The 144,179-nt window shown below is 44.5% G+C and overlaps 3 protein-coding genes across 3 annotated transcripts; 2 read left to right on the top strand and 1 right to left on the bottom strand.

Annotated features, from left to right (window-relative positions):
- The first annotated feature begins 25,464 nt into the window (after window positions 1–25,464).
- On the top strand, window positions 25,465–77,939 carry LOC141157614 (lecithin retinol acyltransferase-like). The gene is made up of 2 exons (XM_073645104.1): window positions 25,465–27,873; window positions 77,814–77,939. The coding sequence occupies exons 1-2, from the start codon at window positions 27,343–27,345 to the stop codon at window positions 77,925–77,927; spliced, it is 645 nt and encodes a 214-aa protein (XP_073501205.1). The 5' UTR covers window positions 25,465–27,342; the 3' UTR covers window positions 77,928–77,939.
- LOC141157611 (lecithin retinol acyltransferase-like) lies at window positions 77,924–81,906 on the top strand. Its single transcript, XM_073645089.1, has 2 exons — window positions 77,924–78,508; window positions 79,703–81,906. Exons 1-2 carry the CDS (start codon window positions 77,924–77,926, stop codon window positions 79,853–79,855), a joined length of 738 nt encoding a protein of 245 aa, XP_073501190.1. The 3' UTR covers window positions 79,856–81,906.
- A 24,637-nt stretch (window positions 81,907–106,543) lies between these two features.
- Window positions 106,544–123,032, bottom strand: LOC141172399 (lecithin retinol acyltransferase-like). Its single transcript, XM_073656561.1, has 2 exons — window positions 122,363–123,032; window positions 106,544–107,393 (listed from the first exon to the last, which is right to left on the bottom strand). The coding sequence occupies exons 1-2, from the start codon at window positions 122,894–122,896 to the stop codon at window positions 107,241–107,243; spliced, it is 687 nt and encodes a 228-aa protein (XP_073512662.1). The 5' UTR covers window positions 122,897–123,032; the 3' UTR covers window positions 106,544–107,240.
- Between the last annotated feature and the right edge of the window lie 21,147 nt (window positions 123,033–144,179).

Raw genomic sequence — 144,179 nt, forward strand, 5'->3', positions numbered from 1 at the left:
AGTGTTCTGTAGCAAAGACATGCTGGAGGTCTCCACACCTCCAGCTACAGACACTGAATGAGACACTCGGTCTCCATTTTAAACACACGCCCTGGGGTGGGGATATGTGAGCAGCCAATCCCCCCCCCCCATCTCTTATGACTGCTCGTAAAAACCAGCCCTGATACACCTAATTAACCCTCTCAGCACTACTTGTGCTGGAGCATGCTTTCCTGGGCCCCACATAGTCCTACATACAGAATAATGGGCTCCACATAGTCCTCCATACAGTATTACGGGCCCCACATAGTCCTCCATACAGTATTATGGGCCCCACATAGTCCTCCATACATAATAATGGCCCCACATAGTCCTCCATACAGTATAATGATCCCCACATAGTGATTCCCTACATAATAATGGCCCAACATAGTCCTCCATACAGTATAATGGCCCCACATAGTCCTCCATATAGAATAATGGGTGCCACATAGTCCTCCATACAGAATAATGGCCCCACACAGTCCTCCATACAGTATGATGGGCCTCACATAGTCCTCCATACAGTATAATGGGCCCACATAGTCCTCCATACAGTGTAATGGCCCCATATAGTGCTCCATACAGAATAATGGCCCCACTCAGGGGTGGTAGTTCTGGTGTCGTGGGCCAAATAAAACCACCCTGTGGGCCATATTTGGCCCACGGGCCAGAGTATGACATGTATGATGTAGATGGTGACTTGGAGCCACAAAGCAAACTGCATTTAGTACAGCAGTGAACTTCAGAGAGATCCACAGGAAATGTTGTATGGAGCACAAGAAGAACTGTAACTGTAAACCCAGTCAGTGTATAGGTGAACTATTATTGTATATGAAAGGGTTTTTTTTTTCTTTTAGTACTGAGGAACACAAGGTTTACTTATTATCACTTTGACTTCTATAGCGAGCCGACATCTACAAATGCTTAGATTATGGATTAGAAGTAACCTTCATCGATCTTTTCAGCACAAGTTTTCCTCTGCAAGAATCCTTGCAGATAGAAGATGGAAAACCTTGTTAAGAAAAAAATGTTATCAATTTTCCCTATGCTTGTCGGTTAAAAAAAGGAAAATGTACTTTGCGTGCTGTGTGACTGTGATGTTCGAGTGTAGGATTAGCATGGGAAGGACAGTGCAGTAAGTGTGACCCTTGCACGCTAAATCCTTTGATATGGAAAAAAATAATCTTTTACTGTCCAATGATCGCTTCAACTAATAGTTTTTTTCTCTCTTCTGTCTGTACAGTACAGATGTCGTTTATGTTATGCAGATATAGCAGAGCTGAATTTGTCATTTAACTGCCATTTTGTGTATTTTGAAGAACAATGAAGGTTTTATACACAGAAATAAATAAATGCCAAATTTAGACATCAAGGACGGTGTGAGTCTTTGACTGTATGTGCCCAAGCACAAAAATGAATTGATAGATGGAAGCATTCAAGAAAAAATCATAAAAGCAAAATGTTCAGCTGAAATCCTACAGGCTAGAATGAGTCAGCAACAAACTGGTAATAATGTTAAAGGGAATCTATCAGCAGCATTTCACCCTGAAACTTATATGCGCATGTTGCTCTTTCAAAGACAAGTCCAGCAATACATTCACATGGCCAGACGGTTCCTGCGTTGCTGAAAAATCACCATTTGAATTGATATGCAAATGAGGCTGTTGATGTGAAGCCTCTGTCACTCCAGCTCTATTCTCCATCCAGCTCCGCCTCCTCCTGCGGAGGCAAAGGAGTTGTCAGTTCCACAGGTGGAGGCAGCGCTGGGTGGGGAATAGAGCTGGAGTGACAGAGGCTTCACATCAACAGCCTCATTTGCACATCAATTCAAATGGTGATTTCTCAGCAATGCAGGAACCATCTGGCCATGTAAATGTATTGCTGGACTTGTCTTTGAAACAGCTACTTGAGCATATTAATAGTTTGAGGTGTGAAATCCTGTTGACAGATTCCCTTTAAAGGAGTGATCCAATAAGCAGATAAAGTAATTAAAATAAAAAAAGCAGTACTCAACTGCCAATTATGCAAATGACACTTGGCTCAAACTCTGTCAGAGTTTGATTGGCATGTCAGTGCTCTATACTCCTGTCTTCTGGCATGAGAGAATAGCAGCACGGGTGCAGAGGAGACCGAGAAAGTAATTTCTCCATCTCCTTCATTGCCGGTGTCCATGGTAATCAGACATGCATCCGAGTGCAGTCCGATGTTTCACACGCTCCCAAAGACTTGTATGAATGAGTGTGATCCAATTCTCGGATGCACCTGTACCATTCTGCGATTGTTTTCTCATGCCGAATCGGAATGAGAAAAAAATTGCTGATCTGCACTGCCCCATAGTATAACATTGGGCGAGTGCAATTCGAATTTTAATCGGATTGCACTCGTTCGATTTATACACTCGTGGGGCAGTGCAGATCAGCGATTTTTTTCTCTTGCCAATTTGGCACGAGAAAATAGTCGCAGCATGCTGCAAATGCACCTTTCCACATACCTTACACCACAAACCCTACTCCAGTCGCTGATTGGAGTAAGATATATCACAGCTCGTCATGAATTAGACACGCTACAGTCACCACATGCATCCCACCCACAGCTCTGCCCCTTATGATAGAGCCCGGCGAAACTGGAGTGAAGACACTTTTCAAAGGGAATGCACTGAAAAATGATTTATCTGTTCGTAGATTTATTTGATCGTAAACATTTTAAAGATGTTGTCTTGCAATAAGACAACAACTGCTATCCATTTTCCCTATGAGGGTATATGGCACATCATAAAGTGGGTCACTTCAGACCATTTTTTTGCCAAAAACACACTTGACATTCTCATTCATTACATTCATGACCATTTATAGGCAGTTGCTACATGTTTTTTTAAGAGGCAATGTCCATCTTTCCTTATTTCTAAAACAAAAAAAATTGAGAAACATTTTAATAGGTTGTAATCACAAATGTCCTATTATTTTGTTTCTACAGCTTCTATGGAGACACAGTACCTCAATGATGTACCATGGAGACAAACAGTGGGGCTGTGTAGGATCTGCAGAAACAAAACAGGAGACATTTTTTTAATTATGATCTTTTACAATATACCTTGGTGTTACACGCACGCCGCTAGGTTCATATAGGGCGAGATGGGTTTCATGAATTCTTTGGAATCCTGAGGGAACCGTTACTCAGGGCGACCATAGGCTGCAGCTTCTCTCAGGCACACGATAGATTCAATTGCTGACCAGACACATCTGACAAGAGTCTTTTTCCACAGTTTAACAGTGGAATTTAATCTGAAGCATGGCCAGTGCAATTCAGGGATATTACAGAAACAATCTTCATTACAGTACAGTCTGAGTTTCTTGAGCAACCGGCTCCAGTAACAATACAGTAGTTTCTTCACAAGGCACAGTATTACAGTCTCTTCAGTAGCATAATTCAGCATAGATTGTATCTCTTAGCAGCACACTTCTATGGATACACAACCACAGGCTGTTCCTTTACAAGGACACAATAGTACACAGCATTCTTTATTCTGCATGGAGATGGAAAGGGGGACAGTTTGATGAGGGAGATGATCCCTGTGACACAATTCCTTCCAGTCCTTATCTTCCTGCCTGATAATACTCTGCACTGTTAGTTCAGGGAGTTTATCTGACCTGTGTTTAGCTTTTCTCCTGATCTGAATTCCGTTCAGTTGCCTTCTGTCAGATACAGATAACACACTACCTTACTCTTCAGCTTCAGCCAGACTACAATAAAAAGTTCCACACAATCCCCCTGGGGCTCTGCTAAAACACTTCCTGTCTCCTGTGACTGTGTTAACCCCTCTAGTTTCTGGATGCTTTTGAAGCAGCAGCACTACTTCTGCATGTCACACTAGATCATCAATATTTTAGCCAAGAACAACCCTTTTAAAAGAGTTGGATCATAAATGCAATGTATCACTCATTCACAGGATAGGTGATATTTTACTGATCGTGCCAGAACTTTCACCATTCTATGATTGGGGTTCTGTGGTACCTCGCATGAATGGCGTGATGGTCCCGAATGCCCACTCCACTTCCACAGTCTATTGGACTGGAACAGACTTCGCTGCCTGCTTACATCTGTTGGGCTGGTCACTAAGGGTGACCATACACATTAAAAGAAGTTTGTTGAACCCACTTTCTTTTCCGTAGAATCAGACATCCATCAAAAATGTGTATGGCAGTGTCGTTACTCTCCTCTGATGTTATGGGAAAGGGGAATAAGGTATATTGGATTTCATCATGTCCTACCTTTGTTCCTACAGGAATAAGCTACCAGCAGAGGTTTTAGCTGAGGTGTCTGGCAGAGGCTTATTCCTTCCTCCCCATTGTGTGTGTGGCGCCCCTGAGGGTTCGACCGCCACAGGGATGCTGCACTTTCTTAATGGAGTGTAGTGTTCCTCCTCTGAGGTAAGACCAGTGTGATAGTCGTGACCCAACCTTTGCATCCATCACCACATTTCTCCACCAGAGGGAGCTAGTATGCACTAGGTGCTGCTCCCCTGGTTACAGGGAGACTGGGGAACCAAGAGTTAGGGGAACCAGTTAGTGGATGAGGGTGGATGGCTTACAAGTTAGTTACACTTTAGATTTCATATTTAATAAAAAGCCATCTTTGGTCTTGGTCTTTCGCTGGTCCTTGTTAGTCAAGGTCTTTTGGCTGTCGTTCTGTGCTGTCATAGACTGTGTGTAATGTGACCTCTCTCCCGAAACGCAGATCCTGTGTGGGCCTGCACCGGCAAGGGGCACAGCCCTCGTGCCCCGGCCTTGGGACGAGGGGCAGGTTGCAGACGAGGAATGTCTCAACCCGGCCAATGACCAGGACCAAGAAGGCCCGGAGCTCAAGAGTGTGGCTCCACAGCAAATGGATCCCAGGCAGGATGCAGACGGAGCGGTGTACGCCACCTGTCCTCGCCTTGCTGATATATTCAGAGGGACTCCGGCTGCAAGAGGGGTACCGGCCCCCGACACCCGACCTTGCTACTCCATGTCCTGGTTGGGAAAGCCCGGTAGGCCCTGGGGATCCCACCGGGTATCGGACGGAGCGGAGCTGCCACCCGTGCCCTTGTTCTGAGAGGAGCTCAGAGGGAGTCCCGGCCTATTTGCACACACACGGACAGGAAAGGAATTGGTCTGTAGTTCAGGAACACTCTGCTGTAGGGTCCCAACTGAATGCTGGACTTACTCGGAGGTTGTCGGACCCCCGTCTCTGGTGAGCGCAGGACTCCGCGGGGAGCAGGGAGTCACCTTCCTTTGCCAGCTATGTGAGTAAAGCCTTGGAAGTTCATCCCTATGGCCTCTAGACTGTTATTTCTGCGCCACACCACGCGACGCAGCATCCGTTCTCCTCTACTACTACCCCCCCTCCGTCCTGTCCCTCTGCCCTGAGGCCTTGCTCCGCCTGTGGGGAGTAGTAATAACTTTGACCGCCATAACACCATGCCTCAGCGGACTGCAGCGGCGCTGGTGGCCCCTCACCAGGCACCACAGGTGGCGTAGTCGTTAATCAGCCACTCAACCTGGATAAGCCCACACCATCTCCTTTTAATGTGACGGCCCTGAGCACGGGTCGGGTCCGGGCCACGGCTGCATCCCATCTCTCCATCACAGGACCCGACTCCGAGTCCCCCAACACCCAGGGTAAACTAAAGGGCTTCCGAGTAGAGGACGTCACATGTGCATTTGCATTGGGGTGAAGAGGAAGAGCTGCCAAAAGAGATGGACTGACAGGTGTTTGGTTACCTTAAGAAAATGTCATTAGTTGAGTCAATGTACAAAGTAAATAGCATCTTCCTGTTAGTTTAGCTATACTAGAAGTTTACAGCAATCAATCTTACACCAAAGGGATTATTTTAATTTATTGGATTGTATTAATTTATAGCATTAGAATAACCTCCATTATAATAGACCAGAATATTACAGAGCAGACTACAGACAGTGAGCTTTAGTCTTTCTCTTTATCTTAATTTATATGAGTGTGTAATAGGTTGTAAGTTAATTTTGCTATCTTAGTTTTCAATTACAGTACAAATTGATAATACAGAAAGATATGCGTTATGTCACCTGAGCACTTGCTTTTACACTTAAAGTGCACATTCACAGATCGAAGCCAACTTATGTGTATGGCTATATACACACGTGATCAAAATTGTTGGTACCCCTCGTTTAATGAAAGAAAAACCCACAATGGTCACAGAAATAACTTGAATCTGACAAAAGGAATAATAAATTAAAAATCTTTGAAAAAGAACAAATGAAACTAAGACATTGCTTTTCAACCCTGCTTCCACAGAATTTTTAAAAAATTAAACTCATGAAATAGGCCTGGACAGAAATGATGGTACTCTTAAGTTAATATTTTGTTGAACAACCTTTTGAGGCAATCACTGCAATCAAACGATCCTGTAACTGCCAATGAGACTTCTGCACCTCTCGACAGGTATTTTGGCCCACTCATCATGAGCAAACTGCTCCAGTTGTCATAGAATCATAGAATCATAGAATGGTAGAGTTGGAAGGGACCTCCTGGGTCATCTGGTCCAACCCCCTGCTCAAAGCAGGATTCACTAGATCATCTCAGACAGATGTCTGTCCAGCCTCTGTTTGAAGACGTCCATTGAAGGGGAACTCACCACCTCTCGTGGCAGCCTGTTCCACTCATTAATCACCCTAACTGTCAAAAAGTTTTTTCTAATATCTAATCTGTGTCTCCTCCCATTTAGTTTCATCCCATTGCTTCTAGTCTTTCCTTGTGCAAATGAGAATAAAGATGATCCTTCTACAATGTGACAGCCCTTGACATATTTGTAGACAGCTATTAAGTCTCCTCTCAGTCTTCTTTTTTGCAAGCTAAACATTCCCAAATCCTGCAACCATTCCTCATAGGACATGGTTTGCAGACCAGTCACCATTCTGGTCGCTCTTCTCTGAACTTGCTCCAGTTTGTCTATGTCTTTTTTAAAATGTGGTGCCCAAAACTGTACACAGTATTCCAGATGAGGTCTGACCAAAGAGGAGTAAAGACCGATAATGACTTCACGTGATCTAGACTGTATGCTTCTCGTGTTTGAAGGTTGCCTTTTCCAGACAGCATGTTTCAGCTCTCTCCAAAGATGCTCAATAGGATTTAGGTCTCGGCTCATAGAAGGTCACTTCAGAATAGTCCAATGTTTTCTTCTTAGCCATTCTTGGGTGTTTTTAGCTGTGTGTTTTGGGTCATTATCCTGTTGCAAGACCCATGACCTGCGACTGAGATCAAGCTTTCTGACACTGGGTAGCACATTTCTCTCTAGAATCCCTTGATAGTCTTGAGATTTCATTGTACCCTGCACAGATTCAAGACACCCTGTGCCAGATGCAGCAAAGCAGCCCCAGAACATAACAGAGCCTCCGCCATGTTTCACAGTAGAGACAGTGTTCTTTTCTTGATATGCTTCATTTTTCCATCTGTGAACATAGAGCTGATGTGCCTTGCCAAAAACTTCCATTTTTGTCTCATCTACCAATAGGACATTCTCCCAGAAGCTTTGTGGCTTGTCAACATGTAGTTTGGCAAATTCCAGTCTGGGTTTTTATGACTTTTTTTCAACAATGGTGTTCTCCTTGGTCGTCTCCCATGAAGTCCACTTTGGATCAAACAACGACGGATGGTGCAATCTGACACTGATGTTCCTTGTGCTCGAAGTTCACCTTTAATCTCTTTAGAAGTTATCCTGGGCTCTTTTGTTACCATTCGTATTATCCATCTCTTTGATTTGTCTTAAATTTTCCTCCTGCGGCCACATCCAGGGAGGTTGGCTACAGTCCCATGGATCTTAAATTTCTGAATAATATGTGCAACTGTAGTCACAGGAACATCAAGCTGCTTGGAGATGGTCTTATAACCTTTACCTTTTAACATGCTTGTCTATAATTTTCTTTCTAATCTGAGACAACTCTTTCCTTTGCTTCCTCTGGTCCATGTTGAGTGTGGTACACATCACGTCACCAAACAGCACAGTGAGTATCTAGCCATATATACGGGCCCACTGACTGATTACAAGATTGTAGCACCTGTTATGTTAATTATTGGACACAGCTTGATTTAACATGTCCCTTTTGTCACATTATTTTCAGGGGTACCATCATTTCTGTCCAGGCCTATTTAATGAGTTTAATTTTTTTTTAAATTCTGTGGAAGCAGGGTTGAAAAGCAATGACTGACTCTCTTTGGTTCATTTTCATAGATTGTTAGTCTATTATTATTTTTGTCAGATTCAAGTTATTTCTGTGACCATTGTGGGTTTTTCTTTCATTAAACGAGGGGTACCAACAATTTTGACCACGTGTGTACTCTCCAGTATCTTATTTGTATGGCTATATAATCTCCACTACCTTATGTGTATGGTGATATAGTGTTCACTGATGTTGGGGAAAAGAAGTATCTACTAGTAAAATAATTAGATTAACTGTAAATAAGGCGCGATCATAGGTGTCTTATTGCGGTTTATTCACCAGTGAAAACACTTGTCGAACTGAGTGTGCACGTGTATGTAGGAGCCTGGAAGAATGAGGGTAGGCATATATTGATTTTGTATTTTACTCATCCATTTATAGGAATTCTTTTTATATTTGAGTATTCATCTAATTAGCTTTGTTTCTGCTGTTATTTTTAATTTCTAATGAAATGACACTATTAATTCCTTACCTTTCTACCGAAGTGAAATCCCTGAAAAAGGACTCTCTGCCTTTGACACAAAAAATGGATTATCCGAGTCTTTTATTATTTTTACGCATTGGGCTAAGAACGTACAAGCAGGTAGTAGCTAATTACCTGCCTATTCTACTGTGATCGGTGCCGATCTCTGCCGGCTGAAAGTGGTCACGCACCGCTGCTGCCAGTGATTCTGTGGCTTTCTCTGATGTCATGTCGACAGAGCAGCGTCTTCTATTCTCTGTTGATGGGGCGTCTTTGCCTATATAATGCTGATTGACAGCCGGCCCCATGATGCCTAACTGCAAGGAGCTGACTCAATCAACATGACATCTGCAGTGACGCCCCGTCAACAGACTAGAAGAGCTAGACACCTTCTCTGTTGATGAGCTGTGAAATATTCTGGGGATCGTCTCCGTGCAGAACAGACAGGTAGTTAGCAACTACCTGCCTTTTAGTTCTTAGCCCCTTACACAAAAATTAATAAAAACCCGTTTTCAATTAATAAAATACAAGTTATATCAATGTGCTTTTTGGATAGTATGTTCAGCATGACATATTCCATTTAAATGACTCGGCGGCAGGGAGAAGCCGCTGGAGACCCACCTGTCCGACTAGTCTACAGAACGGCTTGGCTTTGTCCCTGGTGGCTATTAATGTATATTTTTCTCTGAAATACAGCAGCATTCAGAGTCAGACATACCTGGCTGAGTTCATACATCCAGGGCCTGGTACATGCTGCCCCTAGATCAAACAGCATGTATCAGCTGTCAGGTTCACTTTAAATCTGCAATTATTTGGTTGCATATATAATATTTCTGTATTGCTGAGTATTATTGCCTGACTGGTAATATTTTAAAGGGATTGTACTCTTTCATAATAAAATTTCCAAAGTATTAAGCTGGTGTAAAATAACAAAATAACCTTTTTTTCCCAAGTGCCTCTCCAGCACTGCCTCTCCGCTGTTCTTTCCATCTTTTTTCACATGGCTACAGAGGTAATTGTGCATCTGACTGTTGCTGTCAATTACTCGACTCAGGGTACCTAGGTAGACTGCATGATACTGCTAAGCCCAATAATTGGCAGCAGTGGTCACGTGCTGTAGGAATTGCTTCACTGCTGCAGTTCTTCTAGCAAAAAAACAAGGGAGCAGCGGAGAGGCAGCGCTGTGAGTGAGGTTATGAGCACATGTTTTGTAGACACCCGCATAACCACTGAGTTTTTCAAGAAGACAATGCTTCATTTTTGGTCCATTTTATGCAGCGGCCCAACTGCCGGCGTATTTTTTTTCTTACATGTGTGTATAAACTAGAGAATTGCTCCGAAGCCGCCTGAAGACTGATCAGATCCAGGTCACTTCTTTTAATTGTTTCGCAGCTTTGGATATCTGAAGCAAAAAAAAAAGCTACAAAGTCTGAACATATGAACAGCAAGTCATTTTTACATTGCTGTGCCTATGTTCATTCTTTTCAGCGTTTTTTTAGGCAGTTCACAGAGATGTTGTACACGTGCCCTAATGCTGATTTTATTACTTTAAACCTTTTGAAGCCTTGAAACATTTTATTAGGAAATCGGACAATCCCTTTAACCCTTTCCCGACCTTGGATTTATTCCCTAAATCATGGAAGAGAATGAATTCCCAACCTTGGACGTAGAGGATACATTATGGCAATTTTGTGCACAGGAGCTGTGCGCGCTCAATCGCTGCCGAGAGTTCAGCTAACATTATAGCTGACTCCCAGCTCTCACTGTCAGGAGTGATGCTCTCACTGCTCTTGGCAATTTAACCCCCTAAATGCCTAAATTCAATATTGATTGCAGCATTTAGAAGGCAGGGAAAGGGAGGACCCGATTATTGCAATGGTGACCCGAGGTCGTCATGACTATCCCCGGGTCACCAGGTTAGCAAGCCTGGTAGACCATGTTCAGAGCATGGTCTAACAAGCTTGTGTATCACTGCAGAGCTGACAATTATAAAGCATGTCAATGCTAGTGCATTGTAATGATTTAGAACAGTGATCAGACTGCAAAAAGTGAAAGTCCCATAGAGGAACCAAGTAAAAAAGTAAAAATCAAGTAAAAAAAATTGTAAAAATATTTAAAAATATATACAGTACAGACCAAAAGTTTGGACACACCTTCTCATTTAAAGATTTTTCTGTATTTTCTTGACTATGAAAATTGTACATTCACACTGAAGGCATCAAAACTATGAGTTAACACGTGTGGAATTATATACTTAACAAAAAAGTGTGAAACAACTGAAAATATGTCTTATATTCTAGGTTCTTCAAAGTAGCCACCTTTTGCTTTGATGACTGCTTTGCACACTCTTGGCATTCTCTTCATGAGCTTCAAGAGGTAGTCACCAGAAATGGTCTTCCAACAATCTTGAAGGAGTTCCCAGAGATGCTTAGCACTTGTTGGCCCTTTTGCCTTCACTCTGCGGTCCAGCTCACCCCAAACCATCTTGATTGGGTTCAGGTCTGGTGATTGTGGAGGCCAGGTCATCTGGCGTAGCACCCCATCACTCTCCTTCTTGGTCAAATAGCCCTTACACAGCCTGGAGGTGTGTTTGGGGTCATTGTCCTGTTGAAAAATAAATGATGGTCCAACTAAACGCAAACCGGATGGAATAGCATGCCGCTGCAAGATGCTGTGGTAGCCATGCTGGTTCAGTATGCCTTCAATTTTGAATAAATCCCCCACAGTGTCACCAGCAAAGCACCCCCACACCATCACACCTCCTCCTCCATGCTTCACGGTGGGAACCAGGCATGTAGAGTCCATCCGTTCACCTTTTCTGCGTCGCACAAAGACACGGTGGTTGGAACCAAAGATCTCAAATTTGGACTCATCAGACCAAAGCACAGATTTCCACTGGTCTAATGTCCATTCCTTGTGTTCTTTAGCCCAAACAAGTCTCTTCTGCTTGTTGCCTGTTCTTAGCAGTGGTTTCCTAGCAGCTATTTTACCATGAAGGCCTGCTGCACAAAGTCTCCTCTTAACAGTTGTAGAAGAGATGTGTCTGCTGCTAGAACTCTGTGTGGCATTGACCTGGTCTCTAATCTGAGCTGCTGTTAACCTGTGATTTCTGAGGCTGGTGACTCGGATAAACTTATCCTCAGAAGCAGAGGTGACACTTGGTCTTCCTTTCCTGGGGCGGTCCTCATGTGAGCCAGTTTCTTTGCAGCGCTTGATGGTTTTGCAACTGCACTTGGGGACACTTTCAAATTTTTCCCAATTTTTCACACTGACTGACCTTCATTTCTTAAAGTAATGATGGTCACTTGTTTTTCTTTACTTAGCTGCTTTTTTCTTGCCATAATACAAATTCTAGCAGTCTATTCAGTAGTACTATCAGCTGTGTATCCACCAGACTTCTGCGCAACACAACTGATGGTCCCAACCCCATTTATAAGGCAAGAAATCCCACTTATTAAACCTGACAGGGCATACCTGTGAAGTGAAAACCATTTCCGGTGACTACCTCTTGAAGCTCATCAAGCGAATGCCAAGAGTGTGCAAAGCAGTCATCAAAGCAAAAGGTGGCTACTTTGAAGAACCTAGAATATAAGACATATTTTCAGTTGTTTCACACTTTTTTGTTAAGTATATAATTCCACATGTGTTAATTCATAGTTTTGATGCCTTCAGTGTGAATGTACTATTTTAATAGTCAAGAAAATACAGAAAAATATTTAAATAATAAGGTGTGTCCAAACTTTTGGTCTGTACTGTATATATATATTGTACCCAAAAATTAGTATTTTTATGCAAAAAACATAGTACACATTTGGTATCACCACATCCAGAATGACTAGCCCCATAAAACGGTCACACTACTTAACCCCTACAGTGAACACTGTAAAAAAAATAATTAAAAACTGGGAAAAAACTATGCTTTTTCATCATATCACCGAACAAAAAGTAAAAATAAAACGGGATCAAATAGATAAAAAAATAAATTCTGCCTCCCAAAAATCAGAATAGTAAATGATCAAAAAACGTTATGTGCCCTAATATGGTACCAATAAAAACTTCAACTCGTCCCGCAAAATACAAGCACCCACATGACTATGTCAGCAGAAATATAGGAAAATGATCGCTCTCAAAATATAATGATGAGTTTTGCAATAAAAAGCGTCTTTTAATGTGTGATAGCAGCCAAACATAAAAATGATATAAATCTGGCATCGCAGTAATCGCACTTGCCCGAAGAATATAGTCATCTAATCACTTATGTCGCATGAGGAATGGCGTAAAAATTAAATAAAGCCAATTCTTTACTTGCTTTCAATTTTTTCATTCTACCTCCCAAAGATCGCAGTAAGGTTCGGCTCATATTTATCCTGCACCCTATGCAGAGCATCTACATTGGAGTTTCCATGTAAATCTCTGAAATATGTGATTCAGACGGAACCCCCTATGGAAGATTCCCTATAATGAGGCAGAGGGAGGCACTGTGGACGCTGTCTGGCCTATAATCTAGTGGTGTCAGTCTTTATAGGCGTGCATAAAAGCGTGGTCCTCCACAGTTTTGTGCACTTCTGAAAAGGATACCACTGAACAAGGGCCAGATGGAGTCCAGAGTTACTCTGCCCCCTCATTATAGTGAATGGATGGATCCCTCGGGGTTTCATGTGAATCACGTTGCTTGAAGATTTAGATGAAAACCCCAAAGTAAGTGCTCAGTGTAGAGCGCAGGATAAACGTGATCCAAAATGTTACGTAAAATGTTCCCAACAAAAGCTTCAACTCAATCCACAAAAAAAATCCCACTCAGGTCCATCATCTGTTAACGGAAATATAGGGGGCTTCCACGTTACTAGTAGAACAAAGGCTCTGGAAAAGCGAAATGGTTCCTTGCCCCCCAAAAGAAATTCTGCGCTCCAAATGTCCCCCTCCCTTCTGAGCCCCATAGTGTGTCTAAACCACATTTAGCATCCACAATTTTGGCATTTCTGTAGTGATGAGAGTCCACCTAATTTACGGGTGTGTGTCTCCAGAACATGAGCTGGGCAAAATGTACTGGGCACTACAACATGCTGGGCACTACAATATATGAGCACTACAATGGCAGATTTGCAATTTTCACTCAGCAACATCCACTGCTGCTTGTTTGTGGAAAACACCCATGGAGTCAAAACTGTCACTGCACCTGTCGATAAATTCCCAAAGGGGTAGAATTTCCAAAATGGGGTCACTTAGGGGGGATTATGCTCTTCTTGCACTTAGGGGCTGTAACATACCTGGCGGCGTCCTTGCATGGTGGTCCATCTCCCACTGTGCAAGAGGGCGCACTTGATCTCCTGTCCAGAATGTCTCTCTGGCTTCCCTCCATGCTGTCTGTTTGTGTCTGTTTCTGCTGCTTAAGGGCGGCGCCCGATCACTTCCTGCCTTTTGTACCTGCTGTGGGTCACACCCCTTGTGCGTCCTCAGCCTATTGCTGTCTGTCACTTGGTATATAGCTCAGCAGCTCCCTTCTATCCCTGCCTGAGCATAGTGTTTCCTTCAGTGTGTGCTTGCACTCTGAAGGTGCCAGGTCCCGTCTCTTGTCTCCTGCTTTTTGTATCAGTTCCCGTGTCTGAACTGAGTCCTGTATGTCTCCTGCTTTGCGGTATCAGCTCCCGTGTCTGAACTGTGTCCTTTTTGTGTTCTCTGGTCTGTCCTGTCTGAACACGCTCCTTGCCTGTTCGTTCCGCCTTCTAGTGGCCGATTTCCTAGACCCGCTCCTGCGTCTGGTCTGTCCTGTCTGAACACGCTCCTTGCCTGTTCGTTCCGCCTCTCAGGGGGCCGTATTCCCAGACCCGCTCCTGTATCCCTCTGCAGTGTCGGTCTCCTCCGTACACTCAGTTCCAGTCTGAACTCTCTCCTGTCCTTTACCTGTTTTGCCTCTATGTCCGTTCCCTTCCTTTTTCTGCAGAGTCTGAACTCGTACCTAACTCCTGCTTGTTGTCTCTGCAAGTACTGTGTGAGTATCTGGCTCTGTCTTTCCCTTCCTGTCTGTTCCGTGTGAACAGAGCCCTGTCCTCCCTGCTCAGCCTTGTCTGCACTCTAGCTGTGCTTGCCTGTAACCCTCTGCCTGTATTGTTCCTGAGTCCCGGTGTGTACTGGGTCCTATCCCGCCTGTGTTCCTACCTGCTAGTGCCTCCCTGTCTGCACTCTAGCTGTGCTTGCCTTAACCCCCCTGCCTGCATACCCGCCTGCCTGCATACCAGTCGTGCCTGCCTATACCCTCCAGTCTGTGTGCCAGCCTACCAGCCTGTTCCTGTATTTCCCTGTGTGGGTCAACAGCCGTGTCCGGGGTCTGTCCTGGAGTAGCACCTGGTCCCTCTGCTCGGTTCCTCCTTGGTGCACTGGCGTCGTATGCCGTCGTGCGACCCTGGTCGGATCGGGTGAATACTTAGTCACGCCCCTCCAGGCATTCACTCTCCGGCACGGTCCAGTGGAATCACTACCAATCACACGCACACGCCGCTTAGCCCGGGCGTGTGCATAACATCATGCTCAGGCCATGGTTCCCGTTGAGCCCCACGGCCTTCGCTCTTTGAGAAGTTTTTCCAGCGAATACATGCATTAAAATAAATAAATAAATTTTTTTCCCCCTTTAGCTGAGTTCCAGGCGAATTACGCACCCGTCCAGATGGATCTATCAGCTCTCGTTCCTGCGGATCCGCCACGTTACTATGGGGATCCAAGACAGTGTCGTGCATTTGTGGAGCAATGCATGCTACACTTTAAGGCCTACCCTCTCTATTTTCCTTCCGATTGGGCTAAAGTGGCCTTTATGATTGACTACCTAGCGGGTGATGCCTTGAAATGGGTCACCCCCCTATGGGAAGCATGGGATCCTGTCATCCTTGACCTGCAGGCCTTCCTGGTGGCCTTTCGTATGGTCTTCGAGGACCCTAACTCTGAAGCCCCTGCTGAAGCTTCACTTCCCAATATCCCGGAGCAGCCCCGACGGGTAATGTGTGTGGGTAGCGCAATAGTCCTCCAGCCCAATGAGACTACTGCCCACCCAGAATCCTCACAGGGTGACTACGCTTTCCGGAATACTTCTCTCAACCTCAAGAGGCAGTCCAGACGTGCTAGACTTAGAGGCAAGCCGTCACGCCAGGGTCTGTCCTCCCTGAGACCTCCTGACCCCAACCTTGAAGTCCCTACTGAAGCTTCATCTCCCTGTATCCCGGAGAAACCCCAATGGGTAATGTGCGTGGGTAGTGCACCAGTTCTCCTGGCCGAAGAGACTTCTGCCCATCCAGACTCCACACAGGAGAACTTCCTGCACCCGGCATCAGATGCTTCTTTCTCTTTAACCGGTGTGCATGTCCAAGGATGCTCCAAAGCTGTGGTTACCTCAGAGTCTGTGCACCTCTACTACCTGGCGGAGGATCCCCTGTTGCCTCCTGAACCCTCCGGGATACCACTCGATGACAAATGGAGAGAGACTTCTCTACACCCGGTACTCAATACTTTGTCCGCTTCGTCCTGTGAGCCTGACAATGGGTACCCCAAAGTGGTAGTTACCTCCGAGTCTCTACACCCCTCCGACCAGGCGGAGGATCTCCAGTTGTCTCCTGAACCCTTCGGGGTGCTACCTGGTAGCGAAAGGACAGAGACTCTCTTATACTCTGTACCTGATACCTCGCTCGCTTCGTCCAGTGAGTCCAACCTAGTGTACTCCGAAGCAGAGGTTACTCCTGAGTCTCTACACCCCTCCGACCAGGCGGAGGACCTCCAGTTGTGTTCAGAATCCTTCGGGGTGCCACCTGGTGGTGAATGGACAGAGACTTTCCTATATCCTGGATCTGATACCTCGCTTGCTTCGTCCAGTGAGTCCGACCTAGTGTACTCTGAAGCAGAGGTTACCCGTGAGTCTCTACACCCCTCTGACCAGGCGGAGGACCGCCAGCTGTCTCCAGAACCCTTCGGGGTGCCACCTGGTGGTGAATGGACAGAGACTTTCCTATACTCGGTACCCGATACCTCGCCTGCTTCCTCCAGTGAGTCCGACCTAGTGTACTCTGAAGCAGAGGTTACCCGTGAGTCTCTACACCCCTCTGACCAGGCGGAGGACCGCCAGCTGTCTCCAGAACCCTTCGGGGTGCCACCTGGTGGTGAATGGACAGAGACTTTCCTATACTCGGTACCCGATACCTCGCCTGCTTCCTCCAGTGAGTCCGACCTAGTGTACTCTGAAGCAGTTGTTTTCTCTGAGCCTCTGCACTCTTCTGACCCGGCGGAGGACCTCCAGTTGTTTCCTGAATCCTCCGGGATACCACCAGATAACAAAGAGACAGTGACTTTTCCTCATTATGTACCTGATAACCCATCTATTTCTTCCTGTGAGCTTGACAAGATGTACCTCGAAGCAGAGATTACCCTTAAGTCTCTGTCCCCCTCCAACCCAGTGAACGACTGGCCCTCGAATTCCCTGCGGAAGATTCTGGCAGGCCTGAAGAAGAGGGGGCGTAAGGGGGGAGGTACTGTAACATACCTGGCGGCGTCCTTGCATGGTGGTCCATCTCCCACTGTGCAAGAGGGCGCACTTGATCTCCTGTCCAGAATGTCTCTCTGGCTTCCCTCCATGCTGTCTGTTTGTGTCTGTTTCTGCTGCTTAAGGGCGGCGCCCGATCACTTCCTGCCTTTTGTACCTGCTGTGGGTCACACCCCTTGTGCGTCCTCAGCCTATTGCTGTCTGTCACTTGGTATATATCTCAGCAGCTCCCTTCTATCCCTGCCTGAGCATAGTGTTTCCTTCAGTGTGTGCTTGCACTCTGAAGGTGCCAGGTCCCGTCTCTTGTCTCCTGCTTTTTGTATCAGTTCCCGTGTCTGAACTGAGTCCTGTATGTCTCCTGCTTTGCGGTATCAGCTCCCGTGTCTGAACTGTGTCCTTTTTGTGTTCTCTGGTCTGTCCTGTCTGAACACGCTCCTTGCCTGTTCGTTCCGCCTTCTAGTGGCCGATTTCCTAGACCCGCTCCTGCGTCTGGTCTGTCCTGTCTGAACACGCTCCTTGCCTGTTCGTTCCGCCTCTCAGGGGGCCGTATTCCCAGACCCGCTCCTGTATCCCTCTGCAGTGTCGGTCTCCTCCGTACACTCAGTTCCAGTCTGAACTCTCTCCTGTCCTTTACCTGTTTTGCCTCTATGTCCGTTCCCTTCCTTTTTCTGCAGAGTCTGAACTCGTACCTAACTCCTGCTTGTTGTCTCTGCAAGTACTGTGTGAGTATCTGGCTCTGTCTTTCCCTTCCTGTCTGTTCCGTGTGAACAGAGCCCTGTCCTCCCTGCTCAGCCTTGTCTGCACTCTAGCTGTGCTTGCCTGTAACCCTCTGCCTGTATTGTTCCTGAGTCCCGGTGTGTACTGGGTCCTATCCCGCCTGTGTTCCTACCTGCTAGTGCCTCCCTGTCTGCACTCTAGCTGTGCTTGCCTTAACCCCCCTGCCTGCATACCCGCCTGCCTGCATACCAGTCGTGCCTGCCTATACCCTCCAGTCTGTGTGCCAGCCTACCAGCCTGTTCCTGTATTTCCCTGTGTGGGTCAACAGCCGTGTCCGGGGTCTGTCCTGGAGTAGCACCTGGTCCCTCTGCTCGGTTCCTCCTTGGTGCACTGGCGTCGTATGCCGTCGTGCGACCCTGGTCGGATCGGGTGAATACTTAGTCACGCCCCTCCAGGCATTCACTCTCCGGCACGGTCCAGTGGAATCACTACCAATCACACGCACACGCCGCTTAGCCCGGGCGTGTGCATAACAGGGGCTCTGTATGTGGAGTCCGCAAACTATTCTAGGAAAATCTGCCCTCCACGAGGCAAATAGCACTCCCAAGACTCCCAAATCTCACTGTATGGCTAAGCAGTACTGTACAGCCACGTACGTAAAATCAGCAGAAATTGTGGAACAAATTTTGGTGCCACTTTTACCCATTTCCCCGTGTAAAAATGTAAAATCTGGGGCTAAAATGAAATTCTGGTGGTAAAAATGTAATCATTTTTTCTTCACTGACTAACGATATAAAATTCTGTGACATATCCGTGGTGTCAATATGATCACTGCACCCCTAGATGAAATAATTGAGGTTTAGTTTGTCAAATGGGGTCACTTATGAAGGGTTCTACTGTTCTGGCACCTCAGGGGCTCTCCCAGTAGGTCATGGCACCCGCAAACCATAACAGTAAAATCTGCACTATAATATGGCATTCCTTCCCTTCTGAGCTATGCACTGTGCCTGAAAAGTATTTCTAAATTACATGTAAGGTATTGGTGTATTTAGGAGAAATTGCACAACAAATTTTGGGTTCCATTTCTCCTGTTACCCTTATGAAAATAAAAAATTTGGGGCTAAAAGAACATTTTTGTGGGAAAAAATGTGTTTTTTTTATTTTCACGGCTTTACGTTATAAACTTATGTGAAGCAACTTGGGGTTCAAGGTGCTCACCACACCATCTAGATAAATTCCTTGAGGGGTCTAGTTTCTTGATCAGGTTACTTCTGGTGAGTTTCCATTGTTTAGGCACATTAGAGGCTCTCCAAACGCGACATGGTGTCCGCTCTCGATTCCAGTCATTTTTGTGTTCAAAACGTAAAATGGTGCTCCTTCCCTTCTGAGCCCTGCCGTGCGCCTAAACAGTAGTTTTCCCCACATATGCGGTATCGGCATACTCAGGAGAAACTGCACAAAAAATGTTGCTGTCCTTTTTCTCCTGTTACCGTTGTGAAAATAAAAAATTTGGGGCTAAAGTAAAATTTTTATGAAAAAAAAGTAAAATGTTAATTTTTTCCTTCCACATTGCATTAATTCCTGTGAAGCACCTGAAGAGTTAATAAACTTCTTGAATGTGGTTTTGAGCACTTTGAGGGGTGCAGTTTTTAGAATGGTGTCACTTTGGGGTATTTTCTATCATATAGGCTCCCCAAAGTCACTTCAAATGTGATGTGATCCCTAAAAAAATGGTTTTGTAAATTTTGTGGGAAAAATGAGAAATTGCTGATCATCTTTTAACCTTTCTAACTTCCTAACAAAAAAACTATGCTTCAAAATTATGCAGATGTAAATTAGACATGTAGGAAATGGTTTTTATTAATTTTTTTTTGTGTGACATAACTCTCTGGTCTAATGGCATAAAAATTGAAAGTTTGAAAATTGCGAAATTTTCAAAATTTTTGCAAAATTTCCGATATTTTCACAAATAAACGCAAGTCACATCAAACAAATTTTACCACTATCATGAAGTACAATATGTCACAAGAAAAATATTTCAGAATTAATGGGATCGGTAGAAGCGTTCCAGAGTTATTACCTCATAAAGTGACACTGGTCAGAAGTGTAAAATTTGGCCTGATCATGAAGGTGTAAACAGGCTTGGGGGTTAATGGGCAAAGCCTAATGGGACCCTACATAAAGTAGACCTGGGAGCTAGCATTAAATTCAGCTGCCATAACAGCCCATGCGCTTCCCACAAACTAGATGCAGGGGTGAGCTCACTCTCACTGGTAAATTGCCTAGGTGCTGCAAACTACCATGCTTTCTAAGGAGTTAAGTGGTAGGACTGGAAGTTATCTCTGATCCCAGCTGTTAAATCAGCATGACACCTTTTACAGCTCCTACCAGTGGGAAAACCCTAAAATGCATACTTATTTTGAACCTCGCCCATTAAATACCATGCTATGTATAAAAATAAATAAATGCCAGTGACTAATACATTGTACAATACACGCTATTGCAAAGTAGAGAAACAGGAACCTACACCTTGTAAGCTATTATGTTCGGAGAGCTTATGCCAGATGTTTACATCATTTTTAATTGGGCTTTTTAACATCATTTAGTCTTCGCTGTTCGTTTTAGGTTAACACACAAGTTGTACACATAATGTCAGCTGATAAGTAGTATCAATGAACCCTTTAAGGGGTTTATGGCGTTACAGGATTTGTTGTAGTCAGGTGGCTTATTAGAGAAAGAGGATTGCAGTTTCCTTCTTCTAGAAAAAAAGAATGAAGTTTAGAAAAGCTTCTGGATCGCAGGGTGACTTGTTAGCAACTGGTTAATGAAATGACAATATGAGTTTTCTGAGGGTTCTTATTTGTATATGTGAAAGAATACTGTGAAAATACTTGAGACTTCTACAAATGCTATTCACACATCAAGATTAAAAGGTTGAAACAAGGAATAAAAACAAATGGAAACCTATTTATTCTACAAACCAGTCAGCTTAACGTCTGTTGTCTGTTGTGGGTAAATTGTTTGAAGGATTTCTTAGAGATGCTATTGTAGAATATCTTAATGATAATAACTGTCTAACTCCATATCAACATGGATTCATGAGGGATCGCTCCTGCCAAACAAACCTGATCGCCTTCTACGAGGAGGTGAGCTTACAGCTGGACCGGGGAGAGTCAGTGGATGTTGTATACCTTGACTTCTCCAAAGCGTTTGATAGCGTGCCACACAAAAGGTTGGTATATAAAATGAGAATGCTTGGTCTGGGGGATAATGTGTGCAAGTGGGTAAATAGCTGGCTGAGAGATAGAAAGCAGAGGGTGGTTATCAATGGAGTAAGCTCAGGGTGTGTCAGGGTTACTAGCGGGGTGCCTCAAGGGTCTGTCTTGGGCCCTATATTATTTAATATATTTATTAATGATCTAGTGGAAGGGTTGCATAGTAAAATAGCAATATTTGCAGATGATACTAAACTTTGTAAAGTAGTTAATACAGATGAGGATAGGGCACAGCTACAGGAGGATTTAGATAAATTGGGGAGTTGGGCCAAAAAATGGCAAATGGGGTTCAATGCCGATAAATGTAAGGTCATGCACATGGGAAAGAAAAACAGCAGTCACCCATACATATTAAATGGGAAACCGTTGGGGAAATCTGACATGGAGAAGGACCTGGGCGTCTTGGTTAACAGCAAATTAAATTGGAGTGCCCAGTGTCAGGCAGCAGCTGCGAAGGCAAATAGAGTCATGGCATGCATCAGAAGAGGAATAGGGGCATATGATGAGAACATTGTTCTTCCTCTGTATAAAGCGCTGGTAAGGCCGCACTTAGAATATTGTGCACAGTTCTGGGCTCCGGTGCTCAGGAAAGACATATTGGAGCTAGAGAGGGTACAAAGGAGGGTGACTAAGGTAATAAAGGGAATGGAGGGACTAGACTACCCAGAGAGGTTGTCAAAATTAGGCCTATTTACGTTGGAAAAGAGAAGGCTTAGGGGAGACCTCATAAACATGTATAAATACATCAGGGGGCAGTACAGAGATCTCTCCCATGAACTGTTTATACCAAGGATGGTGACAAAGACGAGGGGGCACACTATGCGTCTGGAGGAAAGGAGGTTCCTGCACCAGCATAGAAGGGGATTCTTTACGGTCAGAGCCGTGAGACTCTGGAACTCTCTGGGAGAGGAAGTGGTGATGTCCAACTCACTTAATGAGTTCAAGAGAGGCCTGGACGCCTTTCTTGAGAACAATAAAATTACATTTTATGCTTAGTGATAGTTAATTAATCCAGGGATTTAATCTGACTGCCAGATTGGAGTCGGGAAGTGAAGTTTTCCTCAGTGATGTCAATTGGCCTATACCCCATGTTTTTTTTTTTGCCTTCCCCTGGATCAACGCTGCGGAATAGCTGCAGTACACAAGAAATAGGCTGAACTGGATGGACGCTTGTCTTTTTTCGGCCTTGTAAACTATGTAACTACTATGTAACTATGTAACTGTGCCTCTTTTGTCTATAGGCTATGTTTGGTATGTAAAGGGGTTGTCTGGACTTAGGGTACAAGTCTGCAGTCACTCTATGTAACTGCAGACTTGTGAATCCCTGCCAGCACCTGGAGCAGGCGGGGTGTGACTGCAAGTATGTGATTTGCTTGCATGCGGTCAGTTGCTAACTAGACGTACGTGGCATCGCTCAATACAAGTGGATTGACTGATTTCAACACATCTAGTCACATTGTGGCCGAAGTATGCAAATCGTATACTTGTGGTCGCATGACTGCCCAATCCTCACAGTACTCAGTGACTGCAGACTTGTGCCCTAAGAACGGACAACCCCTTTAAGTGAATGAGGCTGAGCATCAATACAGACACAGCCCAATAAGCACTATTTTCTATTTTTGAAAGAGAAAAAATACTGCTTTGCTAATTTCATAAACTTGACTTAAAATGTGCATATTTGTGAGAATGCTGCATTTATTGAACATCATCTGAAGGGTGTCTCCAGCCTGAGGCCACAATCTCATGAGGATATGAATCACTTTGATATCGGATAGCACTCGGATCAATGTTATTCAATGGGGCAGTTCTGATTACTGATTTTTGTCACTGACAGAATCTGCTTTCATGCTGTGATTTCACTCTTAACTCTGATGGCACGCACCCATTCAAGTCTGAGTGTGTGGAAAACAACGGACTGCGCTCGGATAACATCTGACTGCAGTACGATTTCCACGGACTCATACAATGGAGAAGATGGAGAAATTTTGTTCTCTATCTGCTACTCAGAGTGTGCTATGATTCTGTCATCCGTGAGAATCTGATCACACTATGCTGACACTCGGATCAGAGTATGATCGGCGTGTCATTAGCATAATCGACCCGATTCTCTCGGAGGAGAGAATCTACGGTTGTGTGACCCCGGCCTAAGAAAAATCATTCATGAGTGTCTAGAAGGTAAAAATCAATCTCACTTATGTAGTTCAATTTATGGCAGGTGCTCTGGGTCCCAACAGCTTCCAGTCTTGTGCCTGACATTGGAGAGTTTCCAGCATTGAAACAAACCCAGTGCTTATTTTGAAGAGGGCCTGCTGACTGCTCAATTCAATAGTGAAGCTAGACCTCTTTTCTGTCTATGCATTGCTTCTGACAGAGAAGGAGGCTGGCTTAGATACTGAAATGAGAGCTGTCAGGTACAGAAATATCAGGCATGATGGATCTCAACCTGGATCATTCATTTGTTCTCTGGGCTAAGCCGCTTGCCGGGGTGCCTGTTTGTGGCTTTTTTCCTTCCCTGTTGAGAGCACATGCTAAGGCCAATTGTGTATTTGTATGGGGGGATGGGGAAGAATAGCTGCTGGCCAACCAAGAATTCAGGCCCGCAGCTATTTGGGGTGTATAGTCAGGTTAAAGGGGTACTCCAGAGAGATACAATTGTATCTAGATTCTGCCTAAAACTTTAAAGGCTCATATTCCTCTGTTTAATCGCCTAACTTTATATGTAACTTTATGTTGTTTTACTACTCTTCACTGTGACCTCATGTCACAGCATTACTACTGAACCTAAGTGTTCCCATCCTTTCTGGGATGCTGCATCCGAGATCAGAGGGTGTTGCTTGTATCTTGCTGTTTATGCAAGCCGTCCCCTGACCAAGGCTTATTACAGTCTGTGTGCCAGTTTCATGTCCCCTCTTCCCCTCACTGTCATTCTGCAATGCCAGCTGCACCTTCACAGCTTGTATATGACCTGTCAAGTAGCATGGAGTGAGAGCTGGAAAAACAAGGCAAGGGAAATGACAAATCATATACAAGCTGTGAAGTTGCAGGCCTGAAGTGCCCCTTGCACATGTTTAGAACAATAAACTCACCCTCCCAAGGTCCAGGGTTGCCTCTTTGCTGTTGCTCCAGTCTTTGTTAGCTCTTTGCAATGATGAAACAACTATAGCAAACATTACTGCTGCAGCCAATCACTGAGCTCCGAGGCATGGTCCGTCTTCATTGGCAGAGCCGCTATGCTCAGTGATTGGCTGCAGCAGTGATGTACACTGTAGCTGTGATGTCACCGCTGCAGCTAGTAAACATAAACTGGTCCAGTCATTGAGAGGCAGCGCTGGACCAGTGGAGGGAGAATATGGGTAGCCTTTAGAATAAAAAGTGTATCCCCAGACAACACCCTTAACTAACAGTATTGAACCAAAATAGGCAGATTATTAGATCATTTTTATTATATCTATTGACTAAAAAACAAAGTCCACTAACATGACATAGCATGAACCTCTGCTTTGCTTAGCTTCAGTTGGCAGTCATACCGTATACAGAGTATTTCCGTGCCTTCATGCGTCATATCCAAAATGGAATATTTCAAGAATAGATTGGATTCAATAATATTTCTTTCGTTTTAGTTTAATTTCATTTTTTTAAACCTGACGGTAATATATTAATGAATACATAGCTAAAGCGTGAGGTTTCCAGTGAATAATGATACAGTATCTTATAATCTGCATGCTGATAGCCCTAATATAGTATGATGGTATCTGATATACTTTATGGTATGAAGCAAAGTCCAAATATTACACTGCAAAATATTTCCTTATAAAGAAGCTGCATACACAAAGAAAGAAAAGACACAGAGAAAGAAGAGACGTGTGGGCAGAAGCACAGCCGGCTCAGTGGTAATATAATGTCTCGTGGTTTGCTGCATTAAAGGGATGTTACACTTGGAGCCTATTTAAGGCCTAATGCACTGGTCATATTATAGCCCCATGTAACACATATATCCAGTTATATTGAGCTATAATACAGCACCGTTAGATTTCAACCACTGCGCCCTACTGCACCGTCACTTATCTCCAATGTCATGTGGTGGCACATTGAGATATTTTTCTTCCATATTCATATTGCATGCTCCAATGAATGACTTAATCCTGATATATTCTGCTTTCAGATGAAAGTACCTCCGGATACAGTGCCATCCAGTTTGTCTCCGTACAGCCTTGTGCACATGACTGTGTCGTGAGTATGACTGAACTCCTCCGAGCCTGCACAGAGTGGCCTTTGGTGCATGAGAAACATCCACTGGACTCACTGTGTCATAAGTATGAGGCATAAGGCAAGGTTTAGACGTATACAGCCCACAATGCACTCGGTCAGGCCGTGTGTTCCGGTCAGGCCATGTTCACACACTCAGTATTCGGTCAGTATTTTACCTCAGTATTTGTAGCCAGAACCAGGAGTGGGTGATAAATCCAGAAGTGGTGAGGTGTTTCTATTATACTTTTCCTCTGATTGTTCCACTCCTGATTTTGGCTTACAAATACTGAGGTAAAATACTGAGCAAATACTGAACGTGTGAACGTGGCCTTATTATGATACATTTCTGCCAGTATACCCACAGGCTCCTTTTTTAATCCTGGAATTTTTAGTCAATGAATGGTGATTCTTTGATAAAAAAATTCTATTTTGAGAAGAATCTATTCCAATACTACATACAGCAAGAATAATGCAATTTAGCATTACATTATAGCTTAATTGAAATGCACTTGTATTTTTATATTAGCTACTGTTGAATGCAACTTTTCATATTTTGTGAATGTTCTGTGTGAACATAATTTTACCAACTAAGAGAGTTCATGATTTGTAATTCTTCCTGGTTAATGCATCTTGGCTTTAGCTGAATAATTGCCAGATAATGGCTTTATATGATGACAAGCACTGACCGGCTACTATTAAATTATGGGCCTTGATGTAGGTTAGTTTTATTTAAAGGGGACCTCTCACCTTGGAAAACACTTTTTACCTGCAGATATGGGGATAATTTGCAGGTGAATAGCGTTACAATGCTGCCTGGCTGCCGCACTGAATGTGCAGAAAAAAAAAAATAATTTCCTCCCAGTTGCCCTTGGCTTATTATAGTCATTGTGGCATGCACAGATTGGCTAGAGTCACTGCTCACCATACTGTAAGCACGTCCTGACATTTTGATTGACAGCAATCTGAGATGTGCTGCAGAGCCAGCGGCTCCCATGAGGAAATAACTTCATTTCTACTTGCAGTAAGGCGGCATTGTAATTCTATTCGTCTGCAGATTAACCCTATATCTGCAGTTACATAGCATCTTCAGGGGTGACAGGCTTCCTTTAAGTCCAAATAAAGTAAACCTTCATCACCGTGTAGGGTGAATATTAGTAATTTATTTTATCAGCCCATGAGACAGATACATGTGCCGTGCCAACGTTTCGGCCTTTACATCAGGCCTTTGTCAAGGCAGTCCGTCCTGGTGTCTCTCAATGCGCAGTGGGGAATCTCCTAATCTTCCTTAAGAAAAATAATGAATGGCGTGTCTGTGCGCGCTAGTATGTCATATCATTCATACACTTTACTTTATTTGGATTTACTGATTTTCCTTCTGGGCACTGGTATCTATATTGGAGTGCGGACTCCTTTACCTTAGCCTAAGGTTTCCTTTAAGAGCAGTTATATAACGCCACTTTTTTCACTTGTAGTATGTATTATTATGCTCAGTAGCTGCTATCTAACCAGGAACTGATAGCATTTATGTCTAGTATGGTTTCATTTATTAAGGATGAATATTTCTGTTTGTCTTCACATTTACTCTGAAGTTGGTGCGCAGAAACAGGCTGCAGCATGTGGCATGTACTGTTTGACTTCCATAGCTTTTCAAGTGTTAATTGTAAACTAGCCATGGGCATATATTTATTCCTTAATTAAAATTGCAGTACTTAGTGAGTGTCAGTCTTGAAAGATCTGCCTACATTTCAACCAATCCTCCTAAGCTGTATAAAGCACAGGTCCCAACCCACATGCCATGAGAAAGTATTGGACTTGCTAAGAATGTGAGCTCATTAAAGCCACTGATAAACCAGCAAGCAACTACTGAAGATGAAAAATCCACTGTTGGGTGTACTATCATTTCTTTTGGACAAGATATTATTCTTTGTGAGACCAAATCCAAAGTGCATTCCCGTAAGTGATAAAAATGGTAAAGTGTATGAAACATCGCTCTTTAAAAGAGGTGATCTTCTAGAAGTTCCACGCACGCTCTTCGTCCATTTCGGCATCTACCTTGGGAACAATCGAGTTGCACATTTAATTCCAGACATTCTTCCAGCTTTGACTTGCGAAAAGGCTCGCGTTGAAAAGGTTGTGACTAACAAGAGATTGATAGCCGGCGTGCTTGCTAAAATGGCTAGTGTGAGAGTGGACAACGTGAACGATTTTGCTTACGGTTCAATTATATTACTCAACGACATGGACCAACATTTTAAAAACAATCCTCTTTCTAATGAAGAAGTGGCTCAGAGGGCCGAGAAACTTGTGGGAACCACATCTTATAGTCTGCTGTGGGACAACTGTGAGCATTTTGTGACTTTCTGCAGATATGGTACCGCTGTGAGCTTACAGACCGATAAGGTAACTAGATAAGAGAAATGTAACACAATGTGGGCTGTGTGGATGCATGTGGGTGACCTCATCTTAGCATTTTTTGTTAAAAATAACTGAGCAAAATAAAGTACTTGTTTAGGTCATATGTGTGCCATGACCAAGAGAGTTCTGATCAAAAATGATGGGTGACCACTCTACCCATGTCTACTGTAGCCAAGACTATACTAGATAAGGAGACTCACAACATTTCTTATAAGACTCCAAAAACTTGCCCACCTCTTCTGCTTGGGGGGAATTTTGCTGGTCTGAGTGTTGAATACTTTTGCTCCTGTGCACTCCATTAGCTCAAATAACATTTAGGGTGTATGCACCTTATAGATGTTCACCTGCATTCTTCTCTACAGACTCACTGTTTGCATTGCTAACGTGCACCACAGGGTGCTGGACACAGATGCTTTTTGTAATGTGAAGAAGCTCTTTTCATTCTGTCAATGAGCTTTTCAGGTTACACCCTGACCTGTCCTCTGATGCCATTTTCTAATGATGCCCGACTAATCCAATAGTAGATAAAAGTAAACATTCCCTAATTGCATTCAAAACCTAATTACTGTGTGCTTTCAAGCTAAGGGCACCAAAACAAGCACTGGTACAAGAGACTAAACATTCTGGTTAAGTAAGTTAAGCCTAATGTGGCTAGGCGAGAACTTAAGGTTACATTACAGACTCATTGGCACCCATCATGCACAGCATCTGTAAAATTGCAAAGGTTCGCTGAGTGATTTACCGTTCATCAAAACTTCACTTTAAACTTTATAATTGGATGAAAAGAAGATGTTTTGTCGTATATATCCTCAACGTACATGTCACTAGTTAAAGAAAAGATCAAGCTCAGTATTCTCACACCCAGCTAACCAGGTAGGATACTGTGAGAATATTTCTATCTAAAAAATATATAATGAAGCAGCACTAAAGTCTTGGGTAATGGGGGCAAGGCTTTTTGAACACATACCCACAGGTCCAATAAGATAAAAATAGAAAAAAAAAGCAGCTCTTCAATTTCAATGTGCATAAGGTGCAGGACTCTTTATTAGCCCATGTGGCAACAATTCAGTTCCACAACAGAACATTTCTCAAGCCTACTTCTGCTGTGAAACCAAAATGTTGCCAGATGGGCTAATAAATAGTCCTTCACCTTTTATACATTTAAATCGGAGTGTTGCTTATTTTTCTGTCTATATTTATATATAAATATATAAAGGGTGGGCCATTTATACAGATACAAATGGGAATGGTTGGTGATATCAACTTCCTGTTTGTGGCACATTAGTATATGGGAGGGGGAACACTTTTCCAGATGGGTGGTGACCATGGCCGCCATTTTGGATCCAACTTTATTTTTTTCAACGGGAAGAGGGTCATGTGACACATCAAACTTATTGAGAATTTCATAAGAAAAACAATGGTGTGCTTGGTTTTAACGTAACGGATACTGGAAGCCTGTGCTAGCATTTCTTCTGTGGTGTTGCTATCAGTGTGTCAAGAGTGGGAGAAGAGGGTTGCATTGACAATCCAACACCATGGGCAGCACTTGAACACATTTTATAAGTGGTCATAAACTTGTAAAAAAATCATGAAAGAATAAAGTTATGTTAAAACCAAGCACACCATTGTTGTTTTTCTTATGAAACTAAACGCAAACCGGATGGAATAGCATGCCGCTGCAAGATGCTGTGGTACCCATGCTGGTTCAGTATGCCTTCAATTTTGAATAAATCCCCAACAGTGTCACCAGCAAAGCACCCCCACACCATCACACCTCCTCCTCCATGCTTCACGGTGGGAACCAGGCATGTAAAGTCTATCCGTTCACCTTTTCTGTGTCGCACAAAGACACTGTGGTTGGAACCAAAGATCTCAAATTTGGACTCATCAGACCAAAGCACAGATTTCCACTGGTCTAATGTCCATTCCTTGTGTTCTTTAGCCCAAACAAGTCTCTTCTGCTTGTTGCCAGTCCTTAGCAGTGGTTTCCTAGCAGCTATTTTACCATGAAGGCCTGCTGCCCAAAGTCTCCTCTTAACAGTTGTTGTAGAGATGTGTCTGCTGCTAGAACTCTGTGTGGCATTGACCTGGTCTCTAATCTGAGCTGCTGTTAACCTACGATTTCTGAGGCTGGTGACTTGGATAAACTTATCCTCAGAAGCAGAGGTGACTCTTGGTCTTCCTTTCCAGGGGCGGCCCTCATGTGAGCCAGTTTCTTTGTAGCGCTTGATGATTTTTGCAACTGCACTTGGGGACACTTTCAAAGTTTGCCCAATTTTTCGGACTGACTGACCTTCATTTCTTAAAGTAATGATGGCCACTTGTTTTTCTTTACTTAGCTGATTTTTTCTTGCCATGATGCAAATTCTAACAGTCTATTCAGTATGACTATCAGCTGTGTATCCACCAGACTTCTGCACAACACAACTGATGGTCCCAATCCCATTTATAAGGCAAGAAATCCCACTTATTAAACCTGACAGGGCACATCTGTGAAGTGAAAACCATTTCCGGTGACTACCACTTGAAGCTCATCAAGAGAATGCCAAGAGTGTGCAAAGCAGTCATCAAAGCAAAAGGAGGCTACTTTGAAGAACCTAGAATATAAGACATATTTTCAGTTGTTTCACACTTTTTTGTTAAGTATATAATTCCACATGTGTTAATTCATAGTTTTGATGCCTTCAGTGTGAATCTACAATTTTCAAAGTCATGAAAATACAGAAAAATCTTTAAATGAGAAGGTGTGTCCAAACTTTTGGTCTGTACTGTATATACATACACACATACGTACTCCTCAACATTCAAATTGCAACACTAAGAAGGAAAAGTTGTGAGATTATGGAAATCACAGGATTGTTAGACAAGTTAATGACAGGCAAATGATGACAAAATGTTCAAAACTTCTTGATTTAAATAAGGTGTTGGCAGCTCCCTTTACAAATGCTGACTAATGATGTCCCAGATATGCTTGATAAGAGACAAGTCAGCAGATGCTGCAGGCTATCGTAGCACATTTAAGCCTCACAGACAGCAATGTGTCCTACTTTTGTCTTGGACACAACAATAGCTACAGATTGGTCTGGAGACTACGTGGGCAATAAGGGAATGTCACACTGGTCCTATTCCCGAGATTATGGTATGGGTTGGCATAATGTAGGGTAGCTTGACCCCTCTAATATTCATTCCAGCTACGCAACCAGCTCTGAGTTACCTTGATTTGGTTGTGAAACTAGTGGTAAAGCCATTTTTCCAAAAATGTTTTCCAAACATTTTTCCAAAATGTTTCAGGAGCCATTTTCAACACGCACGACAACAGGCTGGATCTTGCTCATGCTTCTGTAAGTAGCCTGTGTGGCCCAAATGTGCTATCATGGCCTGCAGCATCTAAGAACTTGTTTCGCACATATCTGTGATGTCATTGGTCATTATTCGAAAAAGTTGCAGCCAGCAGCTTGATGATTAGTGTGCCCAAGTGTATTCAGCATGACATAACATTCCTCAGACAACCATTAATAACTTCACTTATAGTATGCCAAGACAAGAAAGTGCCCGTGTTTCTGCGTGTGGTGCTCATAACTGGTACTAAATAAATTGAGATGTTTTTGTAAATTTTGTGTCCATTCTTTCATCACATACATACAGTGGTGTGAAAAAGTGTTGGTCCCATTCCTGATTTCTTATTCTTTTGCATGTTTGTCACACTTAAATGTTTCAGATCACAAAACAAATTTAAATATTAGACAAAGATAACACAAGTAAACACAAAATGCAGTTTTTAAATGAAGGTATTTATTATTAAGGGAAAAAGAAATCCAAACCTACAGGGCCCTGTGTGAAAAAGTGATTGCCCCCTAAATCTAATAATTGGTTGGGCCACCCTTAGCAACAACAACTACAATCAAGCGTTTGCGATAACTGGCAATGAGTCTTTTACAACGCCCTGGAGGAATTTTGGCCCACTTATCTTTGCAAAATTGTTGTAATTCAGTCACATTGGAGAGTTTCCGAGCATGAACCGCCTTTTTAAGGTCATGCCGCAGCATCTCAATCGGATTAAGGTCAGAACTTTGACTGGGCCACTCCAAAGTCTTAATTTTGTTTTTCTTAAGCCATTTAGAGGTGGACTTGCTGGTGTGTTTTGGATCATTATTCTGCTGCATAACCCAAGTGTGCTTCGGCTTGAGGTCACAAACAGATGGCGGACGGACATTCTCCTTCAGGATTTTTTAGTAGATAGCAGAATTCATTATTCCATTTACCACAGCAAGTCTTCCTAGTCCTGAAGCAGCAAAAAAGTCCCAGACCTACACACTACCACCACCATATTTTACTGTTGGTATGATGTTCTTTTTCTAAAATGCTCTTTTACTTCTACGCTAGATGTAATAGGCCATACACCTTCCAAAAAGTTCAACTTTTGTCTCTTCAGTCCACAGAGTATTCTCCCAAAAGTCTTGGCGTTCATCAAGATGTTTTCTTGCAAAACTGAGACGAGCCTTTGTTCTTTTTGCTCAGCAGTGATTTTCATCTTGGAATTCTGCCATGCATGCCATTTTTACCCATTCTCTTTCTTATGGTGGAGTCATGAACACTGACCTTAACTGAGGCAAATGAGACCTGCAGTTCTTTGGATATTGTTGTCGGGTCTTTTGTGACCTCTTGGATGAGTTGTCGCTGCTTTTAGTCGGCCGGCTACTTCTGGGAAGGTTGACCACTGTCCCATGTTGTTGCCGTTTGTGGATAATGGCTCTCAATGTGGTTCACTGGAGTCCCAAAGCTTTAGAAATGGCTTTATAACCTTTTCCAGACTGATTGATCTCATTTACTTTGTTTCTCATTTGTTCCTGAATTTCTGTTGATTGCAGCATGATGTCTAGCTTTTGAGGATCTTTTGGTCTACTTCACTTTGGTGCGGCAGCAATCAGGCCTGTGTGTGGCTAGGGAAATTAAACTCAGCTTCCCAAAGATGTGATAAACCAGTTAATTTCTGTTTTAAGCTTGGGGGAAGTTCAATCATTTTTTTACACAGGGCACTGTAGGTTTGGATTTATTTTTCCCTTAATAATAAAGATCTTCATTTAAAAACTGCATTTTGTGTTTACTTGTGTTATCTTTGTGTAATATTTAAATTAGCTTTGTGAAACATTTAAGTGTTACAAGCATGCAAAAGAATAAGAAATCAGGAAGGGAGCAAACACTTTTTCACACCACTGTGTGAACAACATGTCTATCAATTCTGTGACAAGGAGGCATCTTGAATCTGCCATCACCAACAAAGGCTTTTGTATGAAGTGTTAGCTAAATTTCAGTAAGCATGTTAAATACTTTCTCCCTGTGTCATTTCTCATTATTACACATAACTTAATTTATAGACATCTATGGTTTGACTTCTTAGCCTGTGTGGATTGGATGGGTTGTTACCAACATCTGGTGAGAATTTCATGTCAATAGCACCTTTAGAAATATATTTACTTAGAAAATTGGTGACGTGTTCAATACTTATTTCACCGTTGTATGTGTATATACAGTGGGGAAAATAAGTATTTGATACACTGCTGATTTTGTAAGTTTTCACACCTACAAAGAATGGAGAGCGCCTCTTGAGAAAGCCTTCCTGGTTACAGGCGAAGCGTGCATTGGGGCGCGTTCCTTTTACTTTCACAGCTCTGTGTGACACCCTGCCTCGGTTCATGGGCACTGTATCAATGTGGTAAGTCACTTGAAGGTTTCCGCTTCTTTCTTCACTTGAATATATTTACTCCTATACCTTGGTATAAGCCGTTTGGCTATTCTATAGATGGATATCACCTCCCATTACTCCCATGGTATATACTGAGGCCTATTCAGACAAGGCAGGATGTCATATCAGCCGACCTACTTTGTTCCCATGTCACATTTGTGTATTATGTATTTATATGATATTGTAATTTTAAATATCACTTCTTAATAAAATTTGATGTATGCCATGCTACTCTCTTTCTCCTTTTTTCAATCATTCAAAAGAATGGAGAGGTCTGTAATTTTTATCGTAGGTACGCTTCAACTGTGAGAAACAGAATCTAAAAATAAAAATCCAGAAAATCACATTGTATGATTTTTACATAATTAATTTGCATTTTATTGCATGAAATAAGTATTTGATACAATAGAAAAGCAGAACTTAATATTTGGTACAGAAACCTTTGTTTGCAGTTACAGAGGTCAGATATTTCCTGTAGTTCTTGACCAAGTTTGCACACACTGCAGATGGGGTTTTGCCCCACTCCTCCATACAGATCTTCTCCAGATCTTTCAGGTTTCAGGGCTGTCGCTGAGCAACTTTGAGTTTCAGCTCCCTCCAAAGATTTTCTATTGGGTTCAGGTCCGGAGACTGGCTAGGCCACTCCAGGACATTGAAATGCTTCTTATGGAGCCACTACTTAGATGCCCTGGCTGTGTGTTTTGGGTCATTGTCATGCTGGAAAGCCCAGCCACGACCCATCTTCAATGCTCTTACTGAGGGAAGGAGGTTGTTGGTTAAAATTTCGCAATACATGACCCCATACATCCTCCCTTCAATACGGTGCAGTTAACATGTTCCCTTGCAGTTTCCCCCACCATACTTCACGGTTGACACAGTGTTTTGGGGGTTGTACTCATCCTTTTTCCTCCAAACACGACGAGTGGAGTTGATACCAAAAAGTTCCATTTTGGTCTCATCTGACCATATGATCTTCTCCCATGCCTCGTTTGGATCATCCATCATCGGTGAACCTCAAACGGGCCTGGACATGTGCAGGTGTGAGAAGGGGGACCTTGCGTGCCCTGCAGGATTTTAATCCATGACGGCATAGTGTGTTACTAATGGTAATGTTTGATACTGTGGTCCCAGCTCTCTCCAGGTCATTGAGCAGGTCCTCCTGTGTATTTCTGGGCTGATTCTTGGGCAGAATCATCCTTAGCCCACAAGGCGAGATCTTGCATGGGGCCCCAGACCGAGGAAGATAGACAGTCATCTTGTGTTTCTTCCATTTTCTAATAATTGCACCAACAGTTTTTTCCTTCTCAACAAGCTGCTTGCCTATTGTCCTGTAGCCCATTCCAGCCTTGTGCAGGTCTACAATGTTGTCCCTGGTGTCCTTAGACAGCTCTTTAGTGTTGGCCATGGTGGAGAGGTTAGAATGTGATTGATTGATTGTCTGGACAGGTGTCTTTTGTACAGGTAACAAGTTCAAACAGGTGCAATTAATATAGGTAAATGAATGCTGCATAGGAGGGCTTCTTAAAGAAAAACTAACAGGTCTGTCAGAGCCAGAATTCTTGCTAGTTGGTAGGTGATTAAATACTTATTTCATGCAATAAAATGCAATTTAATTATTTAGAAATCATGCAATGTGAATTTCTGTTTTTTATTTTTAGATTCTGTCTGTCATTGTTTAAATGTACCTATGATAAAAATTACAGACCTCTCCATTCTTTGTAGGTGGGAAAACTTGCAAAATCGTCAGTGTATCAAATACTTATTTTCCCCACTGTGTATATATAGATACATATACAGTACAGACCAAAAGTTTGGACAAACCTTCTCATTTAAAGATTTTTCTGTATTTTCATGACTTGGAAAATTGTACATTCACACTGAAGGCATCAAAACTATGAATTAACACATGTGGAATTATATACTTAACAAAAAAAAGGGTGAAACAACTGAAAATATGTCTTATATTCTAGATTCTTCAAAGTAGCCTCCTTTTGCTTTGATGACTGCTTTGCACACTCTTGGCATTCTCTTGATGAGCTTCAAGAGGTAGTCACCGGAAATGATTTTCACTTCACAGATGTGCCCTGTCAGGTTTAATAAGTGGGATTTCTTGCCTTATAAATGGGATTGGGACCATCAGTTGTGTTGTGCAGAAGTCTGGTGGATACACAGCTGATAGTCATACTGAATAGACTGTTAGCTGATTTTTTCTTGCCATGATACAAATTCTAAGTAAAGAAAAACAAGTGGCCATCATTACTTTAAGAAATGAAGGTCAGTAAGTCCGAAAAATTGGGCAAACTTTGAAAGTGTCCCCAAGTGCAGTTGCAAAAACCATCAAGCGCTACAAAGAAACTGGCTCACATGAGGGCCGCCCCTGGAAAGGAGGACCAAGAGTCACCTCTGCTTCTGAGGATAAGTTTATCCAAGTCACCAGCCTCAGAAATCGTAGGTTAACAGCAGCTCAGATTAGAGACCAGGTCAATGCCACACAGAGTTCTAGCAGCAGACACATCTCTACAACAACTGTTAAGAGGAGACTTTGTGCAGCAGGCCTTCATGGTAAAATAGCTGCTAGGAAACCACTGCTAAGGACAGGCAACAAGCAGAAGAGACTTGTTTGGGCTAAAGAACACAAGGAATGGACATTAGACCAGTGGAAATCTGTGCTTTGGTCTGATGAGTCCAAATTTGAGATCTTTGGTTCCAACCACCGTGTCTTTGTGTGACGCAGAAAAGGTGAATGGATGGACTCTACATGCCTGGTTCCCACCGTGAAGCATGGAGGAGGAGGTGTGATGGTGTGGGGGTGCTTTTCTGGTAACACTGTTGGGGATTTATTCAAAATTGAAGGCATACTGAACCAGCATGGCTACCACAGCATCTTGCAGCGGCATGCTATTCCATCCGGTTTGCGTTTAGTTGGACCATTATTTATTTTTCAACAGGACAATGACCCCAAACACACCTCCAGGCTGTGTAAGGCCTATTTGACCAAGGAGGAGAGTGATGGGGTGCTACGCCAGATGACCTGGCCTCCACAGTCACCAGACCTGAACCCAATCGAGATGGTTTGGGGTGAGCTGGACCGCAGAGTGAAGGCAAAATGGCCAACAAGTGCTAAGCTTCTCTGGGAACTCCTTCAAGATTGTTGGAAGACCATTTCCGGTGACTACCTCTTGAAGCTCATCAAGAGAATGCTTAGAGTGTGCAAAGCAGTCATCAAAGCAAAAGGTGGCTACTTTGAAGAACCTAGAATATAAGACATATTTTCAGTTGTTTCACACTTTTTTGTTAAGTATATAATTCCACATGTGTTAATTCATAGTTTTGATGCCTTCAGTGTGAATGTACAATTTTCATAGTCATGAAAATACAGAAAAATCTTTAAATGAGAAGGTGTGTCCAAACTTTTGGTCTGTACTGTATATATATATGTTACGCTCGCGCCCGGACTGACTGGCGTGAGCGTGATTAGTGATCCCACTGTACCATGAACCGAGGATTGCCTGGAGGGGCGTAACTAAGTATCAACCTGATCCAACCAAGGTCGCACGGCGGCTCAGTCGACTCCGTGAACCAAGGAGGAACCGAGCAGAGGGACCAGGTGCTACTCCAGGTCAGACCACGGTCACAGCTGTTGACCCACACCGGGGAATGCAGGAACAGGCAGGTTAGACTGGCATACAGGCAAGTGGGTATTGGCAGGCACGGCTGGTATGCAGACAGGTGGGTACTGGCAAGCACGGCTGGTATGCAGACAGGTGGGCACTGGAAAGCACGGCTGGTATGCAGACAGGTGGGCACTGGCAAGCTCGGCTGGTATGAAGACAGGTGGGTATTGGCAAGCACTGCTGGAGTGCAGACAGGGAGATACTGGCAAGCATGGCTAGAGTGCAGACAGGGAGGTACTAGTAGGTTGGAACGCAGGCTGGATAGGGTCCAGTACAGACTGGGAGACAGGAACAGAGCCGCAGATGCGGTAGACAAGCAGAGTAAAGCGAAACCGCCGGAGCGGAGGACAAGGCAGAGCAGAGAGGAACCGCCGGTGCGGTGGGCAAGGCAGAGCAGAGCGGAACTGCCGGAGTGGTGGTCTAGGCAGAGCAGAGAGGAACCGCCGGAGCGGTGGACAAGGCAGAGCAGAGCGAAACCGCAGGTGTGGTGGACAAGGCAGAGCAGAGCGGAACCGCCGGAGCGGTGGGCAAGGCAGAGCAGAGGGAAACCGCTGGCGTGGTGAGCAAGCAGAGCCGAACAGGGCTGAAGGTGCAGGCAGAGAGGACAGGACTCTGTTCACATGGAACAGACTGGAAAATACAGGAAGATGGATAGAACACAGGAGGTAGATACGGAGGAAGGGAAAAGGGACAAGCAGAACCAGATACACACAAGGTACTTACTATGAAGTAGCGAGTGGACACAAAACTCACAAACAGAAGTACAGAGACAACGAGTTGGAGTTAGGTGCAGGTTCAGACACTGCAAGAAAAGGGAAGGTACGGACATAGAGACAAACAGGTAACAGACAAGGAGACAGTTCAGACAGGAACTGATACTGCAATGAGATACAAGAACGAGCCTGGGTATACAGCCCCCAGGGTGGCAGAAACAGACTAGAAATCAGAGATAACAGGTCTGTGTATGCAGCCCCCAGAGTGGAGGAAACAGACTAGAAGTCAGAGATAACAGGTCTGGGTATGCAGCCCCCAGAGTGGCGGAAACAGACTAGAAGTCAGAGATAACAGGCCTGGGTATGCAGCCCCCAGGGTGGCAGAAACAGACAAGATACAGGACAGGACCTGGCAATTCAGTTGCAAAGACAAACTGAGTGAAGGTGTTGCTCAGGCACCTCATTCTGGGTGGAGGGGGTTTAAATATCCAGTGACTCACAGCAATAAGCTGGGGATGCATTAGGAGCTCACCCACAGCAGCTATAAGAGTCAGGAAGTAACCTGGCTTCCGCCCTAAGCAATCAGACAAGAGACATGCACACAGCATGAACTGGAGCAAGGTTTGTAGGCTGGACTGATGGGTAAGATTGCGGTCTTGCATAGTGGGAGGTGGTGCACTATGCAAGCACACCACCAGGGATGTTACAATATACATATATATATGGAAAGCCCCCACACACATTAGATTATACTATACATATTAGGTTGTCCTTTTGTCCCAAACCCAACTTTATTCTAAGATTAATAGCTCTTTATTGACTTGCAGTCAACATCTCGCTACAATTTTTGAATTAAAAGATGCTGCAAAAAATAAGCATAAAAAAACATTGCAGTTAGTTGAGTTGTGTTATAAATTGTGTTTCCTGGTTTCACCAAGATTGAAAAATAACAAGGAAAAAGAATATGCATTTAAAAAAATATAATAAGTTATAGTGTTGATTACAAGCATCTAAAAACATCTTCACCCAGAGTTTTTTCATGCACTCTTAGGCTCCCTTCACATGTCCATGTATCCGGTACATGTGGCGTCCGTTTTCACACTTACCGGAGACAAGTACACACGCGTTCCCATTCTAATCTATTGGGCTGCGCCTCTGTCCGTGTTTTCAAATAGACCGTGTGTCCATGTGACCCACACGTAGACATGTCCATTTTTTGCCAGCAGCATGGATGACATACGTGTGACATCCGTGTGCTGTCCGTGTGACAAATACCGCAATAGAATGAAGAATAGAAATTAAAGATTTTTAGGTTTTAAAGATGTGCAAAGCGATACTGTATATAGATAGATAGGCAGATATCCATGAGATAAATAATTAGTGCCTTGCATGTGTAGCTTACCGTACATGTATTAACCTAATAAATAAATGAAAAAAAAATGACGTAGGTTCCCCCTCATTTTAGGTAACCAGCAAAGGTAAAGCAGACAGCTGTGAGCTGATATCATCAGGCTAGGAATGTCCATAGTTATTGGGCCCTTCCAAGCCTAAAAATACCAGCCCATAGCCACCCCAGAAATGGAGCATCACATGAGATGCTTCAATTCTGGCGATTCACTTTTGCTCTTCCGGATTGCCCTGGTGCGTTGGCAATCGGGGTAATGGGTCTTGGGTAGTGTTGAGCCACCCCCGTAGTGTTCGGGTTCGGTTCGGTTCGTCGAACACCGGGATGTTCGAGGAACTGTTCGTCGAACTGTTCGTCGAACACCTTAGAACACCGTCGAACACCGTTAAAACCAATGGCAGGCAAACAAAAACACATAGAAACACATAGAAAACACCGTCAAAGGTGTCCAAAAGCTGACAAACTGCTCAGAAGACGCTTTCTTTAAAAAAGCCGGCCGGCAATTCAGCAGCGGCATACACCGGTACCCGACAATTTAGACAAAAAGGAATAGAGCCTCACACATAGATTAGATAGATAGAAACATGTCAGTCACATATATATGAAGTACAGTGACAGTGTTGCTTACTGTACTTGTCATTTAGTGTAAAGGATTTATTAAAAAATATAATAGTGTTTTCATGCACTGTCTCTTTAAAAAAGCCGGCCGGCAATTCAGCAGCGGTATCCGACAATTTATAACAGACAGAATAGAGCTTCACACATAGATTAGATAGATAGAAACATGTCAGTCACATATATATGAAGTACAGTGACAATGTTGCTTACTGTACTTGTCATTTAGTGTAAAGGATTTATTAAAAAAAGTAATAGTGTTTTCATGCACCGTCTCTTTAAAAAAGCCGGCCGGCAATTCAGCATCTGTACCCGACAATTTATAACAGACAGAATAGAGCTTCACACATAGATTAGATAGATAGAAACATGTCAGTCACATATATATGAAGTACAGTGATAGTGTTGGTTACTGTACTTGTCATTTAGTATTAAAATAAAGGATTTATTATTAAAAAAAATTGGCGTGGGGTTCCCCTTAATTTTAGTCTCTAGCGGAGGTTAAGCAGACAGCTGGGGCAGATGTTTGAAGCCTGGGAAGGGGGTAATACCCACGGAGCTTCCCAGGCTACTAATATGAGCCCCCAGCTGAATACATAGCCTTTACTAGCTATTAAAATGGGGGACCCCCCCAAAAAAATGACGTGGGGTCCCCCCTAATTTAATAGCTAGCAAAGGCTAGGCAGACAGCTGGGGGCTGATATTAATAGCCCAGGAAGGGAGCCATGAATATTGGCCCCCTCCCAGGCTAGAAACACCAGCCGTCAGCCGCCCCAGAAATGGCGCATTCATAGGATGCGCCAATTCTGGCACTTAGCCTCGCTCTTCCACGCTGCCCTGGTGCGGTGGCAGGGGGTAATAGGGCTGGGGTTGATGTCAGCTTATAATGCCAGCTGACATCAAGCCCAGGTTAGTAATGGAGAGGCGTCTATAAGACACCCCCATTACTAACCCCATAGTCAAAGTTAAAAGAAAACACAAACACCCAGAATAAAGTCCTTTAATTGAAATAAAGACACAATCCTTTATTGTTCTAAATTAAACCATACTTACCATCACGCCCATTCCAGCTGAAGCCAACGATCTCCTGCAATAAAAGAAAAATAATAAAGCAACATCATCCTTACCTTTCCATGGTTCCCACGACAGCTTCAGCTCTGCTACATCGAGATGACAGGCTGGACCGCAGCAGAACGCCGCCATCCAGCCTGTCATCCCGCAGACACTGAGAAGCGCAGGCTTGCTTGCGCTCTGCAGTGTCTGGCTGTGACGGCATAAAGATGAGACGAGTTCATGTCCAATGAACTCGGCGCACCTCATGCACGTCACTGACAGCGTGGGAAAATTCTCACGCTGAAGCGCTGAGTGCAGGAGAATTCTCCCACGCTGTCAGTGACGTGCATAAGGTGAGCTCATGTCCAATGAACTCAGCTCACCTCCTGCACGTCACTGACAGCGTGGGAGAATTCTCCTGCACTCAGCGCTTCAGCGTGAGAATTCTCCCACGCTGAAGCGCTGAGTGCAGGAGAATTTTCCCACGCTGTCAGTGACGTGCATGAGGTGAGCCGAGTTCATTGGACATTAACTCGGCTCATCTGGATGCCCTCACAGAGAGACACTGTGGAGCGCAAGCAAGCCTGCGCTTCTCAGTGTCTGCGGGATGACAGGCTGGATGGCAGCGTTCTGCTGCGGTCCAGCCTGTCATCTCGATGTAGCAGAGCTGAAGCTGTCATGGGAACCACGGAAAGGTAAGGATGATGTTGCTTTATTATTTTTCTTTTATTTCAGGAGATCGTTGGCTTCAGCTGGAATGGGTGTGATGGTAAGTATGGTTTAATTTAGAACAATAAAGAATTGTGTGTTTATTTCAATTAAAGGACTTTTTTCTGGGTGTTGTGTTTTTTTTAAATACTTTACTAGAAATTCATGGTGGTCATGTCTAATATTGGCGTGACCCCATGAATTTTGGGCTTAGGGCCAGCTGATAATACCAAGCTGGCCCTAACCCCTTTATTACCCAGTGAGCCACCGCATCAGGGCCCTGGATGAGTTGGGTACAGCGCCAGAAGATGGCGCTTCTATGAACGCGCCATTTTCCGGGGTGGCTGCGGACTGCAATTTGCAGCGGGGGTGGCCCAGAAAGCTTGGGCCTCCCTGCGCTGCGGATTCCAGCCCCCAGCTGCATAGTTGTACCTGGCTGGACACAAAAACAGGGCGAAGCCCCATGTCAATTTTCTTTAAATTATTTCATGAAATAATTAAGAAAAAAAGGGCTTCCCTATATTGTTGTGTCCGGCCAGGTACAAATAGGCAGCTGGTGGTTGGGGGCAGCCCGTTCCTGCCTGCTGCACCTGACTGGACACAAATATAGTGCGAAGCCCCACGTCAATTTTTTTTTAAATTATTTCATGAATTTCCTGAAATAATTTAAAAAAATTGAAGTGGGGCTTCGCACTATATTTGTGTCCAGCCAGGTACAGCAGGCAGGAATGGGCTGCCACCAGCTGCCTATTTGTACCTGGCCGGACACAACAATATAGGGAAGGCCTTTTTTTCTTAATTATTTCATGAATTTCATGAAATAATTAAAAAAAATTGAAGTGGGGCTTCGCACTATATTTGTGTCCAGCCAGGTACAGCAGGCAGGAACGGGCTGCCCCCAACCACCAGCTGACTATTTGTACCTGGCCGGACACAACAATATAGGGAAGGCCTTTTTTTCTTAATTATTTCATGAATTTCATGAAATAATTAAAAAAAAAATACGTGGGGCTTCGCCCTATTTTTGTGTCCAGCCAGGTACAACTAGGCAGCTGGGGGCTGGAATCTGCAGCGCAGGGAGGCCCAAGCTTTCTGGGCCCCCCCCGCTGCAAATTGCAGTCCGCAGCCACCCCGGAAAATGGCGCGTTCATAGAAGCGCCATCTTCTGGCGCTGTACCCAACTCATCCAGGGCCCTGGTGCGGTGGCTCACTGGGTAATAAAGGGGTTAGGGCCAGCTTGGTATTATCAGCTGGCCCCAAGCCCAAAATTCATGGGGTCACGCCAGTATTAGACATGACCGCCATGAATTTCTAGTAAAGTATTTAAAAAAAACACAACACCCAGAATAAAGTCCTTTAATTGAAATAAACACACAATTCTTTATTGTTCTAAATTAAACTATACTTACCATCACGCCCATTCCAGCTGAAGCCAACGATCTCCTGCAATAAAAGAAAAATAATAAACCAACCTCATCCTTACCTTTCCATGGTTCCCACGACAGCTTCAGCTCTGCTACATCGAGATGACAGGCTGGACCGCAGCAGAACGCTGCCATCCAGCCTGTCATGCCGCAGACACTGAGAAGAGCAGGCATGCTTGCGCTCCTCAGTGTCTCGCTGTGACGGCATCCAGATGAGCCGAGTTCATGTCCAATGAACTCAGCTCACCTCATGCACGTCACTGACAGCGTGGGAAAATTCTCACGCTGAAGTGCTGAGTGCAGGAGAATTGTCCCACGCTGTCAGTGACGTGCATGAGGTGAGCTGAGTTCATTGGACATGAACTCGTCTCATCTTTATGCCGTCACAGCCAGACACTGCAGAGCGCAAGCAAGCCTGCGATTCTCAGTGTCTGCGGGATGACAGGCTGGATGGCGGCGTTCTGCTGCGGTCCAGCCTGTCATCTCGATGTAGCAGAGCTGAAGCTGTCGTGGGAACCATGGAAAGGTAAGGATGAGGTTGCTTTATTATTTTATTTTTATTACAGGAGATCGTTGGCTTCAGCTGGAATGGGCGTGATGGTAAGTATGGTTTAATTTAGAACAATAAAGAATTGTGTCTTTATTTCAATTAAAGGACTTTATTCTGGGTGTTTGTGTTTTTTTTAACTTTGACTATGGGGTTAGTAATGGGGGTGTCTTATAGACGCCTCTCCATTACTAACCTGGGCTTGATGTCAGCTGGCATTATAAGCTGACATCAACCCCAGCCCTATTACCCCCTGCCACCGCACCAGGGCAGCGTGGAAGAGCGAGGCTAAGTGCCAGAATTGGCGCATCCTATGAATGCGCCATTTCTGGGGCGGCTGACGGCTGGTGTTTCTAGCCTGGGAGGGGGCGAATATTCATGGCTCCCTTCCTGGGCTATTAATATCAGCCCCCAGCTGTCTGCCTAGCCTTTGCTAGCTATTAAATTAGGGGGGACCCCACGTCATTTTTTTTGGGGGGTCCCCCATTTTAATAGCAAGTAAAGTTTATGTATTCAGCTGGGGGCTGATATTAGTAGCCTGGGAAGCTCCGTGGGTATTACCCCCTTCCCAGGCTTCAAACATCTGCCCCAGCTGTCTGCTTAACCTCCGCTAGAGCCTAAAATTAAGGGGAACCCCACGCCAATTTTTTTAATAATAAATCCTTTATTTTAATACTAAATGACAAGTACAGTAACCAACACTGTCACTGTACTTCATATATATGTGACTGACATGTTTCTATCTATCTAATCTATGTGTGAAGCTCTATTCTGTCTGTTATAAATTGTCGGGTACAGATGCTGAATTGCCGGCCGGCTTTCTTAAAGAGACGGTGCATGAAAACACTATTATTTTTTTTAATAAATCCTTTACACTAAATGACAAGTACAGTAAGCAACACTGTCACTGTACTTCATATATATGTGACTGACATGTTTCTATCTATCTAATCTATGTGTGATTCTCTATTCCTTCTATTCTAAATTGTTGGGTACAGATGCTGAATTGCCGGCCGGCTTTTTTAAAGAGACTGTGCATGAAAACACTATTATTTTTTTTGATAAATCCTTTACACTAAATGACAAGTACAGTAATCAACACTGTCACTGTACTTCATATATATGTGACTGACATGTTTCTATCTATCTAATCTATGTGTGATTCTCTATTCCTTCTATTCTAAATTGTCGGGTACCGCTGCTGAATTGCCGGCCGGCTTTTTTAAAGAGACGGTGCATGAAAACACTATTATTTTTTTTGATAAATCCTTTACGCTAAATGACAAGTACAGTAAGCAGCACTTTCACTGTACTTCGTATATATGTGGCTGACATGTTTCTATCTATCTAATCTATGTGTGAAGCTCTATTCTTTCGGTTCTAAATTGTCGGGTACCGGTGTATGCCGCTGCTGAATTGCCGGCTTTTCATGTTTCACTGTTGGCACTGTTCCCATCGATTTGGGCAATCATTGTAATGCCACAACCACCATGGCTGTGGCATTACAGTGAGTGGCAGACAATCCCTGCATGATTGGTGCTCTAAATAGCACCAGACATGCAGGACACGCTTTTGGTGCACGAACAGTTATCGAACATAACCTCGAACAGCCGAATTTTTTGCAAATCGTTCGGGTTCGTCGACCAACTCGAACACCGCCCAAAACAGCTCGAATTTGAGATTGGCGAACAGTTCTAGTCGAACACCGCTCATCTCTAGTCTTGGGTCAACTGTGAACTGTCCAAAAACACAGCCGACATCAATCCCTAGTGTTAGTAATGGAGAGGCGTGTATGAGACAAAAAAAATACTTTATTAAATAAACACTTCCTGACACTTTCCCTGGTTCGCCACTTTAATAAAAAAAAAAATCCCACGTAGGTCTCGCCATAGTCTACCGAATCTGATGTAGTCCAGTGAATGGAAACCTGAAAAGAACATATACACAAAACACAGATAAATAAAACAAAGACACTTTTCTAGTCAGATATGGTGGAATAGCCGGCCTGCCTGAGTTTTTTTTTTAATAAATTGGTGAACCAGGGAAAGTGTCGGGGAGTGTCTATTTAAATAAAGTATTTTTTGTGTGTTTTTTTTTTTTATTAATGGGTTAGTAATGGGGGGTTGTGTCAGCTGTGGTTTTGGACAATTCACAGCTGACATCAACCCCAATCCCCATTATCCCGATTGACACCACACCAGGGCAATAGGGAACAGTGAAGGCAAAGCGCCAGAATTGCAGAATCTCATGTGATGCTCCACTTCTGGTTCGACTGTGGGTTTGTATTTTTAGGCTGGGAAGGACCCAATAACCATGGTCTTTTGAGCTCTTTCTAACAGCATCAGGTTTCAAAAGCCACTGAACAGTTAGAAAAAGTGAACTGACCATTCTTCAACCAGCTTTTGCTTGGAAGACGTCAAATGCTTGTGTGGCACCCCAGGGTTCTGGTTACCACAGTAATAGCAATATTACGTCTGTGAGCAGGTGGGAGGTCTCCTGGTCAGGAACCCTAAGCATGCCACACCTCCTGCCCAGTCCTGGGAGGGGAAGAACTTCCCCTACATAAACTGGGGCTGAGGCGGGGTTAGAGAGAAGAAGAGGAGTCCCAGACAGAGACACAGTCTGGTCTGGAGTGGAGCAGATGCAGGGAGAGCAAGATCAGGAGCTCTGTGGGAGCAGTGATAAAAGGGGTCCGGGACTGGAAGCTGTAGAGCTCGTCCTGACTGAAGAGATCTCACCGGACACGGAGTCCGAGGCTGTGGGGACTGTTCCATACCCAGCAGCAGAAACCGTCCGGCAGGGGATTTCAGGTCCTCTGGCCAAGAAACCCGAAGGCACGGTCACACGCAAGGGACCAGCACCGCCGTCGTGGAGCGGAGGCTACCAGAAGGCCCCGAGTCACCGGCCATACGGGTGAGCACCACACGGTACACTCAGGGACGTGGGCTACTTTTACCCGCTTCTAGCAAGGTAGCCAGGAAGAGTACAATTAGTTGGGGAGGCCTACAACTCCGCCTGGCCGGGGGAGATCCTATCTGCTCACGGACTGACCAGGCCCCGATCGCTAGCCAGTACTCCCGGGAGGGTCTACCTTTGCCACCAGTAAAGACCCTGAACTACACCGCACCGTCTCTGAGTGGTTCCTGGTGCCCGCGTGCAATTCTGCGATCCCCATCATCCGCGTCCGCTGCCCTGAGGCCATACCCCTCCCGTTGGGGGTTATACCATCCACGCTGCACAACCGTACCACCGGCCTCAGCAGTCTGCCCTGCAGCGACGGTTTCATAACTGCATTCAACGGGTGGCGTAGTCGAACACTATAACATCTTATACTAAATTCCGCCACTTGGTTTGACACCCTGGGCACGGACCGGGTCACCGCCACGAGGACTACTAACCCCGACAGATCCGGCTCCGGGTATTCCCCGAACATGGCCCAGGGGGCGCGTCAACTTTTGGCGTAGTCGGCAGGATCTCGTGCCCGCAACCACCGGGTACTGCGTGCCTGAAAAAGACTGTTAAACTTACCTGTAGTGAAGATTCCCGCCATCCGACGCCTTCTTCCCGCCATCCGTGGAGTTTTCCCGCCATCCGACGCCATCTTTTGCCTTCTTCCCGCCATCCGTGGAGTTTTCTCGCCATTGGACGCCATCTCGAGGACGCCGCACGGGAAGAAGAGGGGCGTGGACTCCGAAAGCGCGCGAGAACTGAAGCCCCGCCTCACGTTGCGTAAGGTCCTGGAAGGAGCCCAGCAGACGCCGACGTCACAGGAGCGCGACGGAAGGTCCTCAACCCTGACGATCCACTGCGGAGCCGCGGCCTACGGAAGAGGATCATCGCAAGGTAGGCCACGGTCCACTAGGGGGGAGGAGGATGTCGGATACGGAGGAGAGCTTCACTGCCACAGCCACCGCCAGCACCACCGCTGCTGCGGTCATGCCTTTCACCATGCCCTACATCCCGGGGGCAGCCTGGCTACCCCAGTACTCAGGGGAGTCACATACCCTAAATGACTTCAGAGAAAGGCTGGATAGCCTCTTCCAGGTGTACCCCCTCACAGAAGAGCAAAAAGTGAGCATCCTGGTGGCTCAATTAACAGGGGCAGCCCAAAGGGAGGTAAAGTCCTGGCCACTTGGGAGGAGGAGGACTGCCGCAGAGATACTAGCCCGGCTGAAGGACACCTTTGATACCCGTACCTCAGCCGAGATCAAGCTTGGATTCTACGGGTGCAAGCAGCGAGCACATGAGAATATAAGGGACTATGCACTAAACCTACAAGAGGCCCTGAGAGCCATTAAGCAGGCCGACCCTGACGGCGTGGGAAACGAAGACAAGCTGTTGACTGAACAATTTATAGAGGGTCTACATTGCAATGCCCACCGAACCCAGTTGCGAGCAATGGCCTTACAGGACCCTCATCTGGACTTTGCACAGTTCAAGGACAGAGCCATCCGGGTGCTCCGAGAACCGGCACCAGGTGGCGCTGTGACCCACAAATGCCCTGCTACCATTTACCACCAGGAGACGGCGCCCTTGTCGGCAGGGCCTGTGGGAGCTGATGCGCAGGCTTTAAACAATGACCCGGCTACAGACCTGCACCGTCAGGTCCAAGAGCTAACTAAAAGCGTTGCCGCGCTAACCCGAACTGTGCAGTCTTTACAGGTTTCTACTCCAGGGAAGATCCAGCTGGCATCCGGACCGGAGGATATCCCGTGGCGCCGACCAAGGAGGACCCCACCGGCCAGAGGAAGACCTAGCGACCGATACAACGAGGACGGACAACCCATCTGCCGCCGCTGCAATCAACCCGGACATATGGCAAGGTACTGTCCTTTAAACCGGCACAACCTGGGGTAGAGGGCCAACCCCTAGGAATAAGATCACCAGGCCCATTGAACTGGCGTGACAAATACGTGGGAGGACGTCCAGTCTTGCCTGTGGTACTGGATGGCATTCCTATGAGTGCCCTACTTGACACCGGGTCACAGGTCACCACCATCCCGTACGTGCTCTTCAAGCAGTACTGGAATGACTCGGATATAACCCGCTACCCAGACGACGACTTGAGTATCATCGCCAGCAATGGTCAGCCCGTGCCACAGATCGGATTTAAAGAGATGACCATTAAGATCGGTAAAGTCGAACTGGCAGCACAGGGACTGATCATTGTAGACATTGACAAGCGCGAGAGTCACCCAAAGATAACTCTAGGAACTAATGTGATTGAAAATTGTCTTGCAGAGGTGATTCTCATTTTACAGCAGGTTGCCAAGAACGCCAGCTCCGGCCAGCAGCGAGTGCTCCAAAAAGAGATCCGGGCACTGATGCGACGGCAACAGGTGGAACTCTCCGGTGGTGAGATTGGTAGCGTGAGAATGTGTGACCCTTTCCCTATTGCCATGCCCCCGAAAAGTGAAATGATGATTTGGTGCCGGGCAGCTATTGGTCTGAGAGGTAGAGATTACCAGGCAATGGTGGAACCAGTCTACTCAGACAGTAGGCCCACCATTTTGATGGCACAGGGGGTGGTTGATGTACGCCATGGGAGGGTGCCCGTTCGCATAATAAATATCGGGAAGAGGGAAGTGTACCTGCCCCGGTATGCTACGCTAGCCAAATTGTATACCATCAACCAAAATTCTGTACAGTCCGTGGAACCCTTGCCTCCATCTCATCCAGAGGAAGGTAACGGCTCTAAGCAACAAATGGAGGACTGGTGTCAGCAACTGCATTTGGGTACTGACTCCACACCTGCTCACCAAAAGCAGGGAGTCTACCGGGTGATCCAGGAATACGAGAGAGTGTTCAGTAAACACCCGCTGGACTTCGGGCGAGTAAAGGGAGTGGAACATCACATCCCCACGGGAGACCATCCTCCCATAAAGGAGAGGTATCGTCCCGTACCCCCTGCACATTACCAACACGCCAAGGGGATGCTTAGAGACATGAAGGAGGCTGGGGTAATCAGGGATATCTGTAGCCCCTGGGCAGCTCCACTAGTCTTGGTTAAAAAGAAAGACAACACCATGAGAATGTGTGTAGATTACCGGAAAATCAACCGTATCACACACAAAGATGCGTACCCCTTACCAAGGATAGAGGAGTCTTTGGCTGCTTTAAAATCTGCTAACTTCTTCTCCACTTTGGATCTCACTAGCGGGTACTGGCAGGTTCCTGTAGCAGAGGTGGACTGGGAGAAGACCGCATTCACCACCCCGATGGGACTTAGCGAGTTTACCTGCATGCCGTTCGGGCTCTGCAACGCACCAGGAACCTTCCAACGATTGATGGAATGCTGTCTGGGACACCGGAACTTTGAGACGGTCCTACTGTACCTGGACGATGTTATAGTTTATTCCAAAACCTACGAGGACCACCTGAAACACCTGGCGGAAGTGTTTGAAGCCCTGGCAAACTACGGTCTGAAGGTGAAACCGTCGAAGTGTCACCTGCTAAAACCAAAAGTGCAGTACCTGGGACACGTGGTGAGTGCTGACAGAGTGGCTCCCGACCCTGATAAGATCACCGCGATTAAGGAATGGCCAAGACCCTCCAGCGTAAAGGAAGTGCGGCAGTTCCTCGGGTTGGTAGGCTACTACCGAAGATTCATTCCCAGTTTCACCAAAAAGGCAGCTCCTATGCAGGACCTCCTGATAGGCCAGTCCAGGAAGGCCAAGAACCAGAAGCCGCCCTTCAGATGGGAGAAGCTGGAAGAAGAGTCCTTCCGCCAGCTGAAGATGGCCCTCACGGGGGATGAAATCCTGGCGTACCCTGATTACAGCCAGCCCTTTATCCTCTACACCGACGCAAGTAACATCGGGCTAGGAGCCGTACTGTCCCAGATCCAGCAGGGGAGAGAACGGGTAATTGCTTACGCCAGCCGAAAACTGCGACCCACCGAAAGAAACCCTGAGAATTACAGCTCATTCAAGCTAGAGTTCCTGGCAGTGGTGTGGGCAGTCACCGAATGCTTTAAGCACTACCTCGCCCCTTCCCGGTTCACCGTGTACACGGATAACAACCCGTTGACACACCTGGACACTGCAAGACTCGGTGCCCTGGAGCAGAGATGGATGGCCCGCCTGTCCAACTATGAGTTCACGATCAAATACCGGGCAGGACGCTCCAATACCAACGCGGATGCCTTGTCCAGAATGCCAAACCTACCGGACGTAGGGGAAGATCCAGAGGAACTGGAAGAAGTTGAACTCCCCGCGTTTCACCGTCATGGGACTACCCAGTATTCCCACCGTGTAAGGGGTAAGCAATCCACTACGTTCAACCCCTTACCTCATTACAACTGGGCGGAAACGCAAGACAGTGACCCCGCCGTCCGACTAGTGAAGGAGATGCTGACTCAGCCAGATGCCCGCCTTGACCCAGACGCTCCGGAGGAGACCAAGCAACTGTGGGCTGAGAAGAGTCGACTGTTCCTTTACAAGGGGAAGTTGTGCCGCAGAATGGTTAACTCCCGGATGCATGAACTGATCTGGCAAGTAGTGGTGTCAAGAAGAGACGCGGCTATGGTGCTGGAGGCATACCACGACGGAGCTGGGCACTTCGGATGGAAGAAGCTGGAGTTCCTGCTGCGCGGGCGGTTCCACTGGGTAGGCATGAGAGGAACCATCGAGAGGTGGTGCAGAGACTGTGGCCCATGCAACCTAAGAAGGAAGGACCGTGCCAGCCAGAAGACTCCCCTGCAGTCCATCGTCACCAGGCAGCTGTTGGAACTGGTAGCCTTGGACCATGTAAAACTGACCCCCAGCAGAAGTGGCTACGTCTATGCGTTAACCATCGTGGATCACTACTCCCGGTTCTTGGTTGTAGTCCCCGTCAAGGACTTAACGGCTCAAACAGCAGCTAGAGCCTTCCAGCAGCACTTCTGCCGTCCACACGGATACCCAGAGCAGGTGCTGACGGACCAAGGACCTGCCTTTGAAGCGGAAGTCTTCCAGGAGTTCTGCACTCTGTATGGCTGCCGGAAGATAAGAACAACACCCTATCATCCGCAAACCAATGGACTCTGCGAGAAGATGAACCAGGTGGTGATAGACCTTCTGAAAACATTGCCCCTGGAAGAACGCAGTCTGTGGCCTGAGAAACTGCCTGATCTGGTGGACCTATACAACCACATCCCTGTAGGTTCTACCAACTGTACCCCGGCTTACCTAATGAGAGCAAGACCTGGTAAGCTGTCTGTTGATCTGGATATGGGAGTCCTGACACCCGAGGACACTTCACCAGAAGCAGACTGGGACACAGAGAGGCAGCAGCAGTACCGGAAAGTACAGGAGAGCGTTGAGCGAAGTCTCCGTCAAGCAAGAGAAAGACAGGAGAAGACTTACAACCAGTGTGCTCCCGCTGTTCCCCTGGTACCTGGAGAGCAGGTCTTGAAGAGGAAAAGACGGCTCCACAAGTTGGACGACCAGTGGGAGAAGGGCCCGTACACCGTACTGCCATCAAGCCATGAAAACCCAAAAATCTGCACAATCAGTAAGGATGGAGGAGAAACCACAGCCATTGTCTCCCGAGATCACCTGAAGAAGAGTCCCGAGCAGCTACGAAACCCTGAAGAAGATCAAGAAAACCCTCGACCCGCAGAGGAAAGGGAAGAGATGGTCAGTACTGTACTCGGAGACTTCCCTCGGTCTTGGACACAAGTAAATGGCGCTGTTGTGGTACCCGTCCTCACCTTCCTCCAGCCAGCATCCCAAGTGCCTACGGAAAAACAGGTAGAGCTGGAAGAGCAGCCGGTCCAGGAGGCAGAAGACCCCACACAAGCAGACCAGGAGAATCGACCCTCTGCTTATAGTGAGCCTGCCATGCCCCTAGTGAGCCAAAGAGTCCGTAGACAGCTGCCCAGCTTACCTTTGACAGCTCCTACACCCTGTAGCTCAGGACCGGTCAGTAAGCTCCGTAGGTCTACTAGGGCCACTAGAGGCCAGTTGCCCGTACGTTGGAGGATCTAAAGTGTTCAGACTGTCTTATTGGTATTTACCTGTTTACTGTTGCTTGTAAATAATTACGTTTTTCCAGTTATTTTATAGGTGTCTTTTGTGGATTAACCGGAACTCTGTTGTATATATGTTTGGAGCGTAACCCAGGAACGGACTAAAGACTGTTAAAGACTCGGGGCAGGACAGACCCCTACCTGGTTACGGCTCCCTGTTCTTTGGTGAAATGGACACCCTTTTTGCTTCAAAAATTGCACCCGGTTGCGGACACGCCGTGACCACCTTAACGTGTTTTTCCTTATTGTATTGTTCCTGTTTATACCCTGTTATGTTTTCAAAAATATGTTTAGTCCCGGAGTACTAAATTTTACTAGGAGGGAATGTGGCACCCCAGGGTTCTGGTTACCACAGTAATAGCAATATTACGTCTGTGAGCAGGTGGGAGGTCTCCTGGTCAGGAACCCTAAGCATGCCACACCTCCTGCCCAGTCCTGGGAGGGGAAGAACTTCCCCTACATAAACTGGGGCTGAGGCGGGGTTAGAGAGAAGAAGAGGAGTCCCAGACAGAGACACAGTCTGGTCTGGAGTGGAGCAGATGCAGGGAGAGCAAGATCAGGAGCTCTGTGGGAGCAGTGATAAAAGGGGTCCGGGACTGGAAGCTGTAGAGCTCGTCCTGACTGAAGAGATCTCACCGGACACGGAGTCCGAGGCTGTGGGGACTGTTCCATACCCAACAGCAGAAACCGTCCGGCAGGGGATTTCAGGTCCTCTGGCCAAGAAACCCGAAGGCACGGTCACACGCAAGGGACCAGCACCGCCGTCGTGGAGCGGAGGCTACCAGAAGGCCCCGAGTCACCGGCCATACGGGTGAGCACCACACGGTACACTCAGGGACGTGGGCTACTTTTACCCGCTTCTAGCAAGGTAGCCAGGAAGAGTACAATTAGTTGGGGAGGCCTACAACTCCGCCTGGCCGGGGGAGATCCTATCTGCTCACGGACTGACCAGGCCCCGATCGCTAGCCAGTACTCCCGGGAGGGTCTACCTTTGCCACCAGTAAAGACCCTGAACTACACCGCACCGTCTCTGAGTGGTTCCTGGTGCCCGCGTGCAATTCTGCGATCCCCATCATCCACGTCTGCTGCCCTGAGGCCATACCCCTCCCGTTGGGGTTTATACTACCCACGCTGCACAACTGTACCACCGGCCTCAGCGGTCTGCCCTGCAGCGGCGGCTTCATAACCGCATTCAACGGGTGGCGTAGTCGAACACTATAACATCTTCTGCTAAATTCCGCCACTTAGTTTGACACCCTGGGCACGGACCGGGTCACCGCCACGAGGACTACTAACCCCGACAGATCCGGCTCCGGGTATTCCCCGCGTGCGCAACGCTACACAACACAGGCCCAGGGAGCGCGTCACTTGTACCCTTTTTTGGCACCAGAATCCACATAAAAACACATTATTCTTTACAATGGTGAAACTTCTGGACTATTCATTGTGACTGGGTTTTTACTAACACTTTTTCCAAAATCACTTGAATAAGGTCACTTACTGTATGTAAGCTGTTTCGGGGGAGATTCTGTCTGTAAACCAGTTTTTAGTATTTCAGCACAGATCCACAACAGCTCAAATTGCAAAACTGCAGCAGAAGCATAAGTTTCTGCCAAGGATTTGTGCCTCAGATTCTGGAGCCCAAAACATCAGGTTTTACCCAACTCATTTATAGAGGATAAAGGGTAGAGATCCTTCACGAAGAGAGACCAAAATAAAAGTGTAACACAAAACCTGCTATTATAACATTATTTTTTTTAAAGGGGATGTCCAGGTTTTTCACAAAAGTCTGCAGTCACTCTGTATAACTGCAGATTTGTGAATCCTCACATCGTTCTCAGTGCGCGCTGTGAAGATTCTCTGGTGCCGGCTGCGAGATCGAGTGGTCATATGACCACAAGTATGCGATATGAATTCTCACGGCCACATTCTGACTAGCTGTGCGTGGGCTCACTCAATTCACTCGTATTGAGTGAGGCTGAGCACGTCTAGTCGGAATGTGGCATAAGTGTGCATATCACATACTTGTGGTCACATGGCTACACTATCTCGCCGCCGGCACTGTGGAGTCCTCACAGCGCGCGATGTGAGGATTCATAAGTCTGCAGTCATACAGAGTGACTGCAGATGTTTGTGAAAAGCCTGGACAACCACTTTAATCAAAGGAATTCTTTAATTCATAGTATAGGGTATAATTTACTGGTTAATGTGTGACCGGCCTCTGGGCTCTGGGATCCCCTGTAATCCCCAAAACGGCGATATAAAACCAGGGAATTGGAGTCTGCAAAGTCATATATTGAATAAAGTGAAGTTAGTGCAGGCTCTACCTGCTCTCCATTCATTGTGAATGGGTCTGCTGAAGAAAACTGAGCGCAGAGCTCAACGATTTTCAACAGTCTCATAGACACCTCCGTTCACGAAAAAGCCCTGCAGCAGTGTCAGACTGGAGCGCCAAGTGCCCACCAGAAACACTGTTCAGCTACACTGTTCAGCTACATGCAATATTACCTGGCACTCGTTACCAAATTTACCTATTCTTCTATAAAATAATAATAAATTTGGTAGTTTGTTGAATGAATGATGAGATGCTACTTTTCTCTCTACATAGTGAATCAAATGCATTGTGCCAACTACTGCTCATTTAGCGAGGTGGGAGCACACTCCTGCCCATGGGCCCACCTGGGAATTTACCTGTTCCCCTGTGAGCCAGTCCAAACCTGCTCTGCAGAGCCAAGTTCCTGGGTTCCAGAACCTCATTCTCTGTATCCTTGGGGTCCCAGTAGTCAATCCTCCAGCTTTTAGTAAGTTATCTTCTATCCTATGAATAGGAGATCATTGACAATTTTGGAAATTACCCTTTAATTATTTCTATTTCTCGTATCTTTGTTGTCTGGTTTTTATCATAGGATATTACATATTGTGATAATTCAGCTATGTGTCAGATTATCACATTTTCTGGATTGTTGTATTTTATATTTAAGGATGATACTTTATTTAGAAAGAGAAGCATGGCTTAATGGCATTGACTCTTCTTTATCCCCGTGAAGTTTAAAATCGCATCAATCCCAAAGTCAAGTATCATTACTAATAAAGAATATGACATGTTTGCACTCACCAAACTTTATATTACTGGAATGCTATGCCTGCCAGTACTGTCCTATGTCAAAAGAAAAATCTGTTAAAGGAATTGTTCACCTTCAAGGGTCTCGAAACACTGTGAAATACCTAAAATGCCAAACACAGCAAGTACTCACCCACCCTGGGTCCAGTGCTGGCTTTCCGACACTGCTGCATTCTTACTGTTTTGGCTGCAGCAGTGACGCATCACCGCTGTAGCCAATCCCTGAGCTCAGCGTGTCGTGTCATTGTGCTGAAGGCCCCTGTAGATGACATCTTGCTCCTTCTGTAACGCTGAGCTATGGCTGAACTTCCTAGGAGAACTGCAGTTTCGCTATATACTGAAATATGATGGTTTTTCAGTGTATATTATAAGCGATCAAATAATCACAGGTTTATGTCCCCTCGAGAAACTAAAATGTAAAGTAAAATACACTGCTCAAAAAATAAAGGGAACACTTAAACAAGAGAATATAACTCCAAGTAAATCAAACTTCTGTGAAATCAAACTGTCTACTTAGGAAGCAACACTGATAGACAATCAATTTCACATGCTGTTGTGCAAATGAAATAGACAATAGATGGAAATTATTGCCAATTATCAAGACACCCTCAATAAAGGAGTGGTTCTGCAGGTGGGGACTACAGACCACATCTCAGTACCAATGCTTTCTGGCTGATGTTTTGGTCACTTTTGAATGTTGGTTGTGCTTTCACACTTGTGGTAGCATGAGACGGACTCTACAACCCACAGAAGTTGCTCAGGTAGTGCAGCTCATCCAGGATGGCACATCAATGCGAGCTGTGGCAAGAAGGTTTGCTGTGTCTGTCAGCGTAGTGTCCAGAGTCTGGAGGTGTTACCAGGAGACAGGCCAGTACACCAGGAGATGTGGAGGGGGCCATAGGAGGGCAACAACCCAACAGCAGGTCCACTACCTCCGCGTTTGTGCAAGGAGGAACAGGAGGAGCACTGCCAGATCCCTGCAAAATGACCTCCAGCAGGCCACAAATGTGCATGTGTCTGCACAAACGGTTAGAAGCCAACTCCATGATGGTGGTATGAGGGCCCGATGTCCACAGAAGGGGGTTGTGCTCACAGCCCAACACCGTGCAGGATGCTTGGCATTTGCCACAGAACACCAGGATTGGCAAAGTCGCCACTGGCGGCCTGTGCTCTTCACAGATGAAAGCAGGTTCACACTGAGCACATGTGACAGACGTGACAGAGTCTGGAGATGCCGTGGAGAGCGATCTGCTGCCTGTAACATCTTTCAGCATGACCGAATTGGCAGTGGGTCAGTAATGGTGTGGGGTGGCATTTCTTTGGAGGGCCTCACAGCCCTCCTTGTGCTCGCCAGAGGTAGCCTGACTGCCAATAGGTACCGAGATGAGATCCTCAGACCCCTTGTGAGACCATATGCTGGTGCGGTTGGCCCTGGGTTCCTCCTAATGCAGGACAATGCCAGACCTCATGTGGCTGGAGTGTGTCAGCAGTTTCTGCAAGATGAAGGCATTGAAGCTATGGACTGGCCCGCCTGTTCCCCAGACCTGAATCCGATTGAGCACATCTGGGACATCATGTCTCGCTCCATCCACCAACGTCACGTTGCACCACAGACTGTGCAGGAGTTGGCGGATGCTTTAGTCCAGGTCTGGGAGGAGATCCCACAGGAGACCATCCGCAACCTCATCAGGAGCATGCCCAGGCATTGTAGGGAGGTCATACAGGCACGTGGAGGCGACACACAATACTGAGCCTCATTTTGACTAGTTTTAAGGACATTACATCAAAGTTGGATCAGCCTGTAGTGTGTTTTTCCACTTTAATTTTTGAGGGTGACTCCAAATCCAGGCCTCCATTGGTTAATAAATTTGATTTCCATTGATGATTTTTGTGTAATTTTGTTGTCAGCACATTCAACTTTGTACAGAACAAAGTATTCAATGAGAATATTTCATTCATTCAGATCTAGGATGTTATTTGAGTGTTCCCTTTATTTTTTTGAGCAGTGTAGAATAAAATATTTCTATAATAACAATAAAAATATTTAACTCACCAAAATCCCCCTTCATAAATTAAGAAATTATGTTTTTCTAAATAATCATATTTTGTATCATTGTGTCCAAAAAAATCTGATCTATCAAAATTAAAAATTATTTAACCTTACTTTTAAATACCTAAAAGAAAAAAATCAGATTGCCAGAAATGCAATTTATCAATCACTGCCGTTCCTAAAAAAAAATAGAATGAAAAGCGATAAAAATGTCATACCTACTTTAAAATCATATCAATAAAAACATCAGTTCAGGGCACCAAGAACAATGTCTCACCCTACTGCATGGACAGAAAAATTTAAAAAAATTACTGATCTCAGAAAATGAAAACCCAATTTTTTTTTACTTCTAAAATAAAAACTAATTTGGACAAGTTTGGTAAAGGCGTAATTGTATGGACTTGGAGAATCATGTTGCCCAGGTCATTTTTACCACACAATTAATACCATGAAAACAAACCCCCCCCCTCCCCCCGAAAAAAAAAATGTCTGAATTGCGTTGTTTATTTTGCTGTTTATTTCGGGATTTGAATGCATTGGAATTTTTTCAGTACATTGCAGGAAAAGTGTCACTCAAAACTACAACTCCAGCAAAAAAAACAAGCATTTATATAGATTTGTCCACCGAAAAACAAAAAAGTTATGGTTTTTGGAATAAGGGGAGAAAAAAAATGAAATAAAAGAAATATACCATTTCTGGCCCCCTAAAGGATTAAGTAATTAAAGGGAGGCTGTCATTAGATTCATGCTGCCCGAATTACAGGCAACATGAATCAAGACACTGACTGCGCAATTGCGCTAGTTCAGAAAACACATACTTTGAAAAGTCGGCTGTGGACTGTGCTTCTGGTGACTAGTCTGGTGCCCATGCCAGGCAGCTTCTCCTTGGCCCGCTCCAGTTGACTGACAGATCTCTATGTATGTACGGTACAAAGGAAGAGACGTGTCAGAACCGGCCTCGAAATAGTCATGGTCCCTGACTGACTCTTCAAAGTATCTTTTGTGTGAAATGCCGCGGCATTACAGAGAAAACATACCTGGCTGCAATCGCACATCTGGTGTCTTGATTCTTGCCACCTCTGCTTCGGGCAGCATGAATCTCATACCAGCTAATTCACAGAAGAAAAGTAATTTAAATATCGTATTCAAAGCAGACACACTGTACAGCGCCTAATGACGGACTTGAGCGGTAATACATGACTAAGGGATGTAAAGAATGCCGAAAAGAAAATGTGTGTCATGCAGCGCCCCTCTCAGTCCTTGCACTGGGAATGCAACAATACATTACACAGAGAGCGAAATACATATACATGTGACTTTACATAATCTCATTACACAACAACAAAGTGTACAAGGACAGACCTAGTTTTCTTTATAAATCATGGACACGCCTGAGTTTTAATCTTTACACTTTGACACATAAACAACACTGATAAAGAAACAATTGTGTCCATGGAACAGCTCCTGTTAATCTACAGATTGAGGACAGCTCAGAACTGGAAAGCCCTGATCCCAGTACTCACACTTCCCACCAGTTTGTATATATCAACTGTGATTTGGTTTCCTGTAAATTTTTGTAATTCAATATTAGATATGGATAGTAGTAAAAGTATGTACGGTCATGTACTTTTACTGTATATTCAGGAAAATAACACATCAATTGTATGCAGAAATGTTACAAACATGAAGGTCAAAGTAATAAAAATTGGATGTGACTGTATGCCCATTATTTTACCCTCCTATGTTATCTTTGGAGGTTTTTATTATCTCCCCAATGTATTCACCCTGTGCCCATAAGTGTTTTTGTAAATACCTTGCGTTGCTGTTACTGCCTGTGAGCGGCGCTATCGCTGGCCGCTCACAGGCATCACGTGACCCCTGGCTGCAGCCGGCTCTGACATCCGCTGATGTCACGTCAAGTTCCGGATGCAGCCGGGCGTGACTCAGTGCGGCGTTCCCCGGTGAGTGATGGGCTGTGGGTGGGGTAACGCCACCCACAACCCAGCATCCACCGCGGGGACTGCGTCACTGATGTCACACTTCACTTGACGTGACATCAGCGGATGTCAGAGCCGGCTGCAGCTGGGGGTAAGGTGATGCCTGTGAGCGGCCAGCGATAGCGCCACTCACAGACAAGAAGAACAACCAAAGGTATTTACAAAAACACGTATGGGCACACGGTGAATACATTGGGGAGATAATAAAAAGTACTGGACAATGATCATGTGTTGAAATTACCACTGCCCAATACTTCTCTCTCCAACTTCATCTGTCAGTAGAGAGTTGGGAAGCCCTATAAACATCAGATGGTAGGCCATTTCCACCAAAATCAGCTGGTTTGGCCAACTTTGACCAAATGTGTATGAGCGCCTTTACGCTGGTCAGAGACATGAGATTGCAGAATTTTGGCAGATGCCACTTATTTAAGTACCCAATGCTTTTAATTTAATGTGTATGTGCTTCAGAGATATCAAATTTACAGCTAATATTATAAAATATATCTGGGAATGCCCATGAACTACAGAAAAATTGCTCATGTGGATAGTCAACTTTAAGCCAGTCATTCAAAATCTTTTGACCAAATGCATAATAAGCTAACAGATATTCCTTCTTACCCTCATATACACTTGCAAGTGTTATTAATGGAGAGAGAAGAGTAAGGCTATGTTTACACACGTGTTTTTTTCTGCTGCAAATCTGTTGCTAACTTTTCTCTGGCACGAAAACAGATGCGTTAAAAACGCAAGTTTTGTTGCGTTTTTGTTACTTTTTTGCTGCGTTTTTTTGACCACCCATGACTTCCTATAGGTGAAAAAAATGCTGTAAATACACAGCAAAAATGCAAAAACGCTGAAAGAAGTTACATGCTATATTTTCCAAATACTCAAGCAAGGCAGAAAATAAGCAGCAAACAAAAAGCAACATGTGTGAACAGAGAATTCTGGTTTCTCATAGACTTTGCTGGTACTGCAAAACACAGCTGAAAATTTGCATAAAAATCTGCTGCAAAATATGCAGCAAAACACAACATGTGTGAACATAGCCTAAGCTACAGCCAGATACCACTGGTGGTGGCTTATCTCCACTGAGAACAAAAGATTTGGGCCGGTTGAAATTCAACAACCCAATCCTTCTTACCTGTTTTGGCATTATGGGGACCTCAGGACACCTACATACACATTAGATGTGGGCAGAAACTAGACCAGGTAGGCAAAAACTTTGACTGATTTGTCTCATCATGCTTGAAATGTTAGAAAACTTTTCCTTAAACCATCATCCTTATTTTGCACCAAAAGAAAAGTGCATGCTATTATTTAATTTGGTGCATTTACAGTAACAACTCTTAGTTGATAACCCCTTTTTAGACTTTTCTATGACATGGAGGGAAATTATGCAGGGGTGTATGCCAGAAATCAGGTGTGAAAAATTCACATACTTTGGCATTTTTATGGGCTATAGCCTCCTAGTCCTTGTGCAAAGATAGCACAGGGTCCCCTAGCCTCATTTATGGGCAGTAATCTCCTGTGATCACGTTGCAGTCAATTTAAATTTACTGTGACAATCAGAAAAACAAAAAATCAACAGCCATTACCATAATTTGTGTAGGAATTGTATTTCCTATAGTATTCAGGAAGCTTTAGGATAGTAAAGTTGATGGACATTTTAAAAGGCTTACATGCTCTCGGGATAATTTTAAATTCATGTAATTGTTATTATTATATCTTTTTCAAGCACCATTGTTTCTATGTGCTGTACATGCGAAGAGAGTTTCCATACAAAATACAGGTGCATCTCACTAAATTAGAATATCATCAAAAAGTTAATTTATTTCAGTTCTTCAATACAAAAAGTGAAACTCATATTATATAGAGTCATGACAGAGTGATCTATTTCAAGTGTTTATTTCTGTTAATGTTGATGATTATGACTTACATCCAATGAAAACACAAAAGTAACATAGTAGCATAGTTTTTAAGGTTGAAGGAAGACTAAGTCCATCTAGTTCAACCCATAGCCTAACTTGTTGATCCAGAGGAAGGCAAAAAAAACCCATGTGGCAAACACTAAGCTCCACATTGGGGAAAAAAATTCCTTCCCGACTCCATACGACAATCAGACTAGTTCCCTGGATCAACGCCCTATCAAGGAATCTAGTATATATAAGCTGTAATATTATACTTTTCAAGAAAGGCATCCATGCCCTTCTTAAATTTTAGTAGTGAATCACTCATTACAACATCATGCGGCAGAGAGTTCCATAGTCTCACTGCTCTTACAGTAAAGAATCCCCGTCTGTGATTATGATTAAACCTTCTTTCCTCAGACGTAGAAGATGACCCCTTGTCCCCGTCTCTAGCCTCAGAGTAAAAAGATCAGTAGAAAGGTCTTTGTACTGTCCCCTCATATACTTGTACATAGTAATAAGATCACCCCTAAGCCTTCTTTTTTCCACAGTAAATAACCCCAAGTGTAATAACCTGTCTTGGTATTGCAGACCCCCCCAGTCCTCTAATAACCTTGGTCGCTCTTCTCTGCACCCTCTCTAGTTCAGCTATGTCTTTCTTATACACTGGAGACCAGAACTGTACACAGTATTCTAAGTGTGGTCGCACTAATGACTTGTATAGAGGTAAAATGATGTTCTCCTCATGAGCATCTATGCCTCTTTTAATGCATCCCATTATTTTATTTGCCTTTGTAGCAGCAGCCTGACACTGGCCACTAAACGTGAGCTTGTCGTCCACCAATACACCTTTTTCAGTTACAGTTTTGCCCAGTGTTTTACAATTAAGCATATAATTATACATTTTATTTCCTCTGCCCAAGTGCATTACCTTACATTTATCCCCATTAAAGCTCATTTGCCATTTATCAGCCCAAGCTTCTAGTTTACATAGATCCTCCTGTAATATAAAATTGTCCTCCTCTGTATTGATTACCCTGCAGAGTTTAATGTCATCTGCAAATAATGAAATATTACTCTGTATGCCCCCTACAAGGTCATTAATAAATATGTTAAAAAGAAGGGGGCCCAATACTGACCCCTGTGGTACCCCACTGTTAACTGAGACCCAGTCTGAGTGTTTTCCATTAATAACCACCCTTTGTTTCCTATCACTGAGCCAATTCTTAACCCACATACATATATTTTCCCCTATCCCCATTGTTCTCATTTTATGTATCAACCTTTTGTGTGGAACCGTATCAAAAGCTTTTGAAAAGTCCATATACACAACATCCACTGCATTTCCTTGGTCCAGTCCAGAACTTGCCTCCTCATAAAAACTGATCAGATTAGTTTGACAGGAACGATCCCTCGTAAACCCATGTTGATATTGGGTCATGAGGTTATTCTTCTTCAGATACTCTAGTATAGCATCTCTTAGGAAACCCTCCAGGATTTTACCCACAGTAGAGGTTAAGCTTACCAGCCTATAATTTCCAAGTTCAGTTTTTGTCCCCTTTTTGAATATTGGCACCACATTTGCTATATGCCAGTCCTGTGGTACAGACCCTGTTATTATGGAATCTTTAAAGTCATTATCTCCTTAAATTAGAATAATTAACAAAAACACTTGCAAAGGTTTTCGATGCATTTAAAAAGGTCCCTTAGTCTGTTTCAGTAGGCTCCACAATCATGGGGAAGACTGCTGACTTGACAGATGTCCAGAAGGCAGTCATTGACATATTCCACAAGGTCCCAGAGTTCCAATTTTCATTTGGAAATCAAGGTCCCAGAGTCTGGAAGAAGAGTGGAGAGGCACACAATCCAAGATGCTTGAGGTCTAGTGTGAAGTTTCCACAATCAGTAATGGTTTGTGGAGCCATGTCATCTGCTGGTGTAGGTCCACTGTGTTTTATCAAGGCCAAAGTCAGCGCAGCCGTCTACCAGGAAATTTTAGAGCACTTCATGGTTCCCTCTGCCGACAAGCTTTTTGGAGATGGAAATTTCATTCCCCAGCAGGATATGGCGCCTGTCCACACTGCCAAAAGTACAAATACATGGTTGAAAAAAGAACAGTATCACTGTGCTTGATTGGCCAGCAAACTCGCCTGACCTTAACCCCATAGAGAATCTATGGGGTATTGTCAAGAGGAAGATGAGAGACACCAGTCCCAACAATGCAGACAAGCTGAAGGCTGCTATCAAAGCAACCTGGGCTTCCATAACACCTCAGCAGTGCCACAGGCTGATCGCCTCCATGCCACGCCACATTGATGCAGCAATTGATGCAAAAGGAGCCCCAAGTATTGAATGCATTACCTGAACATACATTTCAGTAGGCCAACATTTTGGATTTTAAAAACACTTCTCAAGCTGTTATAACGTATTCTAATTTACTGAGATAATGACTTTTGTGTTTTCATTGGCTGTAAGCCATAATCATCAACATTATCAGAAATAAACACTTCAAATAGATCAGTTACAGTTTTTGTATTGAATAACTGAAATAAATTAACTTTTTGATGATATTCCAATTTAGTGAGATGCACCTGTGCATACAGTTGTGCTCAAAAGTTTACATACCCCAGCAGAATTTTTCCATTCTTAGCCTTGTTTCAGAGAATATGAATGATAACAAAAAAACTTTTTCTCCACTGATGGTTATTGGTTGGGTGAAGCCATTTATTGTCAAACTACTGTGTTTTTTCTTTTTAAATCTTAATGACAACCAAAAACATCGAAATGACCCTGATCAAAAGTTCACATTCCCCAGTTCTTAATACCGTGTATTGCCACCTCTAACATCAATGACAGTTTGAAGTCTTTTGTGGTAGTTGTGGATGAGGTTCTTTATTTTCTCAGATGGTGAATTCTTCTTGGTAAAAAGCTTCCAGTTCCTGGAAATTCCTGGTCTGTCTAGCATGAACTGCACGTTTGAGGTCGTCCCAGGGTGGCTCAATGATACTGAAGTCAGGAAACTGAGATGGCCACTTTGTTCTGCTCTAGCCAATGACAGGTTGACTTGGCTTTGTGTTTTGGATAGTTGTCATGTTGGAACGTCCAAGTATGTCCAAGTATGTCCCATGCACTGCTTACGGGCTGATGAGTGCAAATTTGCCTCCAGAATTTGCTGATAACGTGCTGCATTCATCTTTCCTTCAACTTTTACCAAGTTTCCTGTGCCTTTGTAGCTCACACATCCCCAAAACATCAGCGATCCACCTCCATGCTTTACAGTAGGAATTGTGTTCCTTTCATCATAGGCCTTGTTGACCTCTCTCCAAATGTAACGTTTATGGTTGTGGCCAAAAAATTCAATTTTGGTCTCATCACTCCAAATTACCTTGTTCCAGAAGTTTTGAGGCTTTGGCGTATTGTAGGCGAGATACTTTGTGGCATTTGTGCAGTAATGGCTTTCTTCAGGCGACTTGACCATGCAGCCCATTTTTTGTAAAGTGCTTCCTTATTGTGCATCTTGAAACAGCCACACTGTATATAAATTAAAATGAACAAACTAACAGTGACTGTTAGAGAGGTGGAGAAGACTGCCCTCACCAGTTTACAATCTACAGGTTTTAGGGGAAGGAGACAGTAGGTTAATGCAGACTGTAACCTTTTCTGAAGAGAATTTTCAGGTTGCGTTTGAAGGTTTTAATTGTGGGATACAATCACGTGCTGAAGCATTGAATTCTAGATAATGGGGGATGATCGTGAAAAATGTTGTAGACGGTTTGGTGAACAAGGGGAGTAGATGAGAGAAGCAGATCTTGTGAGGACTGGAGATTATGTGTAGAAATTAATAAAGAGATTAGTTTGGAGATATATGGAGGAAACATATTATGGCCAGCTTTGTAAATCATTATTAGTCATTTTAACTGCATTTGCTGGGGAATTGGAAGCCAATAAAGGGATTGGCAGAGGGGAGAGACGTTGCAAGCGGAGAGGTGGATTAATTAGGCAGCAGAGTTAAAAATAACTTGAGGGATACAAGAGTGTTAGCAGGCCACAGAGAAGAATATTGCAATAGTTGAGGTGGGAGATGATGAGGGCATGTGCAAACATTTTAGTTGAATCGGGTTGAGGAAAAGACATAGGACAGATTCTGGAAATGTTTTTTAGTTGGAGGTGGCAGGAAGAGGTAAGACACCCAGACAGCTGATTTGCAATACAGGGAAAAGCGTAATGTCATTTATTGTGATAGATTGATCAGTTAGGGGGTTAATTGAGATGGGAGAAAGATGATGCATTTGATTTTGCCCACATTAAGTTTTAGAAAGCTTTGATGAGAAGAAGAAGGATGTGGCTGAGAGACACTCTGGGATTCTAGACAGTAGAGAGGTGATATCTGGGCCAGAGAAGTAGATCTGAGTGTCACCAGCATATAGATGGTTCTGGAAGCAATGGGACTTTATGAGTTGTGCCAGATCAAAGGTGTAGATGGAGAAAGGTAGGGGGTCTCAGGACAAAATGAGGAGATGCTATGGGAATGGGAAAAGTTAAATGTGTGTGCGGTTGATAAGTTATAAGGATATTCAGGAAAGGACAAGATCTTTGATGCCAAGGGAAGAGAGTATCTGTAATACAATGGAGTGGTTGACTGTGTGCAAGGCTATGGAAAGGTCTAGAAGGAAGAGTACAGAGCATTAGCTTTGGCAGTTAGTAGGTCCTTAGCACCTTTGATTAGGGCAGTTTCAATGGAGTGGTGGCATCGGAAGCTGGATTGCAGGTTGTCAAAGAGTTTGTTGGATAAGAGGTGAGAGGAAAGTTCAATTGGAACATGCTGCTTATTGAGTTTTGAGGTGATAGGAATTAGTGATTTGGGGTAATAGCTGGATGTAGAAGTTGGGTCAAGGGATGGGTTCTTCAGGATAGGTGTGATGGTTGCATGTTTGAATGAAGAAAGGAAAACACCAGAGTTTAATGATAAGTTGGAAAGATGGGTTAAGGCTACAATAGGCATGAAGGATGGGGGAGAAAGTGGGAAGGGAATGGGTCAAGCGCAGAAGTGGGGAGGTTTGATTTGCAGAGTAAATTAGCACATTTCTTTAGTGGTGGTGAGAAAGAAGATTATGGGGAAGGACATGGTCTGTTATGTGGTGGGTGGTTGTGCATTCAAACGCTTTCAGATGTGGTCGATCTTGTTATTTAAATATGCAGCAAAGTCTTCTGCTGAAATGAGAAGGAGACAATGATGGATGGAGGAGAGAATTAAAAGTGTTAAATAATAGTTAGGGATAGTGTTATAGAGAAGATAAGAGAGTCATTTGCAGCTATAGAGGACAGCCTATATGGATCTGCATTATTTTTTTATACTTTAAGAATGTGGGAGGTCACCACATGGAAACTAGAAACTAACCCCTAATGAAAATTATAATTGATATTTAATTGGTACGGAATAATTGGTTGACCCTAAGGGTAAGGTCCGGCATAGCGGCAATGGCACAGCTGTAAAAAGTTAGCAACCTGCAGCCATCGCAGCTTTTAAATTTATTTTTGAACAAGCTTCAGATTTTCTAGGATTACAGCTATTCCACTTGCAAAACTGTCGGGCTATTACAATGGGAGTGTGGTTTTGCAGATATAACATTTGTACTGTTGCGAAAAGATGTACCCCATTAAAAAAACTACTTTAAAACTGCAGTGAAGGCTTGCCACTGCGGTTTTTGGACACATCTCGGTCATGTCAGTGCTTCTTAGTCAGGTCTTACTATAAGTGCTCGTTCAGATGAGTGAATCATACGGACTTGTGCTGTCCGTGTGTGCCATGGACTATGCAGGCAGAGCACATGCACCCATTATAGCCAATGTGCTAGTACACGTAGCCGATTTCCCACATGGAACAATGGTCTGCTTGGACCAAATCACAGCATGCACTACTTTTTTCTGATTTATGGACCAGACTAGTGCATGTAAATTGCAGGCCGCTCTTGCACTCATCCATATAGAAGATGAGCTGATGGAGCTAGAGACATCCACAATTTGCGCATATTTGTCTGAGTTTTAGTACAGCCACCTGAACCTGACCTTAAGGCCATGTGCCCACGTAGCGTTTTTGTAGCGTTTTTGTGGCGTTTTTACGGCCGAGAAAACGCTTGTAAAACCGTCTGCCATGCAAAACAATGTGAATTCGGATGTGCTGTTTGCATTGCAAAACGCAACATGACCATTTCTACCGCGATTATGCTGCAAATTCGCGGCCATTGAGGAATATTGAAATGCAGCAAACCCGCAGGTATATGTGGATTTGCTGTGTTTCAGTTAAATTCAATGGCCGCGAATTTGCGGCGTAATCGCCGTGCGTGTGGTACCCAGGATTAAGAGGAGACTACAACTCCTCTTCATCCCGGCTACCACGCGGTAAAAAAAAGAAATAAAAAAGTTAAAAATAAAAAAAACCTGTATACTCACCTCTCCGGTCTGCTCCCGGCATCTTCTCTCCTCGGCGTCCCGCGGTGTACTTGAAGGACCTGCGGTGACGTAATTTAGTCAGCTGATGGTCACGCGACCGCTGACGTCAGCGGTCAGGTGATTGTCGTGTGACAATCAGCTGACTAAATGACGTCACCGCAGGTCCTTCAAGTACACCGCGGGACGCCGAGGAGAGAGGACACGACCGGGAGGAGACTGGAGAGGTGAGTATACAGGGTTTTTTTATTTTTAACTTTTTAATTCTTTTTTTTTTTTACTATAGATGCAGCATTTAAAGCATCTAAGTTGGTCACACAATATAAATTCATGCCGGTTGCATGGATTTATATTGTGTGATCAACTTGTCAAGCACTTTCCAAGTGATGCTCAAAATCGCTTGGAAAAGTGCTTGAAAAAACACATGCGAAAATGCATGTAAAAACCCTGAAAAGAACGCTTCTCTCTGGCAGAAAAAACGCATGTAAATCTGCATGCGTTTTTTTCTGCCAGAGAGAGGCAAAAACGCTCTGCATCAAATCTGCTACGTGGGCACATAGCCTAAGGTTACTGATAAATCAATGTGTGAATAACATAAAGTAGGTAGGTACCAATATTACTTTTGAAACTCCTGTAAGAACTGGAATTTCAGTTATAATTATTGTGTTGTGAATCATTTATCAAAACTATCCAACAGAACATTTGGCTTGTTACCCATTGCAAATTATCACTGTGCCATCTTTAATTAACCAGGTAAGTTTATATGTAACAAAGCTAATATTTATGTTATACCGTTCTTATAGGTGCACTTTCACATCACACAGATTTCTTGTATACAGTGCCTTGAAAAAGTATTCATATCCCATGATCTTTTCCACATTTTTTTCACATTACACCCAAAAACTTAAATGTTTAAATGTTAAAGGAAATAGTAGTCTGCACAGTCTTTTTTTTTTTTGGTAGGCTGTTTTTGGGTGAATGTTTTTAATTACAACTACTCTGTAATAATAATGGTTAAAGGGAACCTGTCACAAGAAAAAGCACTATTAACCTAGCATCATAATGGTGGCTAGTGCCTGCACATAGCCTGTGGGGAGAAAATTAACTTTATCCCCCCCCCCCCCCGGCAACGCTCCCATTTCAGTCACAGGGGTGGTGCTGGCGCTGGTTAAGTCACCGTTCTGAGAATACAGAGCGGCGGCTGTAGCCGCACCCCCCGACCCTGACTAACAGCCGGCCCCAATGCAGAGTCAGTGTCAGTCAGTGCTGGGGGATGCGGTTATAGCCGCTGCTCTGTATTGTCAGAGCGGTGACTGAACCAGCACCAGTGCCACCCCCGTAACTGAAACCGCACTATAATAATAATAATAATAATAGTAATAACAATAATAATCTTTTTATTTATTTAGCGCCAACATATTCCACAGCGCTTTACAATTCAGACAATTTACAGACATTATGGGCACTGTCCCCATTGGGGCTCACAATCGACATGTAGTATATAGAGCAGCATCTACAACCTTGCCCCCGGCATTAGGGCCGGCTGTCAGTCAGGGTGGGGGGTGCTGTTACAGCAGCCGCTCTGTATACTCAGCTGTGGCTGAACCAGCACCTGTGCCGCCCCCTGACTGAAACAGGAACGCTGCTGAGGAGAATAAAGTTCATTTTCTCCCCGTAGCATTAGGCTACGTGCAGGCACAGGCTAGCATTATGACGCTATTAACCTGCAGATTAACCCCATAGATGCAGGTCAATAGCGTTTTTCTGGTAACAGGTTCCCTTTTAAGGGAGCGAATGTCAAGTACTTTCATGCTAATGGTAATCTTGTTCTTGAAAGTCATTATTTTATAAGACAACCCCTTTCAGAATGCATCTGAAAGGGCGATCAGCTGAGCAGACCACTGACAGAAGAATGACTTACCCGTAGCAATCTACATCCAGCCAGGCACTTTTTCCTTCAATATATATTATGTGGTGGCAATTCAGATGATTGCCTGTCATATAAAGATAGATGTTCACCCTGAATGCGGCATCATCAGGGTATGGGATAGTAGCGTGAATCCTCCCCATCCCTTGATAACGTTGCATTTGCAGTGAAACATGTCGGGAGGACGTGCGCACTAATATAAATATTGTATTCTGCCAAATAGAGATGACACCCCGGGTTGCCATCATCTCTTAGTTTAAGCAGCAGCTTGTATACTTACCTCATCATAGGCAGTTCAGGGACATAATTTTATTTTTACTCCACCTCTTTTTTTTAATAATTCAATGTTAGTAAATAAAAGCTAAGTTTTATGGTCTGTTAGAGAGGGATTACATAATGGGGTTCTCCCCTCTTGCTCTTTAATGTAAATATATCCCTTCCAGGTCATTTGTTCACCTCTGTGTTTTCTAACTCAAAGATAGTACATAATATATAGGATAAAGTATAGTAATAAGAACAAGTAAACTAATGGACACATTGGGCACATTGGGCTGTCGTACAGTATATTAAATTTATTGCACACCCATGTGTAAAGTGTACCACCAAAATGCTTCTAAGTTGAGAAACAATGATACTAAATAATGTCTTGCTAAAAAACAGCTAGTTCACTGACTATGAATCAGGTCCCGTGTCTCTCCACCCAACGCGCGTTTCGTCCTGCTTCCTCAATTTTGTCCTGCTTCCTGTTATGTTAGCTCAAATGGCATCACTTTTTTACTATTTATACCAGACCAAGCATGTGCACTTATAGTGTACGTGACCTGATAAAGATATCAATTTGGTATGGAAAGGTGTAGCCTGAACCTCTTGCCAATATAGAAACCTTGACTACATCTTCTATCCTTTTGACAGTCATTATCGGCAGTGCCCATGTCCATGTCCTGCATTTTTTCTATATTGTTGAGTATCCTGAAATGCTGTTTGTCCACCATTGCTCAGGAGCGGAGCAGCCTCAGACAGAACACAATTCTACAGGCCTTTACCTGGGTTGTGCCTGTAATTGTACACCCCCAGAAAATTACTGCATTCTCCATTATTCTACCTACAGTATATCTTCCCCTTGTATTCGGTGTAGGAGGAGCCGTGTCTCTTTTTTAATATCTTTCACAGCAATTACATTTTTAAGCAAATATAAAACCCAAATATGAAATGTCGTAATTTATGAAACATGGAGCTAGAACTATAATGCAAATGCTTCATATATACCAAGGCTGGTCAAGCAGAAAACATATTTATTGGAATCTATACATAATGGAATTTCTTTAGATTTTTATTCAAAATTTTTGAATAGAAAATCTGCCGTGAAATACAACGAAGTGAATGAGAATTGAAGAAATATACCTGAAGTCTGGATTTTTTAAACTTGCATTTCTATTGCCGATTTGTTTTGGATTTTCACTGGCTTTCACAGGAGTTGGGGTGTATAGAGAATGGTGGGGAGCCAGAGAAGTTTTCTCTTGGGGCCTAAGGTAAGATAAGCATATTGTTTTTTTGCTTTTTTAATTTTATGTGATCAGCTGTTTTTTACAGGAAAATCAGCATCAAAATACTCATGACTTGGTGCGAATGTGCATAGTTATTTACTGCTCCGGAGGTATTCTTGCTACTATTTTTTTTCTGGTACATGAAATTATGTTTGATTTGTCTGGGGGGCAGCACGGTGGCTTGCAGCGCTGGGGTCCTGGGTTCAAATCCCACCAAGGACAACATCTGCAAGGAGTTTGTATGTTCTCCCCATATTTGTGTGGGTTTCCTCCGGATTCTCAGATTTCCTCCCACACTCCAAAGGCATACTAAGGCTGTGTGCCCACGATGCAGAAATGCTCCGGATTTTTCCTGAGCTTTTCTGCATCTCCCTGGGAGAAAAAAACGCAGATTGTACATGTGTTTTTCCTGCCAGGGACAAGCGGAAGTGAAGCGTTTTTCACATGCATTTCCGTATGCAGGTTGTCAAGCGCTTTCCAAGCGATTTTAGCATCACTTGGAAAGTGCTTGACAACTTGGTCACACTATATAAATCCATGCAAACAGCATGGATTTATATAGCGTGACCGAAAGAATGGTAAAAAATAAAAACTAAATACACTGTGTGCAGAATTATTAGGCAAGTTGTATTTTAGAAGATTATTTTTATTGTTGATCAACAACTATGTTCTCAATCAACCCAAAAGACTCATAAATATCCAAGCTTAATATTTTGGAAGTTGGAGTGGGTTTTTATTTAGATTTAGCTATCTTTGGAGGATATCTGTTTGTGCAGGTAACTATTACTGTGCAGAATTATTAGGCAACTTAATAAAAACCAAATATAATCCCATCTCACTTGTTTATTTTCACCAGGTAAACCAGTATCAGTGCACAAAATTTAGAAATAAACATTTCTGACATGCAAAAACCAAACCCCCACAAAAAAAATTAGTGATCAATATAGCCACCTTTCTTTATGATGACACTCAACAGCCTTCCATCCATAGATTCTGTCAGTTGCTTGATCTGTTTTCGATCAACATTGCGTGCAGCAGCCACCACAGCCTCCCAGACACTGTTCCGAGAGGTGTACTGTTTTCCCTCCCTGTAGATCTCACATTTTATGATGGACCACAGGTTCTCTATGGGGTCTAGATCAGGTGAACAAGGGGGCCATGTCATTATTTTTTCTTCTTTTAGACCTTTACTGGCCAGCCACGCTGTGGAGTAGTTGGATGCATGTGATGGAGCATTGTCCTGATGAAAATCATGTTTTTCTTGAATGGTACTGACTTCTTCTTGTACCACTGCTTAAAGAAGTTGTCTTCCAGAAACTGACAGTAGGTCTAGGAGTTGAGCTTCACTCCATCCTCAACCCGAAAAAGGTCCCACAAGTTCATCTTTGATGATCCCAGCCCATACCAGTACCCCACCTCCACCTTGCTGGCGTCTTAGTTGGAGTGGAGCTCTGCCCTTTACTGATCCAGCCTCCGGCCCATCCATCTGGCCCATCAAGAGTCACTTTCATTTCATCAGTCCATAAAACCTTTGAAAAATCAGTCTTAAGATATTTCTTTGCCCATTCTTGATGTTTTATCTTATGTTTCTTGTTCAAAGGTGGTCGTTTTTCAGCCTTCCTTACCTTGGCCATGTCCCTGAGTATCGCACACCTTGTGCTTTTTGATACTCCAGTAACGTTGCAGCTCTGAAATATGGCAAAACTGGTGGCGAATGGCATCTTGGCAGCTTCACGCTTGATTTTCCTCAATTCATGGGCAGTTATTTTGCGCCTTTTTTGGCCAACACGCTTCTTGCAACCCTGTTGGCTATTTGCCATGAAACGCTTGATTGTTTGGTAATCACGCTTCAAAAGTTTGGAAATTTCAAGACTGCTGCATCCCTCTGCAAGACATCTCACAATTTTGGACTTTTCAGAGCCCGTCAAATCTCTCTTCTGACCCATTTTGCCAAAGGAAAGGAAGTTGCCTAATAATTAAGCACACCTTATATAGGGTGTTGATGACATTAGTCAACACTCCTCCTCATTACAGAGATGCACATCACCAGATTTACTTAATTGGTAGTTGGCTCTCAAGCCTATGCAGCCTGGAGTAGGACAACATGTATAAAAAGTCTCATGTGATCAAAATACCCATTTGCCTAATAATTCTGCACACAGTGTATATACTTACCTTCCAATGGCCCCCGGTGTCTTTGTCCTGGCTTGCCGGCCGCTCACGGTACACTAAAGGACCTGCCGACGTCAGCGGTCACGTGAACCGTCACATGACTAAATGACGTCACCGCAGGTCCTTGAGTCCACCGCGAGCTGCTGGCAAGCCGAGACAAGGACACAGGGGGCCATCAGAAGGTAAGGATAATATTTATTTTTTATTGTATTCTTTTTTGTACAGGTACTATGGTACCCGGGTCCGGAGGAGAGTCTCCTCTTCTCCAAACCCGGGTACCATCCACACATTGGAACGCATGGAATCCGCATGTACAGACGCAGTGATGCGGAATCCATGCGGTCCAATGCAAGTCAATGGCAGCGAAAACGCTGTGCTTCCGCAAAATAATTTGTAGTGCTACTTTATTTTTCCGCAATGATAATCCGCAGCGGAAATTTCCGCAGTATATGCACAGCACATGCGGATTATCATTGAGGAACATGGCAGACCTTCTACAAAGCATTTACGTGTTTCTGCAGCGGAATTGCCGCTGAGGAAATGCTTAAAAAAACGCATAGTGGGCACACAGTCTAATAGGGAATTTAGATTGTGAGCCCCAATGAGGACAGCCATGATAATGTATGTAAAGCGCTGCGGAATATGTTGGCGCTATATAAAAAGAAAGAAAGAAAGATAAAGAATAGGAGTAATAGGGTGCGTGTACATACATCCTGAAAACGGATACCAAACCTTTGTTTTTTTTTACTGTCCAAAGTAAATCTCCATTTATGTGTAAATATAGTTTTGAATTGTCAAGATTGTATTATTTTAGAGCTTCTTGTGGCTTCCGATAGCTAAACCCTTGCTTGCCCTGCTATACCAGACAGCCAGGAAGGAAGTATCCAGTTAAACTTCTTTTCTCTTTGATGAGTAAGAACAATTATATACGTCAGCAAAAAGAAACCAGGAAAGTCAGGAAACTGGGCTGTAAAGTTGTCAATTCACAAAGCACAGAGCAGTGTGAAAGGTGTATGCTCTCTGCCCGATTTTATGCTGGGAGTAGGGATAAATTCTTGCCAAGTAGGCGTTATAAGGTAATCTTTTGTGATGCCTTGTTAAGATAGCACAAAAAAGCCGGGCTAATGGCTGATGACAGCGCGCTGGCAGGCTCTGGGGGAAAAGCTGTCTGTATACAACTGGATAAAGGATCAAGTTCTCTTTTCTCCAAGCCTCAATGGCTTAGTCATTTTTCAGGTAAGATGAATGTGTCTTCCCATCTATCATTACTTGCAGGCTCTCTGGGAAGTTGAAGCCCTGTGGGTTAGTAGTGCATTTACTTGGCTGCTGATGGTATTAGCTACCGAATAAGGAGCTTTGTAGACCAGACAGAGCTGCCCCTTTGTGAGCTTTGTTCCTGGGGCTTCTTCATTTACATAATGGATTAGCATGTATCAAAATGCACTTTAATGGGTTGCTCCATTATTGCTACTTTTTTTTTTTACTCAAGAATAGACTACAACTATAATTGCTCAAGAATACTCAAAGTAGTAATAAAACAACCCTGTTAAGTAACAATATTTCCATTCTCATATATAGGCTGAAATTCGTAAACAAGCAATATTGCTACATACAGGTTTTTATTTTTATAAAAGTCAAATATAGTGTCTATTTAATTTACTTAATTTAGTATTTGGTGAGTTTTCCATGGTGCAGATTTTCTGCACCAATTATCGAAATTCGGTAACTTGCATTTTTTCGTTGCGTTTTTTTAGTTTGTTTTTTTAATTATTTATTTTACTCACTTATATATCGCCATTAATTCCACAGCCCTTTACAGGCATTATGGGCACTGTCTCCATTAGGGCTCACAATCTACATGTTGTATTATCATATTTTGCTTCCGCTGCAGCTTTCATCTCTTTTTGTTATGTCAGATTCTAAATAAAGCTCCTTTGTTGTGAAAACCTCCTGTTTAGTATCTTGATTGATAAAGTCGTGTGCGGACTACATGTGTTTGTATTGCATTTCTGCTGAATCGTAATAAAAACGCAAGTGCGGATTTTCTGCATCTTATTCAAGTCTATGGAGAAAATGCGCAAATAAAACACATTAATCGCAAGTGACATTTCCATGGCATTAAAAAAACAGCACAAAGGACATTAGATTTACATAAATCCAATTTGCGTTGCTGGAAATGTAATACGCAAAAATACGCAGCAGAAAAAAACATACCAAATATTCATTGCAAGAACTAAGCCTTATTATTCACACTCGTATGTTCTTCATCACTTGTTAGGGCTCTTTTTATTTATTTATTTTTATATTATTAAAATATTATTACTTAGCTAGAATAAAATTTCCTATGCGCAACTTTGGCCAAAATACTACAAGTATATTCACACTGTACAAGTATTGCAGTTAATTACGTTGACCTGATTCATGTCCTGTCACCAGTATGTCTCATTTGTAAGACTGGTTTGTAGTTACATACTGTAGGATAATAATAACAATGTGCCTGGATACTTTACGTTAACTAGGAAACAGCCATACTAGAATAAGTCTAGTCTTGTTCACTTTGCTCTTTTTCTTCATAGCAGACACTTGTCTTTATAGCTGGGTGCTGTCACTAGCATTCAAGGACTCTTGCAGTGCTGAAGTGTCACTATCCCATTCCAGTCACATCTACACAATGCACCGTCCCTTTTACTAGATGTTTTGTGGAATTTGTCTCCTAATGGATACAACAGTGTAGATGCACAACAACAAAGGAAGCAAAAAACAAATATTTAACCTTCAGGCCTACAAATAACCCAAAATAATATATTAGTATGGAAAAAACAATACATCTAATCACGAGGCACCCTAATGATCCGTACATTATCACCATTCTCAGTTGAATTCAACAATTTGAGCATGGGTTGAATAAGGTTGAATACAGTAGATTACTGGTAGTATCTATATATATTTATATATGTTGTGTGTATATATATATATTTCATAGACTGTAAGCTTTCGAGCAGGGCCCTCACTCCTTTCGATATGAGATATGTTTATTCTGTATTGTTTGTATAAGTCCCCCCTAAAATTTGTAATGTGCTGTGGATTATGTTGGCGCTATAAAAATAAAAATTATTATTATTATTATATATATAATAATAATTATCATTGTGTATATATATATATATATATATACATTATTAACAATGTCATTTCTATATATTTATCTATAGTCAGATACTGCGGGACATCTACTGTATTACCAGTGATCTTCATTCAACCCAACCTCCAACTATTGAAATCAAGTTAGAATGGTCTAAATGTTTTGAATATATATGTTAATATATATTCAAAGCCCGTATATATATTTAGATATATCTATACGTCTATATAGATATATATATATAGTCTATGTTCATGTGTATATATATATATATATATATATATATATAGAGAGAGAGATCTATCTATCTATCTATCTAATCTATCTATATATATATAAATATATTATTATATATATATATATATATATATATATATATATATATAAATATATTATTATATATATATATATATAATTAAAACTTGTGGACTTGTTTATTCTGTTACTATAAAACAATATTTATTAATGGAGAAAAATCCTGAAAATCATAGAAGATATACATTGAATATGTATGTGTGCATCAACTATAATAGTATAGTTTCTAAAATCATTTAGTTTTCTATTTGTTTTATTATTTTCCATGTTTGTGCGTTCACTACTGGATAGGTTTCTGGGCCTCTTTAACAATGTAGTTTTATTTACTAAAATAAAAGCAAGTCTAAAACTGAACAATGGCCATTTACATTTTTATAGCATTTTTTTTCTTGTGTTTAACATTTTTATTAGAATGCCACGAAGGGTGACTCCCAGATAACTTTTGACCAATGCTTTCAGACTTTTCTCAGTGATGTCAAGAGATTCTCCCCCATGTGCCTAACAAAAAAACACAGATTAGCATGAAAGACAACTCAGCAGCTAATACAAGCCTTGCAGTACTCAAGGTGAGCATCATGAAATCCCTTCTGTTTGGACTGATGGTCTTCATCTTTGAAAAAATCTTCATTTTTTCAAACTTAAAGAAGTTAAGCCTGGCAAAGAGGAAAGTTGGACCAAGAAGTACCGAGTTTTGCACACTGAAAAGAGGAGACTTGTTACAGGTCCCCAGAACTCTGTTCATTCACTTTGGGATTTACTTGGGAAATAACAAGGTTGCCCATCTGATGCCTGATATCCTCCCTGCAATTTCAGACGACAAGTATCTAACTGGGAAAGTTGTCACCAACAAAAGGCTGATCCTGGGCGTCCTGGCTAAGGTGGCCAGTATAAGGGTGGACACTGTACAAGACTTTGCCTATGGTGGAAGTATAATAGTTAATCACATGGACAAGAGTTTCAAGACAAAACCTCTTTCTAATGAAGAAGTGGCTGAGCGGGCTGAGAAACGTGTGGGGGCCACATCATACAGCCTGCTGTGGGATAACTGCGAGCACTTTGTCACTTATTGCAGATACGGCTCTCCTGTGAGCTTTCAGACTGATAAGGTAAACTCAGATTAATAGGATTTGTGCAGACTTTTCTCCATAGTTTTCTTTCTGTACTTTACTGTTTTGATACATTGCACAATGCGAAATATGAATTAGAAGATGGATCAGTTATTCATATACTGATGCTGACTTGAAATTAGGATAACTTTTATCTGCAATTTTAGATTTAATGTAGAATTGTTGATAAAACTTCAATAACACTGTATTAATAGATAAAAGACCATATCATCTGCTTGTTATTTCAAGGTTGTTTATGAGGTTTTATGTCTGTATTCGGCCAGTATAATTACACTCTGCAATTACAACCCGCCATTTCATTTACACATAAAACGAGTGGAAGTATCAAGTACAAAGTAACTTTTTTCTTTTCCTTTAAAGCTGAATTTTATTCCCTTTTATTGCGGCGTGACGTATACCTGGTGCTGTGGATGGGCCTGAAACAATTCACTTTAATTGTTAATAACCTTTAACCTTTCTAATAGTTAAATAGTTCCTGTAGTAACAGCAGACATAAAACCCTGTCTGGGCCTTGTGGTATCTGCTAAGAGTCTGTGAAGGTGTTACTTCCATATAATTGTCCAATAAACTGATCACTAGGGCTTTCCTCCTCACTTTATTATGTGGAACAAATGCCTGTGATATGTGCAGCACATGACTGATAGAAGAAATTAATACATGCAGTAAGTACCGCTGTGCAGTGGCAGATCTGACATTACATCTACATTTATTTATTTATTTTCTTTATGTTTTGCCCGATCATTTTCAGAATTATTTGCATGTCTATTTTATATTTATTTATTTTATTTTGACCAATAATATATTTTTTAATTCAAATATATTATTTTAACTATAATCATTTCAATAACTATTGATACAAATAACTAAATCTACCCTATTTATATTTTGCTGTTAGCAGCATTACACAGTTTTACATTCTGGAGGAAATTACTCACATCAGTAAAGTTCTTCAGTATTGTTTCATTGCATTATTGTTTGCATTATTTGCTATAAAGATTTTATTTAATTTCTTAGCTTACACCTTATGGCCATATAATATAATTCTCTATGTACACAATGGTGCTCGGATGAAGTACGTTCAGTATGTTTATCATGAAGGTGCACGCAATTTACCCATATATAATGTATTGCCTTTCATTTTCTATACTCACCATTAATTTCTTTTTCTTATAGTTTTGTGATATACTGAAGAAGATCATTCGAGACCAAAGGAGCATTGTGATTTCTGCTGCCGTAGGATTGGCATTGACGCTTTGTTTGGGAATAGGCCTTTTCACCACCCTTCCCAGTTTTCTTATTACCTTCACCCTATGGATGGCGAGCTAAGCTGGTATATGTGTGACTAGACACTGAACGGCCAAATATGCCGTGTGCCTTTAAAAATGTGCTACATGCATTGGTAGCAATGGAAAGTATCATCCATACCTGCAAGTGAGAACATGGACATCACTAGCATTTCAGTACTTTACTATTGTAGCATTGTTGGAAGAAGACTAAAATGTTCTGAAAGACGATCATTATTTTTTTCGAGTTAACATGTATTACACAGAATAGTAATGTTACCATTATTATATTAATACCACGTGGTGGTCTGCTTAGTAATGCAGAGTATTGCTGTATGTCTATCAGGTAGTAGATGTACAGTACTAGACTTACAGACTAGTTTGTTTTGCCTTGATGTGGATTCTTATGCAATTGTTGTAAAACTAGGTATCCTGTTAACTATGCTGGGCATCTAACATGTTTCCAGTCCGTACCAATTTTTTTAGCACTTGTTGAGCTTTGATTCACAATCTTTTTTATATTTTCTGTTACTAATTCGTTAACAACATGGAAGTAATTTTTATAGAGTTTTGATTGTATCCCCAACCAAGTGTCATAAAAGAAGCGCGCCCATGCAGTACGTGATTTCTGTTTCCCAGGCAAACTAGATCCGCCATAAACCGTTATCTAGTTGTTTCAACCCATACACTACATGTAAACCGTGTTTTATGGATTATGATAACGCTTTTTAACAATCAGACTGTTTCTAAGTAGAGAAAGTGAACAATTTTGCTGGCAGGACTGTGAACATAAGTTTTCTAACCAAAATATAGGAACTTTATTTCTTTTGAAATAATCTTACTACTATATGAATGTGGATCATAAAAAAAAGTCTGATTTGTTAAAATTCTACGATAACATTTTAACAGAGATTTTCAGTCAAAAAAGAAATCATTGCCATATATTTGCTCTTTAAAAAAATGGTTTTCAACCCTGAAGCCACCGACTGGTTCTGTCTACACCACTCTATTTGATATCCTACTGTTTCACACAGCTTTACACCCATTAAAATTATTCCTGAAAGCCCTTAAGTACATTCAGAAAAGTAGATATGCAGCTTTTTAATATACTTTATCCAATTCTGCACAATGTTCAGAATCTCTGCTGGCTGTCGGTGAATTCAGTTATTGTTTTTTACATAACTTGTGCAGAACAATTGCTGAGCGATTACCATGAAGATTCAAAATAAAAAGTCTCAGATTCGGACTGGCCCACAGGGGAACTGGTGAATCCCCCGATGGGCCCCTCGGCAGGAGTAGCCCACTCAATCCCACCTATATGTTGGCACATTTCACTATGTACAGACAACAGCAGCATCTCATAATTAATTCAAAACTATCTAGTGTATTCATGTATTGAAGCAGAAATAAATTTGCGAATGAGAGTAATGTAGTGTTTGCCTATAGCCGAACAGTGGCCCCCAGAATCAATGCTACTGGTGGGCACTTGGCTACCCAGTCTGACACTGATAGCACAAGCTTCTGCCCTCATAACATGCTACAACTCAGTCCAGACTATTTCTGTTAGTAACGATTAACCAGCCTGGATACAATTGTGGAAATATTATATCGGTCTACAGAGGTTTGCAGCCTCATGTGCGCAAAACTGTTCTCATTCAGTGACAGCAAACAGAGCTATCTGAATGGCAAGGCATTAAAATGCAGAGTATATTAGAGAGCTACTGTGCAGTAATTAGATTTTATTTACAAGACTGGAAAACTAATTATTTTAAAGAGCTTGTTCCATCTGGGACATTTAGGGCATATCAATAAGATATCTCAAAAATGAGACCCTGGGGATGAGAGATGGATAGAAGCTTGAACATGCACAGCTCTCTCCATTCATTTCTATGGGAGCTGCTAAAATTGCCCACATTTGCTATCAGATATTTATGATATACCCTATCACTAATTTCCTAGTTGGGACAACTTGTAACATGATTGTACTTGATATCTTTTATAGGTAATATATGTTTTCCTTCTGTAACATTGTATTGTGTGATATTCCATCTACTGCAATGCGAAATAAAAGCAAACTTTGATTACCAGTCGTAATATATGGATTTTACTATCATAGTACTAAAAGCCGTCGTCGAAACATATTGTGAAAACTACTGAGACGACACATCTGTTCGGAATTTACTTACTTATGGAAAGAGACTTCTTACTGAAAATCAAGTTGTTTCCAGATTTCTGTAATTTCTCATCATTTATATGATGCCAATGAATACCACAACCGAAGCCACAGATTGTAACCTCTCACTCATCAGTCCATGAGTTTACATCATAGCTTCCTCATATCGGACGCACCATGGGCAATCTACTATAGAGAGGCGATTAGTAGAGAGCCTGTGGACCCATAAGACACCAATGGATGATCAGGGAGATTATATAAACTCCTTTCAGATGTTTCCTCTAGGCAGATTTATCCCGGGGGCCAATATGATGTACGGCAGCATTGCTATCAATAGAAGACAATCCACATTGAAAAGCGCTTATTACAGTGACTTGTGGCCAATTATTTGCATATGATAAACTGTGCACATGACCCGCAAAAATGGCAAAAAGGGTTTTACACCTTATGAAAGAGAGACGACTCTTTTCTTGGTGTCAGGGGCATGACCTTTGGTCAGACAGTAGTCAGCGGATGATGGAGAGCACAACACTCGGTACAAGAGAGATCATAGTCAGCTGCACAGAACATGCCACCGAAGAGAGAACTTCAGGGAACTCTCAAAATGTTGAATTGCTTAATGTGTGCTCACTGAGAACAAAAATCATCCAGACATAGACACTATGCAGAATGAACATTAGCATAGCCGCTTAGCTAGCACTGGACATTTCTGCTCTCAATTGTATTGTAATCGTATAATAAAAGCATAAAGGGTAAAAAGCATAAATGATATAGAAAATAGCGGGTTTGTTCACTACTTTGAGGATATGTCATCAATATAATGATTGGCAAAGGTTCGGCACCCAGGACCCTTACTGATCACCTCTAATATCGGTGGGATGTTAACAGTGCACGGAGCAGAACACCACAGCGCCATACACTATAGGGTGGCTGCTGCCAGGTACTGCATCTCAGCTCCAATTATATGTAACATTTTTAGCAAACATGTAACATGCAGATACAAACCAAAAACATCATCTTTTAGACAGAAGAAAAGTAAACAGATATGTCTGCAATATGTAGTATGACTAGTCAGACTGGTCATTACCACTAATGTTAATGTAATGATCAGTCTGACTAGTTATACTACATACTGTAGACACATCCTCCACTAAAACCCACTTACTTCAGTTCAAACTGGGTTTCTGCAAGTGATATTCTACGCTTAAAGGGGTTGTCCGGCCTTAGGCTACAAGTCTGCAGTCACTCTATTGTGACTGCAGACTTGTGAGGACTCACATTGCCTGCCCTGCAAGCTGTGAGGATTCTCCGGTGCCGACGCCAGGAGTGGGCGGCAATTTGCATAATCCATCCACATTCCAATTTAACTGTATCTGGCCTCGCTCAATACACTTGCATTGAATGAGGCCATGCCCATCTAGTCAGCACGGGACCGCATGTATTCAAATCAGCTACTTGTGGTCACGTACCTGCCGCTCCCGGTGCCGGCACCGGAAAATCCTCACAGTGTGATATGAGGATTCACAAGTCTGCAGTCACATAGAATGGCTGTAGGCGTGGATCATAAGGCCGGACAATCTCTTTAATATTATTCATCATTGACTTTAGTATATATATTTTTTTTTTCTAAAGGATATTGTGTTGGGTTACTTATGCTATGTGTCTGCATGTTGCAAGCTAGCAAAAAAATAACATGATTTCATTACATTCTTTATACTATTACCACTGAAAAAGAAGTGGCTACTCTCCAAGTGGCTATACTGTAATTTCTTAATTCAGATGGTCTATGCTTGAATAATTGATTAAACCTGAATGAATAATTTGAAGTTTTTGAGATATTTTTTTTGGTAATATTATAACTGTGAAAAGTCCTCCACTGGCACCTTTCTGTCCTCACAGAGTGCAGGACTAATTTGCTTTAGTACAATGGTGCTTGAAAATTGGTGAACACTTCAGTATTTTCCATATTTCTGTATACATTTGAAATGAAACCACATCAGATTTTCACACAAAGTAGATAAAGAGAACCAAATCACACAAACGAGTTAAAATACTAGACGTTTTAATTTTTTTAATAAGAAAAATGAGCATCATGTCTCTGAGTGGCAACCTTATATGAATCTCTGCTCTCAGTATCTGGTTGGATCTCCTTGTGCAGCGATAACTGCATGAAAATGTTTTGGGTAATTGTTAATTAGTCCTGCACATTGACTTGGAGGAATTCTGTTATTTTGGTGGGTTTTCTTCTATGAACTGCTCGCTTTAGGTCTTTCCACAACATTTCTATAAAATTAAGGTCAAGCCTTTGGCCATTCCAAAACTTTAACCTTATTCTTCTTAAACCATTCTTTGGTAGAATGATTTCTGTGCGTTGGGTCACTGTCTTGCTGCATGACCCACCTTCTCTTCGGACTCGGCTCAAGGACAGATGTCCTGACATTTTCCTTTAGAAATTGCTGGAATAATGTAGAATTCAGTGTTCGAATGGCAAGACATCCTGGCCAAGTTGCAGCAAAGCAGGCCCAAACCATGATACTACCACTACTGTGTTTAACAGATGTGTGGGGATTTTATGCATAATGCAGTGTTCTTTCTCCAAACAATGATTCTCATTTAAACCAAAAAGCTCTATTTTGGCCTCATCTGTCTACAAAACATTGTTCCAATAGCCTTCTGGCTTGTCCAGGTGATCTTTAGCAAAGTGCAGATGAACAGGAATGTTCTTTTCACAGGCCAACTATTGTTTTTTTGCCATGCAAACCACTATTGTTCAGTGTTCTCCTGTGATGGTGGACTAATGAACAATAACATTAGCTATTGTTAGAGAAGCCTTTATTAACTTAGAGGTTACCTTGGGTTCCTTTGTGGACTGTTATACACCTTGCTTTTGGATTTATCTATGTTGCTGGACCACTCCCAATAAGAATTATAATTGTCTTGAATTTCCTTTATTTATAAACAATCTATTGTATTGTGGACTGGTGGAGTCCAGACTCTTTAGACATGGCTTTTTAACCTTTTTCAGCCTGATTAGCATCAGCAACTCTTCATCTGAGGTCATCAGAAAACTTCTTTGTTTCTATCTTGATATACTTTCACAAACAGACTCTAATAGATTTCTGTTCTTCAAATAAAACACACACCTGATTGTCATCCCATTAATTGACAACACCTACCGCATTTTTCGGACTATAAGACGCACTTTGTTCCCCAAAATTTTGAGGGAAAATTGGGATGCGTCTTATAGACCAAATGTAGCTTACCGGGGTGTGGGGGGACGCGGTAGGAGTTGGGCGATACTGCGGGCAATGCTGCGGGTCCTGCGCTTGGAGGAGGGGATGTCTGGAAGGGCGACGCTGCATGTCCCAGGGTGGTAAGAGGGGGTGTCTGATGGGCCTCCGGACTTTCACAAAATGTCGGCGGAGCCCCCGCACAGCCAAGGATCGTCAAACACCCGATACCTCTAATTTCACCTTCAAATTATCTTCTAATTCTAAAGGCTGACATACTTTTGCCATTCACAAGTATGTGATATTGGTTTATTTTTTCTCATTTAAAAAAATTCTTATATTTTCTACTAATTTGCTTTATTTGATTCTCTTTGTCTACTTTTAGCTGTTGTGTAAAAATCTGATGTAGTTATAGGTCAAATTTATGCAGAAATATTGAAAATTCTGAAGGGGTCACAAAATTTCATGTGAATCATGTGGTGTTTTGGCTTATTTTAATTAACTTTTTGTACAAAAAAACCTGTTATATGTGACTTCATTTTTTATATCCACATTGTCCTTCGATGGAACATATTGTAGAGAGGGTTTCTATGCATGGGTCTAGTTAAAGTTTAACCTCAGCCATTTACGTATAGGCATTGCAGAATGATTATGTTTTAATTGAATATGACATCTCTTATTTGTCAAAGTCAAATCGCGACTAGTTAAGAGAAAGTAAAGTGCAGAGTATTGTATTTTTCCCTTCTTGGGATTGACAAAAGCTCATGGTCTTTATAAGGCCCTGGCAGGTAGTTTTAGCAGTTGGCATAAATAAAAAGATCTGAAGACCTCATCGTATGCAATGTTTAGTTTAGGAGCACTACAAATTAACTTTCTTTTTGTGGAGGTATTAAAAATAAAATTGCAATTCTAAGCTTCACAACAGATTTAGTGTTGCTCTTTTACTCTTTAGATGTACAGTCATGGCCAAAAGTTTTCAGACTGACATATATTTTGGATTTCACAGAGTTTGCTACTTCTGTGTTTTTAGATCTTTTAGTCCAGCTTTTCTATGGTTATTGAAGTACAATTATAAATATTTCAGAATTGTTTAAACTTTTAATGACAAATCCATCAAGTTTATACAAAGACTCAATATTTACAGTGCTGATGGATATATTTCAAGACTTCTGCAATTCGCCCTGACATGCAGGATATCAGCTTCTGGGCCAAACCCAGACTGATGGCAGTCCATTCTTGCCTAATCAGTGCTTGGAGTTTATCACAATTTTTGTGTTTTTCTTTGCCCACCAGCTTGGCTACAAGTTCTCAACAGCATTGAGATCTGGGCAGTTTCCTTGACATAGATGTAAAAATTAATTGCTTTGTTTATTGAGTCATTTAAGTCATCACTTTTGCCTTATGACATGTTGCGCCATCAAATTGGAAAAAGCATTGTTCATCACCACATTGCTCCTGGATCATTGGGAGAAGTTGTTCTTAGGGTTGCTTTTCATCCAAGGGAGTACACTCACTAATAATTTTGCTTTAGAACACATCCATGAATACGGAATGATATCTAGACATCCTCCAAGAGCAACTTCTGTTAATGATCCAGGAGCAATTTTGTGATGAATAATGTTTTTTCCATGTCCAGGGAACTCCCCAGATTTCAACTGGATTGAGAACCTGTGGTCAATCCTTAAAAACACAGAATTTGTGATAAACTCCATGCACTGATTAGGTAAGAATTGGTTGTCATCACTCAGGGTTTGGCCCAAAAGCTGATCACAAGCATGTCAGAGCGAATTGCAGAAGTCTTGAAAAATAAGGATCAACACTGTAAATGTTGAGTCTTTTTATAAACTTGATGTATTTGTCACTAAAAGTGTAAAAAATTATGAAATGCTGATAATTGTGCTTCAGTAACCAGAGAAGCATTGAGTAAAACATATAAAAACATTGAAGCAGAAAACATTGTAAAAAACAAAATTTGTGTCAGTCTCAAAACTTTGGCCATGACTGTAATTAGTGCTACTGTTCGGTATGTGACATTTACATCTCTGTCTGAGGGAATTGCTTTCACAAGAATTCTCTCATTACTGGAACTGCTCCTATCAGAAGCTGGAATGATGTGGACATCAAACAAAGAAGCCAAAAAGAAATAATCTTCATTACAGTTTGCCTACTACTGTGCAATCCTCAGTGAAAATCCATGGCATAAATTGACGTGCTGCGAAATTAAAATCCGCAGCATAGGTCAGGATACTGTGCTTTCTTTACGTTGATGAGCCTTCTCATCCACTATGTTAGCACTGTAATACTCAGCAGATATTCCACATGCAAATCCACTGTGTATCAGTCCCACGGGAACGTACCCTTAAAGGGCCCATTACTTATTGCAGAATGGTCCTGCTCATACATTAGCAGGAACAGTCACAGACTAGCAGACTTGTATACTTCCAAACTGAAGGCCCACCTAAAGGAAGACCTTGAGTTACAAGTATGTACTCAGCATATGTACCTTCAATGAGATTACATCACAATAATTACTACTGTTTTCTATCTTCTGTATAGGGCAATCAGAGCCCTAAAAAATGATTTGGTGGTCACAGAGGGGAATGTCGTCAAAAATGTCAAATTTAGTAGAATAGTTGAGGCAAATTTCCCTGATTTGTAGCTTTTTAAAAGATAATATATTATTATACTGTCAAATTGTCATTTGAGACCTCTGCATGACTTTGTTCTGTTATCAATGACCTTAGTACAAATTATTTACCTTTTGTTTTAACCCAACTGATGAGTTAAAAAGACATTCATATACAGGATTTCTTCTAGCAGTGACGAGATCAATCCCTGGACAAATTAACACCTCTCTTGTAGAAGGATATTTTGTGAGTTCTGTTCACCTGTGGTCACACATAAACTTTTAACCCCATGATAATCTCAGACACTATAGGCATTGTGCCAGCTGTCACTATTAGTATTGAGTTACATTCATGTACCAGAGCTCTGAATCTCTGTTTCGTCTTATAACCTTTCTTATAGGCGAAATTCCAGGTAGCAGCATGTATTTTTTTTATTATGGAAACAGTGCACAGTGGTAGCCAGGGCTGCAGCCCTGCTCATTTTATCATTGTATATGTGCAAACATAAACATTAAACCACTAGGTTGAGTTGGTATGTGTGTATCCAGCCACAATGATGACGTCGCACCAGGCCAGTCAATCGAAGAAAGAGCCATGAATGCAGAGCGGTAAGAGGCGGTCCTTCGGGCTCCCGTCCCTCAGCCACATATTACTGGCATGCATGATGGACCTGGTCCTTTGATTCGATTTGCACCAACTCTGCTGCCAGAATATGATCACCCAATATCCTACTGACCACATTTTCCATTTTAAACTAAAGAGGAAACAAAAGTAAAGAAGGCAGAGAAAAAGAAACACACAAAGAAATAAACAAAAATTGAGGAATGGAAAATGAGAAAGACAAATTGGACGTCCTTTTATATAACCATAGCAAAGTGGAACATTAGTAGAAAGTTATACTCAGACAAGGAAAAGTTGAAATTGAAACCATGTTTTCTGAAATGTATTTATATGGTTTTTAATAGAAGCAGTTAGGTTTTTCATCCCGATGATGTATAAAGTGCTACAGAATATGTTGGCGCTATATAAGTAAAGTTATTATTATTATGATGTAACTTACTTTTTAAAACTACACTAAGGTCCAAAAATATTTGGACAGTGGCCAAATGTTCTTGATTTGGGCTCAGCATGTCACTATTTTTTATTTAAAAAGAAACAACTGAGAAGCAATTGAAGTGTAGACTTTCAGGTTTAACTAAAGAGGTTGAACAAAAATATCCTGTGAAACGTTTAGAAATTGCAACTGTTTTTCTACAAAGGTTCCTCATTTCAGGGGGCTAAAAGTAATTGGACAAATTAACTTTACCATAAATAAAATGTTCATTTTTAATACTTTGTAGAGAATCGTTTGCAGGCTATAATTGCCTGAAGTCTGGAAGCCATGAACGTCACCAAACGCTGGGTTTCCTCCTTTGTGATGCTTTGCCAGGGCCTTACTGCAGCTGACTTCAGTTGTTGCTTGTTTGTGGGTCTTTTTGCCTTGTTTTGTCTTAAGCATGTGAAATGGGGTTGAGATCTAGTGATGACTCGGCTATTGCAGAACATTCCACTTCTTTGCCTTAAAAAACTGTCGCAGTATGTTTGGGTCATTGTTTATCTGTACTGCGAAGAGCCGTCCAATCAACCTTACTGTATTTGGTTGAATCTGAGCAGAAAGTATCGCCTGTACACTTCAGAATTCACTAGTTACCCAGTGCTATTGGAAGCCATGCATGCCCATGCCATCACACTCCCTCCACCATGTTGTACAAAAAATTTGGTGTGCTTTGGATCATGAGCCATTCCAAGCCTTCTCCATACTTTTTTCCTCCCTTCATTCTAGTTGATCTTAGTTTCATCTGTCCAAAGAATTCTCTTCCAGAATTGGCCTGGTTTCTTTAAACGTTTTTTTTAGTAAAGTCTAATCAGGCCTATATTTTTTAAGGCTGATTAATGGTTTGCACCTTGTGATGAACCCTCTGTATTTGCTTTCATGGAGTTTTATCTTTACGGTAGACTTAGATACTGAAACACCTACTTCACTTGGGTGGATGTTGTGAAGGGTTTTTTTCACCATGATTCTGCGATCATCCATCACTGTTGTCTTCCACAGTGTTCCAAGCCTTTTTGAGTCCCCAAACTCAAAAGTGCATTATTTTTTTGCAGAATATACCACACTCATAACATTTCTGCTATCTCTCTGATGGATTTCTTCTTTTTCTCCAGCCTAATGATGGTCTGTTTCTCTTCCACTTTGAGCTCTTTTGACCACATGTTGGGGGTTCACAGCAACAGCTTCCAAATGCAAATGCCAAACCTGGAATCAGCTCCAGACCTTTTACCTGCTTAACTGATGATGGATTAATGAGGGAATAGCCCATGCAGCCCATTAAAGAGCTTGTGAGATAACTGTCCAATTACTTTTGGTCCCTTTAAAAAAAGGCAGCTACATATTAAAGAGCTGTAATTCCTAAAGCATTACTCCAATTAAATGTGAATAGCCTCAAATTAAAACTGAGCGTTTGCACTTTAAGATCATACTGATTATATAACTGTATCTTGAATATGTTTTGGTAAAGAGCTAAAATGCCAAAACTTGTGTCACTGTCCAAATATTTCTGGACCTAACTTCACATTCCCCATACCCATTAGGATAAAGGTTTTTTTCACACTTATTAGTTGTCTAAACAAAGAGCTCTGATATTGTTTTGCTCCAAGTATATATGAGAAGAAAGACAACCAGGCCTGGAGAAACACTGTGACATGTATGTTGGCTTGTGATTTCCATCACCTTGAAGCTTTTAGAGGACCAAAAAGAATGTTGGAGATTTGGTCTGGATGTCAAGATGTGTAAAATGTTCTTCATATCTTCAATAATGGGAAGGAAAAGAGGAGAACATCTTATGTAAATAAGTGGGCACCCTATACAAATGAGTGAGAATCCTATACCTTATTTCCTGGTATTTCAAACACCTTCTCAAGTGTGTCAACCCTTGGGTGTCCACTGAATATCCAAGTTCCTTTCCTACTTCAATAAGAATTCAGAAGTGTGATCTATCTTAGGTATAGTCAAATACTATGTGTCCAAGTGAGTATCTAATTGGGCCCATACCCATGTAGAGCATTTCAAAAGGTGTTAGCTGAGGCTTCCCAGCTTAGGAAGAAGAGAAAACATTTTAGTTGACTGTGTTGTTATTGTGATGTGTGTTACCAGCAGGAGGGAGTGGGGAGGCCCGAACGAACAACACGTTAGTGAAAAGTAGTCCAGCCATTATGGGTTCTGTAGCTTGTGACTCAGAAGTGACCCTCTCTAATCTTTGTGAGGAATGAAAGGTGTCTTCCACCTGCGAAAAACTGTATGCTTCACAAATCAGGAACAAGGATGATTGAGTGGAGTGTATTCCATGTTTTTACTGAAACCACTATGTACCATGAAACCTCCTCAAAAGGACATGCTTTTGAGAAGACCACCCACTCATCTTACTAAATAATATGCATGCCGGCCACCTTTATTTAGAACAACAATCCTCGAGAGGACCACTTTTCAAAAAGAGGTGTCACTATATTTATGTACCATATATATTATTTAGACCTACAACCGTGCTTTATCATGCTCAATGTCTCATGATTACTTTCTCTTTTTGTCTGATTTTATCTTTGCTTTTCCTATGAAGAGTTTTACCACATGCCTTGAAGGCTCCTCACTCATTGATAGCGGTTAACCCCGGGGTCAGCTGATCCCTGTCTAATTCTAATCAATGTTGACTTCTAGAATTCGAAGGAAAGCTGTCATCATCAACTACTTCTGATCAATTCCCTAAAGGACAGCAAGATCTTTGAAATGTACACCATGCCAGGATGAGCAGGTCTTGTCACCATTAAAGACAAGTCAACACATCTGTTTTTAATTCATTGAAGTTATTTTTAATACAGCAGTGCTGCAAACAATAATAGTGACGTTTTAAGGAATGTGTCATTTAATTTTTGTATACAATATAATGTAACATTGCCTGATGATTTTTCTATCCTATGTGATATTGTATCATGTTTTCAATCTATATACAGTACAGTGCCTTTCAAAAATATTCAACCTCATGTTTAAAATTGCAGCCCTAAGCTATCTAGAACAAATTTCACAGGAAGAATGGGTAAAATAGTTCCAGTGTGTAAAACTAGTGTGAAGGAGTTGAAAAATTAAGCAGCTGCTTTTTTTTCTGGTGTTAATTATATGTAATAAATTATTTTATATATGTTGAATTAAATGAATATACAACCAGCCACTAGATAAAGTGACCATTAATTCTTGCTAACAAACTATCTGGCTAGAAGAAATGTAAAAAGGGTAATTGTCTGGTAATCCACAAAACAAAAGCAAGACAGCAGTGTTTATTTATCAGTCCTTTCACTCAGATTATCTCATTATATGATTCTTGTAAATCTATATCCAGTCTGCATAACATATCGCTTTGACAGCTGTGGCTTAGATCTGCTTTGGAGCAGTTTCAAGTATAATGTTAAAGAAGCGTTAAAAAAAGTAATAAACTTGCCACTAGTGTTTGTCTTGTCTGTACGATTTTATGTAGAGAGGTTAATTTTCTGCTAATCTGTTCCATTTTTGGTAGGTATCCGGGGGGTGGGTAACGTTTCTCCTTGCGGAGAGTGAGATGTTAAGCATGTCAAGATGAGGAGACATTTAAGCCCCAATGTTCAACTGGGAAATATGCAAATTGTCTCTACAGAAAGGAAGAGAACTAGAACTCTAGTGCCACCTATAGGAAGTAGCAATCCTAAAAGTCAATATTGACTCTTCAACGGGTCTTGTCACATGACTTAGGATAATAGCCCAAACCAAAATCTCAGACACTGTATTTCGGGGTAATGCCCTTTGTCAGTGCAAAGTGTGAGATATGGTTTGGCTGGGTGGTCAGATGCCTCTCACAAGAGGACAAGAGCCAATTTGCATGTTTGGTAGGTAAATGGCTGTGCGATGGAGCTAATTTAGCTGACTCATAGAGTTTATACCAATAGTAACAGTGACTGCCCGCAGCACTCATGGATTGACAAGTATAGATCCAGGTAGTTATCCATCATAGGACGCAAATGCCAATATCCCAAAGAGCCAACTTGGAAATAAAATGTAAATAAAAAAGGTAAAAAGGTAAACAGCGTTCATGGAATGGTAATGAAAAAAATAAAATGTCTTTATTCCGACATAGAAATGCAACGTTTTGACCTGTTATAGGTTTTTTTCAAGCATTAAGAAAGACTTATAACAGGTCAAAACTTTGCATTTCTGTGGCAGAATAAAGACATCTTCTGCAGACAGGCTATGGCTGCAGTCAGTTGCCGTACAGCCAGACACACAATAGTGAGATGAACTAGCAACTGATGTGGGCTGAGCTGCAGTAGTGTTGCTGGGCCTAGATTAACAAAAAAGTGGGTACCTTAGTTCTTCTGATCATTGAGGGTCAGAGAAGATTAGATGTATTTATACTTCTTAGTAGGCCAATGTTATTTACGGTAATTAATGGCAATGAGTGACCTCAATGTGAATGTCATGTTTTTTTCAATGTGTAGATGCTTGACTATGTAAAGGCATTTTTCATACATGGCAGTAATTGATCCAAGAAAAATGAATTCCTAGCAAGGAAGAATAAAGAGTTGTAAAACAAAAATGTCTAATCACTGAAAAGTTCAAACATAAGAAAAAAAAAGATGCAAGGGAATGTGGTTGGACTCGATTGGCGCAGATTATCAGATGCATGGTGTCTGTTGACTAAATTTGCTTCAAAGACAAGTTCAAGCTGAGTGGTAGGCAATAATGGGAAGTGAGAGGATAGTAGTAAAAAAATGACAAGTTTTAGCTTTCCACACCTCTAAAAAGGCCTCCAATATTTAACTGTTTTATTAGCATGGTTTAGGTACTTGCAAAAATGGAAGTGCTTGTTCAATGAGACGAACAAGATCTTACAAGGTAAATCTACTTTTTTTCATGTTGGGATTTGTGACGCTGAGTCACTACTCACGGACAAGCCCTGAGACAGGTTAGTCAAGAAGTCTGTGGTCAGATACCAGGAGGGCTCGTAGTACAGAGGGGCAAGACAAAGCCGTGGTCAAGTTACTGTCCGGAGTCAAATGCTAGGAGGGTATGTCAAGATAAAGGGATAAGAGAAATGGATAGTCAGAGGCCAAGTCTGGCGTAATGTACCTGAGGTCAGAGAGCATCAAGAGCAAAAGGGATAATACACACAAATAGTCAAGACAAATCCAAGGTCTGGCAACAAAGATCAGGAAATCAGACACAGAGCACACACCTCACTGAGCAAAGCTTCATGTGACACTGATCTACTAGTAGATAGTCATCTAAATAGCTAGTGAATTATCAAGAACAGGAGACACCTGGAGGAAAGCCTGCAGGCTAGGCCAGATTGAGCAGCAGGTCTGTCAGTCAAAATACTGACACACTAGCACACCCCAGCCACAGATTTGACGACTGGACTGTCACTCACCATACTGATAGTCCAACACACTCCAGATCCTATAGGGCAGCTGAGCGGTAACAGCGTCCCGAGGATACAGTGAGTGATGAAACAGTGACAGGATTGCTTTCAAATATTTCAACAAAGGGGGGCGTGGCCTAGCCAGCGATGTAAGAAGACGCGGTCCAGAGCTCTCCCGCCGACCGTTGCTGTGTGCGCTGAGCCAGTGCACCCCTGAGCCTTTTAAGTACCGCCGGATCCTGGGGGAAGGTCTCCTGTCGCCCCGGGGAGCGTTCCTGGCGAACAAGATAGCTGCAATGACCCGCACGAGGCAGCGGGATCCCGGCCCTGGAAGAGGAGGTAGGGGCCAAGATGGCGCCGGAGGCGGCCAGAGAGAACACGGTGTGCTCCAGGAGGATGTTGGCTGCTGCACGCCTGGAGAAGTTTGCGAGGGTGGAAGCGAGTGAAAATAAAGCTGGACTCTCAGAGTGGGAGGCTGGGGCAGAAAATGATATGGAGGATCAGTAGAGCACAATAGGTGCAGTGGACTGTGAGGCTGATGGCTCTGGAGATGATGGGCAGGATAAAAATGTGGAGTCTGCTGTTGATCCTGATGTGGGGGAACCCACTTTGAAAGATGTGTTCACTGTGGTGTCGTATTGCAAACAAACGCTTACTAAGCTGTCAAAGCAGGTTACTGGTGTGCAAGCAGAAATTACTAAAATTAAAGCTGCCATGCAGAAAGCCGATGTCCGCACAGGAGAGGTAGAGGAAAGAGTGAGCACTGCTGAGGACACCATAATATCTTTACAAGCTGCTCAAAAAAAGCAGGACAAGCAATTAACTGATGTCTTTGCTAAAAATGATGACTTGGAAAACGGTTCGAGACGTAATAATGTCAGGATAGTGGGGGTCCCGGAAAAAGCAGAAGGATCAAACCCTACAGAATTTATTGAGAATTGGCTGCTGGAAAAATTTGGAGCTGATAAACTATCAAAAGTCTTTGTTGTAGAGCGAGCTCACAGAGTCCCACTGAGACCCCAGCCTCCAGGAACAGCTCCCCGAGCCATGTTGGCTAGGATCTTAAATTACAGAGACACTATCCTGCGTATGGCGAGAAAGACTAAGGAGTTAACAATAGATGGACAAGATATCTCGTTTTACTCAGACTATTCACCCATGGTGCAAAAACTACGCATGAATTATAGAGATGTAAAGAAAAAATTGAGAGACATGGGACTTGCGTATTCTATGATGTATTCGGCCAAGCTGAGACTGGTTGCTCTGTGTAGAGTACACTTTCTGCAATCTCCAGAAGAAGCTCTGGACTGGATTGAAAAGAATTCTAGAAGAGTGCGGGAACACAAGGACAGTTGAAGAGATGCAGAATATATGTTTTGTGCATGTGTTTATGACGCGCCCCCTGGGCCATATTCTTTAGGGGAATACCCGGAGCCGGATCAGATGGGGGTTGTAGTCTCCGAGTGGCTGTGACCCGGTCCGTGCCCAGGGTGTCAAGCTCAGAGTATGTGGCAGTCCTACAGATGTTACAAAGTTCGTTATGTCGACTACGCCACCCGTTGAATTGCGGTCAATACGGCCGCCGCTGCAGCAGGGTCCGCTGAGGCTGGTGATGTATGTGCAGCTCAGGTAGTATAACCCCCAACGGGAGGGGTATGGCCTCAGGGGGTCAGGTGCAGAGGATGGGGGTTGTGGTGGTGCAGCGTGGATGATAATGAAAGACAGAGTCGGGTTGTGCAGTTCAGGGTGTTTACTTACTGCAGATATTCCGGTCACTCCGGCCTTAAGTGACCACCCGAGCCGTGCTGCGTCCACCAGGTCCTGGATTCAGCCAACCCCCAAGCAAGTCCGGAGCGTGTCCCTGAGCCCTCCTTCTTGTCCTTTCTTCTGGCCGTCCCCACCAGGGATCCACCTAGGTCCAGCTCCCTCGGGCCTTCTGTTGGGAGACCCTTGGCCTTGGGTTCCCTGACCCTACACGTGGTTTGCCTTCAGGGTGGATGTGGTGGGTGGCCGTGGCAGATCCTGCCCACGGCCTCCGGTTCCTGGCTAAGGTGTGCTGTAGCCTCTGCCAGCTTGGGATCCGGTACCCTGTTGCCGACCCTTCACCCTTTTAGCTCTCTTATGGGCTCTTGGGGTCCCCTCTGCGCCTCTGGGCCTCTCTCTCTTCTCCTCTCTCTCTCTCTTGGCCTTGGAGCTGCTCTTCTCCTCTGCTCTCTTCCTCTGCAAAGACCCTGTCCTAAGATGGTGCCCACCTTATATACTCCCTCTATGTGTGAGCTCAGGTGACCAGCACCCAATGAGCTCCTAACTTTACCCAGGCTGCTCCCCCTATCTGCCCCTACACTACTGGGATGTACCACCCCCCTCCCACTCCAGCCAGGAACAGACTCGGTCGTACCTGCACATTTCTAAGTGGGAGTACCGTTGGTCTGCTCCTCGGAAATGGGATGTGTGTAGTGCATGCAGCCTACTGAGCTCAGTTCCACACTCCATCCTTACCCGGGAGTGGAATATCACACCTCTGGGTTGAGGTGCAATACCCCTGTAGCAGCCGAATCCTCAGGGTGCTACATTCCCCCCTGGTAAATCACAGCACGTCCTCGGGCTGTAAGACATAAACATCCAAAAACATACATTTTTTTCATAAAACATAAACATATAAAACATCATCAGCAGCATAATACTCTTCATATAAAACTTTTCATTATAAACATTCTTGTTTCTGGTTCCTCCGGTCACGGTGCAACTTGTGACCGGGTAAAGTGCGACAGTCTCTTGTAGTAAAAACAACAGTTTCCTATAAAACCGGTAGGGGGCGCTTTAGGAAGCGCAACTATATACAAGGTGATATGGCCGCTCTCAGTCCTCGGCCAGGTAATGGGAATAGGGATGACCGCTCTCAGTCCTCGGTCAGAGGGATTAAGGGAAATACGGGTAACAGTTCAATTCTCTGGTCCCAACGGGGACTATATTAGCAGCAACGGTTCACTGTGCCCCGACGGGCAACTATATACAGCTTCTACTCCGCTGTACTCAACGACGACGTCCTCCTGCTCTTTCTTTGTGATTAACTTTAGCTTCAGACCCGTCCGGGTCCTCTTGCTCCTCCTCACACCGCAGCTCCTCCTCCATCAGGCGATGCACATGGAGGGCGTAGGGTCCTTTGGCACACTTGTGCCGGGTGAAGGTGACCTCGTCCCCTATATAAAGGTCACGACCTCTGTGTCCCTCCGGTAGGTGGGACTCAACGTCTCTTCTGGTCACGAAGACGTTGCCTGGGGTGCGGTGATCTCGGATGAAGCCCCACCCGTGCTGCATATTGAACTTGATCACAGTCCCGGTGGAAGGGGGACCATGAGCTGCACGGGGACTCCTCCTGGCCCGGCTCTTCTGCTCCGCGCTCTTTATTTGGGCTTGTTGTTCCCGGACCCGCCTCTCTCTCCGCTCCCTCTCAAAGACCTCGAGCTGCTGCCGGCAGCACTCTGCACGCTCCGCTGCAGCCGCCCGGGTCTCCTGAGTGAACCCCATGAGGTCTTCTCCGGTGGGGTCCCACTCAAACTGGGTCTCTTCTAGCGGGGGCGAGATCCTTTTTACGGGCTTTGGAACCGGAATCAGGGGTTCGCACATGGCCCTTGCTTTTTGCAGCTCCAGCTGGATGTATTCCTGGGGCCATACGAAGGGCTGCCCATCCGGGCACGTATGTTGGGCGAACAGGTCTTCTCCCAGATGCGGCACTCTTGGTTTTATGGGCGCGGTGGTGGTGGCGCCCGGGTTGCCCAGGCCTTGCGGCCAGGCCTGGGGCACCTGGAAAGTGAAGGGCACCGTAAGGACGGCGGCGCCCTGGGCTACTTGGCCCTGCGACCAGGCCGGTGGCTCCGCGGAGGTAGGGGGCGCTGTTGGTATTGCGGCGCCCGGGGGTACTAGGCCTTGCGACCAGGCCGATGGTACTTCCTGCTTGGTCACGCTCGGGGTCGAGGCGTATGACGTCACAGGGGTCGCGGCCGCGGCTTCCGGTTGAGGCCTAGTCTGTGGCGGTGACGTTGCGGTTACGGGCACGGCAGGGGGTACTTCGGGCTCTGCGACGGGGAGCTGGGGCAGGTACGCGGTTTCCCGGTTTGGGGTAGAAACGTCCCCTTTACCTGCCTCCTTTCGTTCGGCTCCCTTCTCGGCGCCGTCTCCGGCCTTCAGTCCTCCTGCGCCATCCTCAGAGGCGGTCTGTCTCCTCGTCTCGGGTGGCGTGCTCCGCTGACGAGTCTCGGTCCGCTGGGCCATCTCTCGGCTCCACTCCGCCAACGTCTCTCGTTGCACCCGGGCCATCCTCCGTGCGAGGCCCTCCAGCGCAGTCTGTGCACACTCCCGATCTCGGGGGAGCTGTGCCAAGACCTCCACTAAGCCTAGTGGGGTCGTTGCTTCTAGCAGGCTCCTGACCAACGGGTCGGTGCTGCTCTGCTCTCCTTCCGTTGTCTCCAGCAGGCTCCTGGCCAGCGGGCCGGTGCTGCTCTGCTCTTCTCCCATCTCCGGGTAAGCTTCTTCTGGACTCAGCTCTAGGCTTCTTGTCTCCGGGTGCGCTCTCTCCAGACTGCTCCAGGCGACACCCATCTTTGCTCTCTCCTTCTCAGTCCTCCCACTTCGAGGGCGGTCCCGGGGCCACTTGGTGATTGTCAGCTCCAGGGGCAGTTCTTTCACGCTGACAGACACCTCTAGCATCACAGTCTCTGTTGGTGGGGGCGGTTTCCACTTTTGGCGCCATTTTCGGTCCTGGCCCACGATGGGAGGTGGCCTCCTGCCACCCTCTGGCACGCCCATAATGGCGTCCGCTCTTCCAAGGCGGGAAACCTTTGGAAATGGCGGGAATCGTCTCCCAGTGGCGGGAAACTCCATGGATGGCGGGAAAAAGCTGCAAATGGCGGACAACCGGCGGGAAACGACCTGTGATGGGGCCCGATGGCGGGGACCCTCCGGAACCGGCAGGAGACTTCTTTTTAAGGTAACGATGTACTTTTCTTCAGGCACGCAGTACCCGGTTGTTGCGGGCACGTTATCCTGCCGACTACGCCAAAGTTGACGCGCCCCCTGGGCCATATTCTTTAGGGGAATACCCGGAGCCGGATCAGATGGGGGTTGTAGTCTCCGAGTGGCTGTGACCCGGTCCGTGCCCAGGGTGTCAAGCTCAGAGTATGTGGCAGTCCTACAGATGTTACAAAGTTCGTTATGTCGACTACGCCACCCGTTGAATTGCGGTCAATACGGCCGCCGCTGCAGCAGGGTCCGCTGAGGCTGGTGATGTATGTGCAGCTCAGGTAGTATAACCCCCAACGGGAGGGGTATGGCCTCAGGGGGTCAGGTGCAGAGGATGGGGGTTGTGGTGGTGCAGCGTGGATGATAATGAAAGACAGAGTCGGGTTGTGCAGTTCAGGGTGTTTACTTACTGCAGATATTCCGGTCACTCCGGCCTTAAGTGACCACCCGAGCCGTGCTGCGTCCACCAGGTCCTGGATTCAGCCAACCCCCAAGCAAGTCCGGAGCGTGTCCCTGAGCCCTCCTTCTTGTCCTTTCTTCTGGCCGTCCCCACCAGGGATCCACCTAGGTCCAGCTCCCTCGGGCCTTCTGTTGGGAGACCCTTGGCCTTGGGTTCCCTGACCCTACACGTGGTTTGCCTTCAGGGTGGATGTGGTGGGTGGCCGTGGCAGATCCTGCCCACGGCCTCCGGTTCCTGGCTAAGGTGTGCTGTAGCCTCTGCCAGCTTGGGATCCGGTACCCTGTTGCCGACCCTTCACCCTTTTAGCTCTCTTATGGGCTCTTGGGGTCCCCTCTGCGCCTCTGGGCCTCTCTCTCTTCTCCTCTCTCTCTCTCTTGGCCTTGGAGCTGCTCTTCTCCTCTGCTCTCTTCCTCTGCAAAGACCCTGTCCTAAGATGGTGCCCACCTTATATACTCCCTCTATGTGTGAGCTCAGGTGACCAGCACCCAATGAGCTCCTAACTTTACCCAGGCTGCTCCCCCTATCTGCCCCTACACTACTGGGATGTACCACCCCCCTCCCACTCCAGCCAGGAACAGACTCGGTCGTACCTGCACATTTCTAAGTGGGAGTACCGTTGGTCTGCTCCTCGGAAATGGGATGTGTGTAGTGCATGCAGCCTACTGAGCTCAGTTCCACACTCCATCCTTACCCGGGAGTGGAATATCACACCTCTGGGTTGAGGTGCAATACCCCTGTAGCAGCCGAATCCTCAGGGTGCTACATTTATACTTATCATTTGCTGTCCTTTTTCAACTGCATTTAACTGCTTGTTGCAGGGTACAAGTTTGATTTTAGACTGAAGCGGTGTGCTGGCGATGCATACAGTTTATATACTTGTTATCTAATATGTTTCTCATAAGGCGGGAGAGACCTTGGGGAAGACATTTGGATCTTTGTTTATCTGTAGTTTAGGCGGGAGGGATCATCTGGCGGAATAGGCCGGTTTCATACACCCACTCTCGGATAGAGAGAGAGAACGGAACGACAAATTTGGAGGCGGATTGGGGGTGACAGGGATGGTTAGAAGAGTTAGAAGAGTTTTGGTTTGGGGTATCGGGGGGGGAAGGGAGACGGGGGGGTGGAGACGGACGGCATGGGGGGCACTTTATGTTGTCGTTATATACACAGATATTGAATCTAATAAACAATGGCGGGTATGGTTAAGGTATTAAGCTGGAACGTACGTGGTTTGGCGGACCGTAAGAGACGGGCTGCTATTCTCCAAAATATTATGGCTCAAGGGCCCTCCATTATCTGCCTTATGGAAACACACCTGACGAGGGACAAAATTGTTTTTTTAGCGAGGAAATGGGTTCAAAGAGCATACCACTCTACCTATTCTGCATATGCAAGGGGGGTTTCTATCTTGGTGCATGCTGGGATTCCGTTTGAAGAGGTTGAGATTAAAATAGATAAAGACGGGCAATACATCTTTCTAGTCTGCAGACTTTATGGCAAATTATATTGCGTGGTGACAGTGTATTTTCCCTCACAATATACTGGGACGAAAATGCAAGAGATTATAGAGCTCACGAGGCATTGGACAGGGATTCCTGTGTTGCTGATTGGAGATGTTAGCAACATAATGAATAAAATTTGGGACAAAACTAGTAGGCAACAGGGAAGAAATGACAGAGAGGAGGAGACACCCTTTGCTAAGTATGTGTCAGAGGTGGGCCTGATAGATTTGTGGAGAGTGAGACATGTAGGAGTGAGGACATACTCATGCTACTCTTCGACGCATGGCTCTATGTCTAGAATTGACTTAGCCTTGGGAAATGGGATGGTTGACCAAAACATTATGCATATTGAATATCTACCTAGGATACTCTCTGATCATTGTCCCTTGTTGGTAGAGCTGAGATACGGCATATGTGGGGACGGTGGACGGAAAGAGTGGAAGGTTCACCCGGTATGGCTGGAAACTGTGGATATTCAGAAAATAGCAGGAGAAGTGGAACAATTCTTCCAGAATAACGTGGGAAGTACAGCCATAGGAACTGTGTGGGACACAATGAAGGCATATGTTAGGGGTTTACTGATCCGAGATATCTCCAGATGTAAAAATCAGAACAGAATGGAGGAAAGAGAGGCATTAGCTGCGCTGAAGAGAGCAGAGGAGGAATTGGTGCTTAACCCCACCGTAAACGCGCAACAGATCATGAAGGAAGCTCGAAAAGGGGTGGATAAAATATTTCTGGCCAGTGGGGAAAAAAAGAGGGAATTTCAAAAAATTGCCTTTTATGAAGAGGGTGAAAAAGTTGGCCACCTGTTGTCTATTATAGCGGCAGCGCAGAGAGAACCGGGATATATATATGGTCTCCTGGATCCAACTGGCACCTTAGTCACTGAAACGCAAGATATCTTGAGGGTGTTTAGGGACTTCTATAGTGATCTATATAACTCTAAATTAAGTAATACGGGAGATGATATAGACCAATTCTTGAGGGGAACCCAGATATCTAAGCTTAGTGAGGAGGCTAGGGATAGCTTGGAAGGCCCCCTGACGGCGGAGGAGATGGAGGAAGCTCTGGCTTCAATGGCAAATAATAAAGCCCCAGGAGCGGATGGCCTACCAACAGAGTTCTATAAACATCTTAGAGATGTACTATTGCCAAAATTGAAGGATGTGTTTCTGGCGGCCCTGGAGGTGGGAGAATTACCAGAGTCAATGCGGGAGGCTACGGTAGTGGTTTTTCCCAAGGCGGATAAAGACCGGACACAGCCAGATTCGTATAGACCCATATCCCTACTACCGGCTGATATTAAAATCTTAGCTAAAGTATTGTCTAACCGACTAAGCCTTGTAGTTTCTAGTGTTATACACTCAGATCAGTCAGGTTTTATGCCAGATAGATCAACGGCCATTAACTTGAGGCGACTATTTTTTAACATGCAATTGGCCGCTGACAATGCTGGGCATAGAGTTGTGGTCTCATTGGACACACGGAAAGCCTTTGATAGTGTGGAGTGGAGCTATCTCTGGCGAGTTCTCCAATTGATGGGATTTGGTCCGGTTTTCATGGCCTGGGTAAAGTTATTGTATACACGCCCGGTAGCCAGAGTAAGAGTAAATGGGGAACGGTCAGATAAATTTGATATGACAAGAGGAACCAGACAGGGCTGCCCCCTTTCCCCGCTGTTATTTGCCCTGGCCATAGAGCCACTGGCTTCTGTAATGAGACAGTCAGACGTGGTAAAGGGATTTCGCTCTGGAATGGTTGAGGAGAATATAGCGTTGTACGCAGATGATATTTTATTATTCTTACAGGACCCTCAGACGTCATTACATGGTGCAATAGCTATCATCAATAGATTTGGCCTGTTATCTGGGCTACAAATTAATTGGGATAAATCTCATATTATGGAAATAGATACCCTGGATGGCTTAGATGTTGCACAGGTGGAGCGTACACAACTTAAATTAGTACGAGAATTTAAATATCTTGGAATTATAATAACATTACCAGTAAAGGAGTACCTTCAGTTGAATGTATACCCGATACTTGGGAAATTAAAAGATAAAGCATCTGCATGGAGCAAAATGCACCTCTCGGTGGTGGGACGCACCAATCTTCTTAAAATGGTGCTGATGCCCAAATTGCTATATGTTTTACATAACTCCCCTGTGTGGATTCCTCAGCCGGTGTTCCAGCGTATTAACTCAATATTTAGGGATCTGGTCTGGGATGGAGGACAACCTATGATTAAGCTGGAGACTCTCCAGAGGCCGAAAGAAGAGGGGGGTCTCGCCCTACCAAACCCGTGGATATATTCTTTGGCAGCACAGTCCCAGCATATTAGAGGGTGGGCGCAGAGGGCAGTGAAGGGGACTATCCAGGCGGTTTTGGAATTTCATCTTAAAAAGAGTCCATTGGTAGTGGGCCTAGAGTCGGGACTTTTTGGGAAGATGGGCAGGTCATACCCGACCTGTGGCTTAGTCCATAAATTGTGGACGAGGGTGAAGAAGATTAGAAGCATAGTGGGAATGTCTATGTATACTCCTATTTGGGATAACGAAAACTTAGGTGAATTTCATAAAATAGGAGAGCTGAGAGGATGGGTGGCAAGGGGTATACAATACATCTACCAACTGATGGATAATCAAAACATCAAAACCTTAGAGATGCTGAAAGAGGAATTTCATTTATTAGACGGACACAGCTATCAGTACACACAGGTTAAGCATGCGTTTATTAAGCAAACGAAAATTAGGAACCTATCTGTTCAAAAGGATATCGTTATTGATTACATTTGTATGGGGGGATGTACAACAGGCGTCATATCTAGGGTGTATGCTGATCTGCTTCAGACCTTTCTATTGAACTATCCTGTTTTGGCGAAGGAAAAGTGGGAAGCAGATGTTGGTACCATTGAGGATGACAGGTGGTAGTTCATATTGGAATATATCCCCAAGTTGTCTCTAAATGAAGCTGCCAGAATGTCCCAACTACTTCTTGTACATAGAGCATATAGATCGCCCAATTTTTTGTTCAGAATAGGGGTACGGGAGAATTCGGATTGCCCGAGATGTGGGTCAGAAGTTGCCGGTATATTACATGTTATGTGGAGTTGCCCAAAGCTTGCAAACTATTGGTCTGAAGTAGCTGCCCTAATTGAAGGACGGTATCATTGTATAATTCCTAGAGATCCAGTGTTTTGCTTGATGGGATATGTGGAGGAACTTGTGGGGAATGATGTCGCAAAACTGGCAATTGCCAGACTCTTATATGCAGCTAGAAAGGTAATAGCTAGGTATTGGGTGCGAATGGAGCTCTAGACAAGAGTACATAAGGCAGGTGGATTATGTGGTACGGATGGAGGAAAAAAATTATTTAAAAAGGAAAAACGACAAACTCAGTGACAACCTATGGGCACCATGGAAGGTGTGATTAATGCTTTTGGAGGGAAGAATCCGGTGATTACACTATAAAATACATTGCAATGGTTCTAAGATGTTTTTTGTGATATTGAACCATATTTTATATAACGATAAAGGTTTATTGTCGTCCGTAAAAGGGGAGGGGGGGTGAGGGAGGGGTTCTTTTTGATAATAAGAAAATGGGAAATTATTGTACTGAAGTTGTATTTCATTATTTTATCTTTAAATGAATAAAAATGGATCTGATTAAAAAAAATATTTCAACTAAAGTAATGTCAGTAATAATATGATTTGATCTGAAAGTAACAGACTGGGATGTATTTTGTATTGCTTTTACTATGTCATATTAACCACTTTCTGACTTGGAGCATAATAGTACGCCCCACGTCAGATCCCCCTGTTTGGTGCGGGCTGCTTCGCTGAGCCCGCAGCTTTTCGGGCACATGTCAGCTGATCTATACAGCTGACATGTGCCCACAACAGCCGCAGGTAGAATCACGATCCACCCGTGGCTAACTAGTTAAATGCCGCAGTCAATCTCTGACGCTTCCAGGAAGCGGATCATTGGCCCCGCCCATCGGCAGCCCCATCACATGATCGCGGGTCACCGATGAGTTGGCATGCCAACCCGGGGGTCTGCAGGAGACCCCTGTGGATGTCATTGCCAGATTGCAATCAGCACCACCCAGTGGTCGGCGCTCATAGCAAGTGAGCAATTCTGCTACACACAGGTGATCTAATCATCGCCTTTGTGTAGCAGAGGGAATCAGACAACTGCAACTTCTAGTCTCCTATGGAGACTATTGAAGCATGCAAAAAGTGTAAAAAAAATGAAAAAATATAAAATATATATATATATATATATATATATATATATATATATAAGTTTAAATCACCCCCCTTTCGTCCCATTCAAAATAAAACAGTAAAAAAAACACACATACACACATTTGGTACCGTTCAGAATCGCCAAATCTATCAATCTAAAAAAAGAATTAATCCAATCGGTAAACGGCGTAACGAGAAAAAAATTCTAAACGCCAGAATTATGTTTTTTTGGTTGCCCCAACATTGCAATAAAATGCAATAATGGGCGATCAAAACATCGTATCTACCCCAACATGGTATCAATAACAATGTCAGCTCGGCGCGCAAAAAATAAGGCCTCAACCAGCCTCAGATCACGAAAATTGGAATCGCTGCAGGTCTCAGAAAATGGCACAATTTTTTTTTAGCAAATTTTGCATTTTTTTGTTCACCACTTAAATAAAAAAGAACCTATACATGTTTGGTATCTACAAACTTGTAATGACCTGGTGAATAATAATAGCAGGTCAATTTTAGCATTCAGTGAATGTGGTAAAAAAAAATAAAAAAATGTAAAAAAAACAACTGTGGAATTGCACTTTTTTTGCAATTTCACCACACTTGGAATTTGTTTCCCGTTTTCCAGTACACGATATGGTAAAACCAGTGATGTCATTCAAAAGTAAAACTTGTACTGCAAAAAATAAGCCCTCACACGGTCATATTGACTGAAAAATAAAAAAGTTATGGTTCTGGGAGGAAGGGGAGCAAAAAACGAAAGCGCAAAAACGGAAAATGCTCCGGTCATGAAGGGGTTAATGTACTGTAACTTACTAACAGGACACTCACGAAGGAAAAATTACTCACATGAGCTAAACAACTCTTCCTCCTCTAGAGTATACAGTATGTTGATGATAAAAAATATAAAGAGAATAAGGACGGAATTTTACGGTTATATTATAAAACATATATACCTTTATTAAATTCATTTAATAAAATCAGTACATGATAAAAAATAGACAGTAGGTATGTGCAATCAAATCGAGGAATGTAATTAAGTATAATATTAACAAGCTGGGGGGGGCTAACAAGTAATAAATATGTAGTATATGTGCCGCACATGGGCTTTCGCCATGCAATGCTCCTCTGGGAACTTCCAGTAGGTGGCGCTATAGAGTACAAGTCCTCTTTTTCTCTGAAGAGGCAATTTGCATATTAAATTTCCCAGAGGAGCATTGCATGGCGAATAAGCCTCCTTACCTTGACGTGCCAGAGTTGGTGTGTCACCCTCCATAAGGAGAAACGTTACCCCTTAGACCTGTATTAAGACAATAACTTTTTTTTGTATTTTAACACCGTGACTCCTCACAGCTGTTCCTGCACAATGGTGGTCCTGAGCAAGGAAGTGCAGGACAACCACTTTCACTTGGATGGATCGCTGGACGGATCCGCAGCTGGCTCAGAGATTGGATCCACCGTCAGTCATCATCCTATTATAGGAATATGGATGGATTTAAAGTGTTCAGGATTTACCTACTATATAGAACATGACAATCAACAATCATACTTTAATTTTGTACATTTTTTTTAATGTGCAGTAGCTTTGTACCTTAGAGTAGATAATACATGACTTGTCATACATCACTTTAACATTATAAATACATTATTTTACATTATGCACTATTTACAGTTTGCGGATGACACTGCTTCTAGCTTGCCATCCACAGTGTGAATGTGATAAGGAGACAAGGCAGGGTCGTTGAAGGATCCAATCCCAGACATAATGTTAACACAAGTCCTGAAGCCGCAGAAATAAACACACTTCTCTGATCTCTAATTATCCTCTTCACGATTTCACAAAACTAGAAAATAAAGAAAATTAACTGTTAGGATGATAACCTATAATATAACCTATATATTAGATCCAATAACAATCTATAAACAACTTTTCTTAAAGGAACACACCATTTTTCATATTATTTCTCTTTTTGTTAGCAATCGTGTGAATGTGTAATGACTCAGTGCAGGCTTCAAGAAGAAACTTGTGCACACCCATAATAACAGTTGTTGTGGTTATTTTTTTAATATCTAGATATCAGTATTAATTTAGAAAAAACGATTTATATTTTTGCTATGTCTGAAGTCTGCTTGAGTGTTTTCTAATTTCACATTGTGGAATGTCTGACTAAGATACTTGTTTCCTGTAAAGTCCTTGACAAGAAGGTTTACGCTGGGCCAAGGGAAATTTGTTACTAATAAGTCTATTTCGGTTTTCTGTTCAGTTGTATGTAACAATGAAGTTCTGTTCTGTCTAGCTAATAAATATGGTGAGTCTTTGTTGCCACACCAGAAGACTACCTGCTGACAATGCATGTCACATGTATTCTGTCTCTCTTCCTTCATCGATGAAGTATCTTAATTTGAATCTCACTGGCAATGTGAAGACCCTTTGCTGTCTATTTCAAAGTTCTCCTTAAAACAAAGAGGGTCTCCATAACACAGCCAAAAAGTTTATGGAAAAATGTATGACACAAAGAAAACAAACACTTACAATCAATTAAAAACATATATCTTACTGGGGTGGATATAATAATAAAAAAATGTATTACCATACGTAAATAAATACCAGGGAGTAGGGTAGGTACTTCTGAAGAAGCTGCTAGTCAGCAGCGATACGCGTGGGGATCTTCAGCATCAGTCACTATCCTTCACCCTGGTATTTATTTATGCATTTGTTCTTTTTATTGTATATTTCTACTTATCTTCTATTAATTCATATTTATTATTTATTACTGCATATGCATATTACTGATCCAACCAACCTTCACTTGTGTGGGTTTACTATTAGCATTCTCATCTATATGCAGTTTTTCTTTGTATAGTATAATCAAGGTAATCTTACTGTTGCATCAGCACTGCCTGATGAAGGGGTAATACATTTTTTTGGATTATTATATCCACCCCTCTAAGATATTTAATGTTTTTAATTAATTGTAAGCGTTTGTTTTGTTTGTGTCATACATTTTTTTAATAAACTTTATGGCTGTTAGTAGCATCGGCGTCTCTGCCCCCTGCCAGGCAGAGACGCCGTCTCCCTTACCACCGCGCTCCTGGTCCGGCATCTTCCGGCCTCCCTGCTGCTGCTGCTGGTGCATGCAGCTTCCCGGACACTGTGCTTAGGGCGCGCGCGCTCCCTCCCTCTTAAAGGGGCCACGTGCACCGTCCTAAAAAGTCTCCGGCCAATGGCCGGAGGACTCTCCCTATTTAAAGCACCTCCTCCAATATGGAGGTGCCCGTGCAAGGTTGCTGCTCTGTGATACTTACTTTGCTTCAGCCCTCAGGTCCTTTGCAAGTCAGTCCTGTCCGCCAGTCTGATCTTCAGTCCAGCCCGCCAGTCTGACTACTTTCCAGCCCGACAGTCTGTCCTTCAATCCAGTCCGCCAGTCTGTCAATGGGCTCTGCCCGCCTTCTTACCTGGAAGAACCTGCTTGTTACCTGCCGTGCTCCGCCCGCCTGCTTACCTGGAAGCACCTGCTTGTTACCTGCCTTGTCCACCAGCCTGCTTACCTGGAAGCACCTGCTTGTTACCTGACGTGCCCACCAGCCCGCTTACCTGGAAGCACCTGCCTGTTACCTGCCGTGCCCGCTTGCCTGCTTACCTGGAATCACCTGCCTATTACCTGTTGTGCCCGCCAGCTTGCCTACCCGGAGCACCCGTCTGGCTATCAGCCGAATCAGCCTGTCTGTCTACCCGGACCACCCGTCAGCCTGCCTGCCGTGCTCATCCGCTGTATCAGTCAGTTCCTGCCTTCTGACCCATGGGCGTCACCTGCTCTCATACAAGGTCGGTCTCAGAGTGGCACCTAGTCCCTCTGCTCTGTCCCTCCCTGGTTCACGGAGTCGACTGAGCCGCCGTGCGACCTTGGTCAGGCTGTGTAGATACTTAGTCACGCCCCTCTGGTCCCTCCTTGCACCGTAGCACAGAGGTTCCACCACCCGGATCCGTAACACTGTTATTATGGATGTGCACACGTTTTTCCTTGCAGCTTTTTCTTCCCATTTCTCATATTATACTTTTGCAAGGTCCGGGTAGCACCCCTATTTTACAATTAATAATAATTTTTGTTATTTTCCCGTGCCCACCATTTCTCTAAATAGTTGTGTAATGAATGCAGTAACATACCCCAACGTCGCCGTCTTCTGCAGTTTTCAGCAGTGCTCCAGTCCGCTCCGAAACAACATGACCGTATTTTTAGTCTACCAGATCACACAGTGTTTTCTGTGTGGAGCAGTGGTTACTTTCTCAATGTAATTCAATGAGACTCAGAAAGAGACTCTCTAGGAAAATGTAAAAAGTGACCTCCACACAGCAGAAAGTGATCCGGCATGTCACAAATGCAGCCACGTGGTGCCAGAACGGATCAGAGCATGGCTGACAACTGCAGAAGACAGCGACTGGTGAGTACATTACTGTACTTATTACACAAGATTGCTAACAAAGCGAGAATTTTTTTTAAAAAATCACCATTGTGCTCCTTTTGACACTGAACATATTTTATATTCTATACGAATAAATAGTTACATTTTTACTAACAAAATATATATTTTTTTTAAATTCAATTCAATTCTTGGTACAATTATTTAACAAGAATTTACAAGATCTCTTCATGTCATCATAGTTTACTGGAAACAGAACCTAAAGTTTAACTGTGTGTTACTGCTAGGAAATTAGTCATTCAAGTAAGACAAAATGTAATAAAGAAATAGAATAAGGTAACAAATGTTATCATGTGAACTGTGTGTGGTTTATAAATATTTATAGATGAGCCATATCACAACCTAAGGCCATGCTCACATACAGAACATTTTCCAATGGCTTCTCCCTCTTGTAATGCAAATAATAAGATCCAAAGAGAAATTCAGAGTAAATCTTTGGGTATTGTGTAGATTGGATTTTTTTACACAACTCGTGAACAAAAAATGTATTTTGTTAGCAATTTTTGGTGCAAGATCCAATCCAATAATTTAGAACAAATCTGCCACATTAAAAAAGCACTCCCATCAAAGTTTTATCCTCATAATATATTGCAGCCATCATATACAGCACTGTGTACTTACAATTGCTCATTTTGTCTTTCTACACAGCTAATTCTTCTCTGCTCCATGTAGAAACAGGAAGTGTCTTGTCCCTGCATTTATCATTCCCCTCTTCAACTCTTGACCCAGCTGATCCGCTCCTCCCTCTGCCAGGGACTTTTGCAGTGACTTATGAGTCATACAGGGAAAATTGACCTCGTGTTTCTGTAGGGGGCTGTTGGGTGATGAAGACGTCAAGTTGAAGATGGGTTAATAATATGTGTTGATGGTTATTTATGTGATAAAAGTGTTTCTTGTGTGAAATCCCCATGGCCGATTATTGTATGCCGGTCCCTTTAGGCTTTGCTTAAGGCCGTCCCTGGGATGCAGGAGGTCTGCCCAGAAGGGGGAACCATACAATAGAGAAAGGAATTTAGTACACTACACTGCTTAGACACTAGGTAGTTAATACAGGGGTTACATCATTAGCTGGGAGGAGTTACAGCATTTGAGCAGTTTTATAGAAAATCATTTCCTGGTTACAGACAGTCTAGGAGGGGAGAGTGAGTAGTAAGGAGCATTAGGCAGTGTACATGTGGGGGGTATGTGGCGCCCCTGAGGGTTCAGTCGCCACAGAAGTACTGCATCTCACCCAGAGGTGTGGTATCCCACTCTCAGGTAAGGATAGAGTGCTGCCCGGGACCCTAACACCTGCATCCAACACATCCACTTCAGTAGGGCAGGGCGAGATTGCTTCTAAGGGAGAGCACAGTCCCTGGTCCCTGGCTGGAGTGGAGGGGAACCAAGTGAGGGGGAACCATGTAGTGGGTGTGGGTGGAGGAATAAGATTAGGGGAGCACTTGTGAGGGAGGTGTATAAAAGAGGGAGCCATCTTGAGAGAGTGGGTTCAGTCAGACAAGCCAGTCTGAGAGGAGAGTTGAAGGGAGCAGGAGCTCTGCAGGAGCTCTGCTCAGGAGGAGGGCCTAGTGAGAGGCCCAAGACTGAGAAGGAGAGAGGAGCAGGAAGGAAGGCTCCAGGAGGAATGAGGGGATCCTAGGGGTACGGGCAGTGCTGGAGGCCACCCGTATGCCCGAATCTACCAGATGTGGAAGGATCAAGCCGCAGAGGGGACCGGCCCCTAAACTAGTGGAGAACTACAAGGCTCAGCTAGAAACCGGAGGCTGCTGTACTTGCAAGGTGCAGTTGCCACAGCCACAATTACATCGCTGAAAAGGTGGCCACAGAGGATCCAGGGGACTGCAGGTCGCCCAACAAGACCCGAGGCTACCGGATTGGGACACTGATTGTGAGGCGCAGGGCAGGAGGGTGAGAGCCAGCGCAGGAAGACGACTGAGAAAGGCACATAGAACGGGGTCCTGTCAGGCACTCTTGAACTACCTGAGGGATTGTTGAACCCCTGCCTGGTGAACGCAGCGTGACGTGGGAGGCGGTAACCTGTACAGTGCAACCTGAGGAACTTAACAACTGTGAGTAAACTCTGAAGACTTCACCCCACTGTCTCTGTGAATTATTGCTGCGCCATCACTCCCTGCACTACACTGCACTACAATGCCCAGCAACATCTACAACATCTACACTGCCCTAGAGCTAAGCTGTACCTGTGGAGAGCTAAACCAACTCTGCTGTGTCAACAACAGCTCCAGAGGACTTGCACCGCAGCGGTGGCTCCACATAGCCGCATACCACAGGTGGAGTCACAAACTATATATATAAAAACTATAAATCCCCTGTAAAAACAATCCCCTTTTGATTGACCACCCTGGGTCACGGACCAGGTCACCGCCACTGTGACATCTCCCCTAGCAACGACTGGCCCGGCACCGAGTACCCCATGGCCCAGGGGGTGCGTCATACGCCTGCCGTTAGGGGAGGCCTGTGTCAGGTCACCTCCGTCCAGGGTTCAAAACCCGAGTGCACAGAACCAGGGTAGGTTCTCTTCCCCATACACAGAGAGAGACGGAGTGTGGAGGATGACTGAGCAGATAGGAAAGCAGACTCCATCAGCAGTATCAGCAGTGAAAAAGTGTTTTACTAGTGCAAGTTATCAGACCAGAATAAGGACACATTTGAAACAGAATCTGGACGCTGACAATGTCCTAGGCTCATAGCCTGTTAGAGGTGCTCAGTGCGAGGCCTCTGTTTCCCTAGAGGGGAGTTTCTTAGCCGGGTCCCAAAAGATGTGGAAGATGTCGAGTCTCAGGAAGGGACGAGAGCAAATACTGGAATGGCACATTATCAAGGGGGCTTCACTAACCAAAGAACTTGTCTTGATCTGTGTACTGCAGCCATGTATGGAAGAATTGCACAGTAAAAGTGAGTCTGTTAACCTGGATCTACGATCTCCTGTCTTGCTTGAAGTCGGTGTCGGTCCAAGGGATGATGTAACAGTGAGTACAGCAAATCTTCCATTGCAGCACACACTCTGGTCTCAGTCCTTAATAGTAGAGGGGGCATTGGGCGAAGAAAAGATGGTTCCGGCACACAGCGTGATGGTAGCGGCCCTATGTGCTAGCCTCTACATTTCTACATAGAGCTTAGAATGATTCAGTTAGTCAGTTTTTAATCACTTGATGTCATAGACCTAATGCAAAACAGAAGAATTACCTGGGTAGAAGGGCAAAATGAGCAATTGTAAGTACTTATTGCTAAATAATTGTCATGTGTCTGGGTTCGAATCTTTGAGTCTGTGCTTTGTGGTCGGCTTCCCTGTCTGCCGAGCCACAGCAGATAACCTTTTCTCCGGGTATTTAGTTTTTGTTATCTTTGCACCAGTCTTTTTAGGGTAACAGGTGTTTTCATTTGCTCATTTGTCTGCCCTGTCACCTTTTGGGTACAGCTTTATATACTTTCCCGTTTCTGGTATTTCCTGCTGGTGATAGTCTCATTTGATGTCCAGCCATACTGTTGTAGTTTAAGCCAGTCAGTGAAAGACCAGATAGGGTTTATCCCTCTGCTGTTTATGTTCTTTACCCTGCACCTATCTTCTGTTTCTTTTTAGGAAGTAGGCATCATATTCTCTAACAGTATGTACTTAATTCTTTATTTTGTATTTTGCGATTTGTTTTACTCACTCTGGGATCTCTTTCTATATCAGCACTCTTTCTTTTCTGGAGGTAATTTGCACTCTGCTCTGCCCTCTGGTTCTTTAGGAGGAACGTGAAGCGCTTTACAGCCTTTTAGATAGCATAGGTCTGAGTTGCCATCATCTAGTCTGTGGTTAAGGCTCTCTCAGCCCATATAGGAACCACTAAGGACTGTGGGGTCAGGATCTCTAGTCTGTACAGGAACTGGCCGGGTCAGTTGCAGTTTTTAGTGTGTTACCTATTTTTCTCGAGTGAGTTGCTACACTATCATAACAATAATATGATGACTGCAATATATTAAGAGGATAAAAATGTTGATGGGACTGCTTATTTAAATTATTTTTTTTTCTTAAAATACATACAGAAGTAGTTGAAAAGCTGTTTTATACTTACTCTGTAAACTGTCTGAGCATGAAAGGGGGTTATCCTTACATAGGACTTTTATGACATATTGACAGGATATGCCGTAAATGTATGAAATATGTGGGTCCCACATGCCATGCAAGCATGACAACTTCTCCATGCACAACAGCCACAATATGGTGGACCAGCACATTTATGATTTAGCACATATCCTGTCTATAGTCCATAAATGTCCAACAAAGGGCAACCTCTTTAAATATGGCTTATACACAGGGAAAAGCTACCAGTCGATACATTAAATTTATCCAGAGGGCTTTATTCAGTCAACAAATGACATTGTGGGTTTAAATAATCTAGCGAGAGAAATAATTTATAACTGGTCAAGGAAGGTTGAACTTGATGGACTTGTGTCTTTTTTTTCAACTTATCTATAATATAATCAGGGATGTGTCCTTCTTGCGAAACCTCTATAGACTGCGCAAGCACAATGCACCCGTGCAGTCTGGCCGCAGACATGAAGACACACCCACATCCTAGATCACAGCGATGTCCTGCGCCATAAACACATACCTCCCTGTTCAGGCCTGTCATCTCAGGAGAGGCCGGGGGAGGAGTGTGGGGCTGAAATCAGTGCCTGCGCATAGCGCGATATCCAGTGCCATTTTAGTGAAGACAAATTTGCACAGTGTCTTTGACAAAATGGCACCGGACAGTGCGGTATGCGCATGCGCTTACTCCAGTGCCATTTTGTTGAATACACTCTGCACATTTGTCTTCAATAAAATGGCGCCAGATATAGCACAATGCACAGGCACTGATTCTGGCACCATTTTAGTAAAATAACACAGGCGATGTGCTGCAGGGGAGCGATGGAAAGGTGAGTAGGAGTGTTTTTTTTTTTATTTATGGATGGATAGATGGGGAAGCATATACCAGGATGGGGGAGCATATATCAGGATGGGGGGGCATATACCAGGATGGTGGACCAGGATGGGGGAGCATATACCAGCATTGGGGAGCATATAACAGGATGGGGGACAAGGATGGAAGAGCATATACCAGGATTGGGGAACATATACCAGAATGGGGGAGCATTTTCCCAGATGGGGGGAAGCATTCACCAGAAAGGGGACAAGGATGGTTGGAATCATATACCAGAATGGGGGACCAGGATGGGGGGAGCATATACCAGCATTGGGGAGCATATAACAGGATGGAGGACAAGGATGGAAGAGCATATACCAGGATTGGGTAACATATACCAGAATGGGGGAGCATTTTCCAGGATGGGGGGAAGCTTACACCAGAATGGGGGACAAAGATGGGGGGAAGCATATACCAGAATGGGGGACCAGGATGGGGGAGCATATACCTGAATGGGAGAGCATATACCATGATGGGGGACCAGGATGGGGGAGCATATACCAGCATGGGGGAGAAGATACCAGGATGGGGTAGCATATACCAGGATGGGGGACCAGGATTGGGGAGTAGATACCAGGATGGGGGACCAAGATTGGGGAGCATATACCAGGATGGGGGACTAGAATGGGGGAACATATACCAGGATGGGGGAGCATATACCAGATTGGGGGACCAGGATAAGGGAGCATATACCAGGATGGAGGAGCATATGCCAGGATATAGGACCATATAAAAATGCTAGCCAACCGGGCGTAGAACGGGTTCAATAGCTAGTGTAACTATGTAAGGCCAAGAGAACATTTGGGTGTGTGCCTGATTGGGGGCTTGTTAAATGTGACATCACTGCAAAAAAGGCTAAGGGACATTGGTGCAGCCACAAAACTGATGCGTTTCGAAGGAGACATAGTTCTTTCTCAGGGTGTCACATTTGACATGCCCGCTACTCGTGCCATCGTCCAGCAGCAGCACTTCTGGCCAGAGCGTACTGCTATTTGAATATTCTCTGACAGACACAGATAGGCGCATTCATGGGAGGACACTCCCGCAATGAACTTTTGCTCAGCAGGACCTTGCTGTCAGCACTACGCCAAGTTGGGAGCTGTATGTCTGCTAGTAGTAAGTACCCCACCCACAGCAGGATGGACTGTGTAGAGCCACAATTAAGCCGTCTCACTGCGGCTGATCAGGGGAAACATCGGGCATTGTGATCCCCTGAGATTTATGATTTATGATTCACTTTGGGCACATATTTTTTGTGAAATATTAGTGGAGATATATACAGCCATGGGATTGTGCCACAACAAGGCATAGGTATACTGAGCACACACGTGTCCTTTGGTGACTAACCAGCTTATGTGCATCATATCCACATGTGATTTATTCATATATCTGGTGTTAATTTCACCGTTTCATATTCTATGTGCTCTATTTTCCTGAATAGCGCTGTAGTTTATTCTGTTATCACTATATCTGTTTTGCTGACAGGCTAAAGACACCGAGCCTGCCCCACTACCAGCAGCTGCATTTGTACCAATTTTCTGTGAGCGCCAGTGTGTTATTCTCTTCTTTTGGTTTTACTTCTATGTCGGTATATGTTATTTTTTAACTGTACCGAAAGTGCAATACTAATACAGTGCACTACACTTTTTTTGTACAATAGGACCTTATAAACGATATGTGCCTCTATACAGTCAGAGCTTCCTTTAGATGCTGACTATACTGCTGATGAAAGGCTGAGACACAGTGTGCACTGTGCCTTATATTGAAATTATACTTAAAGGGGTTTTCCCATGAACCAAAGTTCATTTTAATCAATAGATGTTGGAATAATAATAAGTTCCACAATTGGATGTGTTTAAATAAAATGTTCCTGTGCTGAGATAATCTTATAAATGTGTCCCTGCTATGTACTGTGCAATGGCTGTGTCTGACCGTACAGGAACATGGTCTGATCATACCACATCTCCTGGGCAGGGGAGGAAACAAGAGAGTATATAGACATTACAGCAGGGGATCACAGCTGATTCTTTCTGTGAGGTAAAACATTTCCCTGACTGTTTATAAACAATGTTTTACTTCAAAAGACAGAATCCGCTGCAACCCCCTGCTGTAATGTCTGTATACTCTCTTGTTTCCTCATCTGCCCAGGAGCAGTGATATGATCAGACCATGTTCCTGCACGGTCAGACACAGCCATTACACAGTACACAGCAGGGGCACATTTATAAGATTATCTCAGCACAGGAACATTATATTTAAATACATTCAATTGTGGAAGTTATTATTCCAAGAACTATTGATTAAAATGAACTTTTGTTTGTGAGAAAACCCCTTTAAGTTCTAGATGCAAAATAATGACAATATGTTCTGATACATTCTCCACAGTATGTTCCATTACTAACATACAGTCACCTTGGCACTACCTTAAAGGCTGTAATAAAGAATTGTATAAATAGAAAATTTCAATGCGTTTTCATCCTAAATGTTCCCTATACATACAGTAAGCTTGGCTGCTGACAATTAGCCGTTCTCCACAGTTTCATCAGAGACAAATCAACAGACCTTGGCTGTTTTCTGCAAGACACATTTTCCTCCCAGTTTTGCGCTACATGGAAATGTGGTGGATGCAGAAAACCTGCATCAATGGGTTATTATTCCCATATCGGACACTAAGGCCCTGATTCATCTAGACCGGTCTTGATGAGGGGGTGTGCTGTATACAGACATTCATGATTTATGAATAGGAGCACGCCACTTAATGAATCAGGAGCGTCTGACAAGTAATGCGCGCCTCTATGCAGAAATTTTACTCCAGTAGCTGACTGAAGTAAGATTTCTGCCATAGAAAACACCACAACTCATTATGAATCAGATGAACTGTGGTGTCTCACCTCAGTTTCACCTATTTTGATGGACCTGGGAGAAACTGGCATGGAAACATCAAAAGTCAAAAAACTTTGCTACCTTCCAAAATAATTTACTTTAGAACTTTGGTAATCGGGTCCTAAGTAGTGATGAGCGAGCATGCTCGTTACTCGAGATTTATGAGCATGCTCAGGTGTTTTCCGAGTATCTTCAGCGTGCTCGGGTGTTATGTTTTAGTCACTCTGTGCTCATGATTTGTGACTGTTTGAAAGCTTTAATATAAGTGAGGAATGCCTGTTTCTTAGGCATTCCTCACATGTATTAAAGCTGTCAAACAGTCGCAAATCATGAGCACTGAGTGACTAAAACATAACACCCGAGCACGCTGAAGATACTTGGCGAGCACCCAAGCATGCTTGCCGAAAGGGTTAACAGAACATACTCGCTCATCACTAGTCCTAAGGTCAAATCCACAAACCAGGCCATGAATATCTGGTAAATGCAGGACCCACACCTGTCTCCAGAATGTGGAGTTTATGAATACTTCAGAGGAGGCCTACTTGGCTATTCTTGAAAGTTCCCAAAGAAATGAATGAAGAGAGAACACTTCTCCATTCGCATCTGCCATGAAATAGGGGACCCACATCTATTAGTAATTTATGTCACACCCTCTGGATATGCCATGAATGTCTGAGATGGGAATACCACTTTAATGCTGAACCCCACCACTTTATGTAGCCCCATTTTGGCCATTACCTCTCAGTACAGTGGGCACCACCATTGTCAGTGGTGTGATGTGTAGCCTATTGTATGTAACATCACGTGAGGTCAGTAGCCAGTTACAATAAACAGTTAAATGTTATAAGGATATACAACAGTATCTGTATGTAATATACAACACAACTACTTAATATTAACACATCACTCCATCAGACCTGTGCATTAGTGGACCTATAAATCCATATTCTAAAAATCCAGCAAGATACCAGTACTTACTCCACAATAGTGTTTGGGAAAAGTAAATATTCATGTTCAGTATCAGGTCCTATAGATTATAGATCTGTCAACTACTATGTACGCTCTGAATCCAGACTGAAAAAGAGTTGGCCCAGATTCTGCAATAAAACTACAGAGCCAGGCAAATGTTTATAAAGTGAAGTGTTTTACGAGCAATCCACGGAGCGTCTACAGAAGCTAGCTTGTAACAGTAAAAAAAAAATCCCAAAACCTTGAAAAAAGAAATACTGGCCAACTTTACGAAAACAAAAAAACTTCTGTGCTAAAAGCTGCTTTATTTGGCTACTTAATGTGGTTACTCATGTTTTTATATATCAGGGAGAAATAAGAGGATTTGTGAAGTTTTGTTTTGGTCTGACTTGGTACAGAGATTCTAGAGGAAAACTAAAACCATAATTAATCCCATACTTTCCTATAGCAGTGGTTTTGGCATCAGTTATGATATGATGTCTCCCTGTGCCAGCCAGAAAAATGTTGTATGCCATTTATATATCTCTCTCAGATTATGCTAGGCTATGGGCACTGACCATCGACACAAAACTGATCTATAAACCTACCCTCTAGAATTATCATATAAAGAGTTATTTCCTACTAAGTTACCATTTTACAATCTGCCCTACTGCCTGTAGAATCAATTGGCAGGGGATGGAAATTGCCCATTGACTTATTCATAAAAAAGAACTTTTGTTCGGAGCACTAGGATGTTCAGAAATGGATTCATTTTAGTGGAGAATTACTACAGATGTACTCCAAGGGTTCTCATCGCCAGCTGCTCTTGGGCATCTTGTTTAGTGAAGTTGTACATGGCTTCTTAAACTTCACTCTTGGTGTTAAAAAAAACAAAATGTGCACTGAATGAACTAGGCATAGTATGACAAATTATAGTACAATAATAATTAAAGGGAACCTGTCACCAGTTTTTTGGCATATAAACTATGCACATTACCTTTAAGATCATAACAGTGGAGTTCCTGCAACCCCTTTATATCCTCAGACCTCAGAAAAAGTGTTTTATACTTGTCCCGCGCTGCATGTAAATTGTCTGATGGGTGTCTCCACATTGTGATCAGTGCCGCCCCGGTCCCTTCAAAAGACGCCTCTTATAACTGCATGTAAGTGGTGGATGTCTCTCCGTCATCCACGTAGTATCCGAAGTCTCGCATCTGGGCAGTGAAATCGATGAGCTGCGCAGGTGTGCCTCAAGGTGCCCTATTGAACAGCCAGTGATTCCACCATGCAGGCGCGAGACTTCGGGCAGTACGTGGATGAGGGAGAGACGTCATCCACTTACATGCAGCTGCAGGAGGCGGCGTTTGAAGGGACCGGGGCGGCTCACGAATGAAATGAGAATTCATAGCACAGTCAGCGAGAGGCCCCCAGTATTTGGTCAGTATTCGGTCAGTATTTCTCAGGAGTGGAAGCCAAAACCAGGTGAGGAATAATAGAAACAAGTCACCAATTCTGCATTTATCACCCACTCCTGGTTTTCGCTCCTAGTCCTAAGAAAAAATGCTGACCGAATACTGATAGTGGGGCCGTTGCCGAAATCTGACTTTCGAGTTTCTGACAAGGATTCAAAGTTTCAGACGCTGTAAATTCACACTCACAGATTAGCTCAATTCAGCTAAGTGCTTTTCTCATTTATTTTTTCTGTGATAAGGATTTCAATTTGAAATCAGTGGGTGGAGGGTTGTGGCCTGGGTTCAAGCATATTTAGTCATCGAGTGAAAAAAGAACCTCTGTATGTCTTAAAAAATGAACCACTTTGCTCCTGCTGTTATAACTATAGTTATGCTCATGCAATTACTGATCACAACCATTAGTGGCGCAGCAAGGATTGCAACTTTCAGCTGGGTAATTCCTATAGGTTGCTTTCAATACATATATATCTCATATTCTTTTCATACAGAACAGTTTATCTACACCATACATGTCAAACTCTGGCCCGTGTACCAAATCTGGCTCGCAGGGTGATTATATTTGGCAGGTGACAGCAGAACCACCACCCCTATGTGGGGCCCATAATACTATAAGGAGGACTGTGTGGGGCCCATGATACTGTATGGAAAGCTATGTGGGGCCATTTTACTGTTTAAAGACTATATGGGGCCCATTAATCTGTATAGAGCCCATTATACTGTATACTGGTTGGCCCATGATATTGTCCACGTTTTTCATTTTGGCCCTCTGTATCTTTGAGTTTGACATCCCTGATCTAGATAGTCTGTAGTTAAAAGGGAACCTGTCATCTGATTCAAGCTGCCAAAACCTCGGGCCGCACGAATCAGAGCCTAGCTTCACGATAGTAGCCAGGTATACTTTTCTCTGAAATTCTCTGGCGTTTCAGAGAAAATGTACTCTAAAGATCCAGCTTGGGACCATATCCAAAGATGAGACTAGTCCAGCACCAACCATGGCCGGCTGTACAAAGCAGGGTACGTGAGTAGATAAAATCAATGTTTATTCCAAAATTGCTCCAAATTTCCTAGCAATTATGAGAATCATGGAGTTCAAAGGTTTGAAACAAGTAATAGCTCCCATGTCTTCTAGAACTCTCGCCTAATCTTCCTAATCTTTTCATGGAATATACACTGATGAAGAGGTTTTTAACAATTTTGGAATAAAGCATTGATTTTATCTATTCACGTGTGCTGGATCTCCTACTGCATTGGAACCTTCTGTGTGGGGTTAACTCTCCCAAAAGTGCTCCCGTGCACCGCGTTTCCTGTGATTTCTGGCCGATAAGAGGGTGAGCTAAATAATTTTTCAACACTGATAACAGGGTACATAATCTTAATGTTTCTCCATGAAAATAAACCAACTATCCTAGATTTATATTATATGCTGTCTATTAAAAGCACAAGAACAAAGGACGAGTAATCCATGGAAACTTCACTTGCTTGTAGTATTTAAAGCTTGTGGCGCAATAAAGACCCAACAGTACTACCTATACCCAGGAAAGTCTAACTGAGATATTGACATGAAAATTGCAAAAAGCTGGCCCTTTCCACTGTGCATTTTAATAGTATTTCTACTTCTTATTGCTGGCCATTATCACACTCATCTCAGAATACAGTACGCCTTTACTCTTTATGATCATTTTTAGAAATCTCCAAGATTGCAGGTATTAATGTCTGAATGACTTGTTCATGAATACACCTCCACAAGTTTTCCTGGAAAGTGAATTGAAGTTGTGGAGACCACTGGATATGTATTTAGAATTACAACACACTCAATCCTTCACAATAATATACATGAAAGTTTTCACACCATGTGAAACAACAACATACTGTGTAAATTGCTTCAGCCCACCAGAAGCGGCCATTCAGTCTCTCATCATTGGATTGCTTAGCTAGCTCACAAAGCTCTCAGTAAATGAGTGTCTTGCTGATCATTTTGCATTCATTTCTCTATATATAAAAGAGTCAAACGTCACAATATAGTTTTCAAGATAGAAAATAAAATGGATCATTATAGTTTACCTTATCGGTCTGAAAGCTAACCGGAAATCCGTATCTGCAATAAGTGACAAAGTGCTCGCAGTTATCCCACAGCAGGCTGTATGATGTGGCCCCCACAAGTTTCTCAGCCCGCTCAGCCACTTCTTCATTAGAAAGAGGTTTGGTCTTGAAACTTTTGTCCATGTGATTAACTATTATACTTCCACCATAGGCAAAGTCTTGTACAGTGTCCACCCTTATACTGGCCACCTTAGCCAGGACGCCCAGGATCAGCCTTTTGTTGGTGACGACTTTCCCAGTTACATACTTGTCATCTGAAATAGCAGGGAGGATATCAGGCATCAGATGGGCAACCTTGTTATTTCCCAAGTAAATCCCAAAGTGAACAAACAAAGTCCTGGGCACCTCCAACAAGTCTCCTCGCTTAAAAAAGGATGAATCCTGGTAATGGGAATCACCCTGAGCCTGTTCTGGCATGCTAAAGAGCTTAAAGTTGGTGACCAATGATACTTTATCAAGGAAAAGCACCAACAAGTCTAACAGAGAACTTTTCATCTTGTAACTTTTTGCTTTCAGTCTGTCTGCTGTAACCGAGACCTAAAGTTGTGCTTTAGGAGAGATGCTTTGAGCTCTTTAATTTGAAGGATATTTATAAGGTTTCTGTGTTTTGCAGTGACATCATAGCACAGTGGTCACGATTGGCTGTAAGGAATTTGGCAGCTGCCAGAGCGGTTTGCTAATGTATCACTGGAACAAACCCTCTAGACATAAACACTCAGCCGGCAACAGCACTTCTCTCGTAGCCCTCTGAAGAGTAAATTCATAGAACAGGCACTCCCTATCCTACACCACGGATTTTCCACAGTGGATAACAGGCTGATTCATGAATGAAGCTTCACAACATTTTTTTTTTAAAGCAAACCTGGAGGGCTTAAAACTTCTTTCCATTTCCTTCTCATTTTGACTGTTTGGTCATCCATATTTGCAGAACATAACTCAGACTTGCTGACTTTTATTATTATGCTTATACGGGCAGGATTCTCACATCAAGTTGCCAGCAATTCTACTGCATGTTACAGAGATGTAGGTGATATCTGGCAGAATGAGAGAATATTGTGCACACTCTCACCTAGCTATGTAGATGGGTATCAACAAGCTATAAACCTTCTCCACATATTTAATTATATTTGTATTGGATTTAATGGGGTATTCCCATCTTTTATATTTATGTAATATCCACAGGATGCTATATTATAAAGTTGTAGAACTTTTCATTTATGCAGTGATAGAACTTTGTTTTCTGAGAAATAAGGTACTAATACATACTGTACAAAATGCATAGAAATCCCCAATAGTCAAACCCCAGACATGAAGATCCCAGAGTAGAAATATCAAGTGGTGTGCCCTACATAAACAAAACAATTTAGGAGAAAATATTGAGTAGCTTAGGTAAGAAAACAATCTTTATTGAATACATAAATATCAAAAATTAATAATCAAATCACAGCATAGGGGTAAAAAGGGAGTTGAGGGATAGCAGCACTGAACAGCTCGTGAACCCCCACACACCCACATCATATTTGTAAATTGTGGGGTGAGGACTCCTAAGGTGAGGTGACTTATCAAAGTTTAGAAAACATGGCCAGGGAACAGTCAATCATTCATTGTAACCAGGACTAAGAAACGTCCATAGTCTCATATTGAGTCCACAGTCCAAGTATATATAGATAAAAAAGAACCTTGCCAGAGGAGATGGGACACGAAGCTAAAGTGCTGAGTGCAATAGACCCATGAAAGGAGGCGGCTCATGTTTGAATGAAGAAGGAAAGAAACCCGAAGAAAGAGAGAAGTTAAATATTTTAGTTAGATGGGTAGTGACAGCTGGGGAAAGAGACTGAAGGAGATGTGAGGGAACAGGGTCACTGTTGCAGGTTGTAGGGCGAGAAGAAGGGATGAGTCTGGTCACTTCTTCTGTGACCGGCTCGAAGATGGAAAGTGACTTGAGGTGCGGGAGGGAAGGGGATCCAGGCTCTGAGGGGATTGTGCAAGAATGTCTTGACGGATATGATTGATTTTTTGCAGGAAGTAAGTGGCCAGATCGTCAGCACTTAGGTTGGTGATGGGGGTCTGTACTTTAGGGCTCAGGAGGGAGTGGAAGGTTTCAGAGAGTCATTTAGGATCGTTGGCTAGAGTTGTGATGAGAGTGGTAAAGTAGATTTGTTTAGCCAGATGGAGAGCAGAGTTATAAGTTTTGAGCATGAATTTATAGTGGATGAAGTCTTCTGCCGAAAGTAATTTTCTCCACAGACGCTCAGCACACTTTGAGCAGCGCTGGAGAAAACGTATTTGCATCGTGTGCCAGGGCTGCTGTCTATGCCGGGTCATTCTGCGTGTTCTGCTTCATCCAGGCACTCCACATTGTGCTGTTGAGGTGTGACAATGCTGAGTCTGAACAGGAGAGGATGGGGGCTAAAGATGACTGTAGAATGTAGAGTGCTTGAGGTCTAGTGTGAAGTTTCCACAATCAGTGATGGTTTGAGGAGCCATGTCATCTGCTGGTGTAGATCCACTGTGTTTTATCAAGACCAAAGTCAGCGCAGCCGTCTACCAGGAAATTTTAGAGCACTTCATGCTTCCCTCTGCCGACAATCTTTATGGAGATGGAAATTTCATTCTCCAGCTGGACTTGGCACCTGTCCACACTGGTAAAAGTACCAATACCTGGTTTAAAAAAAACAGTATCACTGTGCTTGATTGGCCAGCAAACTCGCCTGACCTTAACCTCATAGGGAATCTATGGGGTATTGTCAAGAGGAAGATGAGAGACACCAAACCCAACAATGCAGACGAGCTGAAGGCTGCTATCAAAGCAACCTGGGCTTCCATAACACCTCAGCAGTGCCACAGGCTGATCTCCTCTATGCCATGCCACATTGATGCAGTAATTCATGCAAAAGGAGCCCCGACCAAGTATTGAGTGCATTTAATGAACATACATTTCAGTTGGCCAACATTTCGGATTTTAAAAACATTTTTAAAGCTGTTGTTATAAAGTATTCTAATTTACTGAGATAATGACTTTTGTGTTTTCATTGGCTGTAAGCCACAATCATCAACTTTAACAGAAATAAACACTTGAAATAGATCACTCTGTTTGTAATGACTCTATATGAGTTTCACTTTTTGCATTGAAGAACTGAAATTAATTAACTTATTGATGATATTCTAATTTAGTGAGATGTACCTGTATATCGAACTGCAGTCAATAAGTTTCAAGTTATGCAAAGGTCTCACCACACGCCGATATTAGCAGTACTTGCGATAAAGCCTAAATAAGATATGCTACAGCAAGGTCCTGGAATAAAAAGGTCAAGAGAACTGGCAGGTAGAATGCCCTATGTGGTCGTCACACACTGTGACTTCCTCAGGGGCACTGCATGTGGTACCCTGGATTGTTTTGCTTAAGTAGGACACACCACTTGATATTTCTACTTTGGGATCTTCATGTCTGGAGTTTGAATATCAGGGATTTCTGTCTATTTTGTATATATTAATACCTTATACTTCAAGCACTTTATTTTTCACATCGACATATGGTCTGTATGTTATATGGCTGACCACATTTGCATAAACTATAGTTGCGGTTCTTGGACTCATTATTGTTTTCAGCTCTGTTGTGGGTTTTTGTATTTGTTACCATGTCATTTTTTCAACATTATTAATTGTTTTTAACTTCTGTTGCAGTTTGTATCAATAAAATCTGTATATTTCTATGGTGATCCCTGTGTATATAGTATGTTTCTCTTTCTCTTTATTTCTTCGTACTTGCCATTTACACATGCTGCAGGTTGATCCCTAATATTTGGTGGAGTCCTCTTCATTGTTGATATTTGAGATTTTACATTAGGACATAGGAACTTTATATTATGTGCAACGCTGATGGATGTGGATCCACTGCGCCACGGGCAGGGCTTACCCTGGTGGAGTTTAACCAAGTGACTACTCGGTGTTCACTAGAGTCTCTGATGATGAGGATAGGCTTTGTCACCTGTAGTCACCAGGTACCACTCCATGGCAGTCTTCAGCAGCTGATTGGAGGGTAAGAGGCATGGATGCGAGGTACAGAGGGGTGAGACAGACGTAGTCAGACGGACCAAGGTTGGGGCAGGCAGCACAGGATCAGAAAACGTAGCTTAGGTCAAGAGCGGAGAGTTCAGACAGGTCAAAAAGTGTCAACATACACAAATGCTTAAATGGGATGCTAGAAGATGGACTGGTTAGGAGCCAACGTTCGGGCGAGGAGTGGTACTAAAATAGGCTCTGCTAGCACGGGATAGGACAGGGAAACTAATCTCGGCAGTACAGAGAAGGGTTAAATACCTGCAGAGACTGTACACGCCCCCCCTAAGGCTGAATGAATGCCACATGTAGATGGAGCAGTGCTGCATGAAACAGACTCAGCGGCATAACCTAGCGTCTCGAGTAGAGAGGCGCTGGGCAGGGGCGTACATAGGAATCATGGGTCCCCATAGCAGAAGTTCTAATTTGGCCCCCACCCCCAAAAAAAAGTAAAGAATTGTCGGGGTCACAGAAGAGCAGATCTCACAACTTTCCAGCCTTTACATAGTAATTTTGCTCCTGCTGAAGTCCTAGATTCCTTTTTCATTGCCCCATAAAGTTTGATGCCAACAATGGCAAGAAAAGTGTCACCAAACACAGTATGATACCCCCATGGTGAATTCCCCCACATTCACAGTATAATGACCCTATTGTACCCCACTTCAACTCCCAAGGCAAAGTATGGTGACCCCAACACAGTATGATCCCCCCAACTGTGACCCCCACACAGCCCTCCATGCAGTATAATGGGCCTACATACAATATAATGGCCCTGTGGCGCCCCTGAGGGTTCAGTCGCCACAGAGGTACTGCACCTCACCCAGAGGTGTGGTGTCTCCTTCTCTCAGGTAAGGAGGGAGTGCTGCCCGGAACCCCAACACCCGCATTCAACACTACACTACTCCAGGCCAGCTGGAAGGGCAAGATGCACTGTGTTCCTGCTGAGCCCTGTCCCTGGCTGGAGTGGGGGGAACCAAAGAGAGGGGGAACCAGTAGTGGATGTGGGCGGAGGATGTAGAATAGGGGAGCACCATAATAGGAGATATATAAAGGGAAGCCATCTTAGGGTGGCAGGTCAGTCAGTGAAGAAGTGAGTGAGCAGTAAGGAGGGGAGTAGAGTCTCGTTAGGAGCTCTGCTCCACAAGTGGGGCCTAGTGATAGAGGCCCAGGAGGGTGGCAGAGGAGAAAGGCTCCGTTCTACTGAAGGGATCCCAGGGGGTACGGTGAGTGCAGGACGGCACCCGTACGCCCTGAATCTGCCAGGTGTCAGAGGAATCAGGCCGCAAGAAGGGGACCGGCCCCTGGACCAGCCGTGTTACTCCAGGTCTCGGCTGGAAAAACCGGAGGCTTCTGCAGTTGCCACAGCCTCATCCTAGTCACCATGAGGGTCAAGTAGGTCCGGGAACTCCAGGTTGCCTAGAGGGACTTCAGAGCACCCGAGCGGGGCTGAGTGTGAGGAAGCGCAGGGCAGGAGGGAGAAGACCCAGCGTGAGAAGTCGGTCTAGCAAGGAACATAAGGAAAGCGGGGTTCCGTCAAGCGCTCCTGACATATCTGAGGAAGAGCTGAACCTCTGGTTCTGGTAGACGCAGTGCGACGCGGAGGCGGACACTCGTACAGTGTACCTGAGAACCTTGTACAAGAACTGTGAGTAAAGCTCGGATGACTGCACTGCACTGCCTCCGTCGATTATTCCAGCTGCGCCATCTCTTTCCCTGCACTACAATGCCCAGCATCACCACCATCTGCACCTACACTGCCCCGGGGGCCCGCTCCACCTGTGGGGAGCAGAAACATCCCAGCTGCCATCCCATCACCCCCCGGAGGTCTGCAGCAGCGCTGGTAATCCTTACCACGTACCACAGGTGGCGTCACAAACTATTTACTTTATTTTTATTTCTATCCAAGTTCCAATCCCCTTTTTCAAGAGTGACCCCAGGGTACGGGCCCGGGAGCCGACCACCGCGACATCCCCAAGCCAGGCAAAAGCCCGGGTACCGAGTCGTCCCCATCCCCTGGGCGCATCAGCCCCACACCTCTCCACACTCCACAGAGTATAATGCACTCGCCATGGTCCTCCATACAGTATAAGGCACTCGCCATGGTCCTCCACACAGTATAATGCACTCGCCATGATCCCCCATACAGTATAAAGCACTCAACATGGTCCTCCACTCAGTATAATGCACTCTCCATGGTCCTCCACTAATTATAATGCACTCGCCATGGTCCTCCACACAGTATAATGCACTCGCCATGGTCCTCCACACAGTATAATGCACTCACCATGGTCCTCCACACTGTATAAAACACTCGCCATGGTCCTCCACGCAGTATAATGCTCTCCCCATGGTCCTGTATGCAGTATAATGCACTCTCCATGGTCCGCCACACAGTATAATGCACTTGCCATGGTCCTCCATACTGTATAAGACACTCGCCATGGTCCTCCACACGGTATAAGACACTCGTCATGGTCCTCCACACGGTATAAGACACTCGTCATGGTCCTCAACACAGTATAAGACACTCGCCATGGTCCTCCACACAGTATAATGCACTCGCCATGGTCTTCCATACAGTATAATGCACTCGCCATGGTCCGCCACGCAGTATAATGCACTTGCCATGGTCGTCTACGCAGTATAATGCTCTCTCCATGGTCCTGTATGCAGTATAATGCATTCGCCATGGTCCTCCACACAGTATAATGAACTCCCCATGGACCTCCACACAGTATAATGCACTCCCCATTGTCCTCCACGCAGTATAATGCACTCCCAATGGTCCTCAACACAGTATATGTAATGCACCCCATGGTCCTGTACGCAGTATAATGCAGCCCCCCATAGGGTAATATGCAGCTTCCCCCCACCATAGGGTAAAATGCAGCCCCCAGTCCTCCAGTTTTATCAGTACTCACTGATTTATAAATAAATACATACTTACCACTTCTTGGTCCCCGCTGCTTCAGTCTCTGCAGCACGTCTCTGTCATCACCTCAGCAGCTGCCAGCTCCACTGTCTGACAGAGCGTGGAGCGTCATCACGCCGCTGCGTCAGACGCAGAGGAGAAATGATGGGAGAGAGAGTGTCACATGACGTTCCCTCCTCCATCATTGCTATCAACCAGGGCCGACTCCAGTTTTTCGTGGGCGCCGGGCGAAAAAGTCTCAGTGGGCCCTTTAATACATACCAACATTCATGATGCACAGATACGGCGGAGAAATATAGGTATAGTACACAGGGCCCTGGCTGTCCCCTCATCCTTCATATATGCAGACATGCACACACACACACACACAGTACGCAGACACGCACACACACACATTACACAGATACGCACACACACAGTACACAGACACGCACACACACAGTACGCAGATACACAGTATGCAGACACGCCCACAGACGCAGTACGCAGACACGCACACACACACACATTACACAGACACACACAGTACGCAGATACGCACACACACAGTACGCAGACACGCGCGCACACACAGTACGCAGACATGCGCACACACACAGTACGCAGACATGCTCACACAGTATGCAGACATGCACACACACAGTACACAGACACGCGCGCACACACAGTACGCAGACATGCGCACACACAGTACTCAGACATGCGCACACACAGTATGGAAACATGCACACACACAGTACGCAGACATGCACACACACAGTACGCAGACATGCACACACACACAGTACGCAGACATGCGCACACACACAGTACGCAGACATGCACGCACACACAGTACGCAGACATGCACACATGGTACGCAGACATGCATGCATATGGTACGCAGACATGCACGCACTTGGTACACAGACATGCACGCACACGGTAAGCAGACATGCACGCACACAGTAAGCAGACATGCACGCACACGGTAAGCAGACATGCACGCACATGGTAAGCAGACATGCACATGGTACACAGATATGCACATACACAAACAGATGCACAGATAAGTACACATACAGACATACGTACATATTTGAACACATTCTTAAAAACACATAAAACAGACATAAATATATACAGTATATATACAGTCATACACACTAACATACAAACAAGAAACATTAGAAATATATTTAATATGGGGATTGGGGAATCTGGCGACAAGCCTCACTCACATGCCCCTTGGCCTGTGTCCGGTCCAGCTGTGCAGGGCCGCCGGCTTGTCTGATGGCCATCACAGACCCTGGACCATCAGAGGGGCCCACTCGCCGTTGGGGCCCACACCGCTTCTCCAGCATCTCCGCAGGGAGGACCTCTGGCGGTGTTTGATTGCCGGCACTTCATCAGGGCCCACCTCCTGCTCCACCGGCGTGCGCTGCTTAACTGACGGCACTTCATCAGGACCCCCCTCAGGGCCTCCCTTCATCAGTGCCCCCCTCGGGGCCTGCCTTCATCAGAGCCCCCCTCGGGACCTTCCTTCATCAGGGCCTCCCTTCATCAGGACCCCTTCTTCATCGGGGCCCCTGGGGAGGCATGTGAGTTACTGCCGTGACAGGCGGCCTCTTAATTTATCATTTTATGAAAGCCATTTTATAGTACAGAGAATATTACTTAATCATAAGGTGGCCATATAAATTAGACAGAAGCAGCTAAATGGTTGAACAACCATTGAATGAACAATTGGTGAACTGTCATTACGAAGACACAGCCATACACACTGTAGACCATATTGGCTGTTGCAGTTGTTCAAACTGACCTTACATGTTCAGTAACAGCAGGCGATGGATGAACTATCTTTCTGAGACTATTCTTTAATTCAAGAATGGAACCTCTTTTGTCTATCTGATGTGTGGCACCCCAGGGGTCTGGTTTCCACAGTAACGGCAATGTTATGTCTGAGAGCAGGTGGGAGGTCTCTTGGTCAGGGATCCTGTGCATGCCACACCTCCTGCCCAGTCCTGGGAGGGGAAGAACTTCCCCTATATAAACCTAGGGCTGAGGCAGGGTTAGTGAGTAGAGAAGAAGTAGAGACAGAGAAGAGAAGCAGATATAGGAAAAGAACATCAGGAGCTCTGTGGGAGCAGTGCTATAAGGAGTCAGGGGCTGGCAGCTGCAGAGCTCACCCTGACTGAGAAGCTATCACCGGACCCGGAGTCCGAGGCTGTGGGGACTAATCTTTACCCAGCAGCAGAAACCGCCCGGCAGGGGATTTCAGGTCCTCTGGCCAAGAAACCCGAAGGCACGGTCACACGCGTGGGACCAGCACCGCCGTCGTGGAGCGGACGCCACTAGAAGGCCCCGAGTCACCGGCCATACGGGTGAGCACCACACGGTACACTCAGGGACGTGGGCTACTTATACCCGCCTCTAGCAAGGTAGCCAGAAGAGTACAGTCAGTTTGGGAGGCCTACAACTCCGCCTGGCCAGGGGAGATCCCATCTGCTCAAGGACTGACCAGGCCCCGATCGCTAGCCAGTACTCCGGGAGGGTCTATCTTTATCACCAGTAAAGACCCTGAATTACACCGCATCGTCTCTGAGTGATTCCTGCTACCCCATCATCCACGTCGGCTGCCCTGAGGCCATACCCCTCCCGTTGGGGGTGATACTATCACGCTGCACAATCCTACCACCGGCCTCAGCGGTCTGCCCTGCAGCGGCAGCTCCTTCGCTGCATTCAACGGGTGGCGTAGTCGTCCAACATCCACCGCTAATACAGCGCCACTTAGTCTGACTCCCTGGGCACGGACCGGGTCACCGCCACGAGACTACAACCCTCAACAGATCCGGCTCCGGGTAAGCTCCCGCGTGCGCAACGCTGCGCGACACAGGCCCAGGGGTGCGTCAACTTTTGGCGTAGTCGGCAGGATTTCGTGCCCGCAACCACCGGGTACTGCGTGCCTGAAAAAGACTGTTCAAACTTACCAGTGGTGAAGATTCCCGCCATCCAGCGCCATCTTCAGCCTTCTTCCCGCCATCGGTGAAGATTCCCGCCATCCGGCGCCATTTTCAGCCTTCTTCCCGCCTTCCGTGGAGTTTTCCCGCCGTTGGACGCCATCTTGAAGACGCCGCGCGGGAAGAAGAGGGGCGTGGACTCCAAAAGCGCGCGAGAACTGAAGCCCCGCCTCACGTCCAGACGTCGCGTAAGGTCCTGGAAGGAGCCCAGCAGACGCTGACGTCACAGGAGCGCGACGGAAGGTCCTCAACCCTGACGATCCACTGCGGAGCCGCGGCCTACGGAAGAGGATCATCGCAAGGTAGGCCACGGTCCACTAGGGGGGAGAAGGATGTCAGATACGGAGGAGAGCTTCACCGCTTCAACCCCCGCCAGCGCCACCGCCGTTGCGGTCATGCCTTTCACCATGCCCTATATCCCGGGGGCAGCCTGGCTACCCCAGTACTCAGGGGAGTCACATACCCTGCATGACTTTAGAGAAAAGCTGGATAGCCTCTTCCAGGTGTATCCCCTCACAGAGGAGCAAAAAGTGAGCATCCTGGTGGCCCAATTAACCGGGGCAGCCCAAAGGGAGGTAAAGTCCTGGCCACCTGGGAGGAGGACTGTCGCAGAGATACTAACCCGGCTGAGGGACACCTTTGATACCCGCACCTCAGCCGAGATCAAGCTTAGATTCTACGGGTGCAAACAGCGGGCACATGAGAGTATAAGGGACTATGCCCTGAACCTACAAGAGGCCCTGAGAGCCATTAAGCAGACCGACCCTGAAGGCGTGGGAGACGAGGACAGGCTGTTGACTGAACAATTTATAGAGGGTTTATATTGCAATGCCCACCGAACCCAGTTGCGGGCAATGGCCTTACAGGACCCTCATCTGGGATTTGCACAGTTCAAGGACAGAGCCATCCGGGTGCTCCGAGAACCGGCACCAGGTGGCGTTGTGACCCACAGACGCCCCACTACCACTTACCACCAGGAGGCGGCACCCTTGTCGGCAGGGCCTGTGGGAGCTGATGCGCAGGCTTTGAACAATGACCCGGCTCCAGACCTGCACCATCAGGTCCAAGAGCTAGCTAAAAGCGTTGCCGCGCTAACCCGAACTGTGCAGTCTTTACAGGTTTCCACTCCAGGGAAGATCCAGCTGGCATCCGGACCGGAGGACATCCCGTGGCGTCGACCAAGGAGGACCCCACCGGCCAGAGGAAGACCCAGCGACCGATACAACGAGGACGGACAACCCATCTGCCGCCGCTGCAATCAACCCGGACATATGGCAAGGTACTGTCCTTTAAACTGGCACAACCTGGGGTAGAGGGCCAAACCCCAGGAAAAAGATCATCAGGCCCATCGAACTGGCGCGACAGATATGTGGGAGGACGTCCAGTCTTGCCTGTGGTACTGGATGGCATCCCTATGAGTGCCCTATTGGACACCGGGTCACAGGTCACCACTATCCCGTACGTGCTCTTCAAGCAGTACTGGAATGACTCGGATATCACCCGCTACCCTGACGACGACTTGAGTATCATCGCCAGCAATGGTCAGCCCGTGCCACAGATTGGATTTAAAGAGGTGACCATTAAAATCGGTAGAGTCGAACTGGCAGCACAGGGACTGATCATTGTAGACATTGACAAACACGAGAGTCACCCAAAGATAACTCTAGGAACTAATGTAATTGAAAATTGTCTTGCAGAGGTGATTTTCCTTTTACAACAGGTTGCCAAGAACGCCAGCTCCGGCCAGCAGCGAGTGCTCCAGAAAGAGATCCGGGCACTGATGCGACGGCAACAGATAGAACTCTCCGGTGGTGAGATTGGTAGCGTAAGAATGTGTGACCCTTTCCCTATTGCCATGCCCCCAAAAAGTGAAATGATGATTTGGTGCCGGGCAGCTATTGGTCTGAGAGGTAGAGATTACCAGGCAATGGTAGAACCAGTTTACTCAGACAGTAGGCCCACCATTTTGACAGCACGGGGGGTGGTCAATGTACGCCATGGGAGGGTGCCCGTTCGCATAATAAATATTGTGAAGAGGGAAGTGTACCTGCCCCGGTATGCCACGCTATTGTATACCATCAATCAAAATTCCATACAGTCCGTAGAACCCTTGCCTCCATCTTCCCCGGAGGAAGGTAACGGCTCTAAAGAAACAATGGAGGACTGGTGTCAGCAACTACATTTGGGTACTGACTCCACTCCCTCACACCAGAAACAGGGAGTCTATCGGGTGGTTCAAGAGTACGAGAGAGTGTTTAGTAAACACCCGTTAGACTTCGGGCGAGTCAAGGGGGTAGAACACCACATCCCCACGGGAGACCATCTTCCCATAAAAGAGAGGTATCGACCCGTACCCCCTGCACACTACCAACACGCCAAGGGGATGCTTAGGGACATGAAGGAGGCTGGGGTGATCAGGGATAGCTGTAGCCCCTGGGCAGCTCCACTAGTCTTAGTCAAAAAGAAAGACAACACCATGAGGATGTGTGTAGATTACCGGAAAATTAACCGTATCACACACAAGGATGCGTACCCCTTACCAAGGATAGAGGAGTCTTTGGCTGCTTTAAGATCTGCTAACTTCTTCTCTACCTTGGATCTCACTAGCGGGTACTGGCAGGTTCCTGTAGCAGAGGCGGACCGGGAGAAGACCGCATTCACCACCCCGATGGGACTTAGCGAGTTTACCTGTATGCCGTTCGGACTCTGCAACGCACCGGGAACCTTCCAACGATTAATGGAGTGCTGTCTGGGCCACAGAAACTTCGAGACGGTCCTGTTGTACCTGGACGATGTCATCGTATATTCCAAGACTTATGAGGACCACCTGAAACACCTGGCGGAAGTGTTCGAAGCTCTGGCAAGCTACGGCTTAAAGGTAAAACCCTCCAAGTGTCACCTCTTGAAACCAAAGGTGCAGTACCTGGGACACGTGGTGAGCACTGACGGAGTGGCTCCCGACCCTGATAAGATCACCGCAATTAAGGAATGGCCAAGTCCCTCCAGTGTAAAGGAAGTGCGGCAGTTCCTCGGGTTGGTAGGCTATTACCGCAGATTCATCCCCGGTTTCACCAAAAAGGCAGCTCCTATGCAGGACCTCCTGATAGGCCAGTCCCGGAAGGCCAAGAACCAGAAGCCGCCCTTCAAATGGGAGAAGTTAGAAGAAGAGTCCTTCCGCCAGCTGAAGATGGCCCTCACGGGAGATGAAATCCTGGCGTACCCTGATTACAGCCAGCCCTTTATCCTCTACACCGACGCAAGTAACATCGGGCTAGGAGCCGTACTGTCCCAGATCCAGCAGGGGAAAGAACGAGTAATCGCTTACGCTAGCCGAAAACTGCGACCCACCGAAAGAAACCCTGAGAATTACAGCTCATTTAAGCTAGAGTTCTTGGCAGTGGTGTGGGCAGTCACCGAACGCTTTAAGCACTACCTCGCTTCTTCCCGGTTCACCGTGTACACGGATAACAACCCGTTGACACACCTGGACACGGCAAGACTCGGTGCCCTAGAGCAGAGATGGATGGCCCGTCTGTCCAACTACGAGTTCACAATCAAATACTGGGCAGGACGCTCCAATACCAACGCGGACGCCCTGTCCAGGATGCCAAACCTACCGGACGTAGGAGAAGATCCAGAGGGACTGGAAGAAGTCGAACTCCCCGCGTTCCACCGTCATGGGACTATCCAGTATTTCCATCGGGTAAGGAGTAAGCAAGCCGCTACGTTTAACCCCTTGCCTCACTACAACTGGGAGGAAACGCAAGACAGTGACCCTGCCGTCCGGCTGGTGAAGGAGATGCTGACTCGGCCAGAGGCTCGCCTTGACCCAGACGCTCCGGAGGAAGCCAAGCAACTGTGGGCTGAGAAGAGTCGACTGTTCCTTTACAAGGGGAAGTTGTGCCGTAGAATGGTTAACTCCCGGACGCATGAACTAATCTGGCAAGTAGTGGTGCCACGGAGAGACGCAGCCATGGTGATGGAAGCATACCACGACGGGGCTGGACACTTCGGATGGAAGAAGCTGGAGTTCCTGCTGCGTGGGCGGTTCCACTGGGTAGGCATGAGGGGAACCATCGAGAGGTGGTGCAGAGACTGTGGCCCGTGCAACCTAAGAAGGAAGGACCGTGCCAGCCAGAAGACTCCCCTGCAGTCCATCGTCACCCGGCAGCCGTTGGAACTGGTAGCCTTGGATCATGTAAAACTGACCCCAAGCAGAAGTGGCTACGTCTACGCGTTAACCATTGTGGATCATTACTCCCGGTTCTTGGTTGTCGTCCCCGTTAAGGACTTAACGGCTCAAACAGCAGCTAGAGCCTTCCAGCAGCACTTCTGCCGTCCACACGGGTACCCGGACCAAGTGCTGACGGACCAGGGACCTGCCTTTGAAGCGGAGGTCTTCCAGGAATTCTGCAATCTGTATGGCTGCCGGAAGATAAGGACGACACCCTATCATCCGCAAACTAATGGACTTTGTGAGAAAATGAACCAGGTGGTAATGGATCTCCTGAAAACGTTGCCCCTGGAAGAACGCAGTCTGTGGCCTGAGAAGCTGCCCGATCTAGTGGACCTATACAACCACATCCCGGTAGGTTCCACCAACTGTACCCCGGCTTACCTAATGAGGGCGAGACCTGGTAAGTTACCTGTTGACCTGGAAATGGGAGTCCTGACACCCGAGGACACTTCACCAGAAGCAGACTGGGACACAGAGAGGCAGCAGCAGTACCGGAAAGTACAGGAGAGCGTGGAGCGAAGTCTCTGTCAGGCTAGGGAAAGACAAGAGAAAACTTACAACCAGTATGCTCCCGCTGTTCCCCTGGTACCCGGAGAGCAGGTCTTGAAGAGGAAAAGACGGCTCCACAAGTTGGACGACCAGTGGGAGAAGGACCCGTACACCGTACTGCCCTCAAGCCACGAGAACCCGAAAGTCTGTACCATCAGTAAAGACGGAGGGGAGACCATAGCCATTGTATCCCGGGATCACCTGAAGAAGTGTCCTGAACAGCTACGGAACCCTGAAGAGGAACAAGAAGACCATCGACCCGTAGAGGAAAGGGAAGATATGGTTAGTACTGTGCTCGGAGACTTCCCTCGGTCCTGGACTCAAGTCAATGGTGCAGTTGTGGTACCCGTCCTCACGTTCCTCCAACCAGCATCCCAAGTGCCTACGGAGCAACAGGTTGTGTATAATTATGTGTTTCTAGTTATTTATAGGAGTCCTTGGTGGATTTACCGGGAATCCTTGTACATGGTTGGAGCGTAACCTAGGAATGGACTAAAGACTTGTTAAGGACTCGGGGCAGGACAGAACCCTACCTGGTTACGTCTCCCTGTTTTGGTGAAATGGACACCTTGCTTTTCTTCAAAAACTGCACCCGGTTGCGGACACGCCGTGACCATCTTTATGTGTTTTTCTTATTGTATTATTATTGTTTATACCTTGTTATGTTTTTCTAAAAATATGTTTAGTCCCGGAGTACTAAATTTCACTAGGGGGGAATGTGGCACCCCAGGGGTCTGGTTTCCACAGTAACGGCAATGTTATGTCTGAGAGCAGGTGGGAGGTCTCTTGGTCAGGGATCCTGTGCATGCCACACCTCCTGCCCAGTCCTGGGAGGGGAAGAACTTCCCCTATATAAACCTAGGGCTGAGGCAGGGTTAGTGAGTAGAGAAGAAGTAGAGACAGAGAAGAGAAGCAGATATAGGAAAAGAACATCAGGAGCTCTGTGGGAGCAGTGCTATAAGGAGTCAGGGGCTGGCAGCTGCAGAGCTCGCCCTGACTGAGAAGCTATCACCGGACCCGGAGTCCGAGGCTGTGGGGACTAATCTTTACCCAGCAGCAGAAACCGCCCGGCAGGGGATTTCAGGTCCTCTGGCCAAGAAACCCGAAGGCACGGTCACACGCGTGGGACCAGCACCGCCGTCGTGGAGCGGACGCCACTAGAAGGCCCCGAGTCACCGGCCATACGGGTGAGCACCACACGGTACACTCAGGGACGTGGGCTACTTATACCCGCCTCTAGCAAGGTAGCCAGAAGAGTACAGTCAGTTTGGGAGGCCTACAACTCCGCCTGGCCAGGGGAGATCCCATCTGCTCAAGGACTGACCAGGCCCCGATCGCTAGCCAGTACTCCGGGAGGGTCTATCTTTATCACCAGTAAAGACCCTGAATTACACCGCATCGTCTCTGAGTGATTCCTGCTACCCCATCATCCACGTCGGCTGCCCTGAGGCCATACCCCTCCCGTTGGGGGTGATACTATCACGCTGCACAATCCTACCACCGGCCTCAGCGGTCTGCCCTGCAGCGGCAGCTCCTTCGCTGCATTCAACGGGTGGCGTAGTCGTCCAACATCCACCGCTAATACAGCGCCACTTAGTCTGACTCCCTGGGCACGGACCGGGTCACCGCCACGAGACTACAACCCTCAACAGATCCGGCTCCGGGTAAGCTCCCGCGTGCGCAATGCTGCGCGACACAGGCCCAGGGGTGCGTCAGATGAAAACATCAAACATGGCTGACTATCTACTCTTTCTCTTTTAACTGCTACTACTCATTTCAGGGGTTATCTCTCCTAACCCCAGTCCACCCTCTGCCAACCTCAAACTCTCCCCCACCTCACATCGAAACCCTGCTAACCTTATTAACATCAGCTGTACTCCTTCATCTCCCTCCTTCAATTGTGCACTATGGAATCCACGGTCTGTATGCAACAAGCTTCCTTTCCTGCACAATTACTTTCTGACCAATTGTCTCAATCTGCTGGCCCTCACTGAAACCTGGATCCAGAATTCTGACACTGACTCCCCTGCCGCTATTTCTCATGGCGGCTTGCATTTTTCCCATTCGAAGAGACATGCGAACAGAATTGGTGGTGGAGTCGGCATACGCCTGTCCCCACAATGCTCCTTCCAGGTCATCCCGCCAGCTCCATCACTCTCATTCCCGTCTTTTGAGGTCCACACCATCAGGCTCTTCCATCCCCTCTCCCTCAGAGTAGCGGTCGTATACCGTCCCCCAGGCTCACCCACCCAGTTCCTTGACCATTTTGCTGCCTGGCTGCCGCACTTCATGTCCTCAGATTTACCAACCCTTATCCTGGGAGACTTCAACATCCCCATAAACAGCCCCAGCTCCTCATCCGCATCCCAGCTTCTATCTTTAACCACTTCTCTGGCCTCTCACAGCTTTCAACCTCTGAGACACACGAAGACGGAAACACCCTTGATCTGGTTTTTGTCCGGCTTTGTTCAATCCCCCACTTATATAACTCTTCTCTTCCCCTCTCTGATCATAACATTCTCTCCTTCACACTCACAAATCCTCACTTGCCCCAGCACACTCCTACATATCACACTTTCAGAAATCTACAAGCCATTAACCCTCATACACTTACAGACTCCCTTCACTCATCACTGTCTCCAATCTCCTCTCTGTCCTGTCCTGATCTGGCTGTAAACCACTACAATGACACTCTCAGAAGCACACTGGACCAAGTAGTGCCCCTCACCCTCAGAACCTCTAAACACAGAGTAAAACAGCCCTGGCTCACACCGCAAACCCGATTTCTCCAGCAATGCTCTAGAAGTGTCGAACGCCTATGGAGGAAAACCCACACACTAGAAAACTTTATCCACTATAAATTTATGTTAAAAACATATAACTCTGCCCTTCACCTCGCCAAACAGACCTACTTCACCACCCTGATCTCCTCACTATCCAACAACCCCAAAAAACTCTTTGACACCTTTCACTTCCTCCTCAGTCCTAAAGCCCTGGCCCCCATCACGGACATTTGTGCTGAGGACTTGGCCTCCTACTTCACATACAAAATAGAACCATCCGTCAGGAAATCAGCTCCCAGCCACCAAGTGCCATGACTCACATCCCTCCCCACATCCCCTCTGGATCACTCTCCACATTTGACCCAGTCACAGAAGAAGAAGTCTCCAGGCTCCTCTCTTCTTCTCATTGCACTACATGCACCACTGACCCCATCCCCTCACATCTACTCCAGTCTCTTTCTTCAGTCATCACTACTAACCTAATTAAAATCTTCAACCTCTCCCTCTCTTCTGGTATCTTCCCCTCCTCCTTCACACACTCCATCATTACTCCATTATTAAAAAAACCTTCCTTCACCCTTCCTGCACAAACAACTACAAACCAGTCTCCAATCTTCCCTTCATCTCTAAACTCTTGGAGCGCCTGGTTTATTCCCGCCTTACCAGTTACCTCTCCACTCACTCTCTTCTAGACCCATCACAGTCCGGCTTCCGCCCCCTACATTCTACAAAAACTGCACTCATCAAAGTAACCAATGACCTTCTGACAGCAAAACGTAATGGTGACTACTCTCTGCTCATTCTTCTTGACCTCTCTGCAGCTTTTGACACCGTTGACCACCACCTCCTACTCTCTATGCTCCACTCAATCAGCATAAAGGACACTGCTCTCTCCTGGTTCTCCTCCTACCTATCTGATCGCTCTTTCAGTGTATCGTTCACTGGCTCCATTTCTTCCCCCCTTCCTCTCACTATTGGGGTTCCTCAGGGTTCAGTCCTTGGCCCTTTGGCCCTCTTCTCTTTTCTCTCTACACAGCCCAAATTCGACAGACCATCAGCAAATTTGGTTTTCAGTACCATCTTTATGCTGACGACACACAACTATACACTTCATCCCCTGACCTTACCCCCACTGTACTACAGAACACCAGTGACTGTCTGGCCGCAGTTTCTAACATCATGTCCGCTCTCTATCTGAAACTCAACCTTCCCAAAACTGAACTTATTCTGCTCCCACCGTCTACTCACCTCCCTAAATCTGACATCTCTCTCTCCGTGTGTGGCACCAGAATAACACCGAGCCAGCAGGCGCGTTGTCTGGCCGTTGTGTTTGACACTAATCTTTCCTTCACTTTCCAGATACAATCTCTTGCCCGCTCTTGTCACTTGTACCTGAAGAACATCTCTAGAATCCGCCCCTTTCTCACCTTGGAAACAACAAAAACCCTCACTGTTGACCTGATCCACTCCCGCCTTGGCTACTGTAACTCTCTATTAATTGGCCTCCCCCTCACTTGACTTTCCCCTCTCCAGTCCATCCTTAATGCTGCAGCCAGGGTCATCTATTTGGCTAACCGTTACTCAGACTCCTCCGCTCTGTGCCAGTCATTGCACTGGCTGCCCATGAATTATAGGATCTAATTTAAATTGCTTGTTTTTACGCACAAAGCTCTCACAGTGTGGCATCCCCCTACATCTCCTCCCTCATTTCTGTTTATTGACCTACCCGTTCTCTATTCTCCGCAAGGGACTTGAAACTAACATCCGCACTAATCCGTACCTCCCACACCCAGCCTCAAGACTTCTCCCGAGCTGCACCTATTCTTTGGAATGCTCTACCCCAAGAAATTAGGATGAACCACAACTTACACAGTTTTAGGCGCTCCCTAAAAACACACCTGTTTAGGGCGGCCTATCACGTTCCCTAATCGAAGTCCTTTTATATTCTTATAGCCCATCCCTTATTTCTCCAAACCCAAAAGCACTACAGATACTGGCTGGTGACTGCTCATGTAGCCTTTATCTAGCCGTCATCCCCTCAAGATGGCTGGACCATCATTGTAAACAAGCCCCTGTACTTTGTGTCACCCCCATCTCATTGTAGATTGTAAGCTCTTACGAGCAGGGTCCTCATTATTTTTGCTTTAATTATTGTATTATCTTTAGCTATGTTACTTATGACTGTTGAATATGAACCTCTGAATTGTAAAGCGCTGCAGAATATGTTGGTGCAATAAATAAAGATTATTATTATAATTATTATTACTTCATTTTGGATGATGAAGTTTTGTGATCAGTAGGATAAAAAGAAGGCCGGGTTCTAAATTTCACTTGAAGATTATTCATTATGGCTGAGATTGTCCATTTAAATCCACTTCAGTCTAATCTTCTTTTTGGTCAGTTTATCTGTACAAGCGATGTAGCTCTACACACAGGGTGATATGTGGCCTCAGTGGGTGCCTTTCTCAGACTACTGATGGGGAAAGCATTTTGACAAGTGTAACCTGCCCTGCTTCAGCGACAGCAACAAATAACATCTTTTCTGCTTTACAGACATACATGAAGAAGAGCAAACAGCAGCTTCTGATGGGCTGTTCATATGTATCGTCCCAGCTACTGATAGTGGGAGTGGGATCAGAATGGAAGAACTACTGTATGTTCATTTTTATATGACTAATCCCATGCACATCTAATCCTCTTATTTTTCTTTTTTTGCTATTGTGATTTGGATCCTTATAGAGATTATTAGACCTTTTTATATTGCAAAAACCTGATGACAGGTTCCCTTTGAAGTACATCCGCCATTTTTAAGGCCTCTTTTACAATAATCTAGTAAGCTGTATGTAAGTCTCCAATCCCTTCTGCATAGCACAAAAAATAATACCTTTTATTATCCCCTGTGACAGAGTCACTGGTATGATATATGAGGGGAGGTATGTGTCGCACAGGTTGCTAGCCTGTGTGAACTGAAACCAGTGGACTTTCTGCCAGCATGTTATATGTTGCTGGGTTAACTCACTTAAAGGGCGTGGTTTTAGAGGAATGACAGTGATGGGAGGGACATCATTCCGTCATTCCCCATACCTCCACCTCCGGGTGTGGCTGAGCATCATTTAAATGTTCAGTCCTGTATTTTTTTTCTTTGAGTTGTGTTTGGAGAGGCGAGGTCTCCAGACTGGACAGCCATGGCTCAGGAGGGAGCTGAAGGCTGGACATAACCTGTGTGTGCGACCCCCACGCACACGTATGGACTGTGTTATAGTTTATCTTTTGTTTTGTTGTTTAGCCAAGTTGCTGTTAATAAAGCCTGCAAAGAAAACCTGGGTTCCTGAGTCTACTTCCGGAAGTGGCCGAGCGAGTCGTCCTACCATACCCCCCATAAGCTGTGGTCTGGTCTCATGGGCGTTGCTGGTCTTGTTTCGGTGCCTCCTCTCTAGTCCCAATCGCCGTCCTCTGGCTTGCTTTATGTAAATGACAAGTTCCATGTCATCCATACAGTGTCCCCCAATAACGCGCCTGCGCGGGCGTACTTTTCTGTGTCCTGCTCAGGTCAGCGCAAAGTACTGTAATATGCATGCGCAATGACCCGGAAGTAAAGCTGGTGCATGCGCATTACAGTACTTTGGCAGAGAGAAGTACGCCTGCACAGGAGCATTATTAGAGGACACTGTTTGGATGATGTAGGACGCGTCATCCACATGAAGCAAAGAGGAGGATGGCAATTGTGACAAGATAAGAGGTGCTGAAGCAAGCCCAGAAACGCCCACCGGACAGCACTGTATGGGGGTGATAATAAAAGGTATTTTTTGTGCTATGCATAAAGCTTACTAGGATACTGTGAAAGAGACCTTAAAAGGTTGTGGCCATACTTTGTATTGGGAAAATCTGGTGATTTAAAGGTTCCCTTTAAATTAAACACATCTTTTCATAAACTATCACTTTTAACTTTTTCAAAATCCCAAACTAATAAAATATTAAGTTTTATCATTTACACTATGGGGACCATTAGTACCTGCACTGATCCCAAAAATAAAGCATTCCTTTAGAATGGATTCGTGGCTACAAATGCACGCCACCGCACTATTCATTGTCTATGGGATTGCCAGAGAAATCAAGAGTGCTGTACTTGGCTATTTCATAGAATCATAGAATCATAGAATGGTAGAGTTGGAATGGACCTCCTGGGTAGTCTCATGGACCATGAATGGCGTGGAGGAAT

The sequence above is a fragment of the Phyllobates terribilis genome, unplaced genomic scaffold (assembly GCF_046119375.1).
Source record: "Phyllobates terribilis strain yellow unplaced genomic scaffold, ASM4611937v1 Scaffold_1__5_contigs__length_1240528914, whole genome shotgun sequence".
In the NCBI taxonomy this organism is placed as follows: domain Eukaryota; kingdom Metazoa; phylum Chordata; class Amphibia; order Anura; family Dendrobatidae; genus Phyllobates; species Phyllobates terribilis.

Bases quoted from the DNA above. Each gene is read 5' to 3' on its own strand.
- LOC141157614 (XM_073645104.1), top strand. From the start codon at position 27,343: ATGAAAAATCCACTGTTGGGTGTACTATCATTTCTTTTGGACAAGATA. The intron at 27,874-77,813 runs GTAACTAGATAA...CATTTTTATTAG, and splicing joins TGAGCTTACAGACCGATAAG to AATGCCACGAAGGGTGACTC.
- LOC141157611 (XM_073645089.1), top strand. From the start codon at position 77,924: ATGAAAGACAACTCAGCAGCTAATACAAGCCTTGCAGTACTCAAGGTG. The intron at 78,509-79,702 runs GTAAACTCAGAT...TTTTTCTTATAG, and splicing joins TGAGCTTTCAGACTGATAAG to TTTTGTGATATACTGAAGAA.
- LOC141172399 (XM_073656561.1), bottom strand. From the start codon at position 122,896: ATGAAAAGTTCTCTGTTAGACTTGTTGGTGCTTTTCCTTGATAAAGTA. The intron at 107,394-122,362 runs GTAAACTATAAT...TTTATTTTCTAG, and splicing joins TTAGCTTTCAGACCGATAAG to TTTTGTGAAATCGTGAAGAG.